General features: G+C 49.6%; 2 protein-coding genes and 1 long non-coding RNA gene across 6 annotated transcripts; 2 read left to right on the top strand and 1 right to left on the bottom strand.

Annotated features, from left to right (window-relative positions):
• Positions 1-239: 239 nt before the first annotated feature.
• LOC136304741 (uncharacterized) lies at positions 240-14,637 on the top strand. The gene is made up of 3 exons (XR_010724781.1): positions 240-477; positions 13,424-13,561; positions 14,200-14,637. It is a non-coding gene; the product is annotated as an uncharacterized lncRNA (long non-coding RNA).
• Positions 14,638-16,373: 1,736 nt separating this feature from the next.
• On the top strand, positions 16,374-110,624 carry IGSF3 (immunoglobulin superfamily member 3). 2 transcript variants are annotated; one of them, XM_066208174.1, is made up of 10 exons: positions 16,374-16,516; positions 43,880-44,257; positions 77,489-77,899; positions 78,750-79,139; positions 80,829-81,230; positions 84,732-85,136; positions 100,349-100,759; positions 102,373-102,780; positions 106,520-106,954; positions 107,657-110,624. In XM_066208174.1, exons 1-10 carry the CDS (start codon positions 16,474-16,476, stop codon positions 107,905-107,907), a joined length of 3,534 nt encoding a protein of 1,177 aa, XP_066064271.1. In that variant the 5' UTR covers positions 16,374-16,473; the 3' UTR covers positions 107,908-110,624. The 2 variants fall into 2 exon arrangements, with proteins under 2 accessions (XP_066064271.1, XP_066064278.1); XM_066208181.1 differs by lacking the exon at positions 80,829-81,230.
• Positions 110,625-110,877: 253 nt separating this feature from the next.
• Positions 110,878-119,511, bottom strand: ADPRH (ADP-ribosylarginine hydrolase). 3 transcript variants are annotated; one of them, XM_066208203.1, is made up of 4 exons: positions 119,275-119,511; positions 118,238-118,584; positions 112,800-113,160; positions 110,878-112,118 (listed from the first exon to the last, which is right to left on the bottom strand). In XM_066208203.1, the coding sequence occupies exons 1-4, from the start codon at positions 119,478-119,480 to the stop codon at positions 111,731-111,733; spliced, it is 1,302 nt and encodes a 433-aa protein (XP_066064300.1). In that variant the 5' UTR covers positions 119,481-119,511; the 3' UTR covers positions 110,878-111,730. The 3 variants fall into 3 exon arrangements, with proteins under 3 accessions (XP_066064300.1, XP_066064301.1, XP_066064302.1); XM_066208204.1 differs by lacking the exon at positions 119,275-119,511 and adding an exon at positions 119,027-119,093; XM_066208205.1 differs by lacking the exon at positions 119,275-119,511 and adding an exon at positions 118,736-118,806.
• Between the last annotated feature and the right edge of the window lie 2,948 nt (positions 119,512-122,459).

Genomic DNA, 122,459 nt, shown 5'->3' on the forward strand with positions numbered 1-122,459 from the left:
TGGAGGTCTTTTCCGATGTTAATGATTCTATGATTCAGTGCACAGCCACTTCTTTTTTTCTCCTATCTCTGTCATCTGTAGAGACTTTGGGAAGTGTGGAAGGTGAGGGCAGAGAACCTGCAGAAAGGCCTGTGTGAAAGTGCCCATTAGAATAATCTGACAGCTGTGCTGGAAGTCCACTAGGGCCAAAGAAGACCACCTACTGCACCCCTGATTTTTCTTTTTTTTTTCAGAAACTGGATCTTTTACTTGCAAAAGGTTGCAAGCACATCGAGTGGGGTGGCTTTGCCCAGCAGCTCAGGCTAATCCAGCTTGACAAGGGCAATGGAAATCTGATTTGGTTTTGAGCCTGGTTTTGATTTGGGGTACTGGAAACCATGAGAGTGCCAAGAAAACGTTGATGTTGCTGACTGCCTCGGATGACAGCAAATCTCATACATCCTGACCAGGGAAGTGCCTCCCTTCCAGCAGCTGCAGGTACTGACTGTTCCCATGTGTTGGTCTCATTTGGCTGAAGTCCTCTGTGCAGCAGCTCTTGCTGCTTTTATAAAGGCTAAGGTGTTTCCCTGCTCCCATAAACCGAGATCAGTGTCTCAGGAGGACAGGAATGGGATGTGGAACCTTCCCATCTGAAATCACAAATTCTAGTCTGGGCCTAGGTCATCTGAAAGTTGTCATCACTTAGAATTTCAGTCTACTTGTATTTGCCCTGCATGATTAAATATTCATGCTGGAATATTGTGCCATGCACGATGAGAATATTGAATGTAACCCCCCTGGAAAAACTATTCTGCAGATGTAGTCAATGTCCTGCTGCTTTCTGAAATGAATTCTACATTTGTCCATTCTCCAGCTTCTCTCTGATGAATGTCAGGCTAGTCCCAAATGTCCACATGATCATCCCATTCCGAGAGACTGATTTTTTTACACACAAACACAAACACTCTCCTTTTCTTGCCTGATAAGGCAAAGGGGGTAACATGCTAAATATCCTTCTCATTCCCAGAGGTGGGTGATCCATCTGAGAATGAAGAGACTGCTGGGAAGCAAACCCTTTGCTCAGGATCACAGCAGAACAGCTTCTAGTGCGACTAGCTGATGGCTAATTTGCTTGGGGCTGGCAGCCTGGTGCTTTCAACAGCCTGAACTTCACTTAAAAAAATTATAGTGATTAAGTAAACACAGCTATAATGGAAATCTTTACTCTGCATATTACAAACCAAAATGGCCATGAAGGGAGCAATTATGAAATCTCAGGACTGTGGTGAGGGGAGGAATCGTTTGAGCTGTGCTGTTGTTTGTTTTTGTTCATCATTTATTTCCCCTGGGAAACCTGGCTCTGAAGCAGTCTCTGCTGCATTGAGAGATTCCTTACATTTTTGTTAACCCAATTTCCCATCCAGTCTTAAGCAAGATGGGAGGAAATATAAGGGATTTGCATGAAATCACAAGACATGATGAACTACCTCGGGAAAGGATTCCTAGATCCACCTTCCAATTCCCGTCATAAGCCCCCCAGCATAAGTTGCACACCAACTGCCCTCTCTCTTTTTCTGTTAGTCATCAGTGACATGGCTGATTTTACAAAGACTTAAGGGAGTGGTGAAGATAATGCAGGAGTGGCAGTGTTAAAGCTGTACTAGTGGGAATTGCAGTGGTGATTCAGATGTGGTGATCTTCTACCCTTTCTGGAGATCTATGATTGGTCCTACTTGCCTGATTCAGGAAAATTATAGTGTAAAGTTGCACTAGGCTTTCAGCTTCAGCTGATTTTTGCTGATGTTTTTTCAAGACCAGAGGGAGATTAACTGGTGGACTAGTCAGCTGTTAGCAGAAAATTGACTGAGAAATAGAGAACACAACAGAGAAATAGTTGGCAAATGATGGGATGAGTGGTAATTCCTAGGTAGCAAAATGATTGATGCAATCCAAAAAGCCCAACTTACTTCCCAAATGTATATAATAATGGAAGTTCAAGAGCTGCTTCAAGGGCAGAAACCAACTTGGAGACCTCTTCCTTGACTCAACAGGCTTACACAAAGGAAGAGAGTCCAGCATTTCCATTTGAGTCCCACTTAAAGCTGCAGATCTATCAGCACAGGCGCCCAGTGTGGTGTACAAATATGACAGCTAAGCAAAGCTGCAGGCTACCAGTTGCTAATTGTCCAAGATCTCCCTCTGAGGGCAAACATTCCCAGGTAAGGACTGAGTGTGCTTCAGGAATGGAGAGCAACCCACCTAGGCTCGAAAGAAGAGACCAGAAATGTCTGGCAGTTCCCATCACATGGCTGTGTGTCAGCAAAGGAAGAAAACTGCCCAGGTAACCATCCAGACTTTCCCCTGGCATCACGGTGAGCACATCCCAGAGAGGTGGTGTGTGAAATAAGAGAACAAATTTTCTCCTTCCCAGGCAAAAGACACTCACTTCAGGTACCAGGCTTCAGAGCTCAGCTAGCTGGTTGCCAAGGCATGCTGGAACAGCAGCAAAGTGGGTGGTGTCTAGGGAATAAGGGACTGAGTTTGGTGGGAGAGGGACTCAGGGATAAAAGAAAGGACTTAATTTTTAGGGTTGGGAGTAAATACGGCAGGATTTTGAAAGCAGGCTACAACTCTTGCCTCAGCAAACCAAGCAAAGAAAGGGAACCACAGCACACACACACACTAAAGGAATTGTTACTATTACTCCTATTCCAGGGCAGTAATAAAACACATACCTGCAGGTTGGTCTGAAACCACCTTCCCTGCTCACCCTGACTTCTTCTGGAAACCAATTAAGTCCTTCCCGAAGAGATGCTACATGAAAAAGAGGCTTCTCTGAGATTGGTAATGGCTGTCACCCCAGCAATAATCATAATGAATCACACTTGGGCTCCTGTTGAGCTCATATTTTCAAAGAGATGTTGGTTCTCGATCCATTCATTAATATTAATTAGCATGAAGTCACGTTTCATTTCCCACTTATGTGCCCAACCTGCAGCATCCTTGTGTGTCCTGTGCTAACGAACCAGATGCCATTTACGGCTGGCACAAAATAATTAGCTAATAGTTGAAGAATACATATCTCAAGTTACTTAAATATTTATGCCAGACTTTTTATATTTTGGCTCCCAGCCCTCATCTGGGGGTTGCAATGCAATTTAGGGAGAATATGAGAAAGTTTTCACAGTTGTCTGCAGAAAGCTTTAATTATACATTCTCCATATGGATGCAAATGTTTGATGTTATACAGATGTTGGCACCAAGCTGACCACCAGGTACCAGAGTAGAAAGAGCAAACTTCTGCAAGCAGATCAAAATCTAGCTCCCTTGTGACTGGATACTGCATAATGCAACAGTCACTCTTTCACCTTCTGATCCACCCTCTTGCTCACAGACCTCTTCTGCCAAATACTTCCAGCCAAACCCTGCTCCTGGGGGCCTCTGGAGGAGGCTGGAACACCACAGTGATGTTATCAGCAAGAGCAAGGACACCCAGAACTCACAGGAGCTGGGATTCCTGGTGTTTTGAGAAATTGAGGAGCATATCCCTCCTTCTGACTCACAGTGTCATGTAGGGATGTTTGTGTGTGTAATTCCTGGTGTGCCTCCCACTGAAGAAACAGAGAAAGAGCCTGGCAGACAGGGATGACACAGGGCTGTTAGCTGGATTTCTCCTTGAGGATATGCATAGAACATCTACTCTGTTTACTACTTTATATGTGAATGACATTGATATATGAGGTCCCACTGAAGGCAGATTCATGCTTAACTCACCTACCTCTCCTGTGTTCTGACCTTCCCCTCTTAACAGTGTAGAGACGATTTGCTTTTGCATAGTCAGAAGCTCAGAAACCCCAAATTATCTGTAATGTCTTGAGCGCATAATTATATCGAGCTTATCGCTGTGATTCCTTGGCACTTTCACCTTCCTGTGCCCTCAGTGAGGCAGCCCCTGAACCAGCTCTGGTGGAGATCCAGTTCTGCTGAAGCTTTCATTTCTTGGAGCAGGTTTGGGCAGGGGAATGGTGGGAGGTGGGAAAGGGAAATGTTGGTTAATGCATATGTTAGAGACGATACCAAGGGAAAAAGCCCTTGTGATCAGTTCTCACATGAGGATCACGCCCTCCTAATCAGGTAAGACGAGATGGCTGCTGTGTGAGGTGCATCTGGCTCCTGTGAAGGAGCAGTGACCCACACCTTCCCTATTTCACCTGCAGCCCTGGTGCTCCTGCCTCTGAGACTGCCCATTTTCACAAGTAAGCAGAAATGGGCTTAATCACTACACAGATGAAAGGACTTCCAAGGAATATGTGGGTGCTCTGGGCAGGTAGTGTTGCACTTCACTGAACTGAGCCCTTCCCTTTGAATCAGTCTCTGCTTTGGCAATTCAGCCTTTACAGGCAGCTCTTTTTTTTTTTTTTTTTTTTTTTTTTTTTTTTGGGGCCAAGTTATGAAAACCGTGAAGGATTTCTCAAGGTTCCAGCTAAATTGCAGTTTTTGCCATTCCAATCCGCTGTTCCATCTCTGCAGGCAAAAAACAACTGCATTTTCCCTGCCACTCCTTCTGCGCTGTGAAATAGCTGTCAAGCCCTACCCCAGAGTTAGCTGCATTGTTGCGGGGGAAGGAATGGTTTTTTTTCTGTCCATGCACGAAAGTGAATAGATAAATCTCTTTAGATGAAGAGGCAGTTATTTTGTCTTAAGGAGTGGGAAGTGAATGGAGGAAACAGTGAGAAGACTACAGTGAGCTACAGCTCAAGAATCAGTTTGAGATATTTATTCCTTGCAGAGGCAAAGGAGAGCAGTCCCACAATTTTTCTTCTCCTGGGTCAGGAACACAGGAGTGACACCACAGTAACTCACTTCTTCCCTCTTGAGGGATGGCTGTTAAGGCAGTGGTTTTAACTTATTGTATTTAATAAGGAGCTGAGAGACAATAAAGCTGCAAAATGAAACTTCTGGCGACCACGTAGCAAGAAGGGGAAAGAGGTTAGACAAAAGTCCAAATGCCAAGTCTGAAAAGTGGAAAGCAGGGGTGTACTGGTTACAAATCACTTGCTCCACAGAGCCAGCCCTGAACACGATGGATGCACTCTCTTTTTGGTCGCCTACAGCTAACATCACTCCTACCAACATTTTCTGCCATGGCAGAAGAGCTGTGCTCTTTGCATTGCAATGCAGAACTGCAGGCACTAGGAAGAAAGAAACCAAAGTAGTCTTGGCTGAGGGGTGAGAGAGCCCTGCAGGGTTTAGCTCTTAAGGACTGGTTTGTGTACTTTAATATGCCCATCACTAATTTGTAACGCCTTGCTCGAAAGGATGCTTGTGCTGCAGCACTCACCAGGGCACCAAAGCAATGCACAGGAGAGGCTCCTCAGGCCTTTAGAGCTATTCTCTGGATAAGGAGGTAGTCAGAGACACCTGGGAATGCTGATAAGGCAGCTGCTTCTTTCTTCATTGCTCTATCAACTTCTGTAAAGGTGCAATATAGGTATTAGCCGCACTGCCCAAGGCATGAGAGGCCAGGTTCTCATTTGCAGAGAGGCTGACTGGAGGCCTGTGGATGTTTCTGCTATCCATGATCTGCACTTGAGGGCAGACTAGCTGATCTGCACCCCCAAGATGCTAAGGAAGAGCTGGGAGGAGGATTTCAGTTGGGTATGTGCTTTCCCTCCTCTTCTGGAGAGTGCCTCCTCCTTTCCTTGTTGAGATGGAATGAAGAAAGCATGGAGGGCCAAAAAAAGGCAGTTGACCGAGCAGTTCTGTAGGAGAAGTTCCTAAGTAAAGGAAAAATCCTCTCTGTCTGGTGAGAATAACACACGGTGCTCTAGTTACTGGGGGCACGGGTGAAGGGAGCTAGTGAGGATGCCAGAAAAAGAGTGCAGCAGGCGTCATTGCATGGTGGTGATCTACTTTTAAGTGATACCAGAAAAACCTATTAAATATATAACCTCAGCGCCCAGAAAAATGTGTTAAGAGGTTTATTCGTGTAGGAAAAGCTTCATCTTATAAATATAGATAAGGGCTTCTCTTTTTTTACTTCTTTTTCTTCTTTTGGATTTCCTATACAGAAAACGTATTTGGACTGTAATTTCCCTTCTGGGAAGCTCTACCTAGTTATGCTGCTTTCTGTCTGGCAAGACTGAGAGGTCCATGCTGCAAATGGGAGAGGAGCTCAGTGTGATGAGTTCTTCCTAACATGTATCCCACTACATCCCATTCCAAGCCCTATCCTACAGAGCTGTATGCATGTGCTGCCCTGCAAGAGGGCTGGTAGTTTCACCAAGTAGATGTAGGACTGCTGTGTGCTAAGGGTGATGGCTAGCTGCTGTTCTTTTCAGGCTGTATCTGCTGCAGAGCTGCTCCTGACTCCCCTGAAAGAGAGGGAAAGATCCATAAAATAGGAAGCCACAGATCCCACTCTTAGTTTCTACTTCTCTCTCTCAGCATAGACCTTGCAGAGCACATCAGGTGGAAATACTGTTGTGAAGATCAAGTAAACCTGCTATCCTTCAGGTTGCCACCTTCCTTCCTCAACAGCTCTCCTTCCTCTTTGAGAGGGTAGAACAGGACCTGTCTGAGGTGCCCAGCCTCATCTACCAACAAAAGTCCAACCACTATCTTTAGCTGAACACAAATCAACCTCACCTTTAAATCCATGTTCTCCAGTCCAAATTAAAATTTAATTCTGTGTTGTTTCTTTATGGAGGGCTCCCAAAAGGTGAAACTCAGCAGTGCTAATGTTCTTGTCCACAGTCCCCACTGCTTGTGGGGGATTGTGGTCTCCCCCCATGGCCTGCACTCAGGGCTACCAGGCAACTGGTCCTTCCACCCTGGTTACCTTGCTGTCTTTCCCATCCCCAAAACTTTGTCCTGTCTTGCTGATGTGCAGTTTTCTCTCATCCAGACACCTGGCATCAAATAATGGGCTGTGCCCTTTCCTCTATCCTTCACAGGAAAGTTTTGAAGAAACTCCTCAAAATTTTCTGGACTGAGTCATCCTCCTCATGGTTGGTTTTTTGGCTTCCTCTCATTTGTCTTGACTTCCCACCCCTTCACAGCTCTTCAGCTGTTCCTGGGTGTCCCTGTTCCAATGGCCTGGGAGGCAGGGAGGCCTGTGCCAGCTTTCCCTTTGCAGTAGCTCAGACAAGCATTGTTGGGCTGTACCGGTGTGAGCGTTCTTGCCAGGGAGGAGCCTGCTGAGGACAGCCACAATCATCTGCTGCCATCCCTTTTCACATCTCCTCTAAGTTCCTGTCATGTGTGCCTACAAACAAGTAAACTAAATAACTGCCAGTGTAGACACTCTTGGGGCTTAATCACGATGACTAACATTGCCTCATGGCTTCTTTATGCTCTTCTATCCACAACCATCTGCTGTTGCTTTGCCTACCAATCGATAACTGTGAATCAGGGCATTTCCTCTTCCCTTCTCCACCCCACCCCAATCTCTGCCTCTTTCTCCTAGGGGCTATGACAGCTTCCAAAATCACCCCATTATCATAGGCAGGGCAACTCACGTCCTGTTGTACAAGGAAACTTCCTTTTATGAATGTTAAGGACCATCCCTCCGTGTGAGTTGTGAAACAACAAGATGACACCATGCTTGCATTATAACACCATTGTATTTGGCATTATACTGGCTGAGGTGAAAGTGGAACTAGCTTATAACCAGGTTGCAAAACTCTTGCCTTGCTCCTTCTCAGGCACTGCCAGTGGCCTGTGACACACTTCCAAAAATCCCATTTCTGGTAGAGTGCTTTGGGTGCTTTTTCTGGTTAGTTTTTGAGGGGAGGTTGAGGGGGTTTTGTGTGGTTTATTTTGTTTTGTTTTGTTTTGTTTTGTTGTTTTGTTTTGTTTTTTTTAATTTTTGTCTTGGGAGTATGAAGATATCAAATCTGTTCTTTCATGGGTTTGTCCAGACCTCTGAGGTGAGGCCTGTCTCTGCATCCATGCATCCCGGATTAAATGCTAGTATAGGTGCTGGCAGCTCTTCCCCTTCTGGCAGGGGTGCTTGCCAGAAAATTCGTGAGACACTGCAGAGAGCGTTACTTTTCCCTAGTGGAGTGGAGAAACCAAGGCAAAGAGGGGTGCGGTATCCAGCTGATTATCCTAAAGCAAGCCAGGAGGAAAGGTAAGGTTAGAGTACAGGGCTTGGGCTGACCTCTTCCCACATGCTGGGGCTGACTGCTGCCATTTCTGCTGTCCCCCCTGGGATGTGGGCTGGTGCTGGCAGCAGATGACCCTCTTTCCTCATCTCCAAGTGCCCATTGTAGCATTAGCTCTGCCTGACGTGTGTCTGCAGAGGAATTCAAACAGAACTCGAAAGAAAACAAAGCAGAGCAAACGGCTCTTCTTGAAAAGCAGCTGGTGAACTCCACTGGCTGGAGCCAGAAGCCCTTTTAGGGCAAGTGACGGCTCCCCATCTCCCTCAGGGAAGAAGGATCTGCTACAAAAGCGGCTCCTCTGTAATGGGAGGTTAGCAAAGGAATCTGAGTACGTTTTACTGGAGTAACGACTCAGATTTTCAGTTTGCAGCCCTGCTGTAAATCACATTTCCACGTGGGTGCGATGACCCGAACAGCTCCAGCACTGCAGAAGGAAACCTGTCCGTGCTGGCTGGCCAGGGGAATTTGGTTGATAGCAAGTCAAAGTCGGCATCCCTTGGGTGTTTATGAGGGGGCCGTGACTGGGCCCTGCCTCAGGGGAACCCATAACCTCAGTTCTCTCCTCCTGTGTCCCCTGATCTGTCTTTTCCATCAAGGTAAAGTGGGAGTAAGATAATATCCCTAGGATTTGGTAACCATCTGTGTCACGGCCAGCTTTAGTCACAGCAGTTGCTTTCAGGCAGGAAATTGCTGAGGGCAGCAAATCATCCTGACAATAACCATCCTGCAAACTTGTTGCCTCTTCCCCCAGCTTTGCCCTGTGCCTGCTTCATCTCCGTCTGTGCAGCTGCTGCTGGTGCAGGAGGCAGAGTGTGGAGAGGGCAGCAGCAGAGGGCTTCCCTGGACTCCCTCCTCCCCCACCAGGGCCTCTGTGAAAAAGTGACAGGGTGCAGAGAGGGGGATCACACCAAAGAAGCTTCCAGACTCAGAAAGTTATTTTTTCCTCGTTCTCGAGAAGCAAATATCACATGACCTGTGTGATGGAAAAGCTCTTCTCAGCACGTGTCAAACAGCACTGAGAAGTGAAGAGTCGGCACAAAAGCGTGTTGGCAGTTGACATTTCATGAGCACACTGCCATCAGGCTCAGCTGAGAGAGAGCTGAGGAAACCCCGGACTGGGATGGCCCCTTTGCCTCCCCCGGCATGGTGCCTCTGGGGGTGCAAGGTGTTGTTGTGTGGGCAAGACAGAAAGCTGTGAACCGAGGTCACCCCTGCTCCATGCTGAAACTGGTGCCTTGTCCCCAACATGGTTTCTTGTTTGCACAGAATTTAAGGAGGTGACACTGAAGTGTAGGGCGGTAAAAGGCATTCCCGATCCTCTGCAGAAGATTTTTGACTACATTTTGTTGTGGAAATGGAAGCGTACTTTTCCATCCACAGCCTGCCCTGCTCTGACTTTGTAAGGCTGACACAGGGATGTCTGGCCAGACTCCTACCATAGCTCACGGCAAGGAGAAGGGGCAGTGCTCACCCTGCCAGTGCACTAATTTAAATTACCTGGCTGCAGCACTAATGCACAAAACCTGTTGCCTCCTTTGGGAGACTCTGGGAGCTGAGAAGTTGGAGGCAATGAGTCATTTGCAGTGTAGTAGAGAAGCCATTCATTTGCCTGCCTGCATTGCAAGACATCTGGCTGCCTGTGCCGTGTGCTTTCAGTTCAGGTTGGAAGGGAGAAAGCAAAATCCTCCTGTGTTTTGGAATGGCAACCTCTTGGAGTGGGAGATGCAATGCAAAGGGAGAAAAAGAAAGAGGTGGTGCGGGGATAAACAGGGGACCAAGTCTCGTAATGTAACATTCAGGAACTTCAGTAGAAAGTGAGACTCCTGGGCTTTCATTCCTGATGTCATGAATATTTCAAGGTTTCTATAATGATTCTTGAACGTGAAATGCAAAACAGTCGTGGGAGTAAGGGCATGGTGTCCTGGACTTCTCCCTCTTAGATGAATCCCAGACCATTTCTTTATTACATAAAGGTGACCAACACCCACAGCAAAATGCAAGCAGAATTTATATCTTCCAGTATCAGCTGCTACCTTGCTGTCAGGCCAATAGTGAGGGAGGTATGAATTGGCTGCAGTCACAGAAATGAAGGTGTGGACTCTGAAACCTAATGATAACATATTTCTTCCAGAGTAACAATGAAAGTGCTTATCATAGCTAACTGGATGAAAGAAATGTTTTAAGATAAATGACAGCAGCTGAGAGACTGGTTTTTTTCTTTTTTTCCTTTTTTTTTTTTTTTTTTTGTATAGTTGCCCAGAACTGTTTAGAAATAATCCAGACACACCCAAAGAGTCTCACATTGTTAGGTTGGACCAAGAAATAGATTTTCTTTCCTAAAAACGATTCTGTGGAAAAATGGGAAGTGCAACCAGGAGCTGAAAATCTTGTGAGACGAGAGGCTGAAAGTGTACTTGGCAAAGGTGATTTCTTCTTTCGCTTTTTGCTGCTGAAACACCCATTGGTGTTTTTTTCTGGTTGCCAGTGAAGAAATTAATAATGGAAATGTCCATTTGCCCCTTTTTCTATGTCATTTTTCTTCTCAGGGTGGAAAGAAAACAAGATAAAACCCTGCTCCATCAGTGATCGTGAGGTTTGGAGCCAACCTTTTACTCACGTGCCTTATTCTGGCACTCACTCTAAGCGTGGGGAGGTCTGAATTAACTGGCAAAACAGCAGAGAACTGGGACCTGAGCCTGATTCTGGTAGGTAGGATTAGAGAGCAGAAAAGCAGTGTGCTCATTCCTGCGTGAACTCCAGGCAGAGCCTACAGAAGCATGCAAGGTCCCAGCAGCAGCTGCAGGTCTGGCTGGCCATGGAGCAGAGCTTATACAGCAGCTTGCCAGGGAGTACCTGGGGCCTTGCCTCTGTCATCTGTGCCTAATGAGCCTGGTCTTCTTGGCCCTGAAGGGCTCTGCCCCTGTAATTTGTGTGTGCCCATGTCAGGACCAAGACATTTTAGCACTGCAGCACAGAAGAAGAGCCTTGTGGGCTGCTTTCTGCCTGTCCTTACAGATGGAGGATGCAACAGCTGAGCTCCACAGAACACAGCATCCGAGAGTTAAATCAGGAACAAGCAAAGCTTTGCCTTATTGTGGCTCTTTGCTCTCGCAGAGCGCTCACCAAGCTGCACTAATGCTCCAGCTGTGTCTGAAGGGGACATGTGGGAGGACTCCTGCAGCTCTCCAGCAGGGGGTTGAAACCAGAGCTGACCATCAGCCCAGCTGGGCAGCACCAGCCCTCTCCCCTGCACTGGCCTGGCTCAGCCTGGGAGGGATCCAGCAGCCAGCAGGGGTGTGGAGAACTGCAGGTATGTAGTCAGGTAGTCACCTGGCCTCTGGCCTTCTTCATTTTCAGGAAACATCTTTCACTCTGCACATACTCCAAAGCTTGAAGCTGCTGTGTGTTTCTGGGAGAGATGTTTCCCTAATGTTATTTCCCAAGGTGGTAGTATAATGTTTTTCCTTGCAGATAGATCATAACCTCAGGCTGAGTGCAACATCAGACGTGGGTACATTTATGAAAAAAATTGGCATACTCTTCTGTCAAGCAACAGTTAAAAGAAAATCTGCAAAGGGATTAGCTGCCATACACTCTGGGGCTTGCTGACAGATGTCCTGAAAATCTGGAAATGTGTCGATCTATCTTTACACAGGGTTTTTGGTTTTTTTTCTCATTCCCTCTCCTTCTCCCTCTCCTCATCCATCTTCCCAGGGCACACAAATGGGAATTCCTTCAAATCTACAGGGCTTCCTGGGAACTGCCTTGATTCCATCCATGGATTGGCATATGGGTCCTAGGGTGCAATCTGGGCTGAGTTAAACCCAAAACCTCAGTCTCGTTAGATGCCAGCTTCCCTGCAATGGCAGCAGTGCTGCTTTGTGCCAGGGCAGTTAGGGTTTTCTTTCTGTTCCAACTGCAACCTCTCAGCTCGTTTTAAAGGAGCTTAAATGTTGGCCATTAAATATAAATATCTTCTTTTTCCTCTGGGTGAAACTGATGTTCAAAACTTCACAGTGTAAATAAGGTCTGGAGAAAATGTTTTAGGCAATGATTCTGTCAAAATAAATGGCTCTGGCCATTCCTCCCCATTTCAGACCAGTGCTCTAGGTGTACCTCTTCTCCCTTTCACAATGTGGCAGAGGAGCTTTGACCCGATTGTGATGTTCCCCCAAGCAACATCTTCAGGCTTAAGATCCTGTGTTCTGTGGATTGTGTTGAGTGGTCATGGGCAAATAACACAGGATGATTTTTTGTAAGTGCTTTCTCTTTCTGGATGGTTTGACTCTGATTGCTCAATCTGAAATGCTCAGGTGGCCTCTGAGAGGTCTTTTCCATTCTCCAGCTCTGGCCCAAGTCACTGTCCTCAGGGAGACAGTCACTCCTGCAACTGCAGTTAAATCTCCTCCTCCTCTTCTCCCCCCATGATCTCTTTCCCTCTCCTACAGGCAGAAAATAATTTCTCCTTATTTATGGACGAGTCAGGAGTCTCCTGCCTTGCTCTGTTGAGTCCAGTCTCTCTTTTTGCTATAGTTTGTTACCATTACCACCCAGGTTACTGCCTGCTCTAAAATCTCAGGATTGCAAATCTGTTTGTGTGCCTTGTTCCCTCTCCTACCTGCTAATCAGAGGAGTGGGGTAAGTCCCCACTGGGTCCAAACTTGAGGGTGTGCAGTGTTTTGTCCTGAAAAAGGACCAGCATTCTTATTTCATGACGTACACAATTTGCATTTCTGCCAAACCTCTTTTCTCTGAGGGCCAGACCATAGTTTAACTTCAGTGTTCATCTGTGGGCCATGGGAAGCCTGTGTACATCGGGTGAGCAGCATGTTCAGAGTCTGGATGTTGATGTCACTCTGCTTCCCTCAGGCGAAGGACGCAGCTCTCAGTCACAGCTGTTGTATTACAGCAGCCTCTGGCTATCCAGAGGTTTGGGATGCATCTACCCCGATGGCCCTCGGCCACACAGCAGCCACCCAGTCTCACCTCTCACTCAGGCACCCTTTGGTTGTGCTTCTGCTAGAAAAGGCAGGGGCATGGGCAGTGCCTGTGCCTTGGTACGAGCACTGAGCAACCCAGAAAATGGCACCACGTGGGATCGTTCCCCCTTCTCCTGCTGCCCAGTCTCAAGCCCTGCCTGCCAAGGCGAGCCGTGGGGAAGCAAGTCCCAGCACAATGCTGGCAGTGATGGAGCACCAAGGAAGTGTGGGTTGTGACCTAATGAGTGTATCATCAGCATGGCTTGAGTCACGCCTGTCTGCCTCCAACTCTTACAGCTGCCCCACTGCCAAAGAGCAGCCGCGTGGCCCCACCAAAACGATCCGGCTGCTGCTGAGGACGGCGCTCCTGAATGACTCAGTTGTGCTGGGAGAACAAGGCAGCCCAGATCTGTCTTCCTGGAAAGCTGCTTCACGGTAACCTTGTGCTTGAAAGGGTTTTGTCTTAGAGGTGACTGTGGTGCTCATTTCCATTCAGCCGCGTGAGTAAACCACACAGACAGACAGACGTCCGCAGGGAGTCAGGGCCCCATCACGTGAGCCTGAAACGCCAGAGCCAAGCCCCCGGGAGGGCTGCCTGCCCGAGCCTCAGTTTCTCCACTGATGCAGAAGTGAGGCCAATGTTTTCCCCAAAAGACCAGGAGGTGTTTGTGAAGTCCTCTGAGGAAAGGCGCTCTCGTGAACACCAAGCTATTTTTATTATTGGGGTCAGGGAGGAGAACACGCGTAAAGGTGATGGAGCTCTTGAAACATAGGTTCCCATTAATAGTCTTCAGCACACACAGTTCTTATTATAATCTAATTTGACTGAAATTGGATTAATCTTATAATGCTATAATGTCATTTCCATGGTCTTTTTATATTTTTATTGTTACTATGCATTAATGCAATACTGTGCAAGAGCTCTGAGAAGAGGATGTGAGTTTAGTGAATCTCTGATAACATTTTTGCAGGGCATTTTTATGCCCCTGTTAGGCTTGTATGCTATAAAGTCACGTAGTGCCTGGAAAATAGCAAGAATTCACATAAATTCATCTTGAATTATCTTCCCACAGGCTCCACTGGCAAAAGCAATGTATTCAGAGCCGAGACACCAGGCTTGTCCCTGACCTGTCCCGTGAGCTCACCTGAATCATGCCAGTGTTTTCATCTCTGTCTCTTCATCTGAAGATGGAACTAATGTGTCCACACAGGAATGTCATGAATCTGAGGTATACATCCCTTGCCATCTAGAAAAACCATCTTGTGTATCACAAAGCTTTAATATTTCCTTTTTATTGAGTTTATCCTGCCTGTGCCCCATATTTCTTAATTTGCCCTTTTTTTTTTTCCTTTTGGTATTATTTATTTCTCTAGATATACATCTTTTGAAGCAAAAGAGTAAATGATCTTTATCCTGCATGAGTAAATGATCTTTATCTTGCACCAATTTAAAGATGTTGGACGTTTACTTCAAAGTAGCTCCACGGTTCTTGCCCCGAATACTCACAGACTTGTCCATGAGGATTTATAATAGGACAAACGTGACAAATATTGGGTAAGCTGAGCAATATTACAGTGGATGACATTTCAGTCCTCAAATCACCTAAGAGAGAAGCCAAATAGACTGGTATTTTCTATGAACTCTTATCAACACCTCTGTTCCTTTTCCAAGTCTCACTTGAAGGCAGTCTTGATGCAATTAAAGCTCAAGGGCCAAAGCGTGAGCTTCATTTTCAGTGCAAGTACAACACTAACCCTTTCTCTCCCAGATCTCTGGTTATTCTGTTCTTCCGTTCCTCTGCTCAGAGAGCGTGGCAAAGCTTCAAATTAAACCTCCCACTCTGAAAACGGCACGCTTAACATTATTAGCCTGCAGAAACAGAATTTGCTGGGTCACTAGGAGCTGGCTACCAACGCATCTGCCATGACAGCCACGTTGGGAAGCAAGTCCATATGGTAATCCAGACAGCTTCTGACTTCTGCTGGGTACAGCTTCTAAGGACTTGGCATCTTTTATTAGACAGTTTGGGTTTGTGCTGTTTTCTGCCTTTCTGTGGCATTAAAGGGTTGGGTTCCTACATTTGCATCACCAACACTTCACTGGGGGACACTCCGTACGTAGGCAGAGGGGTCTCCCGTAGGGGATCCTTGCAGGATGGGAGCACTAGGAGGGTACCTCATTCTACTATTGCTGTCACTTCTGGCCTCTTATTTTCGTAAGCAAACAAGCAACTAGGAGTTTCATTTGGAAGGAAATTTGAACGTCTGCACCCTTGAGAAGGGCATTCTCATTCTCGTTTTATTTACAAACAACCTCAGCCCCAGTCCCTAGTGGTGCCATGTTTATGCATCCAGTTTCCTGGGTGTACTTTTAATGCACTTCTGCCATTGACACACTGTGGTGTTGACTGACTGGGCAGCATCCCAAGTGCAGCAGTGCCCGCACATGGGGAGGGCTCACATCTGGCAACCTGGCATTAACACCAGCCCTGGACTCGGGTCTCGGCAACAACGCATCGCAGCGGGACGGTCACGACTTGATCGAAACTTGGAAACCCCCTCTGTTATTTCTGGTTCGCATGGGAACAAAAAGGCGCATTTATACCATGTCCTAAGACGCCGGCTGGCTTTCCGAGGAGCGCCCGAGGTCTCTCTTCTTTTTTTTTTTTTTTTTTTTTTCCTTAAAACAAAGGAACCCGGTTTATCCCTGCAGCTCCTTCACGACCCCTAACCCCACGCCAGAGCCATCCCGAAGGCACGGCAGCGCCGTGCCCGCAGCGCCGCTCGGGGGCCGGGGGCAGCGGGCGGGCCGGGGCGGGCCGGGGCGGGCCGGGGGCGGGCTCTGGCGGGCGGAGGAAGCGCCGGGCACCCCGCGGTGGCGGCGGCGCTGAACGGGCGGGTTGGGCGGGCAGGTGAGGGCGGCGGGCCGGGGCAAGCCGTGGGGGCGCGGTGCCCCGCTTATTTTTGTAACTTTCCGGGGTGGGGTCTTTTTGTTGTCTCTCGTGCCCCCCCCCACCCCCCCTTCCGCTGCCTCCTCTCTTCCGCACCTTCCCGGTGCTCTTTTTTTTTTTTTTTTTTTTCTTTCTTTTTTCCGCCCCTTGGAGGAGACGATTTTTTCTGGCGCTCCTGCTGCCTCTCCCGCGGGAGCCGTCGGCGCGGAGGGGAGGCGCGGCGGCCGCCCCGCTGCGGGGGCGATGCCCCCGCCTGCCTTGGCGCCTCCCCGTGCCGGCCCCGCCGCCTTCCCTTTGTGCCGCCGGGCCCGGCGCGACGCCTGCCCCGGCAGCCGGCGGCCCGCGGCGCCCCGCGGCGGGAGGTAAGGGCGGCCGCCGCCCCGCGCCCCGGCAGCCATGCGGACCCTGCGGCCGCAGCTCGCCTCCCTGCTGCTCCTCGGTAAGTGCCCGTGGCCGGCCGGGAGGGGAGAGACGGGACGGGACGGGACGGGACACCCGGTGGGCGCAGTCCCTCGCGGGGCGTGCGGGAGGGTCGCCCCTTGTCAGTGCCAAGCGCCTGTCCCCGGGAGTTGTCACTGCCCGCGCTGCTCCTGTGGTCGGAGGGAGGAGTGGCGGAAAAAAAAAAAAACCAAACCAGACCGTAAATATGTATATGTATGTATGTATGTATGTATGTATGTATGTATGTATAAAATAAACCGGGGGTTCATCTCCAGCCGCAGTACCCCGGTGAGCATTCCTCGCCCCGGGGCGCGGCGCGGGGTCCGGCCGGGGCGTGGGAGCAGAGGGGACGGGCAGCTCCGTCTCCGGGCGGGCTCCGGCTGCGAGTTGGGAAGGCGAGCCTCGTCCAGAGGCTGATGCTGGGGTCGCGGAGTGTCTCGGAGGGGAACCGTAAGGGTAGGGACTTACACGGGTCTGTGCTGAGCTTGCACAATGAAAGCGGAGAAAATGCCTGGGGTAAGGTAGGCTGCAGAAACAAAGTGCTTTCTCTGCTTGGCTCTGGAGGAGCGCGTTGAAATGTAGAGGGAAGGCAGAGCCTGCTGCCGTGAAATGCAATTTGACTGCTTTGTGCTGCCTCTCAAAGTCCTCCCGTGGTCCCTTCTCTGCGCCGGCGGTTCGCGAACCGTTAAACGTGTGGTTTTGTCCCGTCCCACAAGTGCCTGCCCCAGGGATGACTGTACACACTTCTGTCAAGTCCTTTGGGATCCCAGCGCGCTGGGTGAGAGATGCTGTGGGAATGCTGTGGGGGATTCCTTCCTACAAATCTGGGAAAAGCAGAATACAAGACAGTTAAAACGCCTCTACGCTTTTTGCTGCAGACCAATGTGCGAGGCTTAAGTGCTGATGAGTTGGTAGGAACATTTGTGGAAAATACTGCACGGCACCCTCCTCACGCTGCTTTCTGCCTGTGTGTGTGCAGAGCAACCTCGGAGCTGTTTTGATTTGCCTTTTCATTGGTATGATTTTCTGCTGGCATTAATGCTATTGAGGGAAGAAGCGGCAGGGCTGGCAATTTTGCTGTCTTGAGAATTGTCACATACATACCTGCTCTGCCAATTTGGAAACAAGATCTCTACTAGAATTGCAGTCGTGCTTCCACGTCTGTAATTTGGAGGGGGGTGGGAGGGTGATGTGCTCTGCCTGCCTTTAGCAAAGAGAGGGAGCGAACTCTTTGAAATGGTTTGGAGATGGTTCAAACTTCCCCTAACCACTAGCTTGCTTCCTTGGGTTCCCTGGGAAAAAGAAAAAGCCTTCTCCGAGCTAAGTTTATCCAGGGTGCCTTTGCTCCGTGAGTGCAAGGAGGCTGTCGTAGCCCGCAAGATGGGTGTAGGCGAAGGGCACAGCCTTGGCTTCGCACGCTCCATCGCTGCTGTTGAAGAACAATAGCTCCATTCTGGATTAGGGATTCCTAATATGGAGCGCTCGGGTCCGTGGGTCGGTGCGCGCTCCCTCCGGAGCACGCCCAGCTGCTGCGGCGGAGGAGCAGCAGAGGGCATCCCTCTTCCTGCCTGGGGCATCCCTCCCCCTGCCAGGGCATCCCTCCCCCTGCCGAGGGCATCCCTCTTCCTGCCGGGGGCTCCCCGCCGCTGGGACCCGCCAGCCCTGCGCTCCACACCCCATGCTGGTGCTCACCCGGAGCCCTGCCCGCTGCCCAGGCCGCCCTGACCCCCTGCTTGCAGGAATTACCTTTCTGCGTTTGACCTAAAACTGTCCGTAACCTGCTTTGATCCTCCCCGGGAGACGGGCTGCTGTCATCTGTCGCTTTGGAGGATCGGTTGCTTTTCACTGGTCCCCAAACCCCATGGACGTGTCTAGTTAGTAAAAACACCGTGCTGGCCTCCCTGTGCTGGAGGTGAGGCTGTTTTTAAGGGTAGGATGTGTACCACGTGTGTGCCTGGAGTTACTTTTCCTTCTTTTCACCTGGACTTTTTTCTTCCGGTTGGTCTGCATTTGCCCAGCTGCCAGTTTTAATAAAGCCGGAGGTGTGTGACAATGCCTCAAAGCCACAAGTCACACAGAAGTGCTTTAGGTTGCCCCTTGTAAAACGGAGACATCATTTGACTTAGCTGAGTAAAAATGCACGTTTCGTAACGTAAATGTGACTGACTAGGAAAAGACTGTTGCTTTCCAAGCAAGTATTGTGAATGCTGGAGTCTGGGGATGAGATACTATGGGTCAAATATGCAGAAAAAGAAATGTAACTCATTCTTTCCTTCCCCTTCTGTAAACTCATTAAAACCACTGAAGGAGGGATTGTGGTTATGGAAAGAGATGGTGAGTGATTTATTATAACATATCAAGCGTTAACTGCCTACCAAAATCCAAGTAACTGTGAAACGAGGGTCTGAAAACCCACATCTGGAATGTGGGTGTAACATTTGTAGATCTCTGCTGTTTTTTCCCCCCATGCTGCAGTGTTTGTTACAGGGTTCTTTAAACAAGTGGCACTTCATCACAGCAAGTACAAAATGGGAAAATAGAGCAAGTGCTGTAAATAATCCTCATGCAGCAATGAGACCATTAATACTTGTGCCAGCCAGTGCTAATCCTATGTGTAGTTGCAAGATTTACCTCCTCTTTTTTTTTTTTTTTTTTTTTCAGGGATGCAAAGTCTGATACTCCTCATATTTATAGCGTAATATATAGGAAACACAATAGGCTTCTGGGGAACACTGAACTCATTCATGTCAGTGACTGGTTTATGAATAGTTCTGCTTTTGAGTCTCTTGCAGTCTCCAGAATACCACCTGTGAATGCAATTTACGGCTCTTTGTGTTCAAACATTGCATATGTATATATGTACATAGACTCATTACCCTCTTCCTCTCTCTATTCATGCATAGTAATTGGTGATTTATTTGCGATTCCTAGAGGGGAGCAGAGCATGCGTAAGGTCTCGAAGCTGCAGCTCGCTTGCGAATGGCACGTTGGAGTGAAATACCCATGCCGGGGTGGCTCTTGAAGAATGAAGGGATAGTCTTTCCAGCCTGTCTCCCCGAGGGGAAGGGGTGCTGGCTGGGAAGCAGCAGCGTGCGCTTGGCTGCCGCTCAGGAGTTCTGCTCCTGCGTCCTCCTGTTCCTCTGCTGCCTGCCCAGGCACACGGGCTGCGGGGAACAGAGGCTGACACACGAGTCGAGGTGCAATAGACCTGAGGACTGCTGGGCTGGAGGAAAACACGTGGAGAAAACAGCGGTAGTGGGCGTTTGCAACACGGGGGGTTTGGGGTTGTTTTTTGTTTACCACAGCTCGCGGCCCAGGAGCGTTGCTGGCGCCTCATCTGCTCCTCGATGCATTGTTAGCAGCAGTGGCCAAGATTGTGCCTTCTCCATCTGCGTCTGCCCCGAGTGCTCCGCTTCCAGCTTCATTCTGGAGCCAACTCCGCTGCCCTCGTGCCTGTGTCGGCTGCCTCGGGATCACTGTGGTGTGCAGTGCCGGACCTGGGCTGATCCCCAGCCTGCTGGGGTGGCTGTGACTCTGCTCTATTTGGGGAACATGCTCTACAGATGGCTCTGGCCAGTGCCTCACTCCTGTGTGTGGCTCTCTGAGTGTCCCTAAGGTGGGAGGCATCGGAGCCAGGCTGGCAGGCTCCACTCCTGCGTGTCCCCAGATGTAATTCTTCGTGGGCAGACTCCCTCCCTGCAATCTTGGCCAGACTGTCTGACATCCTGAGGCTCCTGCAGATCCTGTTTATTTACACAGGAGGTTTTGGTTTATGCGAATTGTTGTCTTTTAGTTGACCTTCCGTCAAGTTAGATGTCTTTATTAAAGCAGTTTTTATTGCAAATCGAATTTGTACTTAGAACACTTCTACCGGACCCATTATATAAAGTGAAAGGCAAAATAAACAGTGCTGCAGACCACAGGGAAGGGGGTGGGAGAGAGAGGGTCATAGGGAGAGCATCACTTCAGTGTTGGGAGGCTTGTTGAGTGGGGTTTTTTTTAACCAGGAAATGGCCTTTTTTGAAAAAAAAAATCTTTTTATGTTTTTTCTTTTGGTCTTTCTTGGTTTCTTTCTTATCCATACAAAACTGACCATGGATTCTGTCATTGATTTAAAGGTTACACAGTCTAGTTTGAAGCCAGGGGTGTTTTCATTGGTTTACCTTGGGTGAATCAGAGTGCTGTAACCTGAAAGAGTGCACTTTGCTGTCTGTTAGTTGACAATCTGCAGGATTCCTGCCCAGGAACTTAAAGCACCAGGAAAATCACCTGAAAGGAAGGGGAAGATTTTTCAGCACAATAGGGTTTTCTTATTGTTGCTAGGGTTCCTCAGCTCATGATTTGACTTGTCTACTGGCATCAAGGGCGTTTGGGCCCTCCAGCAAGTGTCTGGAAAACTGCTGTATTGTGATTTGCCTCTGGCTTTGAAGTTCCTGAATACTTCTTAATGATAACGTGCTAAATGGGTTTTGACTCCATTTTTATATTGGTATTTCTTTCCTAGTCATATAAAATCTTCTTAAGGAATAGTTCTCTGCGTTAGAATATTAAGAGACGTTTAGCATCTGTTTCTTATCAGCCATGGAGAGGCTAAAATGGAGCCTTTCCTGACAAAGCTGGGTTTGATCACATTGCAAGGCAAAGAAATTGTGTCTGCAGCTGCTGTCGGTGGGTCTGGGGTGTCTGTGCCTCTGTGTCATATCCAACTCTAACCTGTTGCTCAACCTGTCTCCATCAGGAACATGTTTCAAGTGATGTAAGTCAGTAAGCTTTTTCTTGTTAGGTTTAATTAGCAAGTGGCAATGAGACAAGAGGAACTCTTGCCTTTCTGACTGTTGTTAAAGTCACATTTCAGCGAGTAATTGGACACGAGCACAAAACCAGACCATCTCAGCTAAGTGAAGGGTAGCCTTTCTTGGAAAGGGAGAGACTTTGACACTCAGGACTTGTACCTTTGCTGCACAGTACTTAAACAAATGCCAGAAAGCAGGGATGCTCCTGAAAGGAGATGTTCCAGCCTGGTTCCTGCCCAGCGTGGCAGGCAGCGGAGGGTGCAGGTCAGGGTGCTCACGTGAGGACCAGTTGGAGGGACTTGTCTGATCTCAAAGCTAACTTGGCAAACCCAGTAAATACCTAGAGGGACTGTGTGTGTGTGTGTGACATGAAAGTAGATCTGTTCCTCACGTGATCCTGCAGATGTTAGTGGGATCCCAAGGGAAGGGGAGTGCTGTGGAGGCAGGTGGCCGTCGGGCATGGCAAGTTCATCTGGCTGGGTTACCCAGTTTGCTGGGCTGTGCATGCTCCATGTCCCAAGGCCTCATTACTGTGGGTCCAAGGATGTGTGAGCAGTTACTCAGCCCTCCAGTGAGCGCAGTGTTTGATCCAGCCACTCTTTTAGGTGTTACCAGCCCCTGGCAGAGGCTGCCTGCTGTATCCTGCTTAGTGTTTAATCTGTAGGTTCTGGCCGAAACCGCTGCCTGAACCCTCTTGTGGCTCCTCTCTCCTGATTTCACTCCCGTGCTGGTATTTCCTTGGTATTTCTGGGTCCATTTCCACCTCTTACTGGGCAATGATCCACACACAAGGAGGTACAAGGTGGTGCGCTGTAAAGTGGAGGAGTGGGAAAAGCATCACAGACTGATGGGGTGATTTGGGTTGGAAGGAACCTTAAGGATCATTTAGTTCCATACCCCCTCCCTGCTGTGGGCAGGGGTGCCACCCACTACTCCAGGTTGCTCAGGGCCCATCCAACCTGGTCTGGAGCACATCCAGAGGTGGGGAATCCACAGCTTCTCTAGGCAGCCTGTTCCAGTGCCTCAGCACCCTCTTGAGTAAAGAATTTCCTCCTAACATCTAATCTGAATCTCCCCTTTTTCTCATTTAAAACTGCTCCCCTTTGTCCTATCACTGTCTGGCCGTCTATAAAGTTTTTCTCCGTCTTTTTTATAAGCCCCCTTTCAGCACTGAAAGGCTGCAGTGATGTTTCCCTGGAGCCTTCTCTTTCTCCAGGCTGTAAAAACGATGAGCCAAGGGAAAGCATTAGGGGAAGAAGGAAGGTGAAGAACCCAGCTGGTAAGAAAGATAGAGGAAAACAGGCTCTGAAGGATCGATCTTGCCTGATGCCAGGCCTTTCAGCATGCCCAGAGCTTTTCAAGTGTCAAAGACTTCTGAGTACAAAAGAAAACTCAGATAGTGAGGATCTGTCTGTATTTGTCTTGTTCCTGAGCAGTGTACTTACCACTCCTCTTAGCTGACTTCTTTCCAAACAAGATACTCATTCCATCTGGGACTTGAAAAATCATCTAGCACTTCTCCTGTCTCTTCTGATTTTGGCAGACTTCAGACTGTGTCACCAGGAGCTGCGCTGGAATCTCCTCATTCCTGCACTCCAGCGGCACCCTCACCCCCTCCTGACCAGCAAAGTTGTCCCAGTTGGGATCCAGAGCATGATCTGGGGCAGCTGCACAGCCCATTAGCACTGTCAAGCATTTCACTAATGCCAGTTGTTTGCTTTGCTGTTCTGGGTGTTGTTTTTCTGCCCCTTGCAGAACAGCTCATCGGGTTCTGATGTGTTTGGAGGTGATTTTTGATAGCTGTTGTGACACTGCTAAGTTTTGGGGAGTTTTTAACTAGTGGCATGAGTCTGGAATTGCTGTCATTTGCCTGGCGCTCCCTGCTCTGCTCACAGGAGCTGATAGTCTTGCTTCCCAGCAAATATATTCCCTTCCAGACTCATTGTGATTACAGGGGGAATAAAAGTGAGTGACGGTGCATCTTGGGGATTTTTGGGATGGTTTTTTTGCTGGTTCCTCCCACATTTCGTTCCTGATGTGTCTGCCTGGGGCCTGCTGTCACTTTTATGGCTTTTGGGCTTTGTGTGGAAGTTGATAAGCTTGTCAAAGGGAGGAGATTGGAGCAGGGAGTGAGGTAGATCTATTTTTCAGCAGACTCTGTAGCACTAAATGTCTGTTCTGTGTTGGAGACGAGCTCAGCACTGACCCAGGCTGCTGTGAAATGGGTGGTTTCTGAGGCTTTTAGAAAAATGGAGGCTTGAAGATGAGATACTGAGCCCCAAAATAGCAGAATTTCTGGTTGTTTCTTTGGGAAAGAAGGGCTCTCATCTCAGCAAGGTTATTAAGATTTGTCTGCTTAGATAAATTGAGCTTTTTTCATCTTGGATTAATCGTTTTGTCTCCATTCAGCATCAGCACCATGAACACAGGAATCTGCCCAAGTTCCTCCAAATCTGTCTGAAAGGGAAGCTGGACCTTGAGTACGAGAAGGCAGTTGGTTGTTGCCAGAAGTCATCCAGAAGCTCAGTACTCTGGAAAAATCACAGTGCTGGAATCTGGCACTTATTAACTCGAGTTACCCAGTACCTAGGATCCAGCCAAAGGGCTCTGGCTGGCTGCCAAGCTGAAAATTACCAACCTGGGTGTCAGGCCTTGTTGGTTCCCTCTTGATAGCTTGAAATAGGAGCTTCCCAACAAGCATCTGTGTGCCAGCCTCTCTTTCTAGTCGTGTTTCTTCTTACGGCTTTGTGAGGCATTCGAGGTAATTACAGTACTTACTAATATTTATTCCGTTCTGAGCAATTATCTGAGTGCGTTTATCTCCGGTATGCTTTCAGAGGGCTCTGCCCCCTCTCACCGTATCATTTCATCTCATCTCCCCGACTCAGGGCTTTATGCTCCTTCCCCTCTCAAGCAGATCTTGGCCCTCAGCTTCCTCCACCCTCCTGAATACGCTGTCAGGCTTTGCTTTCCTCTCCTGAAGGTTCCCGTGTCCCGTTTTCCTGCTCTGCTGTCTAATCCCATTACAGAGGAGGGATGTTTGCTCCGTCTTGTGGGGGATGAGCGCTTAACCGCCCTGCCAGGTGCTAAGGCGCTTTCCAAGGAAGGACATGGATACCGAGAGAAACTGGGCTGGCATGGTGCCATCTCCCAGCCTTCTGCTGGCTGCTCGTGGCCCGCCGACAATATCTTGAGAGCTCCTGCTGAAGGGTTTGACCTTTATGCCTGCGGGGTGATCTGACGCCTACAGCAGGAGTCACAGCGTGCAAATTCCGCTGCTTTCTTCTGGCTTGTGGTGTAGTTGTAGGCAAGTCATTCTGTCTCTGTTCTTGGCTGCCGGGAGTAGAGAGAGTGGCTTAAAAGGTGCCATGGGATCTTTTGGGGAGGAAAGACGCAGCGTTAGGGCTGAGGTCTCGTTTACTGTCTGTAAGCAAGCAGGCAGCTTTTTTTTTTCTTATTCATGGAAGAAAACGTGGCGTGGAGGAGATTGTTACGGCCTGATTGATTTCACTCTCGGTGTTAGAAAAAGAAGAAAATTGATTTTTACTTTGAGCTCTATGGTGTTACTTACCTGCCCAAGCTCTCTTGTTTGTGCTGTGTGAATGAGAGCTCTGCTTTGCCGAGCGTGGGGCACGGCCCGTGTGACTGCAACGTGGAGCTGCTGTGATTCATCCCAGCCATCCGTGTTACGGCAGCACAATTAATCTATGGGTCGCTGGCACCTCAGGAGCTGTTTCGTCTAATCAGCCCCATGCCATGAGCTAGTTGGCAGTTAAATCTAATCTAGAGTGTGCGGCTGCCAAATGCCTGAAGTTTGCCAAGCACTTACTCCTTTCTGCTCCAAATGAGTTGGACTTGAGCAAGATTGGCTTCAGGTGCCTTTCCTGCCAGCAGGACTCAGAGTCCAGCCTCAGATACCTGTACTGCAGGGGGGCAAAAGTTGTCCAGAGTCCAAAGGGCTACAAGGAGAGTGTAAAATCTACCTGCTCATCTTCATATTTAGATATCAGAACATGCTCTTCTCATCTCATGTCGCTTTTTATCCCACCTCAAGTTGCTTTTTATCCCACCTCTTCCCCTTGCTTATGTGTGAGGAGACATGTGTTAAGAGGTGATCTCTCAGATCATCATTAGAGCATAGAGGCACCTTGTCTTGGTTCTTTTTATATGTATAAATCTTGCCTGAAATGTCTAGTTTTTGGGTTTATTTCATATTTTCTGCTGCTCTTACACCTCATCCACTCCATTTGAGCTGTGCAGTTGTGCCTGCAGGGTCCCTCTGCAGATGCTACCCTGTGGCTGCCAAGCAAAGGAAGGGCAGAACTTCCTCAGTGGTTATTCTGGTTTGTGCCTGGCTCTGGTGTTTGGGCTATTTTTTTTCCTTCAGTCTTTGCAGGGAAGAATGTGACTGCGAATGTGTGGTGGGAAGGAGTTTATTTCCTCCTGGAGCAGTGGGGAAAGATATCTGAGACTGCCCTGAGCTGATCTCAAAGAGGTCTGTCACCTCTTCTCACAAGCCTGCCCCTGTTAAGCTCTTGTCACCCTTCTTCTGGCTCTCATCTGGATCCCCTTGGTTTTTTTAGGCTGGTTTGTTTTGAGGGAGAGGAGGGAGGTGAATGTGAGGAAGGATTTTCTGTGTGTCAAATGCCTAATAGCAGCTCTAGCAGATCCACTGGGATATGTTACTAAAAGCATCCTAATGATCTCAGTGTGATGGGTTTGAGCCTTGGAAGCCTGCTTACTGGGAACCTTGATCCCAGAACTTTGTGCTTGGCTTCTGGAAGTTGAGGGCTGGGTTCCTGGCAGCAGGAGCTGCCTCAGAATCACAGAATCAGTTAGGCTGGAAAAGCCCTCTGAGTTCACTGAGTCCAACCTGTGACAGCACCACTGCGTCACCCAGACCATGGCACTGAGTGTCCTGTGGCACTTGGACACCTTCAGGGGTGGTGACTCCATCACCTCCCTGGGCAGCTCATTCCACTGTTTCATCGCCCTCTTTAGGGTACCCGTCCCTCCATGAGGAATGGAAGTGTCAGAGGGGAGCCGTACGCAGGGCTCTGGCGTGGCAGAAAAATGTCTCAGTAGGAGGCTTGGCCAAGCACCAAGTCCTGCTGTTACCTCAGAAATGTAGATTACCAGAGGCTGCGGTTGTGTGGGTGCCAACTGAGTCCCTGAAGAGATGTAATCTGAGGAAAGGGTAATTTTCCTTACAGAGATATCTGGGTGTTGGTGGAAGATGTGCAGGGGAGCATGACCATAGCTGATACCAGCAGCCTCCAAACCTGGCTGCTGTCAGGCAGCACATGTGGTGGAGAGGTGCTGGGGAGTGTGGCCCTAACCACTGCTGCTCCTAAGGTGGCATCAAGCAGCCTTCTCCTCCTGGCACTGGTGGTGGCCTGGGAAAGAGGTGGGCTGTTTCTTACCTGCAGAAATTATAGGAGCAAGGGTCACATGAGAAAGGAGGGTTCATCAGTCCTGGAAGGTACCAGTGGAGTGGTGAAGACCCCTGAGATGGGTGGGGATGGTGAAGAGGATGTAGAAATAAGGGTGGGAGACAGCAGGAGTCCAGTTTTCCAGCAGATGGACAGATGTAAAGGAAATGCGTGTACGTGATCTTAAAAGTGCTGCAGTAGAGATTCTCCATAGTTACTGGGGTGATCAGCATCATTTTCTAAATCATCCTCCGTATGTGGATGCGAATCTTGAGTGTGGGTAGGGTGAAGTGAGGCTTCTGGGGAAGTATGCTAGTGGGAGGCTAAAAATAAATTATCAAAAGAAAGAATTGAGAAATTAACAAAGCTAAACGGATGTATGCAGCTCTAAGAAAAGGGTGTCGTATTTGAAAGCATATTTTTGAAAATCCATTTGCTTAGTCATCTTACAGATAACTTAGCTATTTTTTGCCTTCTTTGCTCTGATGACACTTCACTGTCTATATAATAGGTTTAGCATCTGCATTCTTTTCTGGTGTAAAGGGAAAATATATCTGCTAATTTTGAGTTGGCTTTGTAGAATTGCTTTACCTCTTGGCTGTGAAATAAATAAGATACTGGTCTTAAAACTATTTTAAAGGGAATAGTTTGCATTATTTTCCTTCTAACTCATCTTTTTAACCCATCTGCCATGTCTGCAATCAAATTTGAATAGAGATTATATGCCCTTGCTATTTCATGTGTAATAATAACTGTGCCCTCAACTGCTCCAGACATTAAAGTGGTGATGTTTGGGTTCAGCATGGTAATCTACTGGGGAATGAATGCAAGATCAAGGGCATTTGCAGGTTTTTATTTCTTTGTGTTTGCAGGGGCTGTGGCACTGCTAGCGGGCTGCTCACAAATGGTGTCTTAGATTACCTCTTTTGCAGGCAGCAAGATTTGCATCTTGCCATTCCTATTTGATCTGCAAGTGGTGATGAGAGCTGTATACTTGAATTCAGATTTTTCTGAGCAGCAGTCTGTAGTCATTAGGGCAGCACTTAGACCCCAGAGGCTTTTTCCATGTTTTCATCCTGTTTCAGTAACCGTGTCTCTTGTTATCTTGTTCCTGAATATTTTCTCTAGTAAGAGGATGCTGTTTGTTGCAGCTGTTAAACCTCAAATGTCTTGAATCTCCCTTAGGGAAGAGAGGGGAGAGTTCCTGGGGTTTCTCTGTAAGTAGACTGTAGAAACACCTACATGTCTTTCCCAAGTATACAGCCAGGAGATATTATTGGTGCTGTCCTAAGCAGCTGATGGAATCTGACTGGTTCGGCCTGTGATTCCTCCCTCTTACTGGCTCGCTGAGTTGAAGGGCTTTAGTAAGGAAGCAGGGATAACAGGGATTTTTGGGTGGTGGTTTGTTTTGTTTTGTTGTTTTGGCATGCAGTGGTACTGGATGGCGCTGGTTGCTTTTGTCGGAACAGCGTAGCTAGGAGGTGTCAGAGGAAATTATGGATGTTTGTTCGGTTCCCTGGCTGGATGTACCATGTGGGTTTTGGAGAAATGTGCATTGAATAAACATTGGGTGAATCTCCTAGGACTAGCACCGCCTGGGAGCAGTGTTCGGAGCTGTGCTTATCTTCATGGGCAGGATTTAAAAAGAAGCGTTTGTGTGAGAGGAGTTTTGCGCCCTGTGTTTGGTTCCCATCGCTTCAGTGATTTGTAATGTTCCTCCGTCTGTTCCCTTTAAAGCCAGCTGGCCAACCTTAGGAGAGGATTATCTGAGTAAAATTCTCCAAAGCCTGTGTTGCCATCGGAATTCTTTCTTTCCCTCCCTTTCACAGTGCCGGAGACCAGCCCGAGCCCAGGTGTGACCGCTGCCACCTTTAAAACATTGGGGCCGACCCTTGGGATTGCTGGAGCCCCCTGGGAGACAGGTTGTCCCCCATTTGTGCCACTTCACTGTGTGGCATGGCCTGGGCAGAGCCAGTGGGGACAGACACTGCCAGGAAGGGCAGGAGCTCTGTCCGGCTGGTGACAGCTTGGTGCCTTTACCAGGAGTGGCCTGTCGTGAGCTGGGAACCCAAGGCAGTGTGTGCCATGGTCCCCATGTCCCTGCTGCCCCCACAGTCGTGCTCCCTCCACACCAGGGCACCCAGGGGATGCTGTGGTGGCAGGAAGCCCTGACGGGGAGCAGGTGTGAGCATGGGGGCACCTTCCCCACCAGGGACACAGCAGGCCGGCCTCTGTGTGCTTTGGGACATTGACCAGGAGCAGCCAAGTGCCCAAGCCTCACGAGCTTGTGCAGGACATTTAATTCTGCCTTCGTCTTGGGAGGTGACATTTCACAGCTGCTGCAGGCAGGTACTCAGAAAGCTGTGCTGGTGGGTGAAACCCGTGCCAACCCTCACCGCCAGTCTGCTGCTGCTGTGAGGTGAGGAGGGGGATGGCCTCAGCAGCTCCTCTGGGATTGCAGTCCCAGCTTTCCAGCCCTCCCTTCTCCCTGTCTTTGTGCTGGTCTCCTCCAGCTGTGTCAGTCCCCGACAGATCTGGAGCGTGTGTGGTGTTTCGGTGCAGCTGCTGAATCTGTTCAACTTGGTCGCTGTTAAGGCTTATAATCAGTGTAAAATCTCTGGGGTGCAGCTATTTACAGAAAAAAAAACCAACCCACTGCACCCTTCCAGACTTGCATCAAACAAGAGTTTTATTCTCATTAATTGAATTCCTCTAGAGTCTGATAACTTGGGCATGCTGAAATCAGATAAATAAAACCCTCCCTTCCCTGAGAGCTGCGTAAGCCTTTCCTTAACTCGCTGATCAGAGGGGACTAGGCTTTGCTAAGTAAGTAGCTGAAGATGAAAACTTCTGCATACGTCTGCTCACCGGGGAGTGTAGGCAGGAGGATGCTCCGAGTGGTGTATCAGCGGAGGAAAGATCTACCTCATCCCCCACCCTTCCTTTTCTGAGTTGATCAGGAAAGGTTTTTTTGTTCAGTGAAAAATGCTGTTTAGTCACCTTCAAACGCATCTTCTGTATCTGGAAGCTGGGACCCTGCTTTCTTTCAGACCTTCAGATAAACCTGCAGCCCTACTAAGTGACAAGTCTGCTCCTGCTGAAGTGAGGATGTATCTATCGCCTTTGGAGCATCTCTCAGGCCGTGCTGCCCCATCTCATCTCGTTGTTCTGGGAGGCAGAAGGGCGTTTGGACCCGTGCCCGAGGTGTGGTGTTGCTGAGCTGATTCTGTAATCCTGAAAAAATCCAACTTGCAGCTTTTCCCAGACTCCATACATCAAATGAGACTTGCAGTCGTTAAGGTCGTGTCCCTTTCCCTGTTGCATCTCTCGCGTGTGCTGTCTTGGTGCTGAAGGCTGGGGCCCCTCTTGTTCAGCACATGCTGTTGGTTAGTCCAGAGTGATTCCTCCCTGTGCCTGGATCACCCATGCCATAAGGAGGTACCTGGCTTGTCAGCCAGCCTTTTGCATGTCTTGATTTTCAGTCAGCACTGCTCCTCCCCTTCAGGGTCTTTCTGTTTTACTCCTGCTGCTGCTTTTTTTGTGCACCCTGGATTTGGGTTTCCCCCCACTCCTCCTTTATCAGCATTTCTGCCCCATAGCTGTTTACACCACCAACGCAGTGGCATCTCTCCCCATCCCCAGGACACTTTTTCTGCCCTCTCTGCCATCTCCAGCCCCACCATCTGCTGCTCCTGCTGTCGTGCAGTGGCATGAGGCTGGCGTGAGTCGTCTGACCACACTGGCCTCCCCATCTCAGAGCTTGGCCTCTTCCCTCTCTGCCTTGTCCCTTGTAAACTCATCTAATTTTTGCTTTACTGGATGCTGATGGTGTTATTCCCCCCCAAGCTTGGATAGCCCCTTCCCCACCTTCAGATTTGCTTCTCAAACTGTAGCAACTTTATGAAGAGAACTGGCGTACAAATGACGGTCTGTCTTTCCCTGCTGGTTTTCTCTGTGCTGCCTTCCTTCTCCATGCTTTTCACAAAGGCAGAATTTCCAACCTCTTTGCTTGTCTTAAGGGTCCCAACTCATTTCCCCTTGTCTCCGTCATTTGTTTTCCTACTCACAGCCTCTCTCCTTCAATGCGAAGCTGCTTTATCCCCTCCTCCTGCAGCAGCAGCTGCTGTGTCCTCTGCAAGCCCCATGGGATGCTCTGTCTGGAGCTTTTGCCTCCCAGCCCTCTGCCAGTTTAGTCTGTCTCTGTGATTTACTTCGCCAGGGCTTTCTTAATAGCCCCCACTGCTCTACATCTCGGTCATGATCAAATACTACCTTTCTTGACTTTGTAATTGACCTTGCACTAACTAGTTTTGGTCTCTTCCTGGAGAGATTTCCTCGAAGTTCTGTTGTCTTTGTCTTTTCCTCCCTCTGACAGAGCTTTTCTTATGACCTCATGAGTTTACCCTGTATTAGCAGCTTCAGGGTTTGTTTTTCTGTGGCTGCAAGGGGTCTGTTCTATGACCCTGTCCAGATCTTCTGTAGTCCCTGCCTCTTTGTAATTTTGTCCACTCGTGAAAACTGGAGTGGCCTCTCTCTGCTGATGTTACAGGCTTGTATGTCTGTTCAGTTCAAAATTTTAACCTCTCTCTGGTGCTCGCTTACATGCATGTGCACGCACCTGGGTCTTTCTGCTTAAGGAGTGTAGGCTGCAGCATTTCCTATCCATCTCTGCCTCTGAAATTCGTTCAGGTTTTTCGTTGTCTGCTGGTTCCCCTGAACTCTCAAATTAGTTCCTCCTCCTCTGCTGTGCCAAATGCAAGATTTGTGTCTTCCCTTTTAGAGCGCTTCTTAGCCTTGTTCTACCTTTTCTTTTCAGCGCTTCTTCCCTCTGTGGTTTTTGATTCCCAGCCTCTGCCTCTCACTGTGTTTCCTCAGGCTGGGTTCTCAGAGGAAGAGGGCTTATCTGATCATGCTTTCCACACAACCTGGAAGCCCTTTGGCCAATTTTACACAAATTTGACGGGAGTAGAGAGCTTGGAAATAAACGAGTTCCTGCACGTCTTGTGAAGAGCAGGTAGCTGAATCAGGGCAGTGACAGGGGACTGAAGGAGCCCCTTTTGTTCAAGGGCCTCAGCAGTGCCTCCAAATGACTGTGCCCGCTGTAGGAGAAGCTCCAGCTGGAGCTTGCAGTCAAGTCATTAGTCTCAGAGACAGCCTCCCTCCTGAAGGCATGGGAAGCTAGGCTTCATTAAGTCTCCTGCCTGCCGAAAGTGGTGTGGCTTGGAACCCTTTTCTTTTGCTCTGTGTGATGGGGAGTAACCTGCGACAAGCACCTGCAGCACTTCTTTCACTTGCTGCCTTTGCATGAGGCCTGTGAGAGCTCTGCCATCAGGGTGTCCCAGCAGAGAGGGACCTTGGCACTGCCTCACACCCTGCCCCGCTCTCCTTTCCTCTCCTGACCCATCTGCTGGCTCTCTGAAGGTGCTGTCTCACCGTGTGGCTGAGCTGGTGCTATATCCCAGCTGCTAATTAAAAGGGTTGTTTGCCCCTGTCCCCCAAAGAAAAAGGTGTTCCTGTTCTGGTAGCGAAAACTCGTTCCTCGGGTCGTTCTATTTTCAGCTCATGTAGAGGTCAGGCATGGGGAGAGGAGTGTGTGTGTGTTTTGCTAGGAATAAAATGAGTGGGAAAGCAAGACTGCTATTTTGCCGTGGCAGCTGGTACCTAGATCAGCTTAACTGCGTTGTGAAACCACATTTTTAAACCGAGTCTCCTGGGATGAGGGTGTTTTTACCACCTTTCCTTTGTAGCTGGTGCAGTGGGGTTGCTCTGCGTAGGTGCTTGGTGCTGAGCTAAGGTGACTGAGTCTACAGCGGTGGTGAAAATGCATTTTGCAGAGTCCTTCACAGAGTAGTTGAGGTTGGAAGGGACCTTTGGAGATCACCTAGTCCAAGCCCCTTGCAGGTTGCTCAGGATCATGTCCAGATGACTGAATACTCCCAGGGTGCAGACTCCAGTCTCCTGAAGCAGCCTGTGCCAGTGTGCAGTTACCCCTCACCGCTGTGTGTTGTTTTGTTTGTTTGTTTAGTATAAAAATGTTTTCCTGTGCTTTCCAGCTGGTCAGTTCCCCCTGGTGCATGGGCTTGTTCCTCCTCAGGGAGGAGAATTGCATGGTTGTCCTTCTTGCTCACTGATGGCAGTACTGTGCTTAGAAGGAATGGTTGTACCTTCCTCCCTCCCGGCCTGGAAGAAATACTAACATAAATGCTTCTGCATCCCTTGTTTTGTTTTGTTCTGTTTTCCTTCGCAAATGCCAGAAAGCTCCTGTCCTCCCATTTGAAATGAGAGCCTTGGTAGTTTGGTGACAACTGCTGATAGTCTGTGTAGCATGTCAAACTAATAAATTATAGTGCATGCAGACAAGGAGTTCTAATGTCTTAATTAGGAATAAGAGGGAGCAGGAAGCTGAAGAATCTTCCTGGATCTTTGTCTGTCTTTCAGGGATGCTGTCTGACTGAATCACAGAAGTTTTGAGAGGCAGCATCTTGCTGCTGCTTAGCGAACAGGGAAGAATCCAGATGAATTTGCGGGGAGGAAATGGAAACTGCTGCTTTATGGCTGTACTTCATATTCCTGTGATCCTTTAGGGTGGGGTGGGAAAACTATCTTGGAGAAATGCATGCTTTTAGCCAGTACACTTGGCTTGGAGGACAAGTCAGTTTGCTGTTTACCTGAAAGCCCTTTCTGCTGAAAAAGTACAAGGTGGCAGCTTTGCCATTGCAAACTGAATGTTCTCTGGTGCTGATGGTCGTGGCTGAGGGGCACAAATGTTTTTTTTAGCATGCCAGAAGGAAGAGGGAGACATTGCCCTGGCTGCATTCTTTTCTAGATAGTACATTTTAGAACTTCTTTGTAGTGTTATTTCTACAGAGCCGTGTGCTCCAAAGGAGGTGGGGAGCAGGTGCAGACCCGTGCCTAAGGATACAGCTGGAGTGCTGGAGGAATGGTGTGCTCTGGGAGGTAGGAAGGAATGCGCAGCAGGGCGGTTTGTCATCAGCGCTTCCAGCCTGCCAATATTTAACAGATCGTTGTTAAGTTTCTCTCTGTAGAAGGTAATCAATTCGGGGTTAAGCAATTAATAAATGGCTGCCTGAGGCTTCCAGCTTAGAGGTTGAAAAGGAGATGCTCTCACCCTGCCTGGAAGAGCAAAGATGCAAGTGGAGGTTATAGAGAAAAATAAGGGTGCTGAACTCCTAAGTGTCATCCTTACCAAAGTAAGGGAAAATCTGGAGTCACTTGGAGCAAGGAAACCAAATAAGCAACTTGAAGGAGTATGGAAAGATGGGCCAAAACAGTGGTGTTTCTGTTTGGAGATGGAGGGAGATGCTTGTATGTCTGTCCTCCCTCCCTGTGTTTTAGATAAAGAGAGCAGGAAGCTTTGTTTTTCTTTAGGAAAAATAAATTTGAGGGAAGGTAAGAAACCAGACTCTCCGTGCATCAGAAGTATTTTAAGAGATCTGATGAAAGAGAGGGAATTCCTTTAATGAAAGCCTGGATAGTAAATGCTGTTTCCTTTTGGCAAGGATGATGTGAAGGTGAGATTTGGGACTCTACACTCTTTTCTCCTGGGAGAGTATTTAAGCATCTGGGATGTTATGAGGTGAATTACAGCAATAATAGGGACATTCTGGTTTTTAATATTGGAAGGGATTGCAGAGCATGCAGGAAAACGAAAAAAGAAGTGACATTAAAGCGTTATTGACTGTGAAAGAAAATGAAGTTTCTTATTGTCTGAGAGTGAGTGATAGCACAGGGAATAATGTTTGACAATTCTCCTAGTGACCCTGGACGTTGAACATGTAGGACTTGAAGACTAAAGAAGGATAATAAAAAGAAATACAGGAGCTGGAGGGCATAATGAACTATGTCAGAAATTTCCTGCCTAGCTTTGATGCTCGAAACAATTTCATTTCACCCCCTCCTCTTGATAGGCTGGGAGCACATACCAGCCAAGAGTTCAGCAGTCCAAAATGCCTTCACAGTGTTGGTGCTTCATGGCTTTGGTACTAAAATGGCAGTGCTGAATCTTTTAGAGGTCTGGGAGCAGTACTAGAGACAGCAGGGTAAATGGTGTGTCCTTATATGTATTTTAAGAGCTACAAGAACAGAAGAAAAAGCACACATAGGAATCTTAGGAGACTTCACTTTTTGTGCAGTTCTGCACTAAATCTTCCAGGAAGTGCATGTGGTGACAGTTTCAAAACTCAGGCTGGGGATGTACTGATGAAGCCATCACTGCTTTTCATTGGAAAATATAAAAGTAGGCATTGCCTTGGGCATTCCAGCAGGCCGCTGTAAATGCTGCTTTGTATTGTAGTGCTTCACCAGACCTGGAACCAGCCAGCAGTATTAGTAAGTCACTAGGGCATGTATTCAGTGGGCTGTGAGGAAGGAGAAACTCCTAAGGATAAGGCACGAGGAGCAGTGCAAGTTAGAAGTACTGCGTGGGCAATCCAACACTTCCTGCCTGCATACTCCCAATATAAGCATAATGTGCCAGGGAGCTCTCTGGCGTGTTCTTCCCATAATGATAAGGGTAGCCATGGTGCTGTGCTGTATGTGAAGAACATGCTGATCTGGGAGATGGAAAAGGGCTGCAAAGGTCATGCGCTGACCTTGGAGGGAGAGAAATGGTTGGTAAAATGGTTCACAAGGCAAGCTCTGCCTTAGGTACAGAAAAGGGCTGGCGTTCTGTGGGGTTGCTCAAAACTTTTGGTGAATACAAGGACTGCAGGTTATAAGGGATTCTTTTTTTCTCAGCACCTTTGCAAGGAAATAGTGAAACTGCAATAAGCAGTAGGTGCGTTGCACAGAGATTATTTGGGTCCCCAGCAGTCATTTACCACTGTGAGTCTGAACCAGCAGGGCAGCCAGCTCAGTCTGTCCCTCATACACCAGCATGTGCTCTTACCTTTTACATCCAGGTACATCTTGTGCCACCAAGTGCTTCAAAGCCCTTGTGAAGTAAGGAGGCTGAGCACCGTGAGCTCCAGAGCTCAGGGATCTGTGTGCAGAAGGACTGCCCAGGCGTCCTCCTTCCTTTGGTTATTATGGGTATTGCTCTTTTTTCTGACCACAGACGTGTCTGGCTGGCTTCTGGATGCTGAGGACTTTGGCTTTTCAAAGTAAAGCTGTACTAGATTAAAGAGTAGTTTCAGGCTTCTGTGCAGCAAAGTAACTTTAAATATACTTTCTGGTGGGATGATTGAGAATGATAGAACTGTAAGAGCAGGGCAATCTTGTGTCATGCATCCCCTGGGGCAGGTTCATCTCTGCCTTATGGTATCCTTGAAGAAAATAAGTATCTGTTAGAGGAAGCTGTAGTGTGAGATGCCTCAGTCTCTCAGAGCAGTCTCTCTGGTGCCTCACTTTCCTAGCTTCTGGGAGATGGAGCATTTAGCTAGCTCCCGTGACCAGTCTGAATCCCTGTTTCTCAAGTCCAAGCCTATTGTTTCTTGTCTCCTCAGCATAGATAACAAATTATATTTCATCCTTTCACCATTTTTAGAAGATAACAAATTATTATTTCATCCTCTCACCATTTTTAGAAGTTTATAGGTTGTAGTAATACAACAGCCTTGATCTGTGGCTCAAGAATATGCTGTTCTAAGGTGGTGTTAAAACTAGCATATTTTAACATGCCTAATTGTAGAACAGGGAAGGAGCAGTTAGAGGAATGTGACATCCGTATAGGATGTATTTTGCTTAAAAAAGGGGGGGAAGGAATCACAAGGCCAGATCACATTTCACACTGTGTGCATCTGCAGAATACCAATGCCATAGTGGGGAAAATAAGGAAGTCTCCTGTCAGTATAAGGGCCAGATCTGAGCAGAAGCAAAGGATGTAAAATGGCTCTGATCTTGGCGAGAGGGTTGGATGTCTGGCTGGATGCGTAATTATAGCAGGAGGTACAAGACCTCTTTTACCGTCAGAACTTGAGAAGCTAAGTCACAGGCCGCAGCCATCTATGGTGATGAAAAGAAATGTCACCTCTTTCATATTTATTGAAAACATTTTCCTTTAAAAGGCAGTAAACATCTGCTGTGGAAGTGAGCGGCTGTGAGACGGAGCAGCGAGCGGAGGCGAGGGAAAGGCAGTGGTGTTGGGAGAACAAAGAGCTTCACTGGCGGCTCCTGTCTGGTTTGCCCATGCTTTGATATTTCCCCACTGGTTCTGGTATTTCCATACCAATTATTGTATAAATTGCTCCTGGCTGACCTCGCCACTTAGCCATCCCTTCGTTGGCGCAGCGTCGGGGAGAATTTGAATGAGGAATGAGTAGCTTTATGAGTTGGTTCAGGAAGGATGGTCCATGTGCTGGGAGTGGTGGGATGGTGGCAGGAGTGGAGGAGGAGGAGGAGGATGGGGCATCAGGCATCTTTTTGGTTGCACCATTTAAACATTAAAGCAAAAGGGTGGAGGACAGGGACAGAGTTGTTCTGCAGGTAGCTCCAACCAGCCTTTTAATACACTGAGCTCTCTTGGCATGAGAAAAAAAATACCCCAAGAAAACACTGTATCCTCCCAGAATGAGGCTTTGCGGTATTAGGGCAATGGTGGGGGCATAACATATGTTTTCTTCTGATAGCATTGTTTTTTTTTTCCATCTGGCAGCAGGTTGCAGTGTATGGAGATTGCTCCTGCTGTGACTCATTTATGAAAAAATTAAGCTCAAACCTAAGGTTTGGTTGTGTGCCTTAACAGGAGACTTCACAGAATAGCAGGTGTGTGTTGCTAAAGGATTGTCTCTGCTTTGGTGTTGCCTGGTGGGGCAGACATTTTATTAGCCTTCAGCCCATGGCAAAAAAAATGATGGTTGCTTGGGGAAGTGTTCTCAGTGGCTGGACAGCGGTGAGCGTGGAAGAATCTTCTTGGAATGAAATTCTGTTTTGTGGGTATCAGCCCTGCTGTGGAGTCCAGAGAAAAAGCAGGGGCTAAGTCATGGGCCTGGTTTGGCAAGAGGTGTCTACATCCTCTGTGGGTGACAGAAGGGAGGGACAAGGGCCATCGCCTGGAAAGCCTCTTGCATAAGTGAGACTGGAAAATCAATCTGATTTAAGGGGGAATATGAGCTCGGAGGATGATCCCTGAGTAATTCACTGGAAGCACAGGGCTGGGCAGGGCAGTCAGAGCACTGAGGAGGGGAGATGGCACAGCCTGCGGCTCCTGGGCAGCAGGACACAGGGAGCAGCAGCAGGAGGAGGAAGTCTGCTGGCACTTGCCTCAGCTTGGATGGCATCATCCCATGCACCGGAGCTCAGTGGATGGCCGGGTGGCCAGCCTGGGCTCCTGCAGGCCCCCTGCCCCTCAGACCTGCAGGAGGGCAGCGGTGGCCACAGCCTGTGGTGCTCTTGCACCTGCTCTGGGGCTGAGCTTGCCCAGAGCAGCTCTCAAGCTCGGAATTGGACGCTTTAGCATAACTGCCCTTTAGCACTTGTGTCTGAATTGTCTTCATTACTGGGGACTTTCTGCCAGGTCCTGTGGTCTGCCGCGGATGCTGATTTGTTGTAGCCAAGTAGGATTTATGCACGCTCCCCTTCCCTCCCCTGCACAGGGGCACAAGCTCCCATGCCAGTTCCAAGGATGTTTTGAGGGAACCAATTCAGTTGTTTGGAGCAGAAATGGTAATGCTCTCAGAGAAGAAGCTGAAATGGTACCTTTTTTAGCTTCTGTTGTAGTATAACCAAGGCATAGTCTGCAGACCAGATGTGACCCATGTTGTTGGAGAGTACGGCCTGAAATGACATGGGTTGGGAAGGGGCACGAGGTCAGCTGTACCAGTTCAGGGTAAATCCTGCACCTTGCTCAGCATCATGCCTCAAAAGGCTGTAGGCAGGTGTTGGATCTAATCACCAATAATGGGGTGGGGTGACTGAGAGGTGTTCCACAGGCTTTTTATTTCATTATCAGTTTATTTTCATTACATCAGTTGAGATGTAAAAGATGGTAAAACTCACACTATAACAACAGAAGCCAAAGTTCGCTTTGTTACAAGGCCTTTTAAAAGTTTTTTAGCCAATAGGCTAATGCTAGAAGCTTACAAGTGTCTACTTAGCTAAATCACTAAACACTGCATGTACACCTTAGAGCATACAATAGTTGCTTGCTCTATATTTTTTGCAGCTCAGAAACTTTCTATGCTCCAAATATTTTAAGGCCTAAAATTCAACTCTGTTTCAAACCTCCATCTGTGTAAGTTTATTGCAACGCTCTGGAAGTCCTCTGCTTTTTCAGTTCCCACAATAGATAGCTGTGCAATTGTAGCTTGTTTTGGGAGCTGTCCAAACCTGCTGTGATTTACCTGTTTAGTAGCCCTCTCTCACGTGCTTATCCCACTCGTATTTTGACCCATGTAAACTTTCTTCCACGCCCACAGTATCCTTTGGCAAGGGCATCCACAGGTCTGCTGTGTGCAGCTGTAAAAACTGCCTTACTTGTTAAAAATCTGGATCTGACCAGCTTCGGTTGGTGGGCCTTGGTTTTTAAACTAGAAGAGACGGTAAAGGGTCAAATTCTTCACCATCCTTGCCGTGGTACATGAATTTGTGGAAAAACCTTTACCAGATCCCCTTCAAGTCACCTTTTTCTACCTCCTGACTCCATTATTTCTGTCAGAGAAGCAATTCCCTAGTGTTTATCATCATCATTGCTCTTCTCTTGACACTTTCTCGGGAGCGCCTCCAAGTTGAACAAACAAAAGGGACAACAACAAAACCCAGATGTGTGCTGTGTGTTTTATGAAAGGGAGAGGGATCTCCTCAGAAATGTTTTCTGTCTAATAACTGCAGTCAAAGGCACAAAGTAATTTTTAAAGGGAAATTTGGGATTAGTATTGTCAGTTATTGATAAATAGTACTTTAGAGCTTCTCAGTGAAGGAAAACTGCTGTAAAGCTGCAGGGGTGGAAATATCCCCTCAAACTATGTAATCCATTTGGTGTTCAGCGCTGCTAGCCCTGGTGCTTATAGAGGATACTTATACAAAGAAGATATCTATATCAAGACTTCTTTAGTTGCTGTCTAGTGATTAGAGACCCAGGATATTACTCGTAAGAGCTCAAGTTTCTCCTTCAGATTAAATGACTACTGGCAGTGATTATTGATATCTAAGGAAACTTGATGCACCTGCTGCAGTGCTTTTGGATGTGTTGCAGACATAACCCATATGGTCTGAGATGGGGAGAATATTTGTGCAAGAGGCTCTCTTCATCATTCTGTCATGAGTTTTTATTTATTCTTTTGATCTGTCAATGCTGTGGCAGAGTTTCTGTGTGCTCAGGCATCCTTCTATTACACCCACCTGTCCCTTGCAATAAGCCTTGAGTCAATGTTCTCAGCTAAAATTTTGCACGCCTGTTCTTCTGAAAGGAGCCTGAAGGTCCACCTCCTTCCCAGAGGGTAAATGTTTGGCACTTTCTGAAATGGGGCATCTTCAAAGTAGTTCAGATGAGGCACCTGAAATGACCAGTTGCGTGTGGAAAACCTGAGCTCCGAGCTCTGCGTGTGTCTCCCTGGAAAGGTCGGATCTTGCCAAAATCATCTGAGGTTGCTGTGAGGGTACAGATTTTGCAAAAAAAGACACAGTGTACTCAGAAGCTGAGCTGCAGCCCTGCTGGGGTAGGTGCCTGGCTGGCAGGGATGCTTGATGCTCCTTTCTTGCTTCTTTCTTTTTTGGAGAGGCATTGAAATCCTGGCTGTGATGTGACAAGGGAGACTTGAATGACTGTGTGACTCTGACATAGCATTTTTCTCCTGCCTCTCCCGTGGTTTTCAGGGTTTTCAAAGCTGTTTCCCATGACATTTGCAGTGGCCCTGCTGGGCTAGCTGGCACAGGGCAGGTGCAGGGTCTGGGCATCTGAGGTTCCCGAGTCCTGCACTGTCCCTTGCTGTTTCAGTCTCATCACCTGGCTGCACTGTCTCCTCTTGACACTGCTCTTATCCCCCGTGCGCCTCCAGGGCCTGGGAGATGGGTAAGGTGAGAGCTGCCTGGCTGTTGTTTGGCTTGCTCCTCGCTCAAAAGGCTGGCAACAATAGCCCTGATCCGTAGGGGGATAAGGGAATGACTTCCTCCTTATGGCATGGGATTTGCTGTCTTTTGGAAAAAAACAGATGCACAAACCTAAAACTTCTTATTAATTTTAAAGTGGCACTTGGCTCGCTACCTCCTCCCTATCAGCCCTTGCGTTGTCAGTAAATTACGTTGGGTTTGCAATTAAAAGCCAGCTGTGCCAATACAGCACCAGCCAAATGCCACCACCACTGTCTCCTGGGTGTCCTAGGGAAGGTGTGGAGCACACAGCTCCTCCTGTAGCGAGCTCTTCTCTCACTTCAAGAGGGAATGATAAGAGTTTAAATGGGAACTCTGACACGTTATTTTTGTTAATCAGAGCACTTGCTCACTGAGAAATGCCGTTCTCTTCTTAATGCTGTGTGTCGTGCATGTAGCAATTCCCAAAGCTTGCAAAATGCCAAACATCATGCAAAAGGTAACTGTTTGAGCACAACACGTACTGGTGGATGTCTGCCTCAGGCTGATTGTTTTTCTTCTTTCCTTTCTTGATTAAAATAGTTTTGGAGAAGTATTACTGCTTCTACTCTTTGGGTTTTCTTTGAAGTGTTGAAAAGCATTTGTGCCCACCTGTACTGGAGCAGGAGTTTGCAGCCAGGCGCAGGGAACAGCGCTGAGGATGTGCTGCTCCCTGCTCCTCTGGAGATCCAGCCTGTTCAGCCAACTTCTGAGCCCTTGTGTCTCACCTCTGGGACAGCAAACCTGCTGCAAGTTGTAGCAAAAGCCTGACTGGTTTGTCTTCTCTCCATACTGGAGCTGGGCAGGACGTTTTCTGCACTGTCCTCTTCTGTCCCTCAGCTTCTTAGGCTCCTGGAGCCAGAACGGGAAGCAAGGAGCTCTTTGGTTCTTAACTCTCTCACTTTTGGCTGCTTTGGGAAGGTGCAGCAATCCAGTGCAAGGGGATGTAGAGGAAGAGGAATGTAGAAATTTGGTCTCTTCAGAACCTGGAGGAGGACTCCAGGTGGAGCTACAGTGGAGGTCATAAAAACCACTGGCAAGGGAAGAAGGAAGCCCACGTTAGTGCTGGCCAGGAGGGTGGTGAGATTTGACATCTACCAAAAATCTGTGCTGTGGGTCCCCAGGGTTGTGGTCTTCCAGTGAGCTTTGGAAAGTCTGATATCCATCTTTGATAAAATGCTATTTTTTGACTAGATAGCTGGAAAACTCCTATGGAAAAAATCCAACACCGTGTTAAAAGCCTGATAAACAAAATTGTGCACTTAGCTGAGAAATGCCTGATTGAGTGTTCTGTGTGGAACTTTTAATTCCTACCACTGCATGTTTGCCTTGTGGTGCAGTTTTAATTGTCATTGCAGGTGGGATATGTGTGTGCTGTAGCAAGGCTACGTGTGCATACAGAAATTGGATTATGAGCTGTCTTTAGGTGTGTAATAATGATCTTGTCCTTCCTGCTGATTTGAAAACAGTTCTCTTCAAAGGCCGTGGTATTGCCTTTGTCCCTTGGCCTTTGTGGGGTGAGAGAAGAGGCTGCCTGCACCTTAGATGTGTTAGTTGTCTCTGGCAATATCTCTCCCCAGGATGAAGAGATTGGTACAGCAAACAGTGGGGGAGTGTTTGCCTCTGTTGCTCCTTTCCCTGTTTGTTTCAGATGTGCTAGCTTTCCCCGTCCTCCCCTTAAATCACATTATTTCATAAAGAGTAAAAAGAAACATAATTTGGAGCAGCAGCAAGCTGAGCCCAAGTTAATAGTTTGAATTGCACTCCATCTGTTCAGCTGCATGCCCTGATGGATGTGCTGAACCCATTTTTCACAATTTGTTTTAAGCTGCTAAGAACCATCTCTCCTGGCTCCAGTCCAGGCTGGCTGTAGAGAAAAACTTTGTTTCTGGACATCGATGTTCAGAGGGCAGGATTGAATCAATAAACCCCAGATTCAAGGCTGCCTCTTCACCTGCAAGATGCCAGTTTTTGAGAGCTTAAATTCTTCTCTGGACTTGAGCATTGTTATTGAAAATTAGAGAGGGGGGTGGAACCCCCAACCATACACACGCACAGAGAGGATGAAATTTGCAAACGTGATTATGCAGGACCTGCTTTAAATCGGCTTATTGCTGTTTTATGATGGCAAGCAAGCAGTCACAGAAGCCAGGGTGATTGGCCTTGCCATGTGTGCATGCTGCTGGTAACTCAATAACCGATGAACACCCACCGTGGTCTCCAGACCTCGAGCCTTTGATGTAGCAACAAACAAGATAGATTGCTGTAATTTATCTGGCCCCTGGAGGGCTGTGCTGGTAATGTGCCATGAGCCCGAGGGCCAGCCATCCATAATCTGTGTAAAAATACAGCGGATCGCAGTCGCCGTGCTGCAGGGCTGTCTTTGTTTTGTGCTGCACGCGTTTGCCCGTGTACAGCCCTGACTTCAGCGGCCAGGGCCACTGAACTTTGGTGTCATGTGCCCATTCCCTCCATTAACTTTGGCTGGTTTTGTTATGTGCTAAATGCACACCTTTCAAACTGACTTGGGAAGGCAGCACCGGGAACCTGATACCTCTCTGTGTGCCTTTACAAGCATAAGAAGGAATGGAGTTGTGCGGGGTTTGGGGAAGAAGGACAGGATTTTGTACCAGCTGAAGCCTCTGGCAGGTTTGCTGATGAAGGACGAGTGCCTGGGGCGTTGGAGTTGGATGGCCCAGCAACCAAAGGAGAGGGAGTGTAGCCCCCTGGCTTTGCACATGGGCCCCTCTCCATGGGGTGATGAGAGTTGGAAAGTAAAAGTACTGAAAACAAAGACCTGTCACCTTCAGTTTCTGATTTGTTACCGCTCTGTGGTGCGTTGCCCTTTCACACGTGGGTTCTTACCACTTCCAGACAAGGGGTTCATGTTACCTCAAAGCTGCTTCTTACGTGGGGTGCTTTTTAAAACACTTCGATTGAGTCAGCAAGAATTCTGTGATGTGACTCGGGGGGGTTGCAGTGCCAGAGCTGTAAAACGGGGTGTGAGGATTTGCTTTGCCCAGCATGGCCATGGAAGGGTGAGGATATATCTGTGTGTAGGTGTGGGGATTGCCTGCTGGTCAGTAACGCTGGTCTCCTCCTCTCCTCCCACAGGCATGGCACTAGCCCAGCGGCAAGTGACGGTGCAGGAGGGTCCCCTGTACCGCACGGAGGGCTCCCACGTCACCCTGTGGTGCAAGGTGAGCGGCTACCAGGGCCCGGCAGAGCAGAACTTCCAGTGGTCCATCTACCTGCCCTCGGCCCCTGAGCGGGAGGTGCAGATCGTCAGCACCGTGGACCCCTCGTTCCCCTACGCCATCTACACCCAGCGCGTGCGCGGCCGCGGCATCTTCGTGGAGCGGCTGCAGGGAGACGCCGTCCTGCTGCACATCACCGAGCTGCAGGAGCGCGATGCCGGCCAGTACGAGTGCCACACGCCCAACACCGACGAGCGGTACTTCGGCAGCTACAGCGCCAAGATGAACCTCGTGGGTAAGCTGTCCTGCTTAGGGCACAGCTGGGCCAGCGCGGTGGTGTCTTGGTTTGGGAAAACAGGTGTCTGCCTGGGAAAAGCCAGAGCTTTCCTTGGAACGGAGAATGTAAACCCCCTCCCTCTGAATTATTGTAATTTTGAAAGTAAAGGGGCTTTCAGGCAAAGATGTGGGAATAGGGATATAACAGTTTTTTACTAGGATTATTGAAAATAAAAATGTAGTAGTACAAAAAAAAAGGCAAACAAAAAAGAAAACACTGACAGAGTCAGAATACAACCTGACTCCCTGTTGGTGTTGGTAGCAGTCCAATTAACTCTTCCTGGAGTGACAGATGTGGTTCTGTTGGAGCAGAGATGATCCTGTAGAAGGGTCCAATGGTGGTGAGGTGGGTCCGGTCTTCCTCTGGGAATCCAGTGGAAAACACGCTGTCCTGGTGTTCTGAATGTCAGGTTTAATCCAGGCAGGAATGCTGGGCTCCTCCTCCTGGGTGGAGCATCTCAATGGGATGATGTAATTGTATCAGCCATGCAGTGAGCCTTGATGGCCCATTAACAGAAGATATGTCCTGGAGGGAGGATGGGTCCTGGAAGAGGTAAAGAACACTGCCCCACCTGGTTTGAGCAGCTGGCCCATTAACAGAAGACACCCACCCCCTCTCCCCCAGAGTCACAAGGAATGGATGATAGAAGAGAAGAAACACCTTCCCAGCCGGTTTCAACAGATAGTAATAGAATGCATGCTTTAGGCTTCATCTTCCATTGCAACCCGAGACAGGTGTCAAACCCTTGAACCCCCCCCATGTGCAGCGTGGCCTGCATAGGCTGTCAGATAAAAATCCTGTGAGGGAGAACCGGATTGGAGAGCAGGTGGCACAGTGATATGAATTGCAGGAAATCACAGTAGAGAAGCACAGGAAATAGTAAGCTTTCTTCACTAACATGGCCCTCATAAAAATGAGACACCAAGGCAGCATGGGTGGGGAGAGGAACGTTTGAAGCCATGCCTGAAAGCAAGACGGATGTGGAACTGATGTACACGGAGTGGGGCAGGGAGTCTATATCAGATGGCACAAGTCACATCACAGAGGAGGGAGCTGTTCGCCAAAGGTGGTGAAATAACTGGGCATGGAAGAGAGGAGTAGTAATGAGCAGCACATAAAAGGGAACAGGAGAGATGGTCATCTTCAGGCTCTTACAGCAGTGCTGGATACATCCTGAAAGCACTGAGCAGATTGAGCTGTCTGTAGATGAGTGTGGAGAAAGAAGCTGGTTTGGGATTGGTTCTTTTTCATGTATTTTTTTAGTTAGAAAAATCGAAAACAGATACTTTCAAATCTCCAGTATTTCCACAGCACCCCTTTGACTAGAAGATTTGACCTTTCCAAGCTTCAGCTTGCTTTCTGTATCTCAAAACAGTATTTGAAATGTCTAACTCAGCTAAAAGCAGCCAAATAGCTTCCATCCAAGTCTTTGGCTGAAAGACCCCCAAAAGAGCTCCTCTACAACACAGACACCCCTCTAGCAAATTCAAGGCCACAGACAGCAGGCAGGCTTGCTTTCCTGAGGTGTCTGTGAGCCTGCAGCTTGGAAACCGCTTTGACATTACCCAGCCCGTAGCGGTTCAGGCTGTGTTGACAGAAGAAATCCAGTGTGAAAGGAGCCAGGATATGATTTCAATCACAATGGCCTTCCTTTGGGTTGAGCTTCTTGCCTCCAGCTTGCATGGCCTTGGCCTCTTTCCTTCAGAGGAAATTCACAGTTACTCTCCCAGGTGAAGCTCCACGGCACAGGTCTAGATGCTGACTTCGGTGCCTTTTTTTGCCATCTGATGTCCATGAGTAGTTGGGGGTTAGATGGCTGAGTGTTCTGTTTTTTATTTGTAGTTCTGAAATTTGCTTTAGGTGTCTGGATTTGCAGTTCCCACTGCAGTTCAAACAAGACTGAGTCAGCGCTGCTAAGTCACCTTGGGGAGTGAAACCCATTGAAACCAACACCCGCTGAAAAAACGTGCCTGGGGGCAGGGTGGGGTTGGATGGATTCTGGGCTGCTCTCCCAGGGAGCTGGAGGCGAGCACAGGCAGCTTATCCAGCGGCTGGGCAGTGGGAAGCTCCTCTACTGCTGTCCTGGGGAGCCAAAGCTGGGTTGATCTGTTTTTGTTCTGTCCTTCCCTTCCCACAGCTACAAACCAGTAAGATTTGGGAATCTGTAGACACCCATGAGCAGTGCTTGGAGGACATCGGCTTCGGGGCTTACATGCGTCAGAGATACTCAAGGAAATTGATCTGAAGTAACTTTTAGTGGATTAGTTAAATCACATTATGCCCCTTCATGGATACTTGCGGTCAGGATTTTGGGCCCTAATTTGGTTTAGCTTAATTCATTTCTGAAAATTCACTTTGGGAATGACTTAGGGTCACTTGCATTTTGAACATGTGCATCCATGTGGGTTTCCCTTCTGTGGGTTGGCCAAACTCTGACAGAAACTGAATTTTTGAGAGTGCTCCCAGCAATGACCTGTAGACAGCAGGCCCTTACAGAGAGCCTTCCTTCTGCCTCCCATTCGTGGGAAGTGGTGCTGGCTTCAGCTTTGTTGGACCCTGAAGTCCTTCTGGGGAAGTGGGCTTCTCTCTGCACAGCTGGGCAGATCACATGTCCTTTCTGTTTTCCTGTTATTTTAGCTCTCGACTGCAGGTTGGGGGTTTTCAGGCTGGTTTTGTTTCTGCGGACAAGATGCAAGAAGAGGTACAGAAAAGAGTTCTCATTTTCTCACTAAAAGAACCAAACTTTTTTTTTTTTTTTTTTAATTCATCCAGTTATGAATTTTTAATTGACTCATTAGATTGAGTGGCTCTTTTCTGGCAGCAGCAAAGCCTGAAGGGAGACAGGTTTGTTAGCATCTCTATTCTCTCCACTTACGTGTGAAGTGGATGGGTTTGAAGCAGTGTTGATTTTAGGCTTGCTGCTCTGGGACCTTGGAGTTGTTGTGTCCCGTGGTTTGAGGAAAGAGCTGAAGGAGGAGTTTCTCCCCTTTTCCACCTGTGACAGGGGAGCTGGGTGGGAGCTGGAGCTTGTGGGGCTGCTGTCTGCACTGGGGCATTTTAGCTTGCAGCAGAGCAGCTGGGATGTGTTCTGCTCCTGCCATCGGAGCATTGTTGAAGGCTGTGTCTCCAGGGCTCTGAGGCTGCTGAAGAATAATCTTGTCAGCTTCAGAGACATGCCAGTGTGGCTTGAAAGTACACTTCTCTCCACCTCTTGAACAGCAGGCACGGTTGGTTTATTTCTGTCGCCTCTCCAGGCTCCTTTTCCATCACTGAGACTTTGTCCACAGTCTAGTCCTGCTTTGAGGACCTGATGTCTGTGATGGCCTGCAGTAAGGACTGCTCCCCAGGCACTCTGTGGGACTCTTATCTGAATTTAGGCATGCAACACAAGTGCTAATCTCACTGAAGCTAGGAATGAGGGTAGTCATGTAGTTCAAGGGTCTTCTGCCACGTGAGCATGTGTATCAAGGCTTAATCTTCTCCACCTGTCTTCAATTTCCTTCAATTGCTTCAAAAACAAGTCTTTCTATATCTTGCTGCTCCTCTTCTCGTCCCCCTCTGAGCTGCACCTTGGGGATGATGGAGTTATGCCTGGGCTGTTAGATGTGTTAGGAGAAGAATTTAGGACATCTCAAACTGAGTTTCAGGTGCTGAGGGAGGTGGGGTAAAAAAAAAGAAAAAAAAAGAGGGGGTGCAGCCCTTCAGGATTTTGTGGAACCATGGATTGTGATTGATTTATGAGAAAGGATTAGCCCCTGTACAAAGTCTGCAAATCTGTTGTTTGCTTTCAGATTTCAGTTCCCTGAGGCTGACACAAAATTGCTGAGGCTAGTTCATGCTCTTTTACTCAGGGTGGCAGGAAAATATTTTGGAAGTTCTCATGAGTTGTCTGCCACCCGTTTAACCCCAGACTCACTGCCTAAGGTAGATGTCCACGCAATATCTGCCATCAGAAGGCAGAAAATGACGAATTTGGAGAGCAGTCCATCTTTGTTTAGAGTGCATCGTTCTCTGTGTTGTCTAAAGAGAGATCCTACATGTTAGACTCCAGCTAGGCACTAGTGGCTGAAGACTTGGCTGCTTTTGGAGACTTGCCTTGTCAGGCTTCTAAGCAACTGGTGGGAATTTTGACTTTGTGGTTGATTTGGGAAGACGCTTGAGTGTACTGAAGAGGGGAGTTACGAAATTTTAATTGGGCGGATTAAATCGTGGATCTGGGGACAGTGCACACAATTGTGTTGGGGTCCTGCTTGTTGCTGGCTGTGATAAGTATGTGGGCTGTCCCTTCACTTTTTTAAGAAGTACAGCAAAGGATTTGCAGGTGAAGAAAAGCAGCACCCCAGAAGCCCAGCATCACCACTGACAAGGCGACAGTATTTTCCAGGTTGTCACTGGAATTATCCCTTTTCTTAACTCTTGAATTATCCCTTTTCTTAACGGGCAGAAGAGGAGGTTTCTGTGCAGTAATTTAGTTGGTGAAGCTGCAGGAGTGCTATGCAAACTGAGGTGCTGGTTTGTGCCTCTCCTGTTGATGGCTAAACTTGTGTTTTGCTGCAGGGTAGAACTGAGCACATGGCAGTTCCTTCAGAGAGCGTGAGTCACTGCAAATTTGTACTCCACTGTATCTCTGGGATGAATTGTTTGTGTGTGCCTGTACCCTTACTTAGATAACAGTGAAGAGGCCCAGGTCTAACCTCTTCAGAAGTCTCAGACTTTTATCTCTGTGTTTTTTCATCTGTGCTCCCAAAAACGTTGAGATCTTTTTCAGAGTAAGTGATTTGAGGGAAGAAATTGGGCTTTGAGGTTTTTCTTAAACAGGTAGTGATAGAGCAGGAGGAAAAGTTTCAAAGCACTTGAGGGGGTGGCAGCTCTTTTAGTCTTTATTTTGGGGGAAGCAGCTGTACAGCATCAATCCTAAACAAGTTAAAGCAAGAAAATGAAAGGGGTTTGGATGGGAGGAGACCACAGTCCCCAGGGTACCACAGACTGGGAGGAAGCAATGTCAGTGCAGACTTGAGAAACAAGGAGCACTCAAACACAGCTGCCTTTGCAGTGGGCAGCAGCTGCTGTGGAGCTGCAGGGATGGTCACCAGGACCTTCTTCCAGCCAGGCTTAGGTCACAGAGGGCAGAGAGGCTTCATGCAAGCTAGGTGCTGTTCAGTGGCTGGCCTGTCAGCCTGGTCACACTTTGGCTCTCTGCTGTTTCTCACTGGTCTCATCCTGCCTGGATGAGTTGGTGCCTTGGCCTCTGCATTACCTGTGATGGCTCCCAGGGGCTCTGTGTGGGTTTTTGGCTGGTAGCCCCACTGTGGTGAAGTTTCTACACCGTGCCAAGCTTGGGGGTGGTGGTGGGCAAGGGCATTGATGGGGTGAGGAGTCACCTGCCTCTCTGCCTGAGGTCAGGGGTGGTGTGGCTCTGCCTGGTGGGGTCTTGTCTCCTAATGCTGAGCTGCCCAAGGCACTTGCAGCTCTCTGCAGACCAGGACTCAGTCTTTGGGCACTTAGACCATGCCTTTAGGAGTTTGTCTTCAGGATCCTCTGCAAGCCCATGGCTGGGACAGGGAAGGACAAGTGCAGGGCGTGTCTGAGAGGCATTGGTGGCATGGGAGGTGGAAGAAAGATTTATGCGGGCCAGACACTTAGCACTGGAAAGAAAGGAGCTGTGTGTGTCTCAAGAGAAGAAAGCAGGTCTCTTTTGTTGAACTTGCCACCAAAAACATCCTGAATCTCACTGCTGAGAGCGAAAGTGTGTGTAGCAGGCAAGAAAAAAAAATAAAAGAACTTTTATTATCCCAAAACAGCTGCTGCTGCTTGTTGCCAGCAGCTTCCCTTCTTCTTCGTGAAGTGCTGCCATACGTGATCTGTCTGTGCACAGAGCAGAGGGAGAAAGTCACGTCACAGTTTGGATTTGGGAGAGCACAGTCTGCTCCTGGCAACCTGGATGAGAGCAGTCACTCCTCTCCATGTGGGGCACGTGGACCTCAGTGGCTGCTAGTTTATTCCAGCTGTCAACAGGGCTGAAGGTGGCTTGGCTTGAGGCAGGTGTCGAAGACAGAGATGGCAATCTCAGAGACGAGGAGCTACCAGTTTTGATAGAAGTCTTTGGGGGCTCTTCTTTCTGTGCTGCATTTTCCTTCTTTGTTTTCACCTGGGAGACAGGGAAAAGTGTTTGTCACTGTACTTGAGTGAGCAGCTTGTGTCCTGGGGAGACCAGGCTTTTTACAGATGAGCGACAACAGGGCAAAAATCGAAATAAGCAGTTCAGACTGTCCTGAAAGGTTGCAAAGGCTTCGTCACTGGAGGCTTTCAAGACCTGACAGGATCAAGCTCTGACTGGCCTTGTCTGACCTTACAGCTGACCCTGCTTGACCTGCAGCTGCACTAAAGACCCCCGAGGTCCCTTCCACCCTGAATTGTCCTGTGATGAGCTACTTGGCTGCACTGCAGAGAGGAGCCACTGTTAGGCAGCATTTTGGAGAGTTGGTGCCAAATAAAGGAGGTTGGAGGGTCAGAGCTAAACAATGGCATAACACTGATGATCTCAACCAGGTGAGAACACCACAGACCTATTTTGCATCCCTAAATTCTATTTTTTTTTCTGGGATATTTTTTATATTTCATATGGTACTTATTTCTCTAGTGAGGTTGCAGGGGTTTGCCTCTATTGCTCTGCTCTAGTGGATGAAGGTGGAACTTGGAAATCCTAAGCACAAATATCCTAATCTCTCTTAGTCTGTCTCGGCAGCTTGGCTACCTCCATGAAACATGTGTGTACCTTATCTGGCCAAGCTGTGTGAGTTAACCAAAGTGAGCTGCAGGATTGGTGTTGTGCTGTGTGAGTTACATTCATCTTCGCCTCTCTGGGCTGTGCTTGTTGCAGTAATTAGCTCCCCAGAGGAGTAAAATGTCCTTCACTTTCAAATTACCCTTTAGCTGACATTAAAAAGGGATTTTAAAAAAAAAAATCAAATGCCTTCCTATAGGTGGTCCTTTGCAACTAGACATGGGGTATTTTGTTCTTACTGTCTTCCTTTACATGCTTAATTCTCTCTGTAGTAACCTTCACCAAAAAATTGACCTATGCTCCCCTGCTTTTTCTTTCTGTTCCTGGTATGAATGGAAAGGGCGTATCTGTCTGTTAATGGGGGAGGAGTGGGGAGGGGTAAACATATTTACCTCTGGCAGTTCCTGTGGCCACAGCATGGGGAATTGCACCTGGTTTGTGGTGCTACAGGCATTCGGCCCTGTTATGCTGCCAGCTTGCTGAATGTCGCTGGATATGGTGCAATCCATCTCCCTCACCATTTTCCAGCTGGTAAAATTAGGGATAATAGCACACAAGCCTTTCACAAAGTCTAAGCTAAATAATTGTGATGGGCTTTGAGCTCTTCAGATAGCGGGAGTTAAAAAACAAAGGCTTATATTTCAGCTCTGCCTGGTAATAATGCTGAATAGGATTCATCTCCTGTCCTGCTTAGTCATTTCTGCTATCTTGAAAGTGTGGCTGCCTGAGCTCACCCAATTTTCCCCTGGCAGGAGCTGTGAGGCTGATAGGCACTGCCAGACTGGGGGGCCGGTGATCCGCAGTGCCGTGGGCAGGAACGTGGGAGCCCGGCACAGGCAACCCTGTGCTTTAGTCATCTACAATCTGGCAGGGAATTGCATGGGCTGGTTATTCCTGGCACTTCCTAAACCACTCTTTTGTGGATACCAGTCAGGTTAGAGCTGATGGCTCGTATCAGAAATCTCTGAGAAATTTCTGTGACAGAAATCTGTCCTTGCATAGGGCTCACTCTTTTTGTGTGTCTTTGTCTCATCCCATGTTACTGTATTTTCCTGCTAAACACTTCCAATTATTCATGGTTTGTTGCAGTGTGCCACCTCCTATTCTTTCCTGTTGGAATTTCTTGCCTGGTTTTTTTACGTTCTTATTGTTGTATCATTGCATCACTTCTGTACCTCCGAATGTGCAGGAGAAATGGAACGAATTGTGGGCAGACTGTGCCTGAAAAATGGATAATCCATTGTATCCACTCTCTTGTTTCTTTCTTCAGTTTTTTTCTTCCCCTCCCTCGCCTTTCTGCCCTGTCCCTCAAAACCACGAGCAACTCGGTGGCATGACATCCTTTGTGGGAAGGGCTCTCAGTTGGGGAACTGATTCTTTCTTTTTTTTTTAATGCCATCCACCTACCCATTTCTCAAAAACCTGGGATTAGACACATTTGGAACACATCACTGTATTCCATATGTTTTTTCTATATTGTCCCCTTTGAGGCAGAGGTACTTTTTGTAATTTAGCCAGCATGTGGAGAACAATTACAATAAGAATATGTGTCCTTTTTTGGACATATCTGTACACTTGTACCAATGCATTGTAAGGAAAAAAAATGTACTCTAAAAGGCATTTCTAAAAATGTAAATTAATACAGCCTCAGGCAATTGCGCAGCCCTCTGCTCACAGATCTGGGCTTGTCTTTAAAATGAGCCCTCTTGTTTCCAGACTTTCTACGTCCCTTCCTTGTCAGGAAGGCAGGCGTGGAATCCCGAATGCTGTCTTGCCTTCAGACTGTGAAGAGCTGCAGTGTTTTGCTTGGGTGGGTTTCTGTGCAGCACTGGGCCTGAATGGTAAAGTCAGGACAGTCAGCTGGAATGATCTTTGAAAACTAAAGCAGCCTTTCCTGAAAAAGCCTCTTTACTGAAGGCTCCGAGTCGTGCCCTCCAGTCTGCTCCGGAGCCGTGTCTGGCTCCTCTCAGGCGTCCCTCAGGTTGATGGGAATGTGGCATTTGCTCTTTGCTGAGCCCTTTGCCTCCTCAGTGTCAATGAGGCTGCAAGGCTTGGGGGTCCTCCGCTGCCCTGAAAGGAGTTGCTGGAAACACAACCCTGCCCACACCATGTCTTCTTTTTGCTTCTCCTGCTGACTCTTCCCGTGTGCTCTGCCAGTTCCTGGTAAAATGAGGTGCTTGGTAATCATAATTGTCATATTTTATAGGATTTTCTGTCTTACAGTTTTATACTTTTCAGTCTGTCCCCCTGAGTAGAGGGATTGGTGGCATAGGCTGTTTGCGTATATTGACATAATGTGCTGAGAAGAGGTAAAGGATGCAAAGCTTTTTAAGTAGGATAGAAAAATCTTGAGTCAGAGATCCTGGTGCATTGGAGACCAGCTCTACCAGCTGGGTGGGTTACTCAGCATCCTCCTAGGTTCAAGCCTGGGGCAAAAGGTTGTCTGGTGTTGAAAACAGTTTAATGCTGTCTCCCATCCTGAATTCAACATTTCCTCCTAATGTTGTCTGGGCAGTCCCAAATTCCTTTTTCTTGCCCCCCCCCCCCCCCCCCCCCCCGATGAATAGTTTCTCACTGTAAGCACAACTAAGAGAAGCTCTGAAAGATAAAAAGAGAATTACTGCGCACAAAAGGGGAGCCAGAAGGAGCCTGGGCTGGGTTGGGTGAGCAGGTGGTGGAGCCAGCAGGCTGTAAAGTGGGATGGGCAGAACCTGGTACCTACCTCCTTACCTCCTGTGCACTCGGCAGCTTTCCAGGGGCTGGAGAGGAGCTCAGGGACACCCATCTCTTCTCCCACCTGCACCTCCCCGCCAGCGCTGGGTACTGAGCGGCCAGCACGGCCTGGTGGCTCCCTGGCATGGGGGACCCTCTCCGAGTGTCACTGTCAGAGGCTGTTGGCATTTCTGGCAGCCCTTTTGGAGTACCGGGTGGCGGGGGAGAGGCACGGAGCGCGCGGGTTTCTGTGCTCGTGTGCCTCCAAAGAGTGTCTCAGTGTTAAATGGGGGAAGCGACGACTGTGAGCGCAGCTGGTAACATATGGCACCCGTCCCCTGCCTTAGCAGTTGCTCAGTGAACTCTGAAAGTGGAATACGGTCCCCGTGGCTCCAGCCAGCTGCAGCACTGACAAATCCCGCAGTGGAGCGGCCGCTTATTCGATTACCGCCGAGAACTTCGCCTTCCACCTTGCCTATTTTTCCTGCTGTGCTTCCCTGGGGAGGTTTTTGCTGTGCTTACTCTTCCTCCCACTCTTTTCTTTTCTTTTTATTTATTTTTTTTTAATTTGTTTTCCCTGGAGGATTGCTTTATTTGTTCTTTAGTTCCAGCCCCTCAGACTTGGTTGCTCTGCACTTCTGTCACTATCCTGCCCGGAGAGGCAGGGGCAGCTGTTTCTGCTGTTGATGCTGATGCTTTTCCTTGAGTTCTCTTGGAGAACAAGTAGGTCTGGTGATGAGCAATGGAGTCCCCATGTAGCAGAGGATGAGTGCAGTGCCCATTCCTCAGCTCTGTGCCACAAAATGCTCCTTGTGGTGTTGACGCACATCTTCTTGTTGAAAAACTACAAAACCAACCAAGTCAAACTGGTGGCTGGTGCTCAGGCAAACTGCAGAGCAGAGCAAGCCCAGTATCTCCTGGCAGCTAAATTACCAATCTACATGAGATGCTTTTTGTCATCTCAGATATGACAGCACTGAACTTGAAATCCCACTGCTTCTGTCCCACCCTAGCTCTGATGATTTGGGATCCATGTCTCTAATTAGAGATGTTGCTGTTGAGCGTCAGGGGGAGAAGGGTTGTGGGAAGGGGGAGACGGGGAGATTTCTTCAGTTTCAAAGCTCCAGAGGGTCTCTGCCGTGCCTCTGCTACCCACAGGAGAGATGGGAAAGGGAAGGCAGTTTTTTGTGCTTTAGAGTCCCACAGTAGCCTGTTCCTTCAGCCCAAAGCCCTGGCAGGACTGGCCTTTCCCCCGTTTCCCTTCAGCTCCAGGTGGTGCAGGGCTTTGCTTTATGTGCTGAGAAGGAAACCTGACCTGCGCTGGGACAGGGCTGCCCCTTGTTGAGGAGAAGCTGGGGAGAGAAATTTTCCATCTTGATTCTGTGTCTGCCCTGTCAGTTTAGCCCTCTAACAGTTTTACAATCTTTATCTGATATAGGTTTAAGAGGATTTCCCTGGGTGCAGTGGGATTATTATAAGTCAGAGAGCAGTCTCCAGCTGATATTCCTTCAGCAAGTATTTATTTTAAGTGGGTTTAACAGTATTTAATTTTAAAAAAAAACTTTCTGGTGGTTTTTTGGGTGGATTTTTTGGGTGGATTTCTTTGGGGGTTTTTTTGGTTTGTTTTGTTTTTTCTTGCATGGTTTGTAAGTAAATTGTTTGTGCTATCAGAGAAGTAGAGCCTGAATAAAATGAAGAAATGTATTATTGCTTTCCAGGCTGGGGGTGGTGGAAGGAAAGCAGCAGCTGGAGGTGGGGAGGATAGAAGATAAAATAGTAATGTGGTGGGAAACGTAACATTATTCCATGCAGCACTGATTAGTAATGCTGCCAAACAGCTGTTTATAAATGGGAAGTGTAATGGGAAGCAGGAACATGAGAGTGCTGCAGGCACTGCTGGGTCATCATATGAGGAGGGGATGGCTTCTGTCAACCTTTTATCTGCCCCCTGGGGTATCAGGGACTGCCCAGGAGCATGGGGGGCTGGGGCTGTCCCATCCACCCTCCCTGGCCCCTGTGGGATGGTGCTCAAGTTGTTTTTTACACATAACACGCCCCCCCCTAGTTTAGGAATTCTGTGTCACCTTCAGAAAAGAGGAGCGGTGGTGACCTTTGGCATTGGGAAAGCTGTGCCTGTAGGAGAAAAATCTCCTTTCGAGCCACATGTGGGCTGTTTCTTTATCCTCTTCCCTCCCTCTGGCAGGCTTTATTGATGGCAGACGGCTCTGGGGCTGGATGTGTGTGCACGCATCCAGAAGTCGTGCTGTCTTAGTGAGAGCCGCCTTCTGGCCACCTGCACCCAGGCGGCATCCTAGTCCTTGGAGTATTTCAGAGGATGCTAATGGAGTGGGATTAGCCGCCCCACTTGCCCTTGCCATCAACTAGGGATGTTTCTGGAGAGCCTACAAAGAAAAGCCGGAGCTAACAGGGCAAACCCGAACAAAGGCGCTTTAGAATGCAGAGAGAAGCGTGATTTTTACCCTGAGGAGGCAAGAGGTGGGGCTGCTCTTCTCCCCATTTGAAGTCTGAATGAGCCTCTGCCTTGAGGGATCTTGGATGACTGAGTTGGTGCTAATGGTCTGGATGCCCTTCAGTGTCCCTGCTCTGCCCCTGCTCCCGTTCCTTGACTGTTGTGTTTCAACATATTGCGCCCTTCAGGGCTTTATTCCTTGCTGCTTGAGAGTTAAAATGATAATTTAGGGCTCTCCAAAGAAAAGTAGAGCTATGGATGGCTGCCCTGGGGAAGTGTGTCATGGCAGGCAGGGTTTTCTGGACAGGAGTGCCTCTGTGCTAGCACTTAACTTCCTCAGACCCTGTCATCCTTCATTTTTAGCTGCTTATTCAAGAGAGCAAGACTTTCATAAAGCCATTTCTTACCGAAAGCATTTCCTGATTGTAGCTTGTAATGCCAAACATACCGAGGGTGAGAAGGTTTAGAGAGATCAGTAGAGTTTTCCTTACGGCATGGTGCTGCTGCGTGGGAGCAAAGAGATCCAAGAGCGCCGGGTTACTTATCAGAGGGTTAATGTTGGGCTCTGTGTCCACTGAAAAATTGCAGGAAAATTGCATCAGCGTTCCACAGATGACCACAGGTGCTCTGGCAGTCTGTTGTCACCTTTTGAGCTCTCTCAGGTGTACTGATGCCACCTGTCCACAGACAGGACTCCGTGCAAATCTGCAGGTGATGGTTGCGCTTGACGGGTGGCCCACCTGGCACGGCGGCTGGAAGCGGGGAGAACTGGCACAGCAATGTGTGCCTGTGGGGAAGGGACTGTGAGTGGAGAGGTGGCATTATCAGGGGCATGAGTCCATCGTTTGGAGAGATTCTGTGCTTTGAAGGAGCTCCTTTGTTGTGGGTACGGGCCAGAAGGGCCGCCCTGAGAGGGCCGGGTGCTGTGGGACAGCGTGAAAGGTGCACTGTGGCCACAGGGGTGCTTCCAGTGTCTTCCCTTCTGCAGAAGCTGGGAGCACTGCCCATCATCCAAACAGCCCCTCTCCAGTAGAGCCGCTGAAGCCAGACGAGTGTATCAGCATATCCAGAGGACTGGTGCAGGGAAAAGCATCCCTTTGCATGAGGAGTTCCTGCCTCCAGGGGCAAAGATGGAGCCCTTTGGCTGCCGTGGGATAGGGAATTGTGGCACCCCTGCCCCTTAGGAAAGGGAAGGTTGTGGTCATCCCGGTGCTGGGCAGTGGGAAGGAGAGCAAATGAAGGCGTGCAAGGCAGAGAGAGTGAGCGGGCTGAGGGAGATGGAGGTGAATGGGGTTAAAAACCAAGTGAAGGGTGAGAGGAGAGGGTAAAAGGGAGCAGGAAGAAAAGCAGGAACAGCAGCAAGGGGAAGGCAAGAGGTGGAGGGAGTGTAGAAGCGGCAGGTAGACGACCCTGGAGGGGAGTTTCTGTGCTGTTAAGAGCAGTGGGGTGTGTAGGTTGTCGTCTTGGAGGCACTGAAGCAGGGAGGACTGAAATGGGGATGACCAGACCGGGACTGTGGTTGGGGTGGAAGGAGTGTCCCTGCTCCCTCCTGCAATGGGAGGAGGCCCCAGAACTGCCAGAGACATGGATCCCTCTCCATCTGGCCTCCTTCTGCAGAGCTTTGTGGGGGGCTCTTCCCCTATTCTTCCCATGTGTCCTTCCAGTGCCCTAGATGCTGTTTCAGGCATTTGACTCTGGAGCAGACAATGGGGATTTCTTCCATCAGAGCTGACAGGGTGCAGTAATTACCTTTGCACTGCTGCCTCCTACCTTTTATTCCTCTCCCTTTGTGACTGGGATGTCAGAGGCAGTGATGGTGCTTTGAGGAGCTCCTTTTGAAGCGACTTTGTGAGTCACAGGGCCTGGTGAGCAGTGGGGGAGTGAGACGTGGTGCCGGGCACTCTCAGATCCTCTCAGCTCCCTTGTGTCCATGGCCAGAGCAGTGTGTCCTGCGTGCCCATCCTCGGAGACACCGGGCTTCTCAGATGCCATCTGCTTAGAGAGGCTCTTGGTGGGGGTTTGATGTGGATGGAGGGAAGGGGGGAGAGAGGAGTGCTGGGCTGGGCAGCAGTGCTGTGGTTTTGGGTTGTGCCCATGGAGCCTGTTGCTGTGAAAAGCGTAGCGCTGGCTCGGGGTGCTGCATGAGTGCGGAGCTCTGCCCCGTGGCAGCAGTGGGATGAGTTCCTGCAGGCGGCCCTGTCACAGATCATCAGAACAGCAAGATGGACTTGCTGTCTCCTGTGGTGTGTTCAGGCCACAGGATGCTCTGGGAGGGCCGAGTTAAGCTGGATAACTGTGGACAGTTTGCACTAATGAGATGTTTTAGATGACACGTGTGCCCCCAGGAGTCACTGTAAGAACCCACCCCTCCTCGAATCTCTCACTGAAAGGCTAGAAGGTGCTGTCTGTCACTGCCGAAGTGTCATGAGTTGGAGCCAGGCACCACAGTCCCAGCTCTGTTACTGGTCCACTGAGCTGATGCCCACAGGGCCACCCACCCTGTCCCTTGCTATCCTCTGGTTGAAGTTGACAAGACTGAAATGCGAGTGCTCCTGTTGACTGCCAGGACTTAGCAGTGCTGTTGAGCACTCAGGGGATGCTGTGTGGAGCAGTAGGACAGCCAGCCAGCCTGTCTGTGAAACCCCTGTACGCCAGCCAGAGCAGAGGCTGATTAAGCTTATGAAACCTGACAAGATCACAGCCCAAGGTGGTATTGCTGGAGGCTGCTTGACTGGAAACCACGTTCCTGTTGCAGGAACACGAGCATTAGGGATATGTCTCTTGAAGCCTGTCATGACACACAGCTAGCCCCTGTGAACGTCGCTCACAGCTGTTATCCTGCCAGCGGAGTGCAGGAAGAGCCTCCTCCCAAAAGGAGCACTGGCTGCATCTGCTTGCAAATCAGGAGCAGTTCCTCATTCTCGGCCACCTTGGTGTTGAATGGATGGTCCCCTGAGAAGTCAGTGCTGACCAGGGTACTGCTCTTTTGGCTCTGCACGTCCAGCGACCCCTTCATCTTGGCTGGTGTGTGTCCCCAAAATAATCAGGCTTTGTGACCTGTGAAGGACGTCCCCATAGCCCTGCTACCCCATCAATGGCCTGTGTCACTTTGACCCCAGATGAGGAGCTGTTTGCCCATCTGTCAGGGCATGGCAGTCGGTGCCTGAGGGTGCTGTTTGCTGCCTGCTGTAGGTCTGGGAGCTGGCAGAGCAGGCATTGCTGCAGGAGGCTCTGTGGTCTGCTCACCATCAGCTAAAATAAGCTCTGAAGCGATGCATCCTGTGGTACAACCTGGGTGGGAGACTACCTGACTCACCGCCTCCGCCAAGCAGCTATTGCAAGGATCTTCGTGCCACTTGTTGTGGAGCTGTATGAAATCAGAGGCTTATATTTCCTAGCAATCAGTATTTCTCACGCAGGCGCTGCCCTCGGATTCCTCCTGGTCGGATTTGTGCTCGTTTGTGCTCGTCTGGGAGAAGCAGCAGCAGCAGCAGCTTCTTAAACAGACCGGCTCTTACGCCTTTGTTTCCTTCAGCCCCACAGGGTTAATCTCCTCCTTGGCACCTGATTATTTGCTGCTGCAGGGTGTGTGTTTGAAATTCTCATTTAGCTGGCTTTAATCCCCATCTGGGAGCTGTGTCCAGGTCCCAGGGGCTGGGGGTGGGATAATACCTGAGCCCCCCCTGGAGCAGCTCAGTCGCCTCTGCCTCTCCCTGCAGCTGGTGGCTCTCAGGTGTCCCCGAGGGAGGTACTGAGGTGAATGGGCCACTTCCCAAATGGTTACCAGGCATTTTGTGTTCCTTTGTGAGGCTGGTGACCATTGGTATTGCTGGCTTAGCAGCGGGCCTGCTGAGAGACAGGGATGATGGGGGCTTGCGGGGCTGCATGCTCAGGTGAGAGATGGAGCTCCCCTTCCCCTGCTCTTGCCATGACCTCCCCTCCTTCACCTCTGAAGCACTTCAGGCATTGACACAGCTGGCAAACATCACTACATCCCCACAAGCTTCTCTCACCCTCCTGCAGCTCCAGCTTTTTGCCTGGCACTTCTGCAGGTAATGGCACCCAGTACTTTCCAAGCCATTGCTCCATCTTGCTGCCTTCTCCTTCTGCCCCAGAGATGCCCACAATTACCTTTTCAGTGTTCCTCTGGCACCCGCTCGCCTTGATGCCTGGTCCAGGACGTCACACTGTCACCTTCCCCTCTCCCTTGGGGCAAGAGCATTCCCAGTGGAGCTCAGGGTGCTCTCTCTCCCTGCCTATGTGTCGCCCCTTCTCCCCCAACCCTATAGGAAGCAGGTCTGGTCTCCCTAACGTAAGTTGCCTGCTGTTTTTTAGGATGCTGGGTTTCCTCTCCCGTTCACTTTTCCCTGCTCCAGGTGCTCCTGTCGGTGTGTAATTAGCTGGCAGAGCGCACAGGAGTGGCTCCCCGGGGTGCTCTCCGGCTGACACGAGCAGCAGACGGTGACTAAAGCGGAGACAGCTCGCTTTGTACGCCTCGTCCTCCTCGCTGCTGCTGCCGGCAGCTCCAAAGGGATCGCAGATGTGGGATAAACGGGAGCGCTTTGAACGAGTGGCACCGTAATCCCTCCCTGCCCCCGCCCCTCTTGCCCCCCTTTTTGCAGACATTAGTTTGATTAAAATTGCATGAGCCCACACACGGGTGTATTTTATTTTATTTATCTCCTCCTAGTGAGAGGCTGGTTTGAGGTCTGCTCTGTGGGAAAGCAGCCAGAGGGATGCTGGGGAATTCGGGGTGTTTTAAAAAACTTTTCCCTCTGTGGAGATTGCAGCTGGCTGCTGTGGGGCTGGTTGTACTGGTGAGACCTGCTTTTCCTGTGGGATGCTAAACACAAGCACCTTCTTCCCAGCAGAGCCTGAGGTCCTTGGTGGTGGTGCCTGGGCGTGTGCTGGGCGGGCTGGAGCCCCTTCCAACGCTGCTGTAGGGCAGCGGCATCTGGAAGGGTCCAGTAGGGTTGCTCCAGCAAAACTTCACCCAAGGCTTTCCCCATCCCTGAGGGCATCTCCATGGCTGAGGGTGGGTGTAAAGAGCCGGTGTAAAACATAGGAATTAACTCACAGTATAGGTAAAAAGGAAATAGATGCATTCTCTTTCAGCCGGGTTTGTGCACCCAGATTGGCCACAAGTAAAGTCTTCATTACCATTTGAAGCAGCCTTCTTGTCTCCTCTAGAAATGGGGAGATGGCACGAAGGGTTAGATTACTTTGTTGTGCAGCCGTATTCCACTCTGTAAATGCAGTGTTTTTGCCAATGCTATGGCAGTGCTATGTCAAAACTCCTCGGTGAGCATTTGTAGTACAGGCTGTCTTACTGCCTCATCCAGGGGCATGTACGGTTCAGCTTTTGCACGTTTTCCCCTGTTTTGGAAAAGAAAGATGCCGTTTCCTTCCCTTCAGGAGGGTTTACTTTTAATGAAATGTTGCAAAGCGCAGTATGACTCCTGTGAGAGCTCTGTTACGCTCCAAGTGAGGTTTCCTTGTCTGTATCTTTGTCGTGCCCTCCTCGTGCCTCTGCGTTTTTCCCCAAGCGGAGCAGCGAGCGAAAGGGGCTGGTTGCTCCCAAATGTGCTTATCCCAGGGCATTGTGAGCTGCCTGGAGGTTTAATCTTTTCTTCTCAGACATCACTGTGCAGCACGGGGCTCTGGGGAGACGGGCTGGGGTAGCTGGAGAACCAGCTGGCTGCTCAGCCCTGAACTCCTCCAGCTCAGCCACTCTGTCAGGTCCGCAAGCCCACGCACTTTTTACCAGGTGGAAATGCAGTGGGAGCTGTATGTTCACGACTTCCTCTCCTCCTCCTTGCCCGCAAGGGTGAAATGGTTGTGTAGTGTCTAAAGGATAGCGAGGTTTCATGCAGCAGCAGTGCAGGACCCTGATGGGTGCTCTGTGCAAGGGGCTCACAACCCCACGAGGTCCTGCCCCTCTAAGGCAAGAGGAGCCCCCCACAGCCCTTGCTGTAATCTAGTGCAAGATGTGGCCATCACCTGCCGTCCCCTGGCACTGAGTGCCTTTAGTGACTATCTCCCTTTAGGAGGAGTGGGACCCTGCAAGAGTCCCTTTCAATGCCACCACCCACAGGTCTTGCTCCAGGATGCAGCAACACCCAGGTTTGATGGGAGTATGACCTGCAGAACACAATTCCCTGGGTTTCTTGGGAGCGTGGCTGCTTGTCTTCCCATGGCCTGGAAATCTTTGCTGGCTGGTAGGGGTTAGCATAACAAAGTGTCAGGTGAGAGGGAGGCGTTGAATTTCAAGAAACCAGCAACTGAGCAATGAAATCTCCTTGCTTCTAATTCCAGCCCAGGAGTCCCTCTTGCTTACCTTGGAGCAAATCTGCTGTAATGCATAGGAAACAGCTCGGCAACTGCAGCTCTGGCTGTCATCGAGGTGGAGGCTGAGGTTTATTAAAGACCTGCAGAGGTCTGTAAAAAAAAAAAAAAAAAAAAAAAGAATTATGATCTTCTCGGGCTTAGTCATCTCAAGTTAAATATTTGAATAGGTAGGGGCAAGCATTTTGCTGAAATTGGATGATCCCTTTCATATTTACGTTTGGTTACGCTTGCTCTGCGTGTATTTGGATGCTTGGCCAGGGGCAGGGAGGGAGGTGAGGGATGAAAGGGACTTAGTACAGAGAGGGGAAAACAGGAGCAGGGAGTGATTAGAATGGAGAAGAAAGCAAAGGAAACTACTGAAGGTTAAAAATAATAACAATTAGGCTGGGGGGAACCAAGAAGAGGCAGCAAAATAAATCGGGGCCTTTGAAGAAAAAATGGGATAGACAGTGAAGCCTTTTATTAAAATCTAAATGGCTGACTCTGAAGATAAATGAGGTTGCAAAGAAACAATGAAAACAATAAAAAGTGGAAGACAGGAAGGAGGGAAATATTTAAAAGGAAAATGAGAGGTTTTCACAGGTGTGTGCGATTGAGCATGTCAGCAGAGATGCTCTGTAATCTGCTCTAATAATATGACAGCTACTGGGGGCTTTGGAAAAACAAACATAGCCCAAACCTTGCAATTATTTTTCCAGTGAGGTGAAGTTTCCCGAGTGTGTAAAGCTGACTGTGTCCTCCTTTTGTGTATCTCTGGGGCTGCAGGTTACCATCCAGCCTTTCCTTTCTGGGATGTGTCAGGAGCTGCTGCACGGACAGTAGGCAAAGCCTCTCCCAGGGCACTGCTGGCTTTTGTTCCAGATGGATGGAGGCTGGAGAGGCAGTAATTCAGTGCTTGCCTGGGGTTGCACGGCCATCAAGGTACTCCTGCCACCAGCAAAGGAAAGGGACTTTGATCACACCTTGGGAAAATCCTGCCATTTTCCACCCAAAAGTGTTGTGCTGCAGGGGGCTGTCTGCCCTGTTTTGGTCTGTTTTGCTGTGTCAGTGGAAGTGGTTGGTGCTTTGGGGAAGGAGGGCTCAGGGCACCCCGCTTGCTGAGGAGGAGCCAACCTCCTGTTGGGCTACTGTGAGGATTTGTAAGGTGGTCACCTCCTTTTGTGTAGGTCCTTGGCACTGTGGGAGGTTTCTTGGCCTGATAGGACATGGCTCTGATGGATAAAGATGTCAGACTCTTCTCTGGGGAGGTGTGATGTTGTGTTTGCATTTCTGGGAGGTCAGGTCTGACCCACAGACAGGCAGGTGGAGGAATGTGGTTGTTCCAAACCAGGCTGGGGTCTTCAGTGCTGCCCATCTCCGTGAGTAGCTGTGCACTGCAAAATGGGGAAGGATGAGTTCATTGACCTTGCTTCTCCTCCTTTCCCAGTGGAGCAATATCTTTAAGGTGTGCCTGACTCCCAGCAGGGACAGCCTTGCTGCCATCCACCAGCCATGCGCGCATCAGTCCCTCTGTGGAAATAACATTTCCAGGAGGGAGCCAGTGCTTCATAGTTCAGTGGAAAGTCCTGTCTCAAAACCTCTCTCAGCAGTGTGTTGGTCTGCACCTAGGGCAAAGCCACAGCAAGTCACCACGAACTGCAGAGGTGGAAAACAGATATATGACTCTTTTCCTTAAAGGAAAAACATTGAATCACAGGGACCTAATTGCTTAAAATAAATGCAGGGGGGAAAAAGGAAAAAAAAAAAAGGTAGGAGGAGACCGGTAGAGGTGAAACTCAGCAAGGCAGTGCTGGTAGCCCCTGTTAGGCTGCACATCCACCCACTCTGTCTCTACTGCTGTGTTCAGGGTGAACATGACACATTCCTTGGGGATGTGGATCTTGTGGGTCATAGGAAGGAGTTCCCAAGCCAGACTTACCCAAAGCCAGTGGAAGGCCGTGCTCTCCATCTTCTCAGTGTGGTGGCGTGTGCCTCAGCAGCTCTGTGGATAAAGGAGGAGCATTTGTCAGCCTCCTAGGAATTTAATGTTCACATTTTTCTCATATTGTTTCTGAGGTACTCTTGGGGGCTGAATTTGCATTGGTGGCATGAAAGGAATTGGCTTTTCACTTGCGACGTGTGAGGTAGTGAGTTTTGCGTTTTGCCTGTGTGTCTTTTCCACAGTCTTGTTACCCCCTCCACAGTCCTATTGCCACCCCTTTGTGGATATCCTTAAATTCCTGAAATTATCGAGGTGAACTGCATGGATTAAATTCTGCTACAAGTATCTGTTTTAACAGCAAGGATAAGAAGCTGCATTAGTTTTAACTGAAATCACTTTGTGTGGATTTCTCTGGCATAAACCAGACCTTAATAGATCCAGAATGTCTGAGGATGATCGAGTACTCAAATAAACTTGCAATGAATTTTATGGGGGAATAGCTTTCTGTCTCTTTTATGTCGTGGTTTTTGTTTTGTTTCTTTCCAGTGATGGCTAGAAGAATGAACATTTTTCTTAAACAAGGATGTTTAGTTTGGATTTCTTTAAAATCACTTCCCTGCTTATTTTGGGGCAGCAGTGTACAGTGTTGCTGTATAGTCTGTTTTGCTATAGAGAGGTGGCATGTCAAAGAACCAGGCTAAAAGGGCTGTTTGGATCCTCAGGTGGGGCCATCTCTGCTAACAGGCCACAGGTAGAGAGTCTTTCCCAAGGAATTTCTTTCCCAAGTGTGCCTGTTAATGGGAGCTGTAAGAGTCCGACTGAAGCTTCCTTCCCCTATGTATCGATTTCCTCACTCTCCCACCTGTGCTGTCATGATTCCACTAGTTCTTCAGTCACCCTTGAGTTTGGCAGGGCACAGGAGACTTGAATACCTAATGTGCTCAAGCGAGAGTCTTAGAACACTGGAAAACCCCACCAGAATAGTTACGTGGAAAAAGAAAAAACAACCCTTCATACCATTTTAATGTAACAGAAGAAAAGGAACAGTCTAAAGCTCTTTTCTTCCTTTTTGAAGGCTGTGTTTATAGGAACTTAGCTGTGATCTGAAATATGATAGCCTTTAAAACTGTCCTGCTTTGTTACTGGGTACAAAACAGTGATAAGCAAGAAGGGAGGATGTGTCCTAGCTATGCCACAAAACAAGGCTCTTGGGTCTACCTTCAGTGGGTTTTTTTGTTTGAGTGGGTGTCTTTTTTTAGACAGGTTAGAATGCTGATACCAGTGCTAACTTTGATGGAGATTTTTGCAAAAGAAAGAAGAATAAATGTGGGCAGAAGAACTACTGAAGTTAGGTTTCCTGTGGGTCTTGCCTCATGGTTGAATTGCTAAGTATCTAAAAAAGTGCAGTCATTGCTTTTCCCTGATCACCATACCCCCATGGCTATTTTCCAGGTGACTTTTTTGGTGTCTGAGGGTTAACCAAACATTTCATTGTTTCCCACAGAGAAATATTAGTATGTGCTGGGTGTCTCTTCTGCTTCTCCAGGTATTTAATGAAAGCTGCAGAACTTACTCTTGAACTGCTGTCTTCCCTCTCACTTTGAGAACTTCAGCCATTCTCAAAGTAGTGGCCACTTGCTTAGGTTAGGTGGGAGACAGGTGCAAACACTACACTCTCAGGTGGTGCTGTCTCCTCTGGGAGCCTAAATATCTGTTGGAAGAGGTCAGCCTGAGAACATTTACCAGCCAGAGGCTGGTACAAAAGGTGAAGATGGAAAAAGATACTGTCCAAGAATCTTGCAGTGCTGAGAAGCCCCTCCTGAAGACTCTGTCTTTCACCTTCTGTCTTGCTCCCTCATTTTTTTTTTTTCATAGCAACTCAGAACATTTAGAGATCCCTCTCTCTGTAACTTTTTAGAGCTTCCCTCGCCCTCCTTCTGCTCCAGGGTCATTTCAGGCTGGTGTGGATTGGTGGTGTTTCCATTATGCTGTGCTTTCCTCCATCTGCTGAGCTGACAGCAACCAGCAGAGTGTCTTCTGCTGTTCCCAGGCATTTCTCTCTGGATGTCTCAGCCAGTTAAACTCCAGAGCCTACCTCTGCCCTGGGCATTCCTGGGGAGCAGCCTAAGTGAAATGCTTCGTGCTGGCCATTTTGCCATTGACCTGCAGGGTGGGGAGCAGCAGCTGGGAAGCTGGCAGCTTGCAGAGCCTTTTGCACTCGGATGCAGCGGTGAAACGAGCACAGAGTGTGAAAACTGGAGCTGTCTGTGGATCTGGGGACAGGAGTTGTGTCAACTGTGCTTGGCTCTTATTCAGAGGCTTTACCAGTAGAAGGGCTGGAGGCCCTATAAATAAAATGCTGAATTCAGCTGGAGTCAGTGCTATTGATCCTGCACTGGAGACATCATGGAAACTTCCTTTTTACTAGTTTATTTTGTGACTTATTTTCTTCACTGTTTTGAGTGGGTTTCTTAATGCACTGCTTTGATGCTCTGTGTGCATTTGGGTTAATGATAGGTGCGCCAAAAGCATCTTCTCCTTATTTTAATGAGAGATTTATTTCCTGAACAGTTATTTTTAAATGCCCACAGTCTCCTGCAAAGGGTTTGGGGTGTCCTGGAAAACTTGGAGCACTGTGCCCTAGGAGACCTACCTCAGTCTTTTGGAAGACTGAGCTTTCCCTTCTGACTGTAACCATCAGTGGCATGTCTGTGCTGCTGAGATCAGTGCATTTAAAAATAAAGTCATTTATTAAAAGATACTAATACAGGGATGCCGGGCACTCTCAACCGGTTGTACCTGCCAGATTAGCTTTTCCAGGCTAGCTCATTGCTACAAAATTGCACTTTTTGCAGTCTGGAAAGCCCAAAAATTTCAAGCAGAGCCATTTCACCTCCCTTTTACATATCCTCTGTCCCTCAAATTACCACCACCTGAACTAGACAAAGCTTGGAGAGGAGAGATGACCATAGCTATGTGAGGAAGAGGCCAAACTGCAGAAGTCCAGTAGAAGATAAACTACTCGAGAAAACAGATTTGCAGAAGTGGATATTACCTTGTTTTTATCTATGCTGCCTTCACCAGATGGCAGAAGACTGTCAGCTGTTTGGCTGAATTTGCTTTATTCATCTTAATTCTGCTTTTCCTCAAGTTTCTAGTAAAGGAGAAGAGCAGGTGGTCCTTGTGGCTGGGGAACTTGGACTCCATCCTGCAAGAGCCAGACTGTGCCTTTCACTCATCATGAGAGTGCCAGCTTCAGAGTAACAGTTCTGACCTGCCAAAACCTTGTTGGAAGAAAGTAGCTTGGAAATATGCAAAAGAGCCACTACCCTTCCTTCCAGCTTCCAGAAATCCCTCCAGCTCATGCTGACTTTGTGGCTCGCTAGATGGTTATTGTCTGGTGAAGATGTATGTTTGTGTAATAGGTTAGCAATAATTTCCATGCTTTAAACAGGACTGATGGATGAAGGAAAGATTTCCACTGTCTTAGTTTGTATGGGTTTGGTTTTTGCCTTAGCTTTCAAAACTTCTTCTCATCTACCTGTTAACTATCCTATGTCTCTCAGTAATCTGCATGTGAAGGATGTGATTCTCTCCTTCCCTGTCTGTGCCTCAGCATGCCAGTGTTCTCTCTTTGTCTTTCCATGGGAGCTTAAGACCCAGACTGGGCTGAACAGGAATTTTAGCTATAATAATAGAGAGCAATGACTAATTCTGTGCTTTCTTTGGTACTTTGCTTGTGAGGTTGAGATGCTCCGTTCTGGTGTGTTCAGCAGAAAAGTGGGGTTTGGAGAGGATAGGCTCAGATTCTGCATGCAAAAAAACATCTCCAAAGTGTGCCTTGGTCTGTGTTGTCTTGCCCTGGAGGCAAAAAGAAATCACTGCTGAGCCTGCGACGTAGGACAGAAGGGATATTTTGGAAGTTGTGATGGTGGGCTTTGCACCTCTAGGGACAGGTTGGGTGCCCAAAGGCAGATGGGAGGAAGGTGCTTGCAGCTCTCAAAGCCTTCATTATTGAATGAGTGAAGGAAAAACAGCTCTCACGTGCGCACCTTGACCTCCTGTGTGATCTCTGCCGAGCTCTTGAAGCGGGGGCACTAATCTCTGAAAGCAGCTCTTGCACTCTTATCTCCTGGTGTTGCTTGTATAGCTGAGGTAGAGGAGAATGAATCCTCCTTGAAAATTGATTTTTGAGAAGGGTGACTTACCTGACTATAAAGCACCACAAACATTATTATAGTCCGGGGGAATGTGGCCTGGGTTGTGTTTTGAAATGATACGACACGACTCTCCCTGTTCAGCTGTTCGTATTGCCTGCCTGCCCTAAGTGCACTAGGTGGAATGAAATCGGGCTTTTCAAAAAATTGGAGAAAAGAGGATTTTCTAAGCTTCCTATTTCTGTCATTTCTTAACTTCAGCTTCTGAGGTGTAAAACATTAAGACCCTGTTGCCTGCAGAGCTTCAGAGGAGCCCGGGCTGCGTCAGCTCCACGTTTGCTCCTTTCCTGCTTTCCCTGCCTGTCCTGGGGGCTCCAGGAGGCTGTGGCTTAGCAGGTTGCCCTGTACTGGTTTAAGCCACAGCAAATTCCCACATCCCTGCTCTTAGCTCACAAGTGCTGTTAAGTAAAACACATCAGCTTAACCCTCGGTGGAACAGTTGCGTGCTGATGCGCTCTGCCCTCGTGTTTGCAGTGGCTTAGGCTTGCCTTAAGCTGCGGTAGCTGCTGGTGCTCGGGATCAGCGGGAGAGCTAAACCCTCACAGAGGTGAGATGGTGGAAGAGGGAGGGAGGCAGAGGAGGGATTTGTGGTCTGTCTCACCTTGGCTTGCTGCTGGAGGTTATTGCCTCCGCAGGTGAGAGGTCGGTGTGGCACATGGTGGTTTGCAGCCCGCTGCTGCCCGCCCTGGGTGTTTCCCCCAGGCTCTGTTTTGGAGGGCTCTGTGTGGTGCTTGGTGGGGCTGGGCTGGGCTGGCAGCCTGGCCAGGTGTCACTGAGCACAGCAGCTGTGGCAGGGACAAGTCCCAGGGCCAACAACACCCAGAGCAGTGCCAGGTATGAACATTACCTTTGGGAAAGCAGGGCAGTGCCACAGTGTGCCTGGATCGTGTCTGGGTGTTCTGTGACCACACAGCCTGGCCACGAGCCACCTCCTGTGAAGTGCTGGGTAGTTGAGAAGGGACATCCAGCCTTTTACCAAGCACAAGTTTCCTTATTGCAGAGAAGCAAACATCCCTGTCCTTTTGGATGTCATCTCTGCCACCTCCTCAAGCCTATTTTTTACTTGCAGACTGATTTGCACAGTCCCTGCCGAGCGCATCTACCTCTCAGAGCAGGATTGCAAAAAAAAAAAAAAAAAAAAGTGTGCATGTGTGAGGGAATAAAGGTTTTCCTGCCTGAGCTGGCTAGAAGATGGAAGCAGGGATGAATCCTGTGCTCTCTGCCACACACCCAGCTCGTGGCACTTCTTGGCTGCCTCTCTGTCCCCAGCGTCTCTGCCCTTTGGGCTGCTGTCGTCAGGGTTCGCTCTGCTGACGCTCCAGATAATTTTTGCTTAATGAACAAATGATGACTCTCGCTGCTGGGTGCCGCCTTGTCCTTTTGCCACCCCTCTCTGGTTTCTCCTCTTTTCTTTTTTTGTTTTAAATTTTAATGAGGTCGCTTGAACTTTTCCACCTAAATTAGCTGTCCTAATAACCAGATGCTCCTTGGGATGCTTTGGGACGTGGGTGGATAGAGGAGAAGGAGGCTGTTAGCAGGAGTCTGGCTTCTGCTGTTCCCAAATGCAGCTTTAGTTGAGGGCAGGGGCTGTGGGTGCTCTCCCAAAGCAGACAGGGGAAGGGGGCTAGCATCCACCCAAAGGAATGATCTGAACAGCGCTGTGCTGATGGGGCTGGAGGCCCAGAGTAAGCCCAAGGGAAAAGGGGAGAGCAGGTGTCCTTTTTCCTGGAGCTGAAGCACTTGTAAGAAGTTCAGAAAGCTTCAACACTCCCAGGTCCATCAGGGACAAGCCAGAATTGGGGCTGAGCACATCTGCTCCCCTTGTACACGTGCCCTGGGTGCAGAGGGAGGGGATTTCTGATAGGGCCCTGGGATACCTACTGCCAACCCCTGTGGGTTTGTGTGGGGCTTGGGAAGCTGAAGGAGGGCATTGCTGTCCCGTGTGTCTGGGGTGGAGGTGCTGGCTTCTGCCCATGGCATCTGAGAGGTCTCACAGAGCTCAGATATTTCACAGAGCTCAGATGCGCGGCTTTGTCCGGGAAGCACCTCCTGCAAGGGGCATCGTGGAGACACGGAGCAGGTTGTGCAGTGGGCTCGTCTGCCACTGCCTGGGAGGGAGCACAGCCACAGCCTCAGACGGGTAGGCTGGATGCATGACTAGCAGAGCCCATGACAAGCACGGAGAGGTTCAGGCCCTGAGTCGGAAAGCTGACCTAATTTCCACTTTTTGCATCTTCTGTCGGATTCTCTTCTCCCCTTTCTCTCCCACCGTAGTTACTTCTGTTTTGTTTTTGTGTTATTTTTTTTCCTGTGCCCTTTCTCACTTGCTGCTTGAACTCACCCAGTCGCATTGGGAGATGCATTTCTATTGGCATAATCATTCCAGGCAGTCGTTAATGTACCAACAAGGATACCATTGTAATCGGAGGATTTATTACTACTGCTGTGAAACAACTGCCATGCTGTCTCACTTAACTCTTTAGCTCCTCTCCTGTCTTCTGCCAGCAGCTCAGTCAGTAGCAAACTGCCCTTTTAAAAAAGCTGGGGATGTGTTATTTTATTCTGTTCTTTTCCTGCTCTAACCATGGGATGCTGCAGTGATACGGGTGAGAGTGAGTTCAGTGCTTCACCATCCATATCTGGATCGTGTTGGAGCTGAAAGTGACTTTGTTGTTAAACTTCTCATTTAAAATAAGATTTAAATATTTCCATGAAGATGAAGAGTACATTTTGACTGCTTTTCTTTAGGCCACAGCAATAGTGTGGCCTAAAGAACCTTGCAGGACCTCGAAGGGAATTCACTATTTCAGAGAAGTGTATGACTTATTTTTTAGTTTAAGCAATTACTAGTATTTTATCTGCCTCTAACTATCCTTATTTTTCAGTGCAGATGGGGCTCTGCTGAAGGAAAGTAATCCCCAACCAACCAGACTGTTAATACTTGTTTTTCCCAGTGGTAGCCAGAGCCTGTGGCTATATGTTGGTAGGCAAGGAAGAGGGAAACTTCTGCACCCTCAGTCACAGTGAAAGCACCTCTTGGGGTGGTAGGTTTTCCCTCTCATATTCTGGTCCTCAAGTAGGACCTTGGGCAGTGGAGGGAGCTTATAAGCAGCAACAACAGAAACAAAGCTTTCCTCTGCCTGCAGCCACCTGAGAGTTTCTAGCTGGTACTTAAAAATGAGACAAGCTGAAGAGACGCTACCAGTGGCATGATCAGCTCAGATTTTTTGCCACTTGCGGAGGTGACATTGAGGGTCGTTCATCAGCTTCACAGCGTAACAGGGTGCGTGTTTCCTCCCTGCTGAAGGCGCTGCACGCGCTCCTGACTGACAGGGAGGAGTGCCTGGTGTGCTGCAGCAGGTATGGATCAGCATGTACAGCTAATTGCCAGGCACCAGGGCTCCAGAGGATTACACTGCTAATCTAGATACTGCTCCTGCCTTATCAGCACCCCCTCCCTTCCTCCCGCTGCACGCCTGCACACGTACTCGGATCCTGTATGGAATAGGAATCAATAGTGCTGTGGGCCAGGGATGTAAAGGAACATGGATCCCTGAGAGCTTCCAGTGGCTGGGAGACAACAGGTCCCTTCCAGCTGCTCCTGTAGCAACAGGGTGTCTCTGGTGGCAGACCCTCCCTCCTTCCCTGGGATGGCGTGGGTGGCCGCAGAAGGGTCAGCGGATTTTGCAGAGTCTAATAACAAAGTGCTGTGTTCCTGTTCCTCGTATCCCACCCTCGTCGCCATTCAGGTGCCTCCCAGTGCTCACCTCTGGGTCCACCAGGGTAGCTCAGGCACTGCTGTTCCTCTTGAGCATCTTGTTTCTGTCTTGCATGCACAACTGGAGGGCTTTGGAAGGTTTATTGGTGCTGAGATGTGATCCCTGTGGGGCGACAAGATGTTGTGGGGCAGATGGAAACAGAACTTTCGCACTAATTTCCTGCAAAATCCAAGGTGTATGTCTTAGCCAGCAACAGCTTCTTAGGAGTAGGGAATACATGTATTTGTTCTTCCTAAATAGTTCACACCTGATAACTTGGTAAGCTTAGCTCTGTCCTGGTGGCATGAAGCAGGCAGCTGGGGACACAGGGTAGCACCCTAGAGTGTCTCTAAAGTGAATCAGTGGGTAAAAGCTATAAGGAAATCCAAGGGAAGAAGAGATTGCTGGGTTTTGCTTGTTCTGCAGTGGCCCTGAGATGGTCCAGCTGTTTTGGGTAGCCTATCTAAGTTGTTTTACTCCTGAGGAGCCTGAAGTGTAAGGCTCCTGTGGTGCTAAGTGATTTTCACAGCATTGTTTCACCAGCGTGAGCTAGAGAGCCTCTGGCTCCCAGCCTGATGCTCCTCCTGCATTGCTTAGCAAGGAATGGGAGTCTCAGGCAGGTTTGCTGCCTTGCCTGGGAGCAGAGAAAACGTTGGTAGATCTCTGCTTTGTGTTGACTCATGAAAGCTTTCATAGCCTACCCCTTGCAAGTGTTTGGGGTTTTGGAGACCCAAGGATGAACCAGAGCCAGCCTGGGGAAAAGTGAGACACCTGGATCATCCTTGTGTGTGTGGGCAGAGTTCAGCATGGCACTGGGAGCTGCTGGAAGCCTGGAGCTTGTCCTGGGGCTTGGAGCAAAGTGTGTTCATGCGTGCACCAAGTGAGAACGCCTGAGAACCCCAGTCTCTGCTCCCTGCCTGTTTTCTGGGAGACTGTTAACCAGCTCCTTGTCCTGAAATTAGCTGTAATTAGCTCACTGAGTTCTCGTTGGTTGTGTGTTACTGAGGTGTGTGCATTTGGCATGGGTTTGCCTGGAGCTGGGTGTGTGAGGAGGGCTGCCCTGGCCAGTGGGGAGCAGCTCTGGGCTCCTCCTCCTGGTCCTGGCAGCTGGGCCCTGGGACTCTCCCTGGCTGGGTCCCTGACACCCTCTAGTGGAAATATTTATATTAAATATTTCAGGAGCTTTCAAAACTTGGTGGTGGTTGTGAGCACCCTGTGCTCAGCAGCCCATGCAGTGCTCTCTGCAGTGACCTGTGGCTTGGGGGCTCATAGGAAATGCTGTATTCCTTGCTCTTAAGTGTTGTGAGTAGAAGCTCAAAGGTGTCAGCTTTGGCTCAGGGATGATAGCACAGTAGATTTGCTCCCAGGAATCGCTTTTCAGTCACTCCTCTCCTTGTCCAGCTGCTTGCTGCCAAACCTAACCTTGATGGTGGAGAGAAGGGAGTTCTGCTGGCACTTGCAGAGGGTCATGACAGCTGCAGGGTTGGACTTGTGTTTGGGGACAAGGAGGAAGCAAGGCTGGATGCTGGGGGAAGTGAAGAGAAGGCTGCCTGGATGGCACATTGAGAAGAGAGGAGAAACAGGCAGGAACTGGGTGAGAAAGAAAGAGCAAAAGGATGTGTCCTGCAGCATCCCACTTGGCTCTGATTCAGGTGTGGCTCTGCTCCCTTTCATACAGGGAGGTGACTCTCATCTAAGCTTGTCCTTGCTTTCAAGTGAAGCTCAGCTTGCAGAGCGTCCCCAGGAGCCCTGGTGCTTGCTGTGGCAGGTGGCTGCAGGATGAGTGTGGGCGGCTGGCAGCAAAGCCAGGGCTCCCAGGTGAGCACTGTGCAAAGGCTCACTCGTGTCCTGATATGCAAACTGATGTCTCTGAAGCTTGAGCAGGGCGACTGGCTTGGAAGGAACTTCTCTTCAGGAGAATCACATCCTGCATGCTCAGTCCTGCCCTGGTGAGCACCTCGGTGGTGTTCCCTGCTTCCTTTTTTCTCTGTGACTCCCCAGCCCTAGTCTGCTCAAGCCTGATGGGCTAAGCCATGCCTGTGGTTCTCTTGTTACACGGAGTCACAGAATGGGTGAGTTTGGAAGGGACCACTGAAGGTTATTTAGTCCAATTCTCCCTGCTTGAGCAGGTTCCCACAAAGCACATCACCCAGGATTGTGTCCAGATGGCTTTTGAATATCTCCAGAGAAGGAGCCTCCACAGCCTCTCTGGGCAGCCTATTTCAGTGTTCTTGCCATCCTCACAGAAAAGAAGTTTTTCCTCGTGTTTCTCTCCTCCTGCTGCTCAGCACCTCCTGGCTGCACCCTCGTGACGCTTGCCCTTCAGACCCTTGATACATTGATGAAGTCCCCTCTCAGTCACCCCTTGTTGGTGCAGGCCAGTGGGGTCTGTGCCTTGGGAATTGCATTTTCTCTTCTCCTTCCAACTTCCCCCCTCACTGAGCGCAGGACCCGAGGCACGTCTTGCAGTGTAAATAAAACAGCTGTTTGTGCATCCTTGACTAAGTATGAAAGCGATGGTGTGAAGCACAGAGCCTCCCTGCTGTCCCAGCCACCTCAGGGCTCTGGCTTGTTCCTCGCTGATCATCTGATCCTTGAAAAAATGGGCTTTCATTTATCAGACAGCTCTCAAGTCCTCCTGGTTAGGGAGGTGGCACTGATTCAATATATGTCCCTGCCACGCTGATGTAAGACAACAGCCCCAAGGCTGTGTGCAACCCAAAAGGTCTTACCAGTTCCTCTAACCAGGAGGATCTTGGGTGGCTTTTTTAAGTAAAGTAGCAGGAGGAATGCAGCACACTGTGTCAGGTGCTACCACAGTTAAATTACAGTGTTAACCACACACCGACACCTCCTGATTCTTCTCCAGGATTGCACTTTGCAACTTGCCTATGAGGAATAAAGGATGCTAACCTTCCAGCCGGGTTACGACCTGGAAATACAAAGTCATGGTTCCAGATGGCAAAATGATGTCTGTGCTAGCCTCCAGCCTACTCAGGGAATGGTGTGGCAAGTGCTTGCCTGAGACCCAGCCTTCAGACAGGCTTCCCAGCATTATTCCTGGGAAGTGGGAAGCTCCCCATCTGGCAAGCCAGGTGCTTGTCCCCTCTTGGAGCATGACCTGGCTTGTCCTGCAAAGCCAGACAGGCTCCTGGGGTCAGCAGCTCCCTGTGCTTACCCAGAGAGCAGCTGTGCTGCTGAGCAGGGCTGGGGGGCACACAGGGAACTGCTGGGGTACACAGGGCTCTCAGATTGGGGCAGAGAGGACAGGCACATTTCCTTCACAGGTACCTGCTTTCACCCCATAAGCTGCTGCACAGGGGCTCTGCACTCAAAGCATCTCTGCAGGGAAGTCACTCCAGCGAGATGATGATGAGGCTTAATTTATTTAAATAACATAAGAGAAGTTGTAAGAGCCCGTGGCTGGAGGGCGAAGAGAAAGGAGTCGTGCATCTGTGAAAATTACTCAGTAGGGTTTGAAATGAGAAGTTTAAAGCTTGTTGTGCAGGCACTTTGAACTGGCAAGGTTAGTTTTCGCTGTCACCACTGTTTGGGAGTCGGGGGTAAGGGGAGAGGTGAAGTAAGAAGGATCCTGGCCAGAACATATTGCCAGCGAGCAGAGGATGGGGGTTCCAGTGAGAGAGATGAGGGGAAGGGAGGGAGTAGAAGGCGTGGTGGTCACAGGGACAGAGACAATGACCTGCAATGTCAGCAGCCTTACAAGGTGCTTTTCCTGTCAGGCAGTTACCTGGATGGTGAATATGTAAAAAAAATGCTTCCGTCCGGACTAGATGTGGGAAGATTTCCCTCTCATTTACTCCCAACTTGTTCCTTTTTTTTTCTTTGCCCTCTTCTGATTTTGACTTTTCTGCCATAAACAATCCCAGTGGTTGTCTTCACTGCAGCTCATTGCTCTCTGTAGCAGTGCCTGAATGAAACAGATGCAGCTTCTGGCAGCTCAGCTAATTTTGTCAAACCATCCAGTGCTGTCAATGAAACCAAACTGAGATCTGTTAATTATATTCCACTGGTATGTGGCAAAACCGTGGGCATTAACAGGCTCACTCACACTGCCTTGTCTGCAGAGCTGGGGAGAAGGTTTACATTCTTCTTTCCACGTGATGTTTCTTGAGACAGCAAAGTCTAGAAAGGCTTCTTTATTAAAAAGTCTTATCTTCTGGTGGCAGAACCGCTTGCTAAATCCAAGCAAGGTTAGGGGAGCTGCAGTTTTTTGTTTTCATTCTGATTTTAGCAGCTATACTTCCTTTCCTCTGGTTAATCAACTGGAAAAGTAGCCAGCAGTTTTACTACCAGTTGTCTGGGAGAGGCTGTGTCCTGAGAGTGAGCACTGGTCAGAATGCAATTGTATTGCTGCCCTTAGAGGAGCCAGTTCCCTCTGAATGCAGAAATCTCTTCCTTTGGCCTGAGGGGGTCATTAAAAGATGAAACGATATAAACAACGGAGAAGGGAATTGGAGCTCCTGACTTTTTTATGAGGGAAGATTAAAGGAGCTGATTATGTTTGGCTTGGCCCCACCAGTGACTGGGGAGGGGTGAAGACCATGCCAGGGCTAAGAAGTGGCTGAAGGATGTGGGCAAGAGGGGGGTCACAGAACATGCTGAGGGGCACATGATGGAGGAGAGGCTCCTCGTGACAAAATGCCTTGATGGGAGATGGATGCATTAAACTGTGCTGCTCTGCAGCGTGAAGAAAAACCTCGTTCACTTGCTGGGGCCCACTGAGCAGAAATTTAAGCACTTGGAGTTTGTGCTGCAGGTCATGGTCTTTCCCAGCCAAGGGCTTTGGGGACGATTCTCTTCGTCTTAGGGACTAAATATGAGTTAACACAGCCTTGCTAATACTTAATGTTTAATTGCAACTTCAAAAAGAAACTTCTCCCCCAGCTCTCTCTTGAGGCGTTTAGCCTTTACACTGAGCATTTCGGCGTTGCTAACTCCGGGCTGTTCCTGTCCTGCAGTGATCCCGGACTCGCTGCGGGTGACGGCGGTCCCGCAGACGCTGAACAAGGTGGAGCACGACTCCCTGGAGCTGAAGTGCGAGGTGTCCAAGAGCACGGCCCAGCACAGCCACGTCTCCATCGCCTGGTACCGGCAGCGGGGCGGCGAGGCGCCCGTCGAGATCATCTCCCTCAGCCGCGACTTCGTGCTGCGGGCCGGCAGTGCCTACGCCCAGCGACAGGCCACGGGGGACGTGCGCTTGGACAAAGTTGGGGAGACCACCTCCAAGCTCACCATCTACAACCTCCACCCGTCAGACCAGGGCGAGTTCTACTGCGAGGCAGCTGAGTGGATCCAGGACCCGGACGATTCTTGGTATGCCATGACCCGCAAGCGCTCCCAAGGCACCATCGTCAACGTGCAGGCCACTGGTCAGTGTCTCCTCTGCCTTTTCATCCTTGGCTGGGTAGTGGGAGGAGATGGAAAGTGGGGCTGTGCTTTGTTGGGTGGCTGGGGTTTGGCTCACTGCTTTGCCACGTGCCCCACTTGGGGGCTGCTGGCAGGGTTAAACAGGGCAAAGGAGGGCCCAGGCACTGCCTGCAGCCAAGGGAAGTGTCAGCAAAGGGCAGCGAGGGGGTTTGGGTGGCAGGCCCTGTCTCCTGATGTGGTCAGGGATCTAGAGCTGGCACAGAAGCTAAAATATGCATCTTAAGCACTTGGTGCTAGCACAGACAGTGAAGATTTTGGTAAGTTTGGAGGTTAGAGTGATACAGCAGGGAATAAAACTAAAAATTTCAGCAAGCACTTTTGTATCACGTAAGGTCCATTTAAAAGTCAAAATTCTTCTCTTAGCCCCCAGCACAGATTCCTGCTAAGGATATAAAGACCCAGCTGAGCTCTCTGTTCCCCTCTGATATCCCCAAAGGTTCTGCCTCTTGACTCAGGCCGAGCGGGGTGTGAGTAGGACTAGGCTCCAGGTCATATTCCACAGTGGTACTGGATGCTGGTGTCACACCAGAGCTGCTGCCTGGAGGAAAGGGATGTGACTGAGGAAGCCTTTGCGTGCTCTTTGCTTGATGGGCAAGAAGGTGCCTCTCCAGCAGCACTGCCCATCTGGTCTCCCACAGCAAAAGCAAGTCCCTAACCTTTTTACCTCTGGATGTGCTTGTCTGAGGGATATTGGCTATGCAAGGAGTAGCAAGATCTGAACATCTCACATAACAGGCATGCTGGCTCTCCTGGTGGGCGTTGCCATCCTGACACAAGTCGTTCTCTCCCCAGACAAGGAGTTCAGTGTCCGGCTGGAGACGGAGAAGCGGATGTACATTGTGGGCGAGCCAGTGGAGTTCCGGTGCATCCTGGAGGCGCAGAACGTCCCCGACCGCTACTTCTCCATCTCCTGGGCCTTCAACAGCTCCCTCATCGCCAGCCTGGGCCCCAACGCCGTGCCGGTGCTCAACAACGAGTTCGCCCAGCGCGAGGCCCTGGGCCAGCTCAAGGTGGCCAAAGAGAGCGACAACGTTTTCGTGCTGAAGATCTACCGCCTGCGCCTCGAGGACAGCGGCAAGTACAACTGCCGGGTGACCGAGCGCGAGAAGACCGTGACGGGAGACTTCATCGACAAGGAGAGCAAGCGGCCCAAGAACATCCCCATCACCGTCATGCCACTCAGTAAGTAGGGGCCTGCCCATCCCCTCCTGGGGGCATTGCTGGGCTGGGCAGGCAGCTGGGAAAGGTGTGATGTGCCCAGATCACAGCAGTAAAGGAGAGGGAAGATGAGAGTTCACATGCTGTTCGGGCTTGGAATCCCAGCTGGCAAGATGTGTTTTTGCTGTTGGGAAGGTGATGAAAGGGAGGGATACGTGTCAGGCTCATAGGTGGGGAGTCGTGCTCCCACCTTGGTAATGACACCAAGCTGGCAGTTCCGTTCTTGAGCAGAAGGTACGTGTGACAGCCTCTGACTTGCTCCTCACATCTCTCTCCTGGCCTTGCTCTGCAGGGAGCTGGGTGCTCTCTAAAGTACTCAGCAGGCAAAGTGGGGAAACCAGCTTGGCCTTGGTTTATCCTAGGAGCTGCTAGGTTCCTGCAGGCTGTTACGTGATGGTAATTCGGCTGTCTTGCAAGACAGCTGTACTGGAAGAAACCAGGTGTGCTCCTTGAGCCGCAGTGCTCTTCAGCATGGAGCTCCATCCTGGTCACTGTGGGTGAGCCAGCTCTCGTGAAAAAACTGGAGGCTCGCCTTGAATGTCTTTTATATTTGTCAGATGAACATGGTAAATACAGAAGAAACAGGCTGAGAGGAGAGATTCCACTGACTCATTCCTTGTTTTGCTCTCTGAAACTCTGGTAGCCGTGGCATGGTGAACCATGCATGGGTTGCCCAGGCTACCATGGCAGTGGGCTGGGACCAAGCAGAGGGTAGCTGCAAGAGGATTTTGTCCTATATTGGCCTCCTGTCTCCTAGATTTGTAGGGAAATGCAGCCCTTTCCTCTAGCTGTTTTTTCTCCCTCATTTCTCCAAAAGAAATTCTGTTTCTTTTCTCTCCTACCAATATTTGGTCTCATTTGTTTGGCTTTGAAAATGACTCTAGCTAGAAATCTTGCATTGGACAAATATCTAAAATGTATTGTTTCTAGACCCAGCCACCTTTCAGACAAATTTGATTCTTGCCTTTGATAAATCACCAGCTGTAGGGACAAACACGATGGTTTTTTAAGGGTGCTACGTGTCTGTAACTCTGATGGAAGGCAGCAGGAGTAACCAGCACTCAGTATCTCTGAAAAGCCAACCACAAAGCCTTACACTTCTGGGAAGCTCAAGATACCAGATTTTTTTTTGAATGTTACCAAACAGTGATAGCTACCTATAGTGTCACTAGAAGTGGGAGTTTGGGAGAGCTTCTCCCAAAAGTTGTTGGTAGGAATGGATGTGGCAAGATGGTGATCAGGATGACCTGAATTGAAAAAGCCACAGGGCGCTGGAAGCTTTTTTTTTTTTTGGCAGAGCCAGTTGCACACAGTGCATATTGTAGCAACAGAAATTCCCTCAAGTTTTGCTGAGATCCCGTCCCGGACCTGTGACCAGAAGACACGGCAATGTCTCCTGAGCTGTAGGCAGAGATTTCTCCCAGCTTTGGCCTTCACCTGCCTTGAGTGTGCAAGTCACCAGGAGCAGCTCGCTGCCCACCCAGCAGTTTTTGGATGTGGTCACGCATGAGGTTAAGACGTGCCTGGACCCAAATGCGTGGGCAGTTCCCTGCACCTGGTGGAAAGCGTCTCTGGCCGGCAGCGTCCCTCTTGCAGCCCGAGCAGTGGCGAGTGTGTGTCATCTCCCCTGTGTATATGCGTTTCTCTCCTTAGAGACCAGCATCTCCTTGGAGATAATCAACAACGCCAGCGTTGTCTTGGAGGGAGAGAGCCTGCGCTTTGGCTGCAACGTGCGCTCGGGCTTCGGGCCGCAGAGCCGCCTCTCGGTCACCTGGCAGCTGGTGGACAAGCTGAACCGGCGCAGCGAAATCGTGCGTCTGGACCGAGAGGGCACCCTGCACCCCGGCCCCGCCTACGCGGAGCGCAGCAGCTACGGGGGCATCCAGGTGGAGCAGGTCCGGCCCGGCTCCTTCACCCTGGAGATCTTCAACAGCGTCAAGGCCGACGAGGGCCATTATGAGTGCCGGGTGGCCGAGTGGACGCGGACGCTGGATGGGGAGTGGCAGATGGTTGGGGAGCGGCACATGAGCACCCCGGTGTCCATCACTGCTCTGGGTGAGTACTTGAGGCGTGGGGGGCCCTGCGGCCACGGTCCCCCATGCGCCTGGCCGTCCCCCAGAAGGTCGCCTGCAAATCACTGAGGCTGTTCTGAGCGCTCCTGCCTTTGCTTGGCAGCAAAATGGAGGCACCCAGCAGCCTGCCCACAGCTCCTCGTAGGTTGGTGCAGAACGCCTGCATGCGCCGTCGTGTGTGGGGGCAAAGTCTGAGGGGTGGCTGTGGCAGGAGCAAAGCAGGGAATAGCTGAGGAAAGGGATAGGGCTTCCGGTGTCCTTCAGAGGAGAGGGGCTGCCAGTCCCATGGTGTGTTCTGCCAGTACTGGAGCTGGATTTTGGTCAGTGCAGTGGTGGTGCTCCATTGGCAGCCCATGGACATCGCAGCCTCCTTGCCCGCCCTGGGTAAACCTTACCTCTGCCCACACCAGATCAGGAGCTCAAAATGCTGGGCATCTGTTGGCCCAAAAAGCAGAAATGGTGGGCATCTCTGACAGAAAGAATGGTCCTCGCTGCCTCTGCAGGGAGGCACTGAGCTACTGGCCCAGAGCCACAATGTTGTCCGTGACCGAATTAAACCGGTACCTGGGATCATTGCAGCTGGTACTCTGCTCTGCCAAGGGGCTCCTCTATTCAAACGCAGTGAAACCACATCAGTTTAGGAGAGCACAGGTAGGGGGTTTGACATTTTGCATGGATTGTGAGTTACTTCGATCCTCTGGGGCTGGTTCCAAAACTGATCTGCAGAAGGCTGAAGAAGGGATGACTGCTCCTGTGAGGCCACTGATTTTCAGAGTGCCAAGGCTAAGACAATCAGGGAGCTCTATTGAAAGGTTGAGATAGGAATTTTGGCAGGAGGGTGGGGACTGTGTGGCTTTTATTGGTACTCTGAAGTATTAATCTTAAGCTTTGACAAAATGTGTGTGAGACCAGACTTGAAAGCTGTATTGTATTCTGATGAAAATCTTGCCTTTTTCCTCCTTTCCTCTCCTTTGCTTTTGACCTCCTTTCAGAGGCTGTTTTGTCTGGAGTTAGAAATCTTCTCTGTATGGCTTCCAAAAGCAGGTAGGGATGTTCTTTTGTAAAGAACTAAAGGAAGATTCTCATTTAGTTTCAATGGTATCTTGCTCATGAGGTCAGCAGCATTTGGCCTGCTACAAGTCCCAAGTATCAGCCCTTCCCTTTACTCTGCCACTTGTAGAAGTCTTGAGATTAAGCGCTGAGATTTTAAAATGTGTCACTTCTACTCTTGTTAAAATTTAACATGCTCAGAAGTGCACAGCAGTTCCAGAAGATGTGATGGAAAGGTTGTCCCAGCCCTTCCACTCCTCAGTCACTGGCTGTTGAGCATGTTCTGTCTAGTCCTAAGAAATTCCTAGGTCTCTAACTAGAAAAGCTGAAGTACCTCATAAAAATGTAGTAGAGAAACTATTGAGTATTGTTTTGCTGCTGAATCTGGTATTTTTTTTGTTCAGCTTAATGTTTTTGAAATGTCCTGAGAAACTCAAATTCAGGGTGCTAAGAAAAAGCAAGAGAGGTTTATGGCTTCAGAAACTGCTGTTTAAAAAAAGAAAAAAAAGCAGTAAATTTAGTGACACTCACATTTCAAGTTAAGGTCTTGTCGTTTTCCAGTCTGCTGGGGTAAGAAACTCTTTAGCTGATGATGTTCAAACCCATAAATCTAACCACAGGGTGGTTCAGAAGCAACAGCCAGAAGAGAGATGTGCTGCCAGAAGAGACCAGATGTTCCTGAACTTCTGAGGCTCTTGATTGTGTGGCATGGACTTAAAGCCCCTGTCTGGCCAGGGAAGGAGGGGGGTGAGGGAGTACTGTATTTTTGTAGGGAGGTTTTACAGAAAATCAGTCTACTTCTATGCTTTTTGTACCAACTCCCAAAAGAAGAACGGCTTTTGTTTGTTAACCCAAGTGCCATGACTGTGTTGACGGAGTTGAAGACGTGACAAACACACCTGGCTTCTGCATGACTTCCTGAAGTTCCCTTGCCCAGGCCAACTGGAGAGTAAACCTGATGAAATCAGCTTGGTGAAATTAAACTGGCTTTCTAGGGCCTTCTCTGGCTCAATGTTTCTCTGAGCTGGGCCTGGTAGCACACTTCGTGGGGCAGGAGGGCTGCTGCAGGGTCTGAAGGTGAGGGCTTTTGTGGGGCTGAGATGCAACAGCTCTGCAGGGGAGGCAGCCTGGGTCTGACACTGCCCTCCTGGGTAATCACTGAACATGCTGTGGGAGGCTTTAATCCCGAAGATTGACCTGTTTTCTCAGTAATTACACGTCCCGGAGCTCTGGCACGGTGACGCCGTGGGGTTGCAGAGGCACTTGCTGGAAGCGTGCAGATTTGGTGGGCTCCATGCTGTGCCCGGTCTGCCTGCAGCAGCAGGGAGCTCCTGGCTCAGCTTTTTGTGTCAGTGGCAGGCTGAAGCTCCATGCTGATCCAGAAGATGTTCCTTTTTTGACTGGTCTCCTCAAGCAGTGGCAGCTCTGCTGTGAGCTGGGGTGGTCAGCACTGCAGGGAGAGGGAGAACTGTCAGCCTATGTGGGACTCCCCATGGAACCTCTGAGCAGGGGAGTGCTTCCTGGGGACTTTGGCAGAAGAAAACAAGGTTCCTGCTGAGTCTGCTGGCCACACTGAAGTGATTGGAAGAGAAGAAAATGTTTCTGCAGCTTGGAGCAAATGAGCTATGGAAATTCCCTGACTGAATATGTAAGCCTGACTTGCTTACAGTTGACTAACTGGGTTATGTTACCTTTTAATTACTAATAGACTGCTGATTCCAGCTCCTCCAAACAAACAGAGTGCTGGGGGTAGACAAGTCGAAGCGTATTGACCAACTTGCAGAGTGGCAGACATCTGAGAATAATGCATAAAGCTGTCCTGGAGTGTTGTGATCTGGAAGAGAACAAAAGCTGTGCTGTGTGAAGAGCAGGAGCAACCAGCTTCTCTTTCAGTTTGCCTCCATCCTGGGGTTTTGTAACCATTGCCTCCTCTACTGTGCATGTTTTGAAGGCTACCACCTCTCGCTTTCCTCATTCTTCCTCCGGCTGCAGCAACCGGACACAGACCTGGGTTGGGGGACAGGGTGGGACCCCCTGCCCAAGAGGTGGATGTGAATCACAGGGAGCAGGTGCTGAGTAGCTGCCCTGCCAGATGCTGCTCCCTTGCCATTGTGTTGCTGCGTTTCCATCCAGGGTTCTGGCAGCCTGCAGAGGCTCTGTGTGTCTCAGGGGATCTCACTCCTCTGGGCAGAAATCACGGGCAGTCCTGCTGTGGCTGCAGCCCGTGCTCACGCAGGCGGTCACTGCTGCTCAGGCAGTCACCACTTGTGTGGTTTTGCCTCTCCTTTTCACCTCACTTGGCCATAGCAAACGAGAAGCTGGCACAACTCGAGTGGCTGATCACACCACTGGATGACCACGCTCTGGCTTTTGCATGCTGCCAGCGGGGCCTCCTTAGGCAGGTGTCTCAAAGCCCTCTCCCCTCTTCCCGCAGAGGCCGGATTCGCCGTCACAGCCATCTCCCGCACCCCGGGCGTGACCTACAACGAGTCCTTCGACCTGCAGTGCATCATCAAGCCCCACTACCCGTCGTGGGTGCCGGTGTCGGTGACGTGGCGCTTCCAGCCGGCGGGCAGCACCGAGTTCCACGACCTGGTCACCTTCACGCGCGACGGCGGCGTGCAGTGGGGCGACCGGGCCGCGGCCTTCCGCACCCGCACCGCCATCGAGAAGGCCGAGTCCAGCAACAACGTGCGCCTCAGCATCAGCCGGGCCAGCGACACCGAGGCCGGCAAGTACCAGTGCGTGGCCGAGCTCTGGAGGAAGAACTACAACAGCAGCTGGACGAGGCTGGCGGACAGGACCTCCAACCTGCTGGAGATCAGGGTGCTGCGGCCTGGTGAGTGCTGAGGGGGTTGAGGGGCGTGTGGGGGGATGTGCTGATACACACGTACCTCCCCGGAGTTAGGACTGCTCTTCTGGCAGTCACGGGTGTTTCTCACTCTTAGCTGGCTCAGCTCTTCGACTGTGATTATGCTGGGAGTTCCTTTATCCACCTCTGGGGAGGTGGGTCCTCTCTTTGCCTCCTGCGTGCTGTTCCTGGGGTTTTCTTCTGGGAAGTGAGGTGGCTGAGCTCAGTCCAGTCTCTGGAGTGTTCGTGTGAGACAGAAGTGGTTTTCAGGTCGCCACCTCCATTCATCTTTCTCCTCTGAAAAGAGAGGAAAAGGATGGGGTAAACAGGATCAAAGAGAGAGATGTGTTCCCACCAAAGCACCATACGTGGGGTGCTGCGGCTCTGGTCTGACAACTGGGTGCATCTCTCATTCTGCTGGAGGCGCCTTCAAAAACAAATGGTGATCAAAGAGCCTGATTTTCATCCTCACCAGAAATTGAGCCCTTTTGGGTGAAAGTCTGCATGGCCACAGGTGCCCACACAGAGTGTGCAACAGGTAAGCAACAGGGACCTGGCTTGGCAGGGGCAGTCAGAAAGCCTACAAGGTGCTGTCCCTGTACAGCCACTGGAGAGAGTGAGGGGCTTTTTATAGGCCTTGTCACTGATATTTTGGTGGTGTCCCTATTGTGCATGAGAAGTGCAAAGATACGTGGCCACAGTAGCTGTGGGCTGTTGCTGAGCTGAAAGGTGTATTGCTGTCTGGGCCTTAGGGATGGAGTTGGTGTTTGGAGTGAGGCTTTTAACACCTTCAGGACTATTGGCTCAGGTTCTTGCTGCATGTCAGTCCTCCTTTTGTGTTCCTGTGCAGAAAGACTCCTTCCTAGGGTCTCTCCTGGTTGGACTTTGTGTTTTTCCTGTCAGTATCCCTCTTCATACTCCCTCCACCTTCCCCAGCCCTGTCTTCAGTGAATGCTGTAAGCTCCAGCCACCTCATGAGCTCTCCATCATTTTCCTTCCCTCTCTCCCCCTTACCCTCATCTCCAGGTTAATCTTCTCCATTTATCTTGATTATGCTGCCTTGTAATACATGTTTTACTGCTTGCAAGTTCGAGTTGGTGATGTTCATCATTTTAGCTTACTTCCCTTGGAAACAGTGTTGAATGGACGTGGTCCCTGGAGTAACATGCTTCTTCACAGCCCTGTGCATGCATATCTGTGTGTGACACAGAGAGGGAAAGAGAAATCCTTGATAACGGCTTCCGGAAGAGAGCCTGTGTGTCACAGCTCAGGGTGGCAGGCAGCTCAGTTAAACCATGCTCTGACAGCCTGTTGTTCTTTACTGGAGCAGTAACCCTCAAGTGATGCCTTAACAGAAGAAGTTGTCCAGGTCTCCATGGTTTTTACCTCTCCCTGTCTCCCAGCTGCTCAGCAAATGACTGCAAAATAAATCTTAGCTGTCAGTTCAATGAGCCCTGCGTAATGTTTGAGGCTTTATGGCTCACAAGCAGGGATGGAAGAGAAGAGGGACTCCTCAGAGCTCTCCCAGTGCCGTGGCTGCACCCTCTCTGTGTTTTTTTACCATGTCCCAGGCAGCCTCTGGGAGTGGGTGGTTGATGTTCTCCATGAATGAAATGTTGGCAGTCAGACCAGGGACTGCTCTGGTTCTCTCTGGTTTTGCAGGTGGCAGAGGCTTGTATTGTGTCATTCCTGGGTCTTTGGCTGGATGATCTCCAGAGAATCTGGGATGATATGGGAGACACCTTCCCTAGACACTTCTCGATGAATGTCCTAGAGCCCTCCCAGTCAAACCTGTGCTGATGAGGTGGATGCTGGTTTTCAGATAAATATCCAGGGCTTCTCCAGAAAGGGTCACTCAGGACTCCCAAAAGATTAAACAGCTGAGAGCACTCTCTGTCTACTTCTGTTCCACTACAGTCACCTTAATCTGAGACTACTTCAGGCTGCTATTTGGTGTCTCAGTCCTGGCTTTTCCTTTGCCATTAGCTGTGGGTGTCTGCCTTGACCCATATGCTTGGGATGACCTATCTTGCTACCAGTCCACTAAGGGACACCATAAAGCAAGCTTGTACTGGAGGTCTTTTGGCAAATGGAGCCAGCATGTGTTTCTAGACTGTAAGTTAATGTGGGGATTCTAGCTCCCTCTCAAACCCCTGCTCCCTGTTTGAGTGACCTTTTTATTTGACAGGTTCCAGGTGCAGACATGGAAATCAGTATACATCAGCCTTTGAAGTGTGTTGAGGAGAGAAAGGTAAATTAGTGGTGGCCTCCTTGCTTTGTGAAATCCCACATGCCTAAGGAACAGGGTGCTGGAGCTTCTCCTGGTGTGTTGGTTTGCCATTTCAGTGCCCAGAAGGCTTCTCCTTGGCACTCCTGCAGTGGGGTGCTGTTTCTAGATGTCCTCTGTGCTGAGTGGTAGTTGCAGAGGTGGCAGTGCTGGTTTTGAATTGCATGTGTTAATGTGGCTACAAAGTCATTTCACATATGGCTATCTTGTGTGGCAAACAGGTAAGGCTGAGGGAATGCCAGCAGTTTGAAACATCCAGTCCTTTCCTACTCCAAGAAGAAATGAGCAGTATTTTGAGAAGTGAAACATGTAGGGGCTGAAGGAGAGAGCAAGCAAGGCAGGCAGTGGCAGCATTAACCCAAATCTGAGCACAAGGTCTGCACAAGGGATGGCACAAGGCTCCTGTGTGGCATCTGAGCCAGATTTGGCCTTGGAGAGTGACGCTCCTGATCCCTTAGGCATGAAGCTGTTCTAAAGACTGGCAGTGGGAGGAAATTCCCTATAAAGAGTGCTGGTTGTGTGTGTGAGAGGTTATAGAGAATTTAGGTATCACCGGCAGTAGCACTGGGATCCAAAGCTCCCTTTCCTGGCCTGCTCCTCAGTGTCATGCAAACCTTGAAAGCTCATGTGTGCTTAGCAGGGACAGAGACCTGCACTGCTTTAGGGCCACTGCTGAGTTACAACTTCTGTAGGCTGGGACAGAAATCCAGAAATCTAGACTGGTGTGAGGGCCTGTTAGACATGGCTGGGGACCAGACTGGCTAGATAGCCTGTGGCTATTTCATTTCCCTACAATGGAGTGCTCTCCTTTTTAATTCCATCTCTCCAGGTGCCTGTTGTTTCTTTCTTGGTGAACTCATGTGCAGCAGAAGGGGAAGAATAATAAAAGTTCACACCAGGTGCTTGCTTCCCTGAAGCCAAAGCTGGCAGGAGCCCCAAGTGCAGGAGTGGAGATTTCTTTGTGTTTGGGGCTCCCCTTCTGCTGCGGAGTCTGGCCTGCCTCTGAAAACCTGGGTCTTTCATCCCCAAGGCCATCCTCCCTTTCCCCTGAGGGTTCACCACTGTTTTCCCATCTAGAGACATTGCTTTGCCCTTTGCCTTGCCCCTTTCCAGGTGGAGAAGAGCATCCAGCATGCAAGGCTTAGTGGGCTGGTATGTGAGAGATCCATCAGGATTAGCTGTGTCCTATCGGAGAGGACATGTGTGGCGACTCCCTGGCACTTAGAGTTCTCTTGGGTTTTAGGGGAAGCAGAGGTACCTTTTAGGGGGAGCAGGTGATCCTTTTTGAATCCAAGTGACGCTGGAAGCATTTGGATTCAGGCTGAGCTCTCAGGGCTCACACTGAGATGCCAGCCGACCTCACTGTTCCCTGCCCCTTGGACAGCCTGGAGGGGAAACAGTGCTTGGGCTCTGGGTCCTGCCTGAGGAGGAAGGTGTTAGATAGGTTCAGACAGGTCAAGGTGAAGACCCAAGGCCATCAGGCAGGCTCTGTTCCCATCTCCTCCTTGGATCTCGCTTCTCCCTGCCAGGTGTCCAGGGATGGAGCACTGAGACAGCAGGTGCTGTCTGGAAGCAGTGTGTGTCCATGTGGTCTGCAGGACTCAGACAAGGGCAGCAGACAGTGCACGACGGGGGCTGTGCTGCAGTCTGGGCAGGCTTGGGTGTCTGCAGAGTGCTCTCTCTTCTGGCAAGGAGGCTTGGAGCAGATTTGTGCTGGTGTATTAAATTGCCATTGTCATTGTGTGTGTTACTGCACTTATCATTCCCCTGCAGCACAAATGAGGGGGTGATTGGGCAAAGTCCTGGGGTGTGAGTGCTGAGAGTGTATCTGGCAACAGCAGAATAAGCAAGCAGGGTTTTCACATAACACCCCTACCCTCAGAGCAGCTTCTCGCCCCTTTCATACTCATGCACCTCCCCATGCAGCTCCCCACCCCTCCATGCTTGCGTTTTCCCTTGTCCTGTTCCTTCGTGACTAATTCTGGATCGGGCGCTCAGGGAGAAGCTGCAGTCGCCTCTATAAATCTGTCCTCTTGCTGCTGGGTTTCTGACAGTAATGAACATGGGAGGAGGGATGGCAGGGGATGATAACTGAGCAGATGCCAGGGGTGCTGGGCTCCTTGCTGCTTTTTTCCAGCCAGTCTACAGATTGATTGACCCGGGAGCCATCAAGCAAACAAGGCAGTCATGCTCTTCATTAGAGCATTAATTAGCTTGAAGAGGCTCTCCAGGGGCCACTTCTTAAAGTATGGTTTATTAGGAGCTGTCAAGTTGAAGCCATCATGGAGGGGGAGGGTGGAGGCTCGTCAAGCTGGCCTTGGAGGAGCTGGAGGTGGCTTCTTCCTGAACCTTACTTTGGGAGTGGGGCGAGCGAAAGCTGTACTCTCCCTGAAGCCCTGCAGTCAAGTGGATGCAGAGCCCTCTGCTACATTTCTGCTCTCCACAGGAAACCAGGGTGGCTGGGCCGGGCTACCAACGGCCAGAGAAACCTGAGTGGAGAATGAAGGACTCTTACCTCTTTGTCCAAGCCTATCCATGACAGCCACAGAGAGACTGTTCAGTCTCATGCTCCTCTTTCTCTCTGAAGGCTCACTGAGCAGCCAAGCAGTGGATGATTGTGACTGTGCAGACTGAGGATGCTGGGAAGATGAGGAGGGCATGAGGCAGAGGAGAACTGGAAAAGGAGGCTGCTATAGCACACTTAATGTTGGGAGAGGAGGATTGATTTTCAAATAATTAATTACCAAGACATTTGTGGAGTATAGTGAGAACCATCCCTTAACTCAGATATTACTGTTAATGCCTTTATTCCATCTCACCGTAGTAATTCTCAGTAATTTCAGTGTTTAAGGAATCCTCTCATGGATGGATGTGAAAGATGCCTTTCCTGCTACAGGTGGCCAGTGGGATACTGACCAGATTCTTGAGTGGAGGCTCAAGCAAGTGTTTTCAAAGGCCACAACGTCTCTGCTTTAACCTGACACTTCTTGCTTCTGGCAGCATCCAGCAATAAAGTTAAGCAAGGAAAGTTAATGATCTGGAAACTTCCTTACAGAAGTGAAGTCTGAAGTTTGCTGCTTGCTTGATCCAAGAGTGGTTTTGCTCTGCAGAACAGCATTGCTTCCCTGCTTTACAGCTGCCTGCTCCATCTGGCAAATGGTTGTACTGCTGCTTAAATGAATAAGGAGTTTGAGAGGAGCTCAGAAGAGAGGAGCCTGTTCCTCAGCAGCAGTAGTGACTGTAGTGCAGAGCAGTCTCCTCTTCCTCATATGCTTGGGGACTTGGTCCTTTCCCTTCACTGCCAGTGGAGCAGGACCTGCTGTTCTTCCTCAGAGCTGCTGCTCCTTCCTTCCTTTCGAGCACACTGAACACATGAAATGAAGGGGCTCAGTGTCTGATGACCCAGAGCTGTCCCCTTGCATAGACCTGGTTAGTGACCCAGCTGGAGCCCTTTTTCTTCTGCAGATAGCAGAGGTAGGGTTGATCCTCCTACCTTGTCCCCCCGGTAGTCTCCTATTCCTGCCCATTTGCCCTGGGGAGCTCTGTTGCTGCACTTGTCAGGTCCTCTGGGACAGATTCCCCACTTAGACTTGCTGTCACCTGCTTGGCACAATTATTTATCCCAGGCAAGCACCGCAGGGTGCTTTTTCTCCATGCTTAGCCATCACTCCCTCCTCCAAACATCCCTGTCCTCCTGGATGTAAGCAGCAGGGGACGGAGCTCGTGCTGGATGTGCTGCTGCATTCCTGATGCTGTATTAGGGATGATGACAGTGGCCCTGTGGGGTCAGAGCTGTGATTCACCTCTCCCTGCATTTGGTTTTCCTTCTGGGAGCGGTGCTGCTTGGCTCCTCTGCGGGTTTGCCTGTGAGAGCCCTCTGTAAAAGCCAGGTGTGTTGAGCTGGTTGCAGTCAGTTATGTTCAAGGTTTCTCTTGGATCTCCAGCCTGGAAAATGCACCCAGGGGCATGACCGGCAAAGTTGAACTTTAAATGAATTAAGCATCTTGGATGCATTTCACAAGGGTGAAGAGTGTGGGAATGCATTCTTGCACCTAGTGGGACCTTGACCTGACTCAGCCTGCTCTGCGTGTGCCCACTGATCTTAGTGCAGGCAATCTTTATTTTCAGCCCCCAACAAGATTGACAATGCCAGGAGACCTGGTTCATATCCAGGATATGCTGCTCTCCTCAAATCAGCTCTCTCCATGGTTATGTTTTAGGTCCATTTTTTTTCACTTCCATTTCAAAGTACTCTCTACTTTCTCTCTTTGATATTGCCTGAGCAGTTTTTCACTCCTCTTTGCAGCGTGGATATACAAAACCACGGTGTCAGCCTGTTTGCAGTCTGTGCACATGCACCTTCTTTGATGTTGTCTTGAACAGCTTCTCTCTCTCCACACACTTTAGCTTCTCATCGATTCCCTGCTTGCTCTCCTTGGACTTAAAATACTCTGCAGTGAGCAGTACTTAGATGGTGTCCGGTTTTAAAGCTTTGTACCTCCTCCTGTCCTTGAAGATTTCAAGAGCAGAGTCAGCAGGGGCAACCCTTGAAGGAGAGGGAGACTGGAGATGAGCAGCTTTGCAGCCAGGTGTTGACCACTCTTCTCCTGTCCCAGTCTCTGCATGGAGCCTCAGCTCTCCGTGAGGTGAATGGCCTTGGGGCCAGCAGGCTCAGTGCTGCAGCAGCACAATATTTCTCTTGCTGCATTCTCAGTCCTCCAGTGAGAGCACTGCCCAGCCCAGGATCCCTCTCCATGTGCCCAAGCAGCACCTTTGGTAGTCCATTTCTGTGCATGAGACCTGCACCATTTTTCTGTGTTCTGTATCCTGTGGAATGATTCTCCTGGCATGAGAAACTGCATGTTCTGACATTGGTCAAAGACTGAATTCCTGGGTTCACTGAACCTGAGATCTGCTTCCTTACAGAAAAATGGCTCCAAACATGCTGAACCTGTGGCTCAGGGTCTTTTATTTTAACATATGTATACATAAAAGTTTTCTCTCGCAGCCATCTTACTTTCTTAAATAGGCATTTGGGATGCTGCTAAAGAAAATTAATATAGTTTTCTTGTCCCAATTAACACAGAAGCAGGGAGTGCAGATGATGATGGATCTGTAGCCCATTATGCTGAAATATGTCCTCACTCCTAAAGAAGTGCAAGAATACAACTGCTTAAGAAATGATAGATGGCTCATTTCACTTGGTTGTTGTTCCAGCAGTAGTTGTACTCACTAGTTATGGAAGCAGCATCATCCATGAGCGTTCAGTTTTGGGGAAACGGTATCTTCAGCTGAAATTAAACATTGCCATTCCCAGGACTTGCAAATAGTGGCTCCCAGCTGGGAAGTGAACTCCTGCAGCTGATCTGGCACTTGGCTGCACAGAAGGAGGTTATCCTCATCCCCGATGTGTGCTGCTGGCTGCATGGTCCTGTCCCATTCCTTGTGCTGGCACGGGTCCTGCTGTGCACCAGCCTAGAGTAATACAGCTGCAGAAAGCTAGCCCAGTGGAAAGGAACAGTTAAAGGTGAGAGGAGTGAGCTAGTGCTTGGATGGGTTCAGCTGGGTCCTTCTCAGGGGACTTCTCTTTGCATGGAGAGCAGCACCTGACACTGGCAGGGCTCGTTTGGGCACTATCCAAAAGATCTCCCCATCCTGCCTGAGGTCTGTCTGGAGAGCTCGCTCTCTGGATGGCAAGAAAATGACATTTCACACCACCCTAAGCAGCTCATCTGTCTGCCCAGCACTCAGTTTTTCAGCAGGAGCTGCTGAAAATGCCCAAGTCTGACAAAGCGTGTGCGAAAGTCAGCCGTGCGCTACAGCGTGTGGTGGACTTGGTGTTCCGAGCGTGCAGCTGCACAAAGCTGTCAAGGTTTTTTTGTGAGGGGAAAAATATCTCAGGAAATCCAGCCTCCAGCACGGCATGGGAGTTGGTGTGTGGTGCTGCTGTGTGTGTTACAACTTGCTCTTCGGGTGCATTTAATTACTTTTTCTTCCTAATTGACGGAGCACTCCTTTGTTTGAACTCTTTCTGATGAGGAGTTGATTAAATATCTTGGTACGTTATTTTTTTTCTTTCTTTTCCTCAGTGGCTGTAGCTTGGTACTGAATTTATCTTCCAGTGATCCTATCTCCATATTTTAATTTACAAGTGATCAGTGAGCCGTATATTGTTTCCTGACAGCAGGCACAACTCATGCTGGGAATCTGTTATTCCTCCCTCCCGTCCTCTCTCTTGTGCAGAACTTTTATGTGCATTTCAGGGTTTTGCAGGAAAGTTTCTGGTTTTAGGTTTGTGAGGCATTTTGCTTTGGGGTATATTTGTTTCTTGCTGTTCTTTACAGTGACATGGTTTCTGTTTCTTGGGGAAAGTCATGTTTTTTCCAGGCCAGTAGCACATCCCAGCTGGTGGTCTCTGCCTTAGCTGGACCTGGGAGGCTGTGAGCTTCCCAGCTTTTTCCAGCCTTGCCTTTTCTGCATGTGCTGGCAGATGTATGGCTTCTGGGCTTTAGAGAGCCTTTCTGGGTCACACATACATTCCTGCCCGAGGCCCCACTTGGTTACCTGCTAGTCCGTTAGCTGCTCCACAGGCTCCGGCACGGCTGGTGATCCCAGGCTGTTCCCTAGCCAAGTAGATGTCCTTGTCACTGCCTGCAGTCTTCACATGCAGAGATGGACTTGACCCCAGTGTTTGGTGCAGTCTGACTGTGCTGCTGTTGGGGAGGGACAGGGCATGGGGCCACTTGTAGGTACTTTGGGATGATCAAACTTCTTGGGGCTGGAGCGGGTGAGGGTGTGGATGAGCAAGTGGATCCACCATAGAGTTTGAGGAGAGGTGCCTGTTCTGCTTTGCCACAGCACCCTCCGGCACCAGTTTGAGAGCATCAAACTCCACTCCCCAGGCTGCAGTAGCACAGTGTCCTTCAGTCCTGTGCCTGTACTTGGGGCTGAGTGCTGGGCTGGGCTGTTGGACGGGTGATGGTCAGCATGGACGTGCACAGCTACTTAAACACCCAGCTGGTCTTGCTGCAGCAGCAGCTGTGAGGCTGGGGAGTGTCTGGGCTGCCTGCTGGGCTGTGGACTTTGCAGCAACTTGCAGAACATGTTGAAATGCAGCTCACTTGGTGGTGTTCAGAGTCACAGCCTCAGCTCTTTTGTCTGACCACGTGGGAGGGGGCTGAGGCTGAGCCTTCCTCAGGAAAGGGTTAATGCTGTCTTTCCTTCCCACAGAGCTGCTCTCCCAGTAATTCAATCATGTCAGCCTGTTTGCAGGCAATAATTCATTGTTATAGGAACACTACAGTAAAGTGACAAGTTAATAATGGCAGTAATAATGGCAGGCAAAGTCTAATGCTATTTCCCTTTCTGCTGCTCCTGTTGCACCAGCAGCCTCCCATGTTGGCTAATGCAATTTGCAACCTCACTAATCCAGTTTCAGGAGGAATTGTGTTCAGTTAAAAGAGAATAGCTTTAGTAGTCGGGAGCTGTGCTGCCATGTTCCTGCCTTCTCTGGGGAGGTTGCCCCGGTGCTGGAAGCCTTTGTCTTTACTCTGCTGTGATTTCTATGCTGTGGTTAAGCTTAATGAGCACAGTCCTCCTAGGAGCATCTCCGTTTTCTTCCCTTCTGCAAATGCCTTTCTTCTGATGCCTCCTCTCCAAAAGGGCTTGCACATCTTTCCCTTTTGAACGTTGGTTTGCTTTCAACTAACCTAATAAACGTGAGTCACCCAGCTCACTCCATGCTGAATCAGTAGGCTGGCGTGTACTCGCTTGACTCCGTTCAGTCATTAGAGCAGGAGTCCTTGCACTGTCTGGGGAGGTGGAGGAGGCTCCTGAGCCCTGCTTTGTGGAAGGGAGAAGAGCTGGCAGAGGTCTGAATGTTAGTACATGTCTAAGCCTGTGGTAGTAACCTGCACACTGGTCTCTTGAATCCCAGGCAAACATCTTCAGGGAATTCAGGCACCGAGTGCTTTTCAGGCCCCAATGAGGAAAATGATGAAGCACCTCTGGGTTGTGACCACAGGCTGAGGGAATGGCTGAGTTTGTGCCAAAGGCCTGGCCAGTGCCCTTCAGGGATGTATGCTGAGCATGCTGGGGAGAGAGGGGTTCCTTGTAGGAAGTCACCGTGGGGCTGTGCTCCTGGAAAAGAGTCTCTCCTGATCGACCTGCTAAACCCACTGTGTGGTGTTAAACCAGGGCCGGGCTCAGGTTGGGCTGGCCTCGTTTCTGCTCCCCCTGCACACACACCTCAGCACAGTGAAATCTCGGTGGAGGCTTTTAAAAGTAGGACATTCCCCCAGAAAACTTTTTGCAACATTTCATCAGTTCTTTGGAAGCAAAAGTGTTCTCTGGAGATGCTCTCCCCAGCGAGCAGCAGCCTCCAAAGTGGGACACTGCCTCCTGCTGTGGTGACAGGGCTTTGTGGGGACTCTCTGGGATGGTGGTGGCCATCCTCCTGCCCACCCTTCTGTGCCACAGCTGCTGGTTCTTGCAGAGCTGGCTCCTCCCCCAGCGGATGGCCCCCTCCTCCTTTGCTGCAGGCGCAGCATTCTGGGGTTTTGTGTGGGGCTGTTTAGGGGAAACGGTATCTTCAGCTGCAATTAAACGTTGCCATTCCCACGACTTGGTAATAGTGGCTCCCAGGTGGGAAGTGAACTCCTGCTGTTGTGTTTTCTTGCTGCCTGCAAGGCAAAATTATCTAAGGTGTTTGAGAGGGAACATCTTCTTATCACAGCATTTTTAGGTACAGGTTGCAAAGGCAAGTGTTGTAACCCCAGCTTGATGATTAGGAAACAGAAGGGAGGGAGCCAAGAGGCAGCAAGTCAGCAGAAAAACCATGAATCACATCACTATCTCTGTCCTCCTCCTCTGATGACTTCTCTCCCTTCCCCCAAATATTTGTATAACTGTGCTTAGCACATGCTCTGCTTGAGGAGACCGATTGCCTGCTTGATGGTGTGGAGAAAACCCCTATTATATACCAGGCTGTGTAGTAGCCTGCTGTGATTGTAAGGTGTGTCTGACCTGAGCTCCCAGCCGGAGGTGCAAGCTTTGAGGACGAGAAGCTGCCACAGGCATCTTGAGACAATGATAAAAAAAAAAAAAAAAACAAACCAAGAGGGTTCTAACCATGACTTCTTCTCAGTGTAAATTGAAAGCCTTAATAGCGTATGTAGGGCCAATTACAGTACATTAAGGTACAATATCCTCTTTACTGGCACTCTCCAGGGAGCCAGGAGACATTGTGGCAACAGGATTATGGTTTGCAGATGATATGCACGATAACTTCACCTAGACAGAGGCACCTGTTCCTCTCACAGAGCAGATGTTCGGGAGGCTGTTAAGAGAACATCAGCCTCCTGACAGCGCGGCAGAAAATGCCGGGTAACCGTGTCTGTTCACACCGCTGCGCCCACCACTTCTGCCGCCTGACACCGGGCTGGAGCAGCCCTGCCCCGCCTCGCTGAAACCCCAGCCCCTGGGGCACACCTGATCAACTCAGCATTTGAAGGCCAAGCCCTTTCCTGGCTCTTTGCCCAGGCAAATCCTCAAGCCAGGAAAGGGAGTTTCCCCCTTGTCAGTAGGGTGAGGTTTCACTGGCTCGGTGCCTGGGGTGTCAGACTTCTTGCAACCGCACTTGTGCACCAGCAGCTACAACCATTTCCATGTCACGGCAGCATCTTTAAACATGACCTGGCAAGCTGCATGTGGCATGGAGAGACTCATTTTGCACTGGAATAGGCTTACCACCAGAATGGGAAGAGATGGATGGACTCTCTGGCGTTGTATTGTACCATTCCCATTACCCTGGACCACCAATTTCAATATTATCTGTTTTCCCCTTTTAAAATAATTTTTCCCAAATGCAAAATGAGCTTTGTGAATTTGTTTGCATATCTGTGAGCAGTGGCCGATGTTCAGCCCCGTGAGAGAGCAGAAGTGTGAGTTACTCCACAAAGCTTCCAATATCTTTACCAGGATCTCTCCCCTGCATTGCCAAGCAAACCAGCCCGAGGGTGAAGCTGCCCCAAGGTGACCTGTGTGCCACAGCATTTCCTACTTGGCAGTTACCACCCTGTGGTCCATAAAAGCCTTCAGTCATTACTACTGGATCTGCAGAAGGTAGTGAAGAAGAGATGGGTGCCTGCGTACTATGCAAGAACCAGCAGCAGGACGTGGAAGCATTTGGCGTTGACAGAATTGGAAAGGACTGAGAACGTCCTCTCTAATTTTGTGGGAGGGAAACAGAACCTGCACTTGCATGTTCTGTGGTGTGCCTCCCTTAGGAAAATAATTCATGTTTGATGAAAAGTGCATTGGCAGGGATGTCATTACAAATCACTGATGCCTCTAATCTAGAGGAAACTTGGTGCACAGTATTATAAACCTCTGCAAGAGTGCAGTCTGGCAAAGGGAGGACCTGAGATTCCCTGCCAGGGCTTGCTGCTCCAACTGGTAGCAGCTGTAGAAGCACTACCTCATCAATATCTTGGGGACTCAGCGCAAATGTGGGCAAATTCCTGACTGCTGGCTGCAGTGCCTGCCAGGGATGGCTTGGAAGGGATGGGGGGGTGTGTGTGAAATTTAAGATCTCATTTTTGCCGAAGTTAATAAGATTGCTTCCCCATTACTCTCAAAAAGCTTTCTTCCCGAAGGTTGCATGGGAGCAGGGAAAGGTGCTGAGAGACCATCCAAAAGTCCTTGGATGACCTCAGGGGTCTGTGCTGTTTGTTCACAGTGACAATTACTGTGATTATGGTCTGGGAACAAGCCCTCACTGCTTCAGTGGAATGCTTCTGACATATACAAGGTGCGGGTCTGTTGCCCCAAACGCTAAGGTTAAAATTACTCCATGTCAGCCATCCTCATATCCATCTCCTAGAAGTGCCTCAATGTGGGAAGAGCACTGAGAGGGGTGCTTGCCTCTCAGCAGCTCTGGTCTGTGTGTACCCTGGCTTTGTCTGTGTGTGTGTGTGTGTGTTGATATTGAGCAACCCACCACACACAGTGTGTGTATATACTGCATTTTAATAGATATAGGGCTACTGACTTAACATACACAGTTGCTATAGTAACAAAGGTTTCCGTAGTAACGGTTGCAGAAAATAATCCAGTACCAATTAAAAATAAACTGTTTGGAAAGGGGGCTGGGGGAGAAAGGAAACTGCTGAGAACCACCTTCTCCTAGGGACTTGGAAGATTGATTAATGCTCAAAAGAACTGTTCTTAACCAGTTCTGAGCCAAAAAGGTGGGATGAGAGTGGGTGTGGTGGCTAAGGCTGTTGTCCTGAAGTGAAACAACGGGGAAGGAATGTGTCTGGGGTATGGCAGAAATACAAGAGAGTGACACTGACTCTTTCCATTAGATTGAAGTCCCTAGGGAGGAAAAACAAGGACAGTTTCCCTCCTTTCCTTCCTCCAGTGCCTGCATGCCATTCCACAGCCATGGTGTCTTTATTAGCATACTGATTAAAGCCACGGGCAGTCCAGGCTCCAGGGGAATGTTTGACACAATACCAGGATGCCTATCTCGGATGTGATAGTGCAGAAACCATTGCTGTGGTGGGAGTTCCTCCCATTTGAAGTTGTTTGTGCCCATCCTCTCCCTGGGCACCATCACTCATCACTTGTGCCGGCAGGCATCCGAGGCCCTGGTGCCCAAGGGAAGCTGGAAGCAAAGCATGATGCAAAGCAAGGAGCCCGTGCCTTGGTGAGAGAGAGAAGACAACATTGCTTCCTCACAAACACAGGATGCGTGGGATGTGTTTCCAGGGTGTGGATGGGCACAGGCCCCCTGGCAGCCTTCAGTTGTTTGTGCCTGTGGTGCCACGCTTTTGTCGTGCCACTTGTACCCGTGCAGTCTTCAAGTTTTATTTCAGAGATTTGCAGCTTGTCAGCAGCAAGGCAGCATTCCCCCTTTCAGAGGGGAGTAGCTGTGTGAGGAGAGGTGAAGGAGGGGAGGGCCATGGGGGCAGAGCTGCTGGGAGGAGTGGTGTGTCCTGCTGGGTGGGAGCTGCCCCTCTCCCCCAACTGTAGCTGTCAGGGGCTCCAGAGCACACCCAGCACAAGTGTCACAGGAGGGCGCCTTGTGTCCTGCCCTGCCGACGGGAATGCCCTGGCTCAGGGCTCAGGTGACAGCACACACTGCAGCAGAGGCGCTGTGCTGTGATTGTACAGGGAGAGGGGAATTGGGAATCCCTGTGTCTCTCCTCACAGGAACTAGATCTAATGATTCTGCTGTATCATCCTCAACACCATGGGACTGCTTAGCTACACCCTGGGAGCTGCACTTGTGCTTGGGAAGTCAAGAGAGGTGATGGGCCTGTGGCTTGTCCTGGGCTGTGCAGTTTGTGGTGGGCTTGTAGCCTGATCTCCTGGCTGTGGGAGCAGAGCTTGCTCCTTGCTGATCCCTTCCAGTCTGGTGCTCTTTCTCCTTCTCCAGTTGTGCCTGCACTTCCTCCCCTAGCTATTGCGTGTCTGTGGGATACATCTCACTGAGATGGCTGGCATGTGACAGCAGTGGGGGTCTCATTTAATTCACTTTCTCAGAAGTGGTTTTCTCTGGAAATGGTCAACAACTCATTGCCCTGAGGTGCAAGTGGTATGATTTCACCATGAGAAAAACCACTGAGTTTGGGTGTAGTCTTCTTACTAAGTCTGGTGCCTTAGACGACTATGAATTAAAAAGTCTTTTAAAGGTCAGACTGTGAAAAAGCAGCCTCTCTTGCTGAGGGACACAGTGGGAGGATCCAGGAGTGGATGGGGCTTGAAAGGAAAGATTTGGTAATCTAAATGTCTTAAAGGCAAATGGGACCCAAGCAAGAGGGGACTCTGGTCCGCTCCGAATCCAGTGAGTTTGTTTCCTGTGTTAATGACCCACCTCTCCTCATCCTTCTCCATTCCCCCCTCACAGTGACCAAGCTGCAGGTGAGCAAGTCGAAGCGGAGCATCACTCTGGTGGAGAACCGGCCCATCCCCCTGAACTGCTCGGTGAAATCCCAGACCAGCCCCGACTCCCACTTCGCCGTGCTGTGGTACGTGCACAAGCCCTCGGATGCCGACGGAAAGCTCATCCTGAAGACCACCCACAGCTCGGCCTTCGAGTACGGCACCTACGCGGAGGAGGAGGGGCTGCGGGGCCGGCTGCAGTTCGAGCGCTCGGCCTCGGGCGGGCTCTTCAGCCTGACGGTGCAGCGGGCCGAGGTGCGGGACAGCGGCAGCTACTACTGCCACGTGGAGGAGTGGCTGCTCAGCCCCAACCACGCCTGGTACAAGCTGGCCGAGGAGGTGTCAGGGCGCACCGAAGTCACCGTCAAGCAGCCAGGTGGGGTAGTCTTGGCATTGGCTCCTGTGCACGGCCTGTGAGATTGCCACCCTGTCCTTGCGTCCTCGTGCCTGCACGTCCCTGCGTGGGAGGAGGGTTTTCCCTCCTTTGATGTGACTCTTGTCCCTCTAGCCTGAGCCTGTGTGCCTTTCAATGTCCCCACATGAAAGTCTGTAGGGCCACTGCATCCAGCCAGGTTTCATTATCCTTGGGAGCATTATGTAGCAAGTGTGTCAACTAGCAACTTACTGAGACAGAACCCCTGTGTGCCTGCCTGGGAAAGCATCTTTATGTCTTGCACACAGTTTTACTCTGTGCCTGTATCCTGGCAGGCGCAGGGAGCCTTGTCTCTTTTCCCTTTGCACATGAGACGGGAATAACGTTTAATAAAGTGGGGAGCTGGCTGCCAGGAAAGGAGAAATGTGCTCTGTGGGTGGTTTCCGTGGCAGTGGATGACACTGATAAAGGTAAGCTGGTGGAGGAGCTAAATATAGCCCCCATAAGCTGGGACAAAGGGCAAAGGTGAGAGTCAGAGAGGCAAGTACTGTCCAGAGCATTGATACTTCATGAGGAAGCCTGCCTTGTCCTTGCTTGCTCCAGCTGCCTGTGTCTGGAAGATAAAATCCTTCAGGCAGGACGGATGCAGTTGGATATCAGTGCTGGAGTAGGGCGCTCAGTGCATTTTCTGTGTCTGGATTTGGCTGGCTAGACACAAGCTCTGTGGACAAGGGTGCATGAGGGATATTGGATGTGGTCCCCAGTGCAGCTTTGCCTGGCCACACACGCAGGAGGCACAGCAGGCCATGGCTTGCTGCCAGTGCCAGCTCCTCATTTCTGTCTGCAAACTCCCGAGATGGCTGAGGGGTGGTCAGGGACGGGGGAGCTGTGACTGCCCCCTCCCTTGCATTGCCTGTCTCTCTCTGGGAAGTACGGTGCTTGTTGCTTGCTGTAGCAGCAGTACCTGGGAAGTCCAGACTGGCCCTGGAAAGAATTGTGAGGGATTTAGGCGAGTTGGACACGTCATTTCGCATAAAAGAGCTGACTCCAGTCACCCTTCTGTGTATCAATGAAGTTGTGGAGCAAAAACCAGGGACATTCCCGAGGCAGCAAAACACCGCGTGTGACTTTGCCCTCATGCCACTTCTTGTTTTGCAGTGGGGGTTCCCTGTAATCAGCTCTCTGTTCTCCACCTTGCTGATTTTTTCCTTTTTCCACAATAGGGGGGGCTTACTGCTTGAGGTGTGATCAGGCTAATGCCTCATCCTAGGAGAACAAGAAAAGAGTGAGATGTGATGTGACCTTTGTTAGGTCTCTGTGCACTTAGGGCCTCCCAGGTCCTGCTGGGAGATTGTGGGTTTCCAATTCCCTGCACTGAATGGGTCATTGTTGGTGGCTAGCCTGAGATTTTCAGAAGACCCTAAAAAACACAAGCCTTATTTTCTTCTCCTCCTCTATTTTTTTTGGTCCTTTCTTTTCTCCATCGTTTTTTCCTCTACTTCCTTCTTTCTTTCATCACACCCCAGGATTGTGGCCATGCAGGAAAGGCTTGTGGGGAGACAAAGGACCCTTGCAGCCCTTGGTCACATTGCATTTCTAACGGGCTTTTCCCTTAGATAACCGCCTGCAGGTCAGCCAGACCCACAAAAACATCACGGCGCTGGAGAACGAGTGGGTGACCCTGGAGTGCCTGGTGAGCAACCGGACCAGCCCCTCATCCCAGCTGCTGGTGGAGTGGTCCGTGTGGCGGCCGGGCCGCTCCGAGAAGGAAGTGGTGGCCTGGCTGAGCCGGCAGAGCACGCTGCACTATGGGGACCCGGCGGTGCTGGGCGAGCTGCGGAGCCGGCTGCACCTGGAGAGCCCGGCCCCGGGCCTCTTCCTGCTCTCCATCCAGAACTCCACCGTGCGGGACAGCGGGGCCTACGGCTGCCGCGTGGAGGAGTGGCTGCTCGACCCCGGCGACCGCTGGTACAAGCGGGCAGAGGACGTCTCCGGGCTCATCACCCTCGCAGTCAAGCAGCCAGGTGAGGGGGAGCTGGTGCCATCTGCCCCGAGCAGCCCTGTGCCCTCTTGGGCAAACAGGAATCACCATCTGTCTGTCAGTGACAGTGGGTCCAGGCACAGGGCAGGACCACAGGGCACACCATTCTGATTCCTTTTTCCATGTCTTCTTGATTGCACTCTGACTTTTCTGGAAAGAGTGTGGAGCAAGTTCTGCAAATACAACTAGGTGGGCTTGGCATTTTGTCACTGCATCTACTTTTTTTTTTCAACACATTTGACAGGTTAAATACGGTAGGCTCCTGATTTTACTCGCATTTTGATTGAGAATAGGATGGAAGAAGCTACCTGTGCTTCCCAGGTATGTGTCCCAGTGGCAAGGTCCTTTCATGAGAAGAAGGCAGTGAAAGCACACTGCTGAGTCTTACTGAGCTTGCTGTCAACCAGCACCCCCGGATCCCTTTCTGCAGGGCTGCTCTCTAGCTTCTCCTCTCCCAGTTCTACTTGTGCATTGTGTTACTTGGACCTAGGTGTAAAATCCAGGCATTTCAACTTGTTAAATTCCATTCCATTAATTAAAGTCCAGATCTCCAATCTATCTAGATTCTTGTTTCTCAAGAGAGTCAGCAGCGCTTCCCAGTTTGGTATTGTCAGCAAATTTGCTAACGGTGCATTCAACTCCAGTACCCAGATCTTTGATAAATATATTGAACAGCACTGGCCCTGAAACTGAACGCTGAGGAACACCACTGGTGACCAGTTACCAGCCAGAAGTAGCCCCATTCACTGTATTCCTTTGAACTCTGCCCTTCAGCCAGTTCTTCACTCAGTGCACCATGAAACCCCCACCACAGCTGGAGGGATGCTGTGAGGGACAATATGAAAGGCCTTACTGAAACTGAAAAACTGCATCCACTGCCTTCCCTTCATCTACTGACAAAGCAGGTGGCACAAGGACATTAAATTATTTAACCAGACTTCCCCTTTGTGAAGCCATGCTGGCTGTGTCTGATGACTGTGTTGTTCTTTGAATGCCTTTCAGTAGTACCCTGGATAATCTTCTCCATAATTTTTTCAGGAGCTGAGGTTAGACTAACAAGTCTGTAGTTTCCTGGGTCTTCCCTCATGTCCTTCTTGTAAACTGGAATATATACTGGCTAGCTTCCAGTCAAAAAGCACTTCCTCAGACTCCCAGGGCCCTTGGATGATGTTCAGAAGGGGTTCTGGTGTAATTGATGAATCTCATCAGGCCCCATGGACGCTCAGCTGATACATCTGATCCCTCACAATTTCAGACTCTGCAGATGGAAAAGTTACTGTTCTTGCACTCGTGGTCCTCTGACTCATGGGACTGGGCAGCCCAAAGTTTGTCAGTATTATTGAAGACTATGGCAAAAAAACATCGGATGCCTCTGCTTTTTCTTCATCCCTATTAAATAGGTAACTGTCTTCAACAGGTATCAGTTCAACATTTTCTTCAGTCATCTTCTTGCTATTAACAGCCTTAAAAAAGTGCTGACACAATACTGACCAATTTCAACTGTAAGTGAGCTTTGACATTTGTGTCTTCTCCCTGCATGTATGAGCTGCAACTCTGTAATCTTCCTGCAGAGCCTTGCTTCCAGAGATTATACAATTTCCTCCTCTTGAGCTCCACAAGGAGCTGCTGTTCAGCCAATGTTGCTTGACCTAGGACACCATGGAGTTGTCTGCTTCTGTGCTCCCAAAGGGTTGTTCTTAAGACTGACCAGCACTGATGGACTCCTAAACCCTGAGAGGCAGATTCCCAGAGTACTCTGCTACGTTTTGCCTGTTTTAACAACAGATAACATGCAAAGGTAGTTTACCTTGGAAAACACAGGTTCCCTAGTTCTTGAGGCATATGACTCAAGATTAAATGTCAGTCCTAAAGGCTGTAGGACAAATAACAGTACAGTTCTCCTTCACTGAGTACTTTCCAGCTTCTAAAGCAACCATTCTCTGCATGTTCTGCAGTGCTTCATGACTGCCCATTCCAGCAAGATGTCAGCCTCATAACTGTGCAGAGCTGGCAAAAGCATGAGGTTCTGGAAAGATTTTAGTGGTCATTCTTAGCAGAGATTTGTACTGTGGAGGAGGAGCATTCTCAGGGGACAGCAGAGTTGTTAAGTGTCATGTCTTTGTTTGGGAGGTTTTGCTGGCCAGCATGGCTTGAGCAGAGTCACCTCCCCAGGCACCTCCCCTGTGCTGTGCTGGGTTATCAGTACAGCTCTCCATCCAGTGTGATAATTGCCAGCCCTGATGGAGGGGGTAATGAACAGCAGGAAAAATCTCTGAGGCTCCTCTTGAATTGCAGAAGAATGTGGAGTGGGAAGAAGAGAGGGAGTGCGCTAATCAAAGATTTTTTTTTTTTCTGAAAGTGCTTTGTTGTTGTTTGTTTTTGTTTCATAGCAGTCAGTACTTAACAAAATGACTAATCGTGCTCGTGATTCATGTCTCATTAGTGAGGATCTCCAGCCTCATCTGTTAGGGCTATAATCATCAGCAGAGGAGGGGGAAAACCTCTCAGCAACTTCAGGCATCAGTTCTCCTCTTTCTGCTTAACCTGCTAAAGGTGAGGGAGGCTTTGTGTTAGTTTTGACAAGCCATTTCCTTCCCTTCCTTTTTAACCTCAGTAGTCCCCAAAATTTCCTGACTTAACTCATTCCTGTTTCTGCTCAGGGGTCTTCTTTGGGAAGATGTGAACTGCAAATACTCATATTGCTTACGGGCTGAAGAGCTCTGGCCTTAATGAAGGTTTTCCTCACGGGAACATTTAAAAAGTGTTGGGCAGATGCTGTAATGAGAAGCCCACTGGGCACAGCGGCCCTGTGGCTGACGAGCTGAGGGACAGCAGTCCCCTCCTGCAGGGACACCCAGGGTCTGCACAAGGGAGGGCTTGCCCAGCTCTCCTCACTGGAAGAGAAAATGCCTCTGTCTTCGGTGAGCTATAGACTTGCCCCTCCTGCTCAGCTCCCACTTTGGAAAGGGCTTTTTAATCTTTAAATGAAAGCTTAGATCCAGACTGATTGTAATCCCTGGAGTATGTGCTCCCTGGCAAGATGACTAAACCAGATGTTAATTGCTCTTGAAGTCAGCCTTTAATCAACTCATCGTGGGTTCTGGCCACTGTGTCTCCGGTAAAAACATCTCTTTAGCCTTACAGCAAGCACTAGAGGAAAAGAAAATGAGAGGAAGGTTTTTGGAGTATCCTTGCTGCATCAGTGTTGAGACCATTTCCATGGAGGAACCTCTTACCTAAATGACTTTCCAAGCTGCTGGAAAAGGTCTTCTTCTCTTCTGCCGTAAGGATTTTCAAGTCCTTTGAACACCTTCAAAGAAACAAAAAGCAGGGAGTGCAATGTCCTGTGCAGCAGTAGCTGGGGCGGAATAGCACATTGCTCCTCAGCATGTGCACCAGACCTTGATATCCTGACACATAGCATGTCTGGATGAGCTGCAGTAGCTTCCTCCTCTTGTCCCATAGTTGGGGTGAGGATGGGCAGGGGTCGGATGGTGCTTCCAGCCAGTGCCTGTTTGACCCCGTGCCAGATGGTTCGTGGTGAGGTGAGGATGCTGTGCCTGCAGGGTTGACCTCAGAGGAACCTGTGAGCCTTGGCAGGCTCCATCAAGCTTTGGGTTTTGCTTGGATCGTGCCCAGCACCAGAGTCATGACAGTTTGTGTTAAGATAGGATGATTTTGATGATAGGTCAGCACTCACCTCTTGATTTTTGTCATCTCAGATCCCACCTTGCAGGTGGACACAGCCACCGCCAACCTCACGGTGCAGGAGAAGGAGTCCTTCCCGCTGGACTGCAGCATCCTGTCCCGCTCCAGCCCAGAGTCCCACTTTGCGGTGACGTGGTACAACCTGCGGGCCAAGGAGGCAGGCGACCACGCGGAGGAGGGTGAGGAGGAGGAGGAGGAAGAGAGGGAAGTGGTGCTGAGTGTGGGCCCTGATGCCATCTTCAGCCCCGAGGCCAGTCGCTGGGAGGGCCGCCTGCGCTTTCAGAGGCTCTCGGCGTTGCTTTTCCGGCTGACGGTGCTGCAGGCTGGCGGCGCTGACACGGGAAACTACTCGTGCCGAGTGGAGGAGTGGCTGGTGGATCCCAACGGCGTCTGGTACCGGCTGGCTGAGGAGGAGTCGGGGATGGTCGCTGTGCACGTGCAGGATGCAGGTGAGGAGAGGCGACAACTGTCTGGGGCCGTGGCCCTGGCAACCAAGGAGCAAGTGGGACTTGGGCAAGTCTGTGGTGCTGGTACTTTTCCAGTCAGCTCAGTGGTTCTTGCCAGCTCTCGCTCTGCCTTGAGTATCCACACTGCACCTAGCTCTGTACTGGTGTTGCACCCACAGCATTGACCACCTGCTGTGTCTCGAGTCAGTGGGGAGAGACCTTGCCACCCACTGGGATTTAACTGTCCCTGATGGGGCAAGTTGGATTAGCTCTGCACAAGAGCATAGTCTGTGGCACACGGGTCTCCTCACATCAACTGTAGAAGCTGTTGCATGGTTTAGAGGCCCCAGAGGTAACTGAGATCATGTGGGCCCTTAAGGGAGATAGAAATCCTGATGTGCTGCTACCTTTGTGTAGCACCACTAAGAGAATACAAGCTTTGTAAGGCTCCCTGCTTTATAAGATACTGTAAGATCTCCACCAGGGAGGACTCTATCACTCATTAAACTCTTGGGGAGATAAAGCTGAAACATGCCCTGTTACAACTTTCTTCTGTTCTCTAACACTGTTATTTTTCCCAGACCCCCGCCTCCTCCTGCTTTGACATAGAGTAATGAGCATGTGGCTTTCTATGTTTCTGAGGAACTTTGCATGCCCTGATTACAGGGAAACCATGAAATGTGACCACCCTGTGTCTCTTTCCAGGCTCCACGTTGCAGTCTGTCATCTGCTCCAATGACGCCCTCTTCTACTTTGTGTTCTTCTACCCCTTCCCCATCTTTGGCATCTTGATCATCACCATCCTCCTGGTGCGGTTCAAGAGCCGGAACTCCAGCAAGAACTCAGAGGGCAAGAATGGGGTTCCCTTGCTGTGGATCAAAGAGCCTCACCTCAACTACTCTCCCACTTGCCTAGAGCCACCAGTCCTCAGCATCCACCCGGGAACCATAGACTAAAGAGGCAGAGACACCTGTAGGGACGCACAGAGGGAGAGAAGCAGAGATACACACCGGGAACCCTGAGGAGCACAGTGGGGTTTGTTGTTCTTGTTTCATTTGTTTCAATGTTTGTGCTCCCACACCGTGGCTGAGCTCTGCCCAGCCAGCAGGAGCAGGAAGGTCCAAGGCTTCTTCCAGCACCTGTGGGAATATAGCCCCTCACCCCAATGGACAGAGGCACTTGCTGTACATAGCGGATGTTCCTCTCGGACTAATTTGATTCACATCAGTTGCTGTCTTTTGGGCTGTTACTTTTTTATCATTTCTTTTTTGGTCACTCTAAGAACTGTAGACTTTCCCTGCCTTCCACACAGTGTGGAGTTCCCCAGGAGTATTTGCTCCTGGTGGGATGATCTCTTTGGAAGTAAATGTATACGTTTTCCAAAACAGACTGTTTTTCCTTCTCGGATTCAGTGCCACAGTGAAGAAGGTCTGTTCCCAAGGTGCACTGAGCTAGCTTCTCCTTCTTCCAAAACAGACAAAGCCAGGTCTGTCCCCAGAGGGGTTAACTGGGCTGTCTGTCAAGAGGTTCAAAGACTGGCTGTAGCCTCAGCATCTTCTTGCCTCCATCTTACTTGTTTTCTCAGGAGGGAGCAATTCACCTTTTGGGAGTGTTCCCAGGTCTCGGAGAGAGTGAATATTGAGCGTGCTTGCAGTCAGGACAAAAGCAGTTTAGTTTGTCTCAAGGAACTGAAGGGGGGGAAAGGAAAGACACCTGAAAGCCCTGACTGTGTTGTAGTAAAGAGGGTCCTTGTATTGTCTCACCAGAGTCATGTTCCTCCCTGGTGTCCATGCTGCCATCTCTAATGTGGCAGATCTCCTCTGTGCCCCAGTCATTTGGGAATGGGAGGCTTAATCCAGTCTCTGAAGGCTTCAACATGACCAAAGTAATGACTCTAGGAAGGAGGAAAGGAGAAGCTCCACGGGTCAGGTTCACAGTCCCTGGATGGTTCAGCCAAGGAGCCCAGTAGCAAACATGCCACGTAGTGAGGACATGCAGCTAACCACCATGTGTCACGAGTTTTCCTGTGGTTGCACTACTCCCCAGTGTGAGCCTGGACAAAGCAAGGGGCCTGCAGCACATCAGCACCCTGGGGACTTCCCTGTCCCCTTGGCCAAGAGAAATTCTCCCCCTGCGTTTATGTGCATCTGCCGTTTGTTTCTGAGACTTCAGGAAGAGAATCCATTTCTCCATAAGCTCCCCCTCCTGGTAAAGTCACCTGCTCTTGTAAGAGTCGCCGTGGCAGGAAATGCTGTTCTTTCTGTGAAAGATATGGCTCTCGTGAACCAAACCAGGGCTCTCTGCACGTGGGGCACCTGACCTCCTGCACCCCCTGATGCCAAGAACCCCTGCCCTGTCCTGTGGAGGAAACCGCCTCCTCCCCCCGTGTTATGTCTGGCGGAAGAAAATGTTTGCCAAAAACGGCCTTTTGTTGTCTTCCTCGATGTCTTCCTGGCAAATCTGGCCATTTCTTTTTTTTGCAGCGTGGCTGAAGCCCAGCGGGGGCGGACGGGTGCAGCCGCCAGACCCCCCCTGCCTCACGTGTGAGAGGTGCCATACCCACAGCCGTTGTCCTCTCCGGAGGGGTGGACTGCTCTCTGGGAGCAGAGGGGACCTCAGCAGATGCTCTGTAGCACTAAGTCAGTTAGACCCTGATGCCTTGACGTTTCAGAGGTGGTGAAGCTTCAGGTTGGAGATCTGCACCATGACGCCTTGCTCCTGCCTGGGAGAGGACCCACGTGGCTGTAGATCGTCCCGTGCGAAGGCGTTTGAAGTTGGCCACCTCTGCACCTCCACCAGAACAGTACTGGTGTCTTCTTCTGCTGGGAAGCCCCAGTTTCACTCGTCCCTCTGTGAAGTCTGCCTCCTCGAGATGTAACTGCTTACTGGCCCCAGCATATGCATAAAATCACACTCCTGTATCTCTATGTATCGCACACCCGCACACTTGTCTTCCCTTTCTAAGACGTCTGCAAAGAGAGGAGTGGGATGAGAAGCGAATGGAAGTGAAGAACCGAGGTGCAAACAGCTGCAGCTGCAGCCAGTGGGTATTGTTTCCTAACTGTACTATCTCCTGTACGTACTGCTCCCGGGCAGGAACCACGACTCACTTCAGCTTTAAGGAAGAAGAGAAAATGAAATCAGCAGGAGCGGTTCTTTCCTTGAAGAGCTCTGCTCTGCACCTCAGCCACGCTCCTTGCCAACCTGTCTGCTGCAGAGCAGGGCTCTCCTGGAGGCCTGCTCCGTGGCCCTGCCCCACTGGGTGGATGGGGTGTCTTCCCAGCCCTGTGGTTCCTGCACAGAGCCCAGGCTTTCCTGGGAAGTGGCTCCCATGGTGGTCCCTGAATGTACCTTGCTGGTGACATTTCTCCATTGCTCTGGCAGTGTGTTGCCCAGTCTCAAACTTCTCTCAGTTTTTATAAGGCAGACTCTTGCTGTTGAAAGTTTTAACACAAAGCTTTTCAAACCACTCTCTCTGCTGTAACTTTCTGTAATGAACCCAAGAAGAAAGAGAGAGACCCTGTCCATGCATGATGTGGAAAAATGTTTGGGATTTTTAAAAAAAGAAAAAAGTGGAAAAAAAAACCCAACAAAAACTTTGTACTATGTTGCACTAAAACATGTTTTATACAACACACCCGACAGCTGTAGTAAACTGTGTTGAAATTGTGAATCCTATTGCTGCTGGTTTTTGTCAGATCTGGGCTTTTACTATGTGCACTCACAGCATAAAGGTGTGCTGAGGCCCTCCTCTTGGGAACCCTCTCCCTCTGCCCCTACTCCTTGATGCAATAACTTCTCTCGCTACCATTGGTAGCACATCTCCTCTCTCTTGCAGCTGAAGCTTGCAGACACGTGGCACCTCTCATTTCATACCCCATCCATCCCTCAACCTATGCCATAATAGAATATAACGTTTAACAGAGGCCTGTCAGGTCTTTTTATTGAATGGGATACACTGGTTTTGAAATTGTTCCGAAAACAGTAAAAGTACTTTGCTGTGTCATAGTCTGGATTTGAAGAAAAACCTTATTTTGATAGAATTATGCATAGCAAATGTTAAACACATTACCTTTAGTAACCTTGATGAAAGCAGAATATAGTTCACTACAGAAGCTGATGTAAAATGCAACCTGTTAATTCTCATTACCTGCTTTTGCCTTAAGTAAGGATTTGGGCAGTAGTCTTGAATTCCCACATTCACTTGAAATAGGGAAGTAGCATGATGCATTCATACCTGTATTGCAGAAGTAGCGTGGAATTGGGTAAAACGGGCTGATCACACAACTTTAAGGTCAGGTTTGGGGGTTTTTTTCCACATTCATTTGAAACAAAAAAATATCCTGTGCTAAAATAATTTTGTAAGAAAGCTCTGTTGTCCCCAGACACAATGGGCTGCTTGTGGCCCCTGCTCCCCTCGCAGGGGCAGGATGCTGGCTTGGGGCAGCCGGAGTGGGGTTTGCTGCCTGTCCTGCTGCTGCAGCATGACCCGCAGGGCTGCGGTGGGTGCTCCTGCTCCTCCTGAGGACCAGACGATGTGCAGCCACCCTGCAGCGCAGGAGGGACGTCTCGGGGGACCATTGTGTGTTCCCGTCAAACCACCAGCCCCAAACTAGCGCTGACACGGCCTCCCCACTGAAGCCAACACACAGAGAAAAGGCAGGTCTGGCTCTGGCTTACATTCATGAGATTTAATCCGGGCGGGTTTGCAAACCAAGCGAGAGAGCACGGGACAGCCGCTGAGTAGGTGTGCCTGTGGGGTGTCCTGCCACCTCCTGCCTAGATGAGGCTGTACAAGCCCTTGGCTACCTTCACCAGGCGGTCCTTGTACTCCAGGTGAGCGTAGAGGGAGGGGGGCACCCCCTGGAAGCCATACAAGGCGCCCCACCAGCTGGCGGCGATGGCGGCCGTGGAGTCGCTGTCGCCCCCGTGGAAGAAGGCGCGGTAAGCCAGCTCCGGCCAGGAGTCCCCGGCGCCCAGCAGGGCGTCGTAGGCGATCATGGGCGCGTCGTGCCCGCTGCTGCCCCCCCAGCCGCTGTAGCTCAGGGAGGTGTAGAACGAGTCTCTCTCCTCCACGCCGTACTTGGGTGGGAACTTGGGCGACGAGACGCCGTCCGAGATACCTCTCTCCGCCAGGTATTTTTTCCACTGCTCCTCGAAGTAGGACCTGCCAAACGGGACGGGATGGAGCGGCTGTCAGTTGTCCCAGGGCAGTGACACACAGCCGAGCGCCATGCAGGTGCCAGCGGAAAACGCGCCACGTCAAGAGCCCGGAGGAAGGGCTCAGAAAAATGGCAAACCCCCATTTGTCAAAACTAGGGACATGATTTACAGTAAGAGGAATGAGGACATGTTTCAGTGACTTAGATTTCCCCTCCCTCCAGCCACGTGAGAGAAGGCAGCCCAGCACCTGCAGGATTCAAAGGCTCAGAGTGAGAACTGAGTCATCCTCCCAAATTCAGAGCAGCTCTACCTCTGTGTGTGCCCCTGCACACGGAGGTGCAGTGAATATGCAGATTTGGTTATAACTTTCAGACTGAGCTCAGCCCTAAGCTTGATGCTGTCCCCCACCTTGCTTGCCATCTTTCATAAGATCACAGTTGCATGAGATGACAAGTCTGCCTTCTTCATACGGGATCCAAAAAAGGTCACAACTACATGACCCAAACACAACCTGCCTTTTTTTCTGCCCCCAAGTTAAGGTATTCTGAATTGATTTGATCCTACGGCAAGCGTGTACTGGCCTAGGAGTTTACCATAATGTGATTACAGAAACTTGGGTTATGAGCAGAGCTCGCCCTGTCACACGGGGGCTTTAAGAAATGGCGGTGCAGGGAGTGCAGCTCACCATTGCTTCATGTTCTCCTCCACGAAGAAGTTGGACTCCTGCACGTAGGCTTTTGCCCGTGGCAGCACCTCCATCAGCCCCTTCCCCCAGGCCACGGGGGGCACGCTGTTGACTGCGTAGGCCGTGAAGAGGGCAGAGGCCAGGGCCCCCAGGTATCCGGTGGGGTGGTGGTGGGTCATGCGGCCGCTCTCGATGCTGACCTTGAGCAGGGTGTCCAGCTGCGCGGGGCGGTAGAAGCGCAGCCCGATGCACATGGCGCGCATGGCGGCCCCGCAGCCGCCCGCCCGCGGGCTGAACGGGATCCGCCAGCCGTCCGGCCGCCCCGGCTCCAGCTTCATGGTGCCTTCCACACACATGGTACCTGGGGACAGCAGCCACAGAGCCAAAGAGAAAGAAGACACAGAAACATCAGCAGGAGATGGCTTGGGAACAAGGGGAAGACAGGCAGGGCAGTGGGGAAGAAAACATTGTGTAAGGAACTGGAGCTTCCTTTTAAAAACATATGTAGTCTGCTCACGTACATATCCTGCCTTAAGCTGCTGGAGCATCCTGTGTCCTCCCCAGCAGACCTGATAATTTTTGTTTGTGAAAATAATTAAAAGGTCTAGGGGGTAGGAAACACTTCACTGCTCATTTACTGACATGGTTTATATTTACATTATCCATAAACATATATAGTAATAGATATATACAAATATACCTAGATATCTCCCTCTCTGTAAACGGAAAGGTTTGTAGGATCTCTGACACAAGGCAAGTCTAGGTAGGTAATTGCTTTTTCACAGGACTTCTAAAGGCAGAGACCCCACAAGCTCCTCAGGAATCTTTCCCATTGCCTCACTAATAGAAAATACACTGACAGAAAATGTTTTCCAGCTCTCCCTTGCTGCAGGTTAAGTTTGTCAGAAAGCCTTGAGTGTAGCATCTCACCTCAACACAGTCTGCATAACTGGCTTTACTGTACTCCTCTCCCATAAGCTGAAGAGCAGCTGTACTTGGTGAGACCAAAGGTTTGTCCAGCTCACTAGTTCATCTCCAAACACTGCCACTAAAGGGTAACTGCAGAAAGACTACAAGAAATGAGGCAAGCCCACCTCCCATCTCTTTCATATTTCTGCTATTTACTTTTTAAAGAAATTGCTCTGCTTCTTCAGACTAACACTTGTTAGTCCAACACATTCACAGGACAAAACACCCAAATTTCAGAGCCTAGCCAGCTTCCCCAGCCAAGACAGTGAAATGTTTTGAGTGCTAAGCCCAAGTGCTTGTGTGTAAAGAAAAAACAGGTTTGGAACATCGAATTATCTTTGATTCTTTTCTACCTTGCTTTTTTCTCATAGTCTTCTTTTCTGGCCTAATCTGAAATAATTCTTTTCCAGCAGGAAGGTAAATCAAGGCAGGTTTCAAGCAGCTTTATTTAAGTTTTAACGTGTAGGACAATGGCAAAGACTAACCCCAGTGTGCTCAGTCCTCTCTCAGACACAGCAGCAGCAGCAGCAACTGGCTGTAACCACACCCCCAAAAGTAGACTGTTGCTCCTACACTTTGTTCCCTCACTGGGACAGTAGCTGATGAACTTGCAGTTGCTCTGTTACTTTGGAAGTCAAACTAAATGGAGTAGCAAGGAGGAAGCCTGGTCAAGCAATTTCACCTCACTTGGGTGCAACTCAGTCACCACGAGCTATGATCTTGCTAATCACAGCCAGGTACTGCACTAAGGCCCCTGCAGAGCTCTTGGCTTCTGCACTTCCATGTACATGTTTGGCATTAGGGTTTGATTTATGTCAGCCTGTTTTACCTGCACTTTTCAGCACCCTTGTCACTGAAATATCTCCAAATCCATGCACAGCTTTAAGACTGGCTTCTGGATGTATGCTAAAAACAACTAACAGCTGGCCACTGTCAGGAATAATGTCACGTGCTGGGCCAAGTGTCATTAGCTCTACTGGGACCGGTCACCACCAACCTCTAAGTGAAATACCTGTGAGTTTGCTTTTAGGATGTCTCAATGTGAGAACATGTTCAAGCCTCTAAATTTCATGTAGTTTACTAATTCAGTGCTGGCTGCTGTGTATCAAAATCATTAAGAGGGATATCAGCATAATTTCCAACTTCATGATGACTAACAGAAAATTGGGGCATTTTTCTAAAAATGTCACCACACCAAGCATTGTATCCAATGAACTGTAACAGGACATTAAAATGAAGGTATCAAACGAAGCCGCGTTTTTAAAGAGCTGTGCCAACTACTCTATTTGTATATTCTGGTAAAAGAGAACTTCTTCCAGGAAAGCAAGGGGGAGGGGAGAGAGCACAGGGACTAAGGCAGCTTAAAATCAAAATGTGTATAACAAAAGCAGAGATTGCTCTTGCTGAAACTTCGAGAAAAAAACGTTTCTTCAGGACATGCCTGGGCAGGTTGAGACCACACACCTCATTCCTTAATAAAAAGTGAGATTGTTCTTGCACTAATTGCAGCCGAAGTAAAAAGGAAGATGACAAGGCTTTAAATGGAAAAGACTGGTTATTTTGCAATACAATTTGCCTGCAGCTCTAAGCCTGTGCATATTATTTTAGGATATGACTACTGATAACTTGCAAGTGGAAAAAATTGTGTAAAACAAAGCAGTGTATGACAGACTCTTACGATTTATGAAGCATTACAAGTATTATCCCTCACGCTTTTAAACTGTTAAAATATTAAAACATTGGAAAGCCAGTTTAGCAAGACTAAGCTGGAATCACATCAGGTCTTTTTTAAAAAACAGGTTTAAAAAAAAACCAACCTGCTGTAGGGAGTTTTTGAATTAAGAAATTGTTTCGGAAATCCTTCACATCCTGGTTAGGAATCCTTTGTACTAACAACAGGAAATTAAAAGTAACCTAAGCATGGTACTGGTCTAAGGAGAGAAGAAATACAAGGAAAAAACAGTGTGTGAATTAGGGCAACCTGAAAAACTTTTTCAAGAACAGCTGGATGCAATTTTTGGGTAGGCTTTCATTCCACTTACCTAGACTCTTCAAGAGCACAGACAGTAACAGTTGTTTGGGGTTGATCAGTAACATATAAAAAAAAAGGTGAGTTAAACAAACCACACAGTGGTAAATAATTCCAAAGGGAGAGGACTAGGTTTTCTGGAGAAGTGCTGTAGTTGTACCATGAAAAAAGAAGCATGTCTGTGCTTGCTTAATTCATTGCCTTTGTAATCTGCAGGGGACAATGAATTTGGGGCTGTGGCACATCACAAATAGCAACAGCGGGATGTAGGGATTACCTTGTCACTGAATTACTACCCTCAGAGTTCTCTCCTGAGGCTGTGTCCCTGAGGGACCCTGCTGTGGCTGCCCTGTGACTCAGAACACTGTGGGAATCCCTTTGTTACTGCAGCTTTGGGTTTTCAGGTCTGGACTCCCTCGTGTGAGCCATCAATGTGACTTTCCCCCACTGTTCTAAGGAAATCTCTTCTGTGTTGGGCAAAAGTTCCAACAGCAACTTTCCATTCTCAGCCTTCAGGGCTGCAATTCCCAGGTGAGTACTTAGGCCAGAACAGCACCACCATGGGTTGCGTTCTCTGTTAAAATCCATTTATTCTGAACTGCCAGAAGAAGGTATTGGCACACAACTTTTATCATTAGGACTTATCAATATGGCATGGAGACTCCAGACTGCAGAGAGCTTTTCAGGGTATGGATTAGGTATTCCCTTCAGTGGGACTTAAACTGCTAAGCGTCAGGATTTAAACTCGCAGAGCTGAATTCCTTTCCTGTAGCTGCAGCAGGAGCAATTCTGACTGTAAGATGTTAAATTGTCTTTGGAACCACTAAACAATGTGTATTTCTTTTTTTTACCTAGATAATCCGACATTTCCTTGTCACTCCTCTTAATGTTCATAGCAAGTTTGCTTTCAAATTCTTCACTTCCTAATGGGAACTTCTTTTGGGCATTATTGCACCTCATTTTAGTCACAGAATGAATGCCTTAGGTGTCCTATTATCCTTAGATATTATTTACTAACATTTAAATTTTAGCTGCTTCTCCTTTTCATCTTAGGTTTTAGTCACCAAGGTTAGAGTGTGAAAATCCTTCCATGTGCTCACTGCCAGCTGTGGTTTGTCCATCTTGGCTGGGGGAACTAAACTATGCTGCTCCACCGAAACTGCAGTCAATCTCTTGGAAGTTTGATCTGCCAACTTTGGCTGTCCTGACAAGCATCATTAGCCCATTAGCCCTTCCTAAATATTTTATTAATTAGGCTACTCCAGCAACTGGGAATATGGGTGTTAAAAGAAGACTGATAATTTAGCTCTTTACACAAGGAGAGGGGCCCACTGTGGAAAGGTAAGCAGAATAAATTCCAGTTCAGGTTTCCAAGCTGGTTTATTTTGGAACTGCACAGCGCCAATAAACTGTGCTCAGTGGCAAGATTTGGCCTTTCCCATGTTTAATGTCAAGACAGAACACTCTTGACATACTCTGGCCACTCCAAATAAGCACGTCTAAGCATACATACAATTTCAATGTACAAACTTTGCACAGGACTGCTGAATTTGAGCGTTTCCTGGATACTTCACGCTTCCTGCACTGGTCAAATTAGAGGCCCAGCCTAAGCAGCTCCAATTTAAATGTAATCCAGGCATCCAGAAGAGCCTGGGCCATGAGCACAGAGACAGATGGAACCCTTGGGGAAGAGCTGGGACAGGAGGGCTGGATGAACTAGGAACCACAGGGATGTGTTGTGTACGGTATCTTGGCTACTGCAGCCTGTCAAGGTGCCCTTCCTGAATCCTGCCAGGCCCACTGCTCGTGGCGCAAACTCAGCACCACTGTGTCCATGCAGAGAAAAGAGAGATGATGGAAGTACTGGGCTCAGAAAACATGATTGTGGCCTGACTGTCCTGTTGCAGAAAGCAGGCATGCAGAGCTAGCCACAAGCAGACTTTGGGTTTAGTAAGTATAATTACTCCAAGAAAGGATCTTTAATCTAAAGGCCTTTAAATATATTTTACATGTAATTTGTTGGGTTTCTGATGAGAAGTTCTGTATTAATTCTCGGTTTAAATATGTTGCTTTAACACAGCATCTCAGGGTGTGCATTTCAGTGGTTGAATGTGCATTTTTTATCCACTGAATGCAGGAATCTCAAGTGCAAAAGCCATCACCTTTCCCGAGCTGAGGCCAGGCCTCAAACATATCCATAAGAATGTTTTGTGAATGTGGGCAAAACAGTATCTTTTTCATCTAGTTCAGAGAAGCCCAAACCCCTTCAGCTTGCCTTATTCTCTTCTCTTTAGCTCATCCTGAGAAAGGTACTGAGTGTGGGACATTCCTGCCTTAAGTGAAATACAGTTAACGCTCTAAACAGCCAAAAGAGAGCCGGGGCCAGCTGCAGCTCCAAGCTGCAGGAGAGACAAGAGTGACAGCATGATGGAGGGGTTACCTGGAGCTCTGCCCTCCATGTCATTCATGCACTCCTTGTAGTTCCTTGCAAGCAGAGAGTAGAGATGTGGTAGGCTTGGGTTTTTCCCAGCAGCTACCAGGGCTTCGGCCGTAGCCAGGTGCATCACGGTGTCATCGCTGACTCTCCAACCTTGGATGCTGAAATTGCCCAGTCCCCCCAGCTCTTCCAGCTCCTTGTAGATGACTGGGCCACTCCTCTCGAACTCCCATCTCCCGTTGTAAAATCCCAGCGTGTCACCAAGTGCACTCAGCACCATGGATGCTACGTAGTTTTCCACCTCCCTAGGACACATTTTTTGTCCCACGACTACTTCAACGTAGAAGACGCTATGAAAAAGAAAAAAGGGAGAACGAGCATTAAATCTTTCCCAGTTCAATATGGGCTTGTACTACTAAGCTCCAGCAGGCTGGCAGGAGCCTGGCAGGAGTCTCACTCAGAGATGTGTTTCTTCACAGCACATGGAGCCTGTGCACATACCGTGGGTAAGTGTGTGGCAGCCCCTGGACCAGGGGCACCTGGAGATGTCGTGCTGGGATGCTGGTAGCAGCCCAGGATAATGCTGCATATCCTACCCGGCTCAAAGACCAAAAACCACGGGCAGGACTGCTGAACCATGGGCAGAATTTGACCACAACCACGTTCTCCGCCTTTTAGAGTGCACGAGCGAGCTCAGAGCAGCAAGCACCCGCGGCTTTTGCGCCCTGGAGTAAGGCGAGGCTGACCCTCAGCGGTACAAGAGGAAGGGGTGCGGGGAACGGCTCGGCTGACCTGCGCAGCTTTGGCAGGGTCACGCAATGGCGGTGACGCTTGGCCCAGCTCCTCGGGCAGGACACCGCAGCGGCTGCTCGCGCAGGCAGCGCTCCCGCCCCGCGCCTGCTTCAGCCAGGAAATACCAACCGCGCCCCCCCAAAAAAAACCCGCCCCAAGGCAAGGCTTGCTTCTCCTTTCCGCTTGCGAGAAGCAGAAGCGGCCGAGGCCGGCGGGCCCGCCCCAGGCGGGGCCGCGCGGGTACTTACAGAGCCAGCGCGGCGATGGCCGCCAGCGCGGCCAGCGCGGCCACCGCCTTCAGCAGGCTCCGAGGAGCCCACGGGCACCCTCCCCGGGCCACGGGGCGCTGTTCGGCCCGCTCAGCCCTCCGCCCGGCCTGGTTAACCCGTCCCGGGGCTCGCCCCTCCGCGGCCGGTGCGGGACGGCGCAGGCGGACGGGCTGGCCGGCGTCCATGCTCGGGGCTGCCCTCAGGAGGGCCTCGGAATAGAAACTGGCACGGAGGAAATGATGGCGAGGCGCGGAAACGAGCGGTTTGGTTTTTAAAAAAAGAAAAGGCGCTGAATGAGCAGCCTCTCCCTCCTCCTGGCTGAGCGGGATCCCGCTCTGTGTCTGCGCTGGGGAAAGGCTTTGGGAGGGCTTTCCTCGGCTTTTTACTCCTTGCTGCAGCCTGAGCAGAGCCTCCAGCCTTTGCTAGCAATCTTTGCCCCTCTGCCTGCCCCCTTACAGAGCCACAGAATTGCCCCTGAAACTGCGGGAAAAACAGGAACTCTCCGGCAACATCTTTTCGGTGTTAGAAAACACGGCATTACTTTATTTTGGCCAGGATGCGCAGTAGAAATTACGCCATCCACGCATGTCCGGGCTGCGTGACAGTGAAAATCATTCCACTATACACAGTTCTTTACTAGAATTTTCACCCATCTGCGCATAAAAAATATTCAAAGACATCCATGTTCATCGGTCCTAAATTACACAACTCTTAGTATGCGATCTCCTGTTGGTTATTGATCCCTTGACCTTTGAAGCTGATTAGGCCCTCATTCTTTGGTTCTCTTGTCAGTCTTTTCCCAGATCACGTGTTTCTGACCCCATCCCAGGTAATGTTCATTAATGTTCATTTACCTCCGGTGTATTTTCTGGCAACTCTCAGTCTGTAGCTGTTAAACTCATCAGATCTCGCTCAATCTCTTGGAACAGAATCTTTTGAAAAGAAACTTCAATTCTCCTGGTCAAAAGCGAACAAACCCCTGACTAAAGTTACATTAAAATTTTTTTAAGTTGCATCATTTCCAGCAGAATCATCAGGGTTGGACGAGACCTTCAAGATCACCGAACCCAACCATCCACCCAGCACAATCACTTTAATCCCTTAACCACAAAACCATCATCCAGCGCCACATCCAGACACCTCTTGAGCACCACCAGGGGTGGTGACTCCACCATCTCCCTGGGCAACCTTTTCCAATGCCTGACCATCCTAACAGTGAAAAACCTTTTCTAATGCCTAGTCTGAATCTCCCCCATCCCAGATTAAGGCTGTTTCCTGTAGGCATGGTAGAAAAGACTGTAGAAGAAGTGGTTGTAGAGACCAGTGAGATCACCCCTGAGCCTCCTCTTCTTTAGACAACCTTCAGTATTTGGGGGCAATGCTTTCCCCACAACCCCAGCATGGCCCGGATCAGCTCCCTGGTGACCCCAACCCCTCCCTAACCACGGCTGATCTTTGCTATGTCCCGCAGTGCTGCCTCATGTAGTGTCCTGAGGTGCCTTGTGCTCCCACTGCCTTGCTTTATCCTTTGTTTTTATTTTTGGTGGTGGTTAGGTGGCTGAAGGAGTCTAGTCAGTGGATGAGGAAGGGATAGGAGCTCAACATAGGAGCAAGAAACAGGACTGAGCATGGCTGGGATTGCACTTTGTGGAAGCTGAACATTTTTACCAGCTGCCGATCACCTCCACACCAGGTCTCCAGGGCTCATGTTCACCCCAGAAGGTACCAGCACCTCTTATATGGAGGGAAAACAAAAATTTCCCCCTTGATGCCTATGGGAGAAAGCGGTGGTAGTTTTTGAGCCGCAGCCCTGGGGGATTTCAGGGCAATCACAAATGTAGTGCTGGGTCAGAGCAGAGTCCCTGGGGAATTTGGGGGCAAGTCAGAGTGGGGTGCTTGGAGGTGGCCCTGGGGGAATTCAGGTAGCTGAGAGCACAGGTCTGCATGGGAGCGTCAGCCACGGTGGCCTCGATGCTTCTTCATGCCATGTTCATTCCTAGATCTACTCCTCCTCTACACCCTGCTGCAAATGTGGAGTTTGAGAAGCATCTAGCAAGAGAAATAGTAACAGAAAAGGAAGTGGGAAAAGAAGGTGCTGGTGTTCCAACACTGCCAGCAGTGTCTGATGACCTTTTCTGCTTCTATGCTTCATTTTGTTTTCTCTAGAACAGCTCTGAATTTACCCAGGTTGGTGCAGTGCTCAGAAGCAAAGCGGGGCTTTTCGCTCCTAAGGTTTGGGCCGTGAGAGGGAAAACCCCTCCTGTTTTTGTCTTGCAGAATGGCTGGCTGTGAGGAACGGCTTCTGCTCCAGCCTCAAGGACAGAGGAGCAGAGAGGAAAGTTTGCAGGGCTCCTCAAACACAGAAGGAAGATGGGACAACATCTCTACATTGGCAAAAAATGGCCTGCGGGTCTGAGATGTTTGGTTCTCTTAATTGCTTCCAGCTTCCTGAATTCTCAGCTTCCTGAAAAATGAGAACATGATGTGCAATGCAGTTAAGGGACATCCAAGAGACGTCAGAGAAAAGTGTTGAGGGCTCCTTGCAGTCAGGCAGCAGATAATGATCCAGCAGCAGGAACCAGCAGCTGGAGCCTCCAAACCAAGAGTAGGGAGAGCAGCAGTCTTCAAGCTCAAAGGGATGCACTGACCCCAAAGGCATCTCTGTGTGTGAGTCCCATGGGATGTCCACAAGTGGGTGAGGAGAGCATTCTCCATCAGGGAGCACATCCATCTCCAAGAGATTGCAGGGAAGCATTGCCCTGGCTCAGACCGTGGTGTGGGGAGGTGGGCACGATTCTCCCCCTTTGCAGAGATGGCCTTCTGATGCTGAGCACTGCAAAGAGACTTACCATGTTGCACAATTCTGGGGGTTTGTTTTATCTTTTATTAATGGAAATTTAGGCTTCTGTGCACCAGTGGCCAGGATATGCCTTCTGGAAAGTACCACGTTGGAGCAGCTTGCTGACCTGCCCCTGCCATGTGTTGGACGCTGTGGTTAGCACTCACTTAGACTTAGAATTTTCCTTTACATTCATCTGGGAAAAAAAGGGTAATTCTTTGTGACTAAAAAAATGTGCCTTTCTAGATGAGCTCAGGGTTGAGGGCTCCTATTAGAGGGGGCTGTGGGAGGGTAGCACTGCAGCACTGGAGCTACAAACTGGCTG

The sequence above is a fragment of the Chamaea fasciata genome, unplaced genomic scaffold (assembly GCF_029207755.1).
Source record: "Chamaea fasciata isolate MVZ Bird 193981 ecotype frontalis unplaced genomic scaffold, bChaFas1.0.hap1 SCAF_2, whole genome shotgun sequence".
In the NCBI taxonomy this organism is placed as follows: Eukaryota; Metazoa; Chordata; class Aves; order Passeriformes; family Sylviidae; genus Chamaea; species Chamaea fasciata.

Excerpts from the sequence above, each read along its gene's own strand:
- ADPRH (XM_066208203.1), bottom strand. The coding sequence starts at position 119,480 with ATGGACGCCGGCCAGCCCGTCCGCCTGCGCCGTCCCGCACCGGCCGCG. Across the intron at positions 118,585-119,274 it reads GCCATCGCCGCGCTGGCTCT|CGTCTTCTACGTTGAAGTAG; the intron begins GTAAGTACCCGC and ends TCTTTTTCATAG. Across the intron at positions 112,119-112,799 it reads GAGGAGAACATGAAGCAATG|GTCCTACTTCGAGGAGCAGT; the intron begins GTGAGCTGCACT and ends CCCGTTTGGCAG.
- IGSF3 (XM_066208174.1), top strand. The coding sequence starts at position 16,474 with ATGCGGACCCTGCGGCCGCAGCTCGCCTCCCTGCTGCTCCTCG. Across the intron at positions 79,140-80,828 it reads CATCACCGTCATGCCACTCA|AGACCAGCATCTCCTTGGAG; the intron begins GTAAGTAGGGGC and ends TTCTCTCCTTAG. Across the intron at positions 100,760-102,372 it reads AGTCACCGTCAAGCAGCCAG|ATAACCGCCTGCAGGTCAGC; the intron begins GTGGGGTAGTCT and ends CTTTTCCCTTAG.